Raw genomic sequence first — 142,807 nt, 5'->3', positions numbered from 1 at the left:
TGAAACCTCAGTGGTAGAGGCTACGGCCGCAGATGTGCCCGTCATCGACGCTGCTGCTTCAGTAGCTCCAGTTGCAGAGGGAGAGGAGGCCATAGTGGACCTGGTGGCCACAGTCCTCCCAGAGATCCCAGTCGTAGCCTCTGTTGCTGCTACGGCGGAGGAGGCCTTGGTTGCCGATACTGAAGTGGAGGTTGCGGCTGCTACAGAGGTGGCCCAGGCTGAGATCGTGGCCCCTGCTGCTAACGTCATTGTTCCTGCCGACACAGAGGCTGCCGCTGTGGTGGAGGTGGTGCCAGCTGAACCTGCTCTTGAGACCGAGGCAGCGCTAGAGGCAGAGGTCGTAGAGACTGTGAATGAGGTTGCAGCTGACGTCACTGCCGGTGATCACTTACTTAGTTACTTACTCATTCTATATATAAACAAAAACACGTAATCAATCATTTGAGTCTTTTCATAATATTAATAACTTACTGTGTCTTTGTTTTCTTCAGCACCAGCAACAGTGACTGCTCCAGTGGAGCGTGAGGTAGCAGCAGAGGCTGAGATAGAGGCAGACACAGAGACACAGGTGGTTCTTGTTGTGGCTAAAAGGCAGGTTCCGGAACTTCCAGCAACTGACAACTGTATGATCTACCGCTACGGCTCCTTCTCGACCTCAGTGGATGTCGTCCGTAAGTCCACATATGTCCAGATACTGTTGACGTGTTTTCAATACAGTCGCAGCTGAGATGTAAAATGCAGGTGACGGTTGCTGATAATGATCTCTCAATCTATCTAATTTCTCAGAGGGTATTGAGAGTGTGGCGATCACCCAGGTGACCAACGTGGTGTCTCTGGCCACTGAGGTGGTGCAGAATGCTGTGGACCTGACCATCACCTGCCAGGGGAGGTGAGTAGCCAGCCAGCAGTGGAGACAGGACCCAAGGGACCGTCCACATTCTATTTAAATTAGCATTTTGAACATTGCCATCCCCTGCACTTCATATCTCCACCTTCTCTTTACTTAGCCTGCCCAATGAAGTGTGCACCATTATCTCGGACGCAGACTGCATCACACCTGTGGAGACCGTTTGTAACAACGTGACACCCTCCCCAGATTGTCAGATGATACTTCGCCAGTTTTTCAACGAATCTGGAGTGTTCTGCGTCAATGTGTCCCTGACAAATGATGTTAGTCTGGCTGTGGCCAGTGCTAAAGTCAGTGTGACAGTGGGTGAGTGAAATTTAACGAACAACCGTACATAAAGCTTTATGAACTTCAAAAAACGTTTTTCTATTACATTTCACAGATCTGTGGAGTGTACTGTACCATACCTTGCTCATACTGTGTGTTGTGGTTGCAGGTTCCAACTCCTCCACAGCAGGCACTGTGGCTGCGGTTCTGGGTGTCATGGTCCTTGTCTGTGTTGTTGGTGCCATTGCTTTGACCTACAAGTGAGTGAAAGACAGTTCTAACCACCGTAAATGTTGCCTGATGCAATGAAAGTCACACACTTCCTGGTTTCACCAAATTGATACTTGATTTATGATCCACAAAAATTATTGACACATAGTGGTCCAATAAAAAACAGATCCCATGCCATTATTATGTGCAGTCTTTTATATAATGCACATCTTATTTTTTTCAAACTCTACAATGAATGTCAGCTAACTTGTGTTTTCCAACCAGGGGGTTTAAGCAGTATCGCCCACTGAGGGAGGACTCCACAGGTGGCATCATGGGCAGCTCTGGAATCACGTCTGTGCCTATGCTGCTGTGGAATCTTCTGAGCCGACAGACACCAGGAGAAAGAAGCCCACTGCTTCAGGGAAGCGTGGTGTGAACACTCAGAACCATCTGCACTGATACAGCACACACCCATGCATGTAAATATCACTCAGACACACACATCCACTCAGCATGCATGTGTACCCATAAAGACACATACTGTACACTTGCAGACTCAGACACACACAGTCACCCTAATGCGGAGGCAAACTGCAACAAGAACAAGCAATATAAAGCAGTTGTATTCTGTATTGTTACACTGAAAGCAAATTTAATGAAAACGATCATGTTTTGCTAATGTTTTTCAACATAGAACAAAACAGAAACCCCCAAAGGCAAAATTAACGTTTGTTTCTGGCATTGCATTACTTGTGACAAAATATTATATTTATTTTGACGCACATACTTTTTTATTTAAGAAAAATAAAAACGGATTAAAGTTGTCAAAAATCGAATAATTTATGCTGTACTTTTTGTGTACTTGTTACGCACTCTTCTTTAGAATGTAATCATAACAATGAATGACTGTCTTTTAAGCTTCCAACATATTAATTTGCTTTGCTAACTCGTCTAATTTGAATTGCCAATAACATCACAGCACTTTTGTTTTTATAACATATTTAGTGTCACCTCAAAAGGAAGTATTTACATTTCAGTGACGTAAGAATTTTCAATTATACCTCAAAATTATAACGTTCCTAGTCCTAACTAATCTTGCATCCTTGATTTTGTCCTCCATGCCCTTACGGTTGAGTGGTTTATTTTATATATATATATATAAGTGGCTTATTGTTGAAAGGTAAAGTCTATTCAACATTTAACTGGGTTTTATCATTACATAGCCACGAATAAAGAGAAGAAACCCATTCCTGAAGTAGCACAGAGGTTTGGCCACAGGGTGTCATGGTAGAAGTACTGTAATATTAAAAGGAATTGATTGAAGTCTAAGGAAAATATAGGCATTGAAAGGAATTAGGTTAAGTCCAAGTAAGTTAAGGAAAATTATCAAGACTCAATAGAGCTCTAATTGTCATCACATTCAATAGTAAAGCGTCCTCTTCTTATTGTAAACCAGTTGCTGTCCAAGGTAAGAATATATTATTTTTTCATGAACGCTCATTAAATATAAATTACAAGCTATTGCTTTTATGTTTTATTTTTCATTTAAAAAAAAAGAATAGCAGGAAATTATCTCAAGGAAATTATCTCAGGGATTCTTGAAAGTCGGGACAATCCTTGTCCGGCAGTGAAACTTTTTTTTTACAGTTTAAAAAAATGAATTCTGGTATATTATTTGAGATTAGAATGTACATTTAGGGACATTTTATAAGGGAAAGATTTGTTTTTGGCATTTTCTAAATAGTTTCAATATTATTAATTTCCATGTAGTCTTTATTCCTGGAAATGCCCTTGTCCGGAGCAAAGGATCCCAATTTCAAATTCTCAAAAACAAGTGTTCTGAAAACTGTCCCTTATAGATTTTAACAGAAAAATGATCTTATGTAGTTTTCTAGCAATAGCCCTCTGTTACTAAAGAATATCTGTATCAAAACTGTGATTCCAAAAAGATGTGTCTGAATACATGGTCAACTCTGTCAGATTTGTCTAATATCCTAAAATAATCATTAATGAGCAGGGTCAACTTCCGTGCCTTCAGAAAGTATTCACACCCCTTTACTTTTTCCATATTTTGATGTGTTACAGCCTGAATTTAAAATGTATTACATTTTGATTTTGTGTCACTGATCTACACACAATACCCCATAATGTCAAAGTGGAAGTATTTTATTTTAGACATTTATTTTTAAAAATGGCAAGCTGAACTGTATTGAGTCAATAAGTATTCAACTCCTTTGTTATAGCAAACCCAAATAAGTTCAGGAGTAAAAATGTGCTTAACATATTGCAAAATAAGTTGCATGGACTCATTCCGTGTTCAATAATAGTGGTTAACAAAATTTTTGAAAGCTACCTCATCTCTGTACCCCACACACATACAATTATCTGTAAGGTAGTAGTCAATTTCAAGCACAGATTCAACCACGAAGACCAGGGAGGTTTTTCAATGCCTCGCAAAGAAGGGCACCGATTGGTAGATGTCTAAAAAATGTAAAAGCAGACGCTAAATATCCCTTTGAGCATGGCGACGTTATTAATTAGGCTTTGGACAGTGTATCAATACACCCAGTCACTACAAAGATATAGGCATCCTTCCTGCCGGAGAGGAAGGAAACTGCTCAGGGATTTCACCATGAGGCCAATGGTGATTATAAAATAGTTAGAGTTTAATGGTTGTGATATGAGAAAACCGAGGATCGATCAACAACATTGTAGTTACTATACAATACTAACCTAAATGACAGAGTGAAAAGAAGGAAGCCTGTAAAAATGTACAAATACAAATATTCCAAAACATTGATCCTGTTTGCAACAAGGCACTAAAGTAATACTGCAAAAAATGTTGCAAATACATTTTCTTTTTGCCCTGAATTAAAAGTGTTATGTTGAGGCAAATCCAACACAACACATCCCTGAGTACCACTCTTCATATTTTCAAGCATGGTGGTGGCTGCATCATGTTATGGGTATACTTGTCATCGGCAAGGACTAGGGAGTTTTTTGGTATAAAAATAAACAGAAAACAGCTATCAGCACAGGCAAAATCCTACAGGAAAATCTGGTTCAGTCTTCTTTCCAACAGACACTGGGAGATGAAGTCACCTTTCAGCAGGACAATAACCTAAAACACAAGGCCAAATCTACACTGGAGTTGCTTACCAAGACTACATTGAATGTTATTGAGTGGCCTAGTTACAGTTTTAACTTAAATCGTCTTGAAAAATCTATTTCAAGAATTGAAAATGGCTGTCTAGCAATGATCAACAATTAACTTGACAGAGCTTGAATATTTTTTTAAAGAATAATGGGCAAAATATTGTACAATCCAGGTGTGCAAAGCTCTTAGCCAAAAAGACTCACAGATGTAATCACCGCCAAAGGCTGCTTCTGCAAAGTATTGACTCAGGTGTGTGAATACTTATGTAAGTGAGATATTTCATTTCGATGTCAATAAATGAGCAGAAAAATTATAAAACATGTTCTCACTTTGTCATTGTGGGGTATTGTGTGTAGATGGGTGAGAATGTATTTTATTTTATTAGAATTTGGGCTGTAACAACAAAATGTGGAATAAGTGAAAGGGTTACAAATACTTTCTGAAGGCACTGTATAGCATTTTACCTTTATTTAACTAGGCAAGGCAGTTAAGAACAAATTCTTATTTTCAATGACGGCATAGGAACAGTGGGTTAACTGCCTTGTTCAGGGGGAGAACGACAGATTTTTACCTTGTCAGCTCGGGGACTTGAACTTGCAACCGTTCAGTTACTAGCCCAACACTCTAACCACTAGGATACCCTGCCGCCCCTTAACGAACCCTTATTCATGTCCTCATTACATGTAATGCAACAAGACCACTCATGGTCTGGAAAGTTCTCTACTGTTTATAGATTTAAACTAACAACATTGGAATCACCATGGTCACAAGATCACAACCATAAACTGTAAACTCCATCTGCCTGACAGAATACGCGTTTTGGTTCAAATATGTTACATTTAATTAGGTTTTAGAGTCATAAAGCAACTGAGAAAAAAAGTTGCTGCTGTGTATACCACTTGAATGAAGAAGAAAAAAACATTTTTGTCAACTCTGTCAGAGTGCTGAAATATCTGATCGAATGGTTATGTTTTTATTGGGGATTTTCAACTGATGGCTAACCCTCTTAAGATCTTTTTTTTCTGCAATATTGTGAAGAAAACATAAACCATTTTTTACTGTTCTGTAACATATGCTTAAACAGTTGAAGTATTTTCTGTGCTAGACCTAATGGATAACGTTTGCTTTATAAACGTTGTTTAATGTTCCACATCTAGAAAAACATGCCAAAATGGTAACCAAATGAACCCTGTAGCATTAGTGCTATAAAACAAAACAAAAAAAAGTTTAGAGATTTGTATTACATATTTTAATCATCTAATGTTAGAATGAAACAATCAAGGCCTTTAAACATGTGTGGACAGTAAATGAAATGCCTTCTACGGTGTCTGACGGAGTTGACATAAATCCAGTTAGTTGCATATTATGTTCCTTTACATGGTGTGATAGCTCATACTTTGGTCTATCAAAATACAGTACCCCCAAAAAATAAGTGTTAAACAAATCAAAATATATTTCAGATTTTACATTCTTCAAAGTAGCAACCCTTTGCCTTGATGACAGCGTTGCACTCTCTTGAGAAATGCTTTTCAACAGTCTTGAAGGAGTTCACATATGCTGAGCACTTGGAGCATTAGTGCTATAAAACAAAACAAAAATAAGTTTAGAGATTTGTATTACATATTTGAATAATCGAATGTTAGAATTAAACAATCAAGGCCTTTAAACATTTGTGGACAGTAAATGAAGTTCATATATGCTGAGCACTTGTTGACTGCTTTTCCTTCACTCTGCGGTCCAACTCATCCCAAACCATCTCAATTGGGTTGAGGTCGAGTGATTGTGGAGGCCAGGTCATCTGATGCAGCCCTCTCCTTCTTGGTCAAATAGCCCTTACACAGCCTGGAGGTGTGTTGGGTCATTGTCCTGTTGAAAAACAAATTATAGTACCACTAAGCGCAAACCAGATGGGATGGCATATCGCTGCAGAATGCTGTCGTAGCCATGCTGGTTAGGTGTGCCTTGAATTCTAAATAAATTACTGACAGTGTCACCAGCAAAGCACCCCCACACCATCACACGTCCTCCCCCAAGCTTCATGGTGGGTGCCCGCCGTTCACCTACTCTGCGTCTCACAAAGACACAGCAGTTGGAACCAAAAATCTCAAATTTAGACCAAATTCCAGATTTCCACCGGTCTAATGTCCATTGCTCGTGTTTCTTTGCCAAAGCAAGTCTCTTCTTCTTATGGGTGTCCTTTAGTAGTGGTTTCTTTGCAGCAATTTGACCATGAAGGCCTGATTCACGCAGTCTCCTCTGAACAGTTGATGTTGAGAGGTGTCTGTTACTTGACCTCTGTGAAGCATTCATTTAGGCTGCAATTTAAGAGGCTGGTAACAGCAGAGGTAACTCTGGGTCTTCCTTTCCTGTGGCGGTCCTCATGAGAGCCAGTTTCATCATAGCGCTTCATGGTTTTCACGACTGCACTTGAAGAAACGTGTCTTAAAGTAATGACGGACTGTCATTTCTCTTTGCTTATTTGAGCTGTTCTTGCCATAATATGGACTTGGTCTTTTACCAAATAGGGCTATCTTCTGTATACCTATTTGGCTCAAATGCATTAAGGAAAGAAATTCTACAAATGAACTTTTAACAAGGCACACCTGTTAATTGAAATGCATTCCAGGTGACTACCTCATGAAGCTGGTTGAGAGAAATCCAAGAGTGTGCAAAGCTGTCATTTTTTATTTAACTAGGCAGGTCAGTTTAGAACAAATTCCTATTTGCAATGATGGCCAACCCCGGCCAAACCCTGACCTAACCTGGACGACGCTGGGCCAATTTTGCGCATAGCTATGGGACTCCCGATCACGGCCGATTGTGATACCGGGATCGAACCAGGGTCTGTAGTGACACCTCTAGCACTGCGATGCAGTGCCTTAGACCGCTGTGCCGCTCGGGAGCCTCAGTCATCAAGGCGAAGGGTGGCTACTTGGAAGAATCTCAAATATAACATATATTTAGATTTGTTTACACTTTATTTCATCGTTTTGATGTCTTCACTATTATTCAACAATGTAGATGATAGTAAAAAATAAAATAAAAACCTGGAATGAGTAGGTGTGTCCAAACGTTTGACTGGTACTGTATATATTTCAAATTTTGTTAATATTAAGACAAATATTTGTGGGAAAAAAGTTGAGATTGTCCTGTCTTTCAAGAATCCCTGAGCTTAAAACAGCAACATGTTCTCTTAGCCTCATGGCAAAATGTGTAAAATAGCAAGATATTAGCAATAAAACTGAATTTTTCTCTCCGCCCCAGTCCATTGCTTGGACCTTGCGGGGGGCCCCGAATTTGCGCTACGCCACTGGAGACCAGTTGTTAATAAAAAAATAAATGCACAACTCTACTGCAATAAAATGTTAATTTCATTCTTGATTGTTTTGATTCCGGTGACATTTCTCAGGTTGCTGCATAAAATATTTTGTAAAGCTGCTAGAAAATAACATAATGTTGCTGCAGTTAGATATGCCTGAAGAATAAAATCTATATTTGTATGCAGATGGTTGTGCTATATTGTAGGCTATTAGCATTACTGGAAAGCAAGTTGCACCACTTTTCAATAAGTGTTATGTTAATTACATGTTAATTTCCTAATGTAATTACAGTGTTTTAGGTACACATTGTTACATAGTTATGTCTTCTTGCAACATGCACTTTGAAAGATTTGCACACGGATATAAAACAATAATTTTAGGGTGAGGTTCAGCCAAATATATACATATAAATTGTCAATGTGTAATTACACAAACAGGTAGTTGTAGAACTAAGTAACAATATGTATCTACTACCTACATTGTTATTACACTGCAACAATCAAATTATTCCTTCTTGAGAAACACTGTGGTAAGTTTTAGTGAGTGAAGAAAAAAACAAATAAATACATTAAGAAAGAAAGACAAGAAGCAAAACTCCTCCAGTAATTTATTATGCATATAACAGACAAAAGAGGACAGACCGCTGCAGTGTGAAATAACATAAAACCGTAAAAAGTAAAACCATTGCAACACAATGACATTCCCTGAACACAACCACAGCAAATTTCATTAACAACTTTCGGTGCCAATGGAATGCATGAATATCTATGATGTGTGACAGTGTTTGCTAGCCATTTCCAACGCTAATAAGGAAAGCTGAGCCATGTAAACTTCTGACCAGTGATAAGCATACTAGTGATATGACTAAGGTGAATCAAGTCACTCACTTTAATACTCCTCTCCCTCCTCCTCTCCCTCTCCCTCAATGGAGTCGACACCCACCTCCTCATAATCTTTCTCCAGGGCAGCCATGTCTTCCCTGGCCTCAGAGAACTCTCCCTCCTCCATACCCTCACCTACGTACCAGTGCACGAAAGCACGCTTGGCATACATCAGGTCAAACTTGTGGTCAAGGCGGGCCCAAGCCTCAGCCACTGCAGTGGTGTTGCTAAGCATGCACACTGCCCTCTGAACCTTGGCCAGATCTCCACCAGGTACCACAGTTGGGGGCTGGTAATTGATACCAACCTTGAAACCAGTTGGGCACCAGTCTACAAACTGGATGGAGCGTTTTGTTTTGATGGTGGCAATGGCAGCGTTAACATCTTTGGGCACAACGTCACCACGGTACAGCAGACAGCAGGCCATGTACTTGCCGTGACGTGGGTCACATTTCACCATCTGATTACATGGCTCAAAGCAAGCGTTGGTGATCTCAGACACAGAGAGCTGCTCATGGTAAGCCCTCTCTGCTGAGATCACTGGGGCATAGGTGGCCAGGGGGAAGTGGATACGGGGATAGGGCACCAAGTTGGTCTGGAACTCTGTCAGATCAACATTGAGGGCACCATCGAATCGGAGGGAAGCAGTGATGGAGGACACAATCTGGCTGATCAACCTGTTCAGGTTGGTGTAGGAGGGACGCTCGATATCGAGGTTCCTACGGCAGATGTCATAGATAGCCTCATTGTCTACCATGAAAGCACAGTCTGAATGTTCCAGGGTGGTGTGGGTGGTCAGGATGGCGTTGTAGGGCTCAACAACAGCTGTGGACACCTGGGGAGCTGGGTAGATAGAGAACTCAAGCTTGGACTTCTTGCCATAGTCAACAGACAGGCGTTCCATCAACAGGGAGGTGAAACCAGAACCGGTGCCACCTCCAAAGCTGTGGAAGACCAGGAAGCCCTGGAGGCCAGTGCACTGGTCAGCCTGGAGAGGAGGAGAGGTGTTTCAGATCATTATGGAGGGATAAAGATACAGAATTTACAGAGATGTGGGTAGAGTGTTTGTTAGTACGACATCATATGTAAGTTCTCACCAGTTTGCGAGTCCTGTCCAAAACCAAGTCTATGATCTCTTTGCCGATGGTGTAATGCCCACGGGCGTAGTTGTTGGCTGCATCCTCCTTCCCAGTGATCAGCTGCTCAGGATGGAAGAGCTGGCGGTAAGTTCCAGTTCGCACCTCATCTGGAAAAAGAAAGACCTGTAAGCTGAGGGCTCAAGACTAAGGAGATACCATAGTGTCATCATCATTGTTTCAAGACAAAGAGATCGTACCAATGACAGTGGGCTCCAGATCCACAAACACAGCCCTGGGGACGTGCTTGCCAGCTCCAGTCTCACTGAAGAAGGTGTTGAAGGAGTCGTCTCCTCCTCCGATGGTCTTGTCACTGGGCATCTGACCATCTGGCTGGATCCCATGCTCCAGACAATAGAGCTCCCAGCAGGCATTGCCAATCTGGACACCAGCCTGGCCCACATGGATGGAGATACACTCACGCTTGAGAAAGAGAAGAGAGCGCAATTTCATTGGATCACACTGTACACAATCAAGGTAAATGTCAACGATGTCACCAAGCATTGGCATGTGCATTTATGAGAGGAGAGCCAATGGAAAGAGGGCACACATTAAAAATGGCATCCGGTCTCCATTATATCTAATCCAATGCAAATCAGATTCTTGCACTCTTTTCATCTGAAGGGCAAACTGTATTGTGCTACATTTTTCCCCATGATTGAATGCACATCACTAAGGACTTAACATGGTCCACACACACCCGCAGTCTTGAAAAGGGCATGGTAGAGCTTCTTCCCCCTCAGGAGGCTAAAAAGATTTGGCAAGTTCTACAGCTGCACCATCGAGAGCAACTTGACTGGCTGCATCCCCACTTGGTATGGCAAATGCACCGTCCTCGACCGCAAAGCGCTACAGGGGGTGGTGAGGACAGCCCAGTACATCATTGGGACCGAGCTCCCTGCCATCCGGGATCTCTATATCATGGGGTGTCAGATGAAGGTCCGAAAAATTGACAAAACTCCAGCCACCCAAGCCATAGACTGTTCACTCTGCTACTGTCCGGCAAACACTGCCAGAGCATTGGGGCGGCAGGTAGCCTAATGGTTAGAGCATTGGGCCAGTAACTCAAAGATTGCTAGATCGAATCCCCTAGCTGACAAGATAAAAACCTGTTGTTCTGGCCCTGAATAAGGCTGTTAACCCACTGTTCCTAGGCCATCATTGTAAATAAGAATTTGATCTTAACTGGCTTGCCTAGTTAAATAAAGGTTAAAACTTCACAAATAAAAAATTGGCTCTGAGACAGCTTCTACTCCCAAGCCATAAGATTGCTAAATAGTCAATTTATGGTTGCCCAAAAAAAACTTTAATGCTATAGAATCAGCTTGATCCCCTCTGTCGAAGACGCTTGGACCTTCTTTTTTGATATTTTCAGTGGTATTGTTAACAAACACGCCCCCATAAAGAAAATGAGAATTAAAAACAGGTTCAGCCCCTGGTTCGACTGTGATCTTGCAGAGTTACTCCACCTTAAGAATTGCAATTTGCGAAAGGCTCAGCACATGCATACTCAGGCTGACTGGCTATCGTTCAGGCAAATGAGAAATAAGTGCACTCAGGCTATCTGTAAGGCCAAAGTTAGTTACTTTAAGGAGCAGTTCTCTCTCTATGGGTCTAACCCCAAGAAATTCTGGAAAACAGTTAAAGACCTGGAGAATAAACCCTTCTCCTCACAGCTGCCCATGTCCCTTAATGTTGATGATGTGGTTGTTACTGACACATGGCTGAGCTCTTTAATCACCAGTTCAATAAGTCAGGATTCCTGTTGACTCAGCCATGCCTCCTTGCCCGTCCAACATTTCCTCATCTCCCACCCCTTCTAATGCGACTATCCTCGATGCTTCTCCCTCTTTTTCCCCTGCCCCGCTACAGAGTTTCTCCCTGCAGGCAGTCACTGAGTCCGAGGTGCTAAAGGAGCTCCTTAAACTTGACCCCCAAAAAACATCTGGGTCAGATGGTTTAGACCCTTTCTTCTTTAAGGTTGCTGCCCCTATCATCGCCAAGCATACCGCTCCTTTCTGGGGAGGTTCCCATTGTTTGGAAGGCAGCCACGGTTTGTCCTTTATTTAAAGGGCAGATCAAGCTGATCCTAAGTGTTATAGGCCTATTTCTATTTTGCCCTGTTTATCAAAAGTGTTGGAAAAACGTGTCAATAATCAACTGACTGGCTTTCTTGATGTCTATAGTATTCTCTCAGGTATGCAATCTGGTTTCCACTCAGGTTATGGATGTGTCACTGCAACCTTAAAGGTCCTCAATGATGTCACCATTGCCCTTGATTCTAAGCAATATTGTGCTGCTATTTTTATTGACTTGGCCAAAGCTTTTGATACGGTAGACCATTCCATTCTTGTGGCCCGGCTAAGGAGTATTGGTGTCTCTGAGGGGTCTTTGGCCTGGTTTGCTAACTACTTCTCTCAAAGAGTGCAGTGTATAAAGTCAGAAAATCTGCTGTCTCAGCCACTGCCTGTCACCAAGGGAGTACACCAAGGCTCGATCCTAAGCCCCATGCTCTTCTTAATTTACATCAACAACATAGCTCAGGCAGTAGGAAGCTCTCTCATCCATTTATATGCAGATGATACAGTCTTATACTCAGCTGGCCCCTCCCAGGATTTTGTTAAAAGCTCTACAACTAGGCTCTCTTAATGTCCAAAAAGCTTTCTCTACCCGTAATCTTGTTCTGAACACCTCCAAAACAAAGGTCATGTGGTTTGTTAAGAAGAATGCCCCTCTTCCCAGAGGTGTTATTACTACCTCTGAGGGTTTAGAGCTTGAGGTAGTCACCTCATACAAGTACTTGGGAGTATGGCTAGACGGTACACTGTCCTTTTCTCAGCACATATCAAAGCTGCAGGCTAAAGTTAAAACTAGACATGGTTTCCTCTATCGTAATCGCTTCTCTTTCACCCCCGCTGCCAAACTAACCCTGATTCAGATGACCATCCTACCCATGCTAGATTACGGAGACATAATTTATAGATCGGCAGGTAAGAGTGCTCTCGAGCGGCTAGATGTTCTTTACCATTCGGCCATCAGATTTGCCACCAATGCTCCTTATAGGACACATCACTGCACTCTATTCTCCTCTGTAAACTGGTCATCTCTGTATACTTATTTATTAAACCCTCTTAGGCCTCACTCCCCCCTATCTGAGATATCTACTGCAGCCCTCATCCTCCACATACAACACCCGTTCCGCCAGTCACATTCTGTTAAAGGTCCCCAAAGCACACACATCCCTGGGTCGCTCCTCTTTTCAGTTCGCTGCAGCTAGCGACTGGAACGAGCCGCAACAAACACTCAAACTGGATAGTTTTATCTCAATCTCTTCATTCAAAGACTCAATCATGGACACTCTTACTGACAGTTGGGGCTGCTTTGTGTGATGTATTGTTGTCTCTACCTTCTTGCCCTTTGTGCTGTTTTCTGTGCCCAATAATGTTTGTACCATGTTTTGTGCTGCTACCACGTTGTGTTGCTACCATGTTTTTGTTATGTTGTGTTGCTACCATGCTGTGTTGTCATGTGCTGCTGCCTTGCTATGTTGTTGTCTTAGGTCTCTCTTTATGTAGTGTTGTGTTGTCTCTCTTGTTGTGATGTGTGTTTTGTCCTATATTTATATTGTATTTATTTGTATTTTTTATCCCAGGCCCCCGTCCCCGCAGGAAACCTTTTGTCTTTTGGTAGGCCGTCATTGTAAAAAATGATTTATTCTTAACTGACTTGCCTAGTTAAATAAGGTTACATTTAAAAAATCCCAAAAAATGTACACACAGTATCTACCTCAAATATCTCGTACCTCTGCACATTGATCTGGTACTGGTACTCCCTGTATATAGTAGCTCCATTCTTTCGCATTTTATTTTATTACTCTTCTGTTACTATTATTATTTTTAAACTCTGCATCATTGGGAAAGGATCGTAAGCAATTCTTTCATGGTAATGGCTACACCAGTTGTATTCAGCGCATGTGAAAAATAACATTTGATTTGATTTGCAGGGGGCTGGGATGAAATACAGTTAGGCTGCATTTTTTCCCACACTGCAGCACTGCAGCTATTCCACACAATCATCCCCTCTGTTCTGAGTGCACAAATGGATTTGGAAAAGTGGGAATTATGCCATGAAAAGGGACCGCCCTGAACTGCAGTCTGCAGGAGGTGAGAGAGGTAGAGAGAGAGAGAGAGAGAGAGAGAGAGAGAGAGAGAGAGAGAGAGAGAGAGAGAGAGAGAGAGAGAGAGAGAGCGTGAGAGCAAGAGGACCAAAAGCTGCAGCATGACCAGGACAAATCACGCAACCATCCCCCCCACCTTCCTTCTTCTCTCCTCCCCTTCCCCCTCCCTTCTTCGCCCCAGCTTCACCCTGCTGTTACCAAGGGATTTGCTTGCATATTTCCGTTGCTAAGCAACTTGGCCCTAGCAGGGAACCGTTTGAGGTTTTGCACAGGAGGGGGTGGTTTGTGCACTTTCCATTAAAAAATAACGATTTAGATTTGTCTATTCTCCCGGGTGGCGCAGTGGTCTAGGGCACTGCATCGCAGTGCTAGCTGCGCCACCAGAGTCTCTGGGTTCGCGCCCAGGCTGGGCTGGGTTCGCGCCCAGGCTCTGTCGCAGCCGGCCGCAACCGGGAGATCCGTGGGGCGACGCACAATTGGCATAGCGTCGTCCGGGTTAGGGAGGGTTTGGCCGGTAGGGAGGGTTTGGCCGGTAGGGATATCCTTGTCTCAGTATGTAAAAAATAAAAAAATGTTATAAAATGTATGCACTCTACTGTAAGTCGCTCTGGATAAGAGCGTCTGCTCTTGGCCGGTAGGGATATCCTTGTCTCAGTATGTAAAAATGTAATAGAAATGTATGCACTCTACTGTAAGTCGCTCTGGATAAGAGCGTCTGCTAAATGACTAAAATGTAAATGTAAATGTCTATGAGGTACACTTGCCCAGTGATGCTCAAAAGCTATGGCGCTTTATTTTCAACAACCCTCAGGGCACCAACCCTCATTAGGGCAAATCATTGACATCTCATGTTGCAAAATGGAAGACTATACAGATTCTGCAGTGCATAGACTTAACAGTAATGCCATTATAGGAATAGTAGCCTTTATGTGCAGCGATAACACTTGAACCGGTGACTGTTATATCAAATGTGCTTGTCTCTGGTTGTAAAGCAGCTGCCAGGAAGGCTAAACTAAACATGAACATGGAAAGACAAGGGTGCAGCTGGCTAGAATGGTTTAAACACAGATCCATCTGCATAAGACCACTTCAGACAAAGATCTTATCCTTCCCCCTGTCAGGTCTCATCCTGGAGACCATATGCACCGGCAGAGATTAAGGATGTCGCAGCTCCCCACCAGCTTTCAGTGTTAATCAATGAACGCGGTTCACCTGAGTCTGTTTTTTTCCTATTAATATTATAGTGTATACTTTCCTCCAAAAAGAAAGAGTTAGATCATAGTCATTTGAACTTCAATATGTATGAAACTGTTCCACAATATCTGTAATGGGTTGGTAATGTTGGTTTGTTCCTGTGTTAGAAACTTTGGGTACATTTTGTCAATGTTATCCACTTTACTTAATTCTTATCTCTTGAAGGATCCACAATTTTATTTATGTTTCCTTTATTTAACTAGGCAAGTCAGTTAAGAACAACTTCTTATTTTCAATGATGGCCTAGGAACAGGGGGTTAACTGCCTTGTTTAGGAGCAGAACAACAGATTTTTATCTTGTCAACTCATGGATTTGATCTTGCAACCTTTCAGTTTCTAGTCCAACGCTCTAACCACTAGGCTACCTGCCTCCCCAATAATGACATAGCGGGATGTAGGGGTGCTGATGGTGCTGCAGCACCCCTTGAAAAATCGGAATTTAAAAAATATATATATTGAAAAAATAAAAATACATTAAAAAAAATTTTTTTCACAAAAGTAGTTCACTGGGCCTTTACTGGTATTAGCTGCGATATAGACATCTTTAGCACAGGCCCAATTTTTTTCTTCAGGATCTCGGCTTTGGCAAAAAAGGTAGTTGTATAATTAAGAACAGTATCTTGCACGACTCAATAGCTGGAATTGTACGAGCTGTGGCCCTGTCCGTTTCTCTGTGATTGTCATTCTAATGGATCCTGAAAGAACAAAACCCTGTCCTCAAACATTTACAAGTTATGGGCAAAGACACAAAACATCCACATCAAATTAAATATTTTTCTTGATCAAATAACATGGAAAACAACCACTTTTTGTGCAGTATTAATTTAACATCCTTACAAACCACTTAATGTAAATGTACATTACTGTATTATAGCCTCGTCATCTACAGTGCACTCAAAAAGTATTCAGTCCCCTTGCCTTTTTCCACATTTTGTTACATTTCAGCCTTATTCTAAAATCAATCTACACACAATACTCCATAATGACAAAGTGAAACCAGGTTTAGAGACATTTTTGCAAATGTATTACAAATAAAAAACAGAAATACCTTATTTACATAAGTATATAAGATCCTATGCTATGACACTCGAAATTGAGCTCAGGTGCATCCTGTTTCCATTGATCATCAACTTTATTGGAGTCCACCTGTGATTGATTGGACATGATTTGGAAAGGGACATACCTGCCTATATAAGGTCCCACAGTTGACAGTGCATGTCAGAGAAAAAAACAGGACATGAGGTCAAAGTAATTGTCCGTAGAGCTCAGAGACAGGATTATTTTTTTTAATTTTTTAATTTTTTTATTTAACCTTTATTTAACCAGGTAGGCAAATTGAGAACACGTTCTCATTTACAATTGCGACCTGGCCAAGATAAAGCAAAGCAGTTCGACACATACAACAACACATAGTTACACATGGAGTAAAACAAACATATAGTCAATAATACAGTGAAAAAAAAAAAATAAGTCTATATACAATGTGAGCAAGTGAGGTGAGATAAGGGAGGTGAAGGCAAACAAATATATGTATAAATAAATAAAAATATAAAAGGCCATGGAGGCGAAGTGAGTACAACACAGCAAGTAAAATAAAAACTAAAAAAAAAAACAATGGAATGGTTGGTTTGCAGTGGAAGAAAGTGCAAAGTAGAGACAGAAATAATGGGGTGCAAAGGAGCAAAATAAATTAATAAATAAATACAGTAGGTAAAGAGGTAGTTGTTTGGGCTAAATTGTAGATGGGTTATGTACAGGTGCAGTAATCTATGAGCTGCTCTGACAGCTGGTGCTTAAAGCTAGTGAGGGAGATACAGTGGGGAGAACAAGTATTTGATACACTGCCAATTTTGCAGGTTTTCCTACTTACAAAGCATGTAGAGGTCTGTAATTATTATCATAGGTACACTTCAACTATGAGAGACGGAATCTAAAACAAAAATCCAGAAAATCACATTGTATGATTTTTAAGTAATTAATTTGCATTTTATTGCATGACATAAGTATTTGATACATCAGAAAAGCAGAACTTAATATTTGGTACAGAAACCTTTGTTTGCAATTACAGAGATCATACGTTTCCTGTAGTTCTTGACCAGGTTTGCACACACTGCAGCAGGGATTTTGGCCCACTCCTCCATACAGATCTTCTCCAGATCCTTCAGGTTTCGGGGCTGTCGCTGGGCAATACGGACTTTCAGCTCCCTCCAAAGATTTTCTATTGGGTTCAGGTCTGGAGACTGGCTAGGCCACTCCAGGACCTTGAGATGCTTCTTACGGAGCCACTCCTTAGTTGCCATGGCTGTGTGCTTCGTGTCGTTGTCATGCTGGAAGACCCAGCCACGACCCATCTTCAATGCTCTTACTGAGGGAAGGAGGTTGTTGGCCAAGATCTCGCGATACATGGCCCCATCCATCCTCCCCTCAATACGGTGCAGTCGTCCTGTCCCCTTTGCAGAAAAGCATCCCCAAAGAATGATGTTTCCACCTCCATGCTTCACGGTTGGGATGGTGTTCTTGGGGTTGTACTCATACTTCTTCTTCCTCCAAACACGGCGAGTGGAGTTAGACCAAAAAGCTCTATTTTTGTCTCATCAGACCACATGACCTTCTCCCATTCCTCCTCTGGATCATCCAGATGGTCATTGGCAAACTTCAGACAGGCCTGGACATGCACTGGCTTAAGCAGGGGGACCTTGCGTGCGCTGCAGGATTTTAATCCATGACGGCGTAGTGTGTTACTAATGGTTTTCTTTGAGACTGTGGTCCCAGCTCTCTTCAGGTCATTGACCAGGTCCTGCCGTGTAGTTCTGGGCTGATCCCTCACCTTCCTCATGATCATTGATGCCCCACGAGGTGAAATCTTGCATGGAGCCCCAGACCGAGGGTGATTGACCGTCATCTTGAACTTCTTCCATTTTCTAATAATTGCGCCAACAGTTGTTTCCTTCTCACCAAGCTGCTTGCCTATTGTCCTGTAGCCCATCCCAGCCTTGTGCAGGTCTACAATTTTATCCCTGATGTCCTTACACAGCTCTCTGGTCTTGGCCATTGTGGAGAGGTTGGAATCTGTTTGATTGAGTGTGTGGACAGGTGTCTTTTATACAGGTAACGAGTTCAAACAGGTGCAGTTAATACAGGTAATGAGTGGAGAACAGGAGGGCTTCTTAAAGAAAAACTAACAGGTCTGTGAGAGCCGGAATTCTTACTGGTTGGTAGGTGATCAAATACTTATGTCATGCAATAAAATGCAAATTAATTATTTAAAAATCATACAATATGATTTTCTGGATTTTTGTTTTAGATTCCGTCTCTCACAGTTGAAGTGTACCTATGATAAAAATTACAGACCTCTACATGCTTTGTAAGTAGGAAAACCTGCAAAATCGGCAGTGTATCAAATACTTGTTCTCCCCACTGTAGGTGTTTCCAGTTTCAGAGATTTTTGTAGTTCGTTCCAGTCATTGGCAGCAGAGAACTGGAAGGAGAGGCGTCCAAAGGAAGAATTGGTTTTGGGGGTGACTAGAGAGATATACCTGCTGGAGCGCGTGCTACAGGTAGGTGCTGCTATGGTGACCAGCGAGCTGAGATAAGGGGGGACTTTACCTAGCAGGGTCTTGTAGATGACCTGGAACCAGTGGGTTTGGCGACGAGTATGAAGCGAGGGCCAGCCAACGAGAGTGTACAGGTCGCAGTGGTGGGTAGTATATGGGGCTTTGGTGACAAAACGGATGGCACTGTGATAGACTGCATCCAATTTATTGAGTAGGGTTTTGGAGGCTATTTTGTAAATGACATCACCGAAGTCGAGGATTGGTAGGATGGTCAGTTTTACAAGGGTATGTTTGGCAGCATGAGTAAAGGATGCTTTGTTGCGGAATAGGAAGCCAATTCTAGATTTGACTTTGGATTGGAGATGTTTGATGTGAGTCTGGAAGGAGAGTTTACAGTCTAACCAGACACCTAGGTATTTGTAGGTGTTCACATATTCTAAGTCAGAGCCGTCCAAAGTAGTGATGTTGGACAGGCGGGCAGGAGCAGGCAGTGATCGGTTGAAGAGCATGCATTTGGTTTTACTTGTATTTAAGAGCAGTTGGAGGCCACGGAAGGAGAGTTGTATGGCATTGAAGCTCGCCTGGAGGGTTGTTAACACAGTGTCAAAAGAAGGGCCAGAAGTATACAGAATAGTGTCGTCTGCGTAGAGGTGGATCAGAGAATCACCAGCAGCAAGAGCGACATCATTGATGTAAACAGAGAAGAGAGTCGGTCCAAGAATTGAACCCTGTGGCACCCCCATAGAGACTGCCAGAGGCCCGGACAACAGACCCTCCGATTTGACACACTGAACTCGATCAGAGAAGTAGTTGGTGAACCAGGCGAGGCAATCATTAGAGAAACCAAGGCTGTCGAGTCTGCCAATGAGGATGTGGTGATTGACAGAGTCAAAGGCCTTGGCCAGGTCAATGAATACGGCTGCACAGTATTGTTTCCTATCGATGGCGGTTACGATATCGTTTATGACCTTGAGCGTGGCTGAGGTGCACCCATGACCAGCTCTGAAACCAGATTGCATTGCGGAGAAGGTGTGGTGGGATTCGAAATGGTCGGTAATCTGTTTGTTGACTTGGCTTTCGAAGACCTTAGAAAGGCAGGGTAGGATAGATATAGGTCTGTAGCAGTTAGGGTCAAGGGTGTCCCCCCCTTTGAAGAGGGGGATAACCGCAGCTGCTTTCCAATCTTTGGGGATCTCAGACGACACGAAAGAGAGGTTGAAGAGGCTAGTAATAGGGGTGGCAACAATTTCAGCAGATAGTTTTAGAAAGAAAGGGTCCAGATTATCTAGCCCGGCTGATTTGTAAGGGTCCAGATTTTGCAGCTCATTTAGAACATCAGCTGACTGTATTTGGGAGAAAGAGAAATGGGGAAGGCTTGGGCGAGTAGCAGAGGGGAGGGCAGTGCTGTTGTCCGGGGTAGGGGTAGCCAGGTGGAAAGCATGGCCAGCCGTAGAAAAATGCTTATTGAAATTCTCAATTATAGTGGATTTGTCGGTGGTGACAGTGTTTCCTATCTTCAGAGCGGTTGGAAGCTGGGAGGAGGTGTTCTTATTCTCCATGGACTTTACGGTGTCCCAGAACTTTTTTGAATTTGTGTTGCAGGAAGCAAATTTCTGCTTAAAAAAGCTAGCCTTGGCTGTTCTAACTGCCTGTGTATATTGGTTTCTGGCTTCCCTGAAAAGTTGCATATCACGGGGGCTGTTCGATGCTAATGCAGAACGCCATAGGATGTTTTTCTGTTGGTTAAGGGCAGTCAGGTCAGGAGAGAACCAAGGGCTATATCTGTTCCTGGTTCTAAATTTCTTGAATGGGGCATGCTTATTCAAGATGGTGAGGAAGGCATTTTTAAAAAATGACCAGGCATCCTCTACTGACGGGATGAGATCAATATCCTTCCAGGATACCCCGGCCAGGTCGATTAGAAAGGCCTGCTCGCTGAAGTGTTTCAGGGAGCGTTTGACAGTGATGAGTGGAGGTCGTTTGACCGCTGACCCATTACGGATGCAGGCAATGAGGCAGTGATCGCTGAGATCTTGGTTGAAAACAGCAGAGGTGTATTTGGAGGGCAAGTTTGTTAGGATGATATCTATGAGGGTACCCGTGTTTACGGAATTGGGGTGGTACCTGGTAGGTTCATTTATAATTTGTGTGAGATTGAGGGCATCAAGCTTAGATTGTAGGGTGGCTGGGGTGTTGAGCATGTTCAAATTTAGGTTGCCTAGCAGCACGAGCTCTGAAGATAGATGGGGGGCAATCAGTTCACATATAGTGTCCAGAGCACAGCTGGGGGCAGAGGGTGGTCTATAGCAGGCGGCAACGGTGAGAGACTTGTTTTTAGAGAGGTGGATTTTTAAAAGTAGAAGTTCAAATTGTTTGGGAACAGACCTGGATAGTATAACAGAACTCTGCAGGCAGTCTTTGCAGTAGATTGCAACACCGCCCCCTTTGGCCGTTCTATCTTGTCTGAAAATCTTGTAATTGGGGATGAAAATGTCTGAATTTTTGGTGGTCTTTCTAAGCCAGGATTCAGACACGGCTAAAACATCCGGGTTGGCAGAGTGTGCTAAAGCAGTGAACAAAACAAACTTAGGGAGGAGGCTTCTAATGTTAACATGCATGAAGCCAAGGCTATTACGGTTACAGAAGTCATCAAAAGAGAGCGCCTGGGGAATAGGAGTGGAGCCAGGTACTGCAGGGCCTGGATTCACCTCTACATCACCAGAGGAACAGAGGAGGAGTAGGATAAGGGTACGGCTAAAAGCTATGAGAATTGGTCGCCTAGAGCTACTAGAGCAGAGAGTAAAAGGAGGTTTCTGGGGGCGATAAAATAGTTTAAAGGAATAATGTACAGACAAAGGTATGGTAGGATGTGAATACAGTGGAGGTAAACCTAGGTATTGAGTGATGATGAGAGAGATATTGTCTCTAGAAACATCATTGAAACCAGGTGATGTCATCGCATATGTGGGTGGTGGAACTGAGAGGTTGGATATGGTATAGAGAGCAGGGCTAGAATCTCTACAGTGAAATAAGCCAATAAACACTAACCAGAACAGCAATGGACAAGGCATATTTACATTAAGGAGAGGCATGCTAATCGAGTGATCAATAAGGGTCCAGTGAGTAGAGGTTGGTTGGGGTCGTGGCGATCCAGACAGCTGGCCGGGTATATGGCTATCGGTAGCAGCATAGGATGGAGGTCTGTTTGTAGATACCTCGTGCGTTTCCGTCGGTAGGTTAGTGGGGTTCCGTGTAGTGGGGTTCCGTGTGGTAGAGGGGATCAATCCAAATTGGCAAAATAGATATAGTGACCCAAGGAAAAAATAAAATAAATAAATAATAATAATAATAATAGTTGTCCAATATACTTGTTCAAATAGCAGCCGATAAGACAGCTAACGATTAGCGGGCCTCAGATGAGCGTTCAGGTAACGTCGGGACGGAGGTGCCAGTTGGATAAATCCCTCGGGCAGATAACGTCGGCAGTCAGTCGCGGCAGTCAGTCGTGAAGGCCCGGTGGGGTTCCGTATCTGCAGCAGCAACAAAAGAAACGGGTCCGGATGGTGATGGAACTCCTCAGCTGGCTAGCTCCAGAATGATTAGAGTTTGCTCCGGGGTCGACGTAAGCCAATAGTCACACGGTTTGCAGCTAGCTAGCTGCGAAATCAAGGTACAAGTGTCCAGAGCCTGCGGCTGGAATCCGGGGAAACTGAGAGAAAAAGAGTCCCGGAATGCTCCGGTCCGAGTCGCGTTGCACAAAAGTGCCGGTAGATTATCGAGCTAAAGGAATAGCTGATGACCACTAAACGTGGGCAGCTGAAACACCAACGCTAGCCAGCAAACCGGCTAATTTCGGGGCAGCTACAGATTAGCTTCTGGCTAGCTATCGGAGTAGCTTCTGGTTAGCTTTCAGGCTAGCTTCTGAATTAGCCCCTGGCTAGCTTCCACGATGGATTTTCAGATTGAGGTAAATAATACTTTTTGTAATTGGTGAAGCGGGTTGCAGGAAAGCTTTTGCAGGAAAGCTTTTGTAGTTGAGTTCTTGGATAATAAAATAGATAAAAGATATGCGAAGAAAGGTGTAAATATATATATATACAGGACACGAACAATACGGAACAGAAAAAGACGTCTGAACTGCTAAGCCACCTTGGACGAGAGGTGAATGAGTGAATTATGACGAGGCACCAATCTGGAGAAGGGTACCAAAACATTTCTTCAGTATTGAAGGTCCCCAAGAACACAGTAGCCTCCATCCTTCTTTAATGAAAGAAGTTTGGAACCACCAAGACCCTTCCTAGAGCTGGCCGCCCGGCCAAACTGAGCAACCAGGGGAGAAGGGCCTTGGTCAGGGAGGTGACCAAGAACCCGATGGTCACTCTGACAGAGCTCCAGAGTTCCTCTGTGGAGATGGGAGAACCTTCCAGAAGGACAACCATCTCTGCAGCACTCCACCAATCAGGCATTTATGGTAGAGTGGCCAGAAGGAAGCCATTCCTCAGTAAAAGGCACATGACAGCCCGCTTGGAGTTTGCCAAAAGGCACCTAAAGGACTCTCAGACCATGAGAAACAAGATTCGCTGGTCTGATGAAACCAAGATTTAACTCTTTGTCCTGAATGCCAAGCGTCATGTCTGGAGGAAACCTGGCACCATCCCTACAAGCACGGTGGGGACAGCATCATACAGTGGGGATGTTTTTCAGCGGCAGGGACAGTGAGACTAGTCAGGATCGAGAGAAAGATGAACGGCGCAAAGTACAGAGAGATCCTAGATGAAAACCTGCTCCAGAGCGCTCAGGACCTCAGACTGGGGCAAAGCACAAAGCAAAGACAACGGAGGAGTAGCTTTGGGACAAGTCTCTGAATGTCCTTGAGTGGCCCAGCCAGAGCCCAAACTTGAACCCGATCGAACATCTCTGGAGAGACCTGAAAATAGCTGTGCAGCGACGCTCCCCATCCAATCTGACAAAGCTTGAGTGGATCTGCAGAGAAGAATGGGAGAAACTCCCCAAATACTGTGAGCCAAGCTTGTAGCGTCATACCCAAGGAGTCTCGAGGCTGTAATCACTAACAAAGGTGCTTCAACAAACTACTGAGTAAAGGGTCTGAATACTTAAGTAAATGTGATATTTACGTTTTTTTTTTTTTATAAATTTGCAAACATTTCTACAAACCTGTTTTTGCTTTGCCATTATGAGTTATTGTGTGTAGATTGATGAGGGGGGAAAACAATGTAATCAATTATAGAATAAGGCTGTAACGTAACAAAATGTGTAAAAAGTCAAGGGGTCTGCATACTTTCCGAATGCACTGTATGTTTGTACTTGTAGACTTTCCATGTCCATGAAGAAAAACAATGCTAAATACAGTAATTGAGTACATTGAGACATCAAGTGGTTTGTGATGATGTGATGATGTGGCTCAGTTGGTAGAGCATGGCACTTGCAATGCTAGGGTTGTGGGTTCAATTCCCATGGGGGACCAGTATGAAAATGTATGCGTTCACTTACTGTAAGTTGCTCTGGATAAGAGCGTCTGATAAAATGGATAGAGTAGACCCTTTTCAAATAGAAAGAATTTGGATTTGCAAAGTATTTCAACAAACTGGAAAACATATATCAAGCAAGTATTTTTATATTACACAAGTATTATCAGATTAACTGTTTTGTACAGATAATTATCAGACTCAAGTTACCAATGCGGGTAAACACTCAAATACATTTAGTTTAAAACATTTCACAAAAGTAGTGCACTGGGCCTTTACTAGTCCTGTATTAGCTGACCAATATAGCAGCACCCCCCACCCCCAAACAAACTAATTCCCGCGGCTATGCATAATACATTTGATGGAGATGCCAACAGAATGCCTAAACGTCCATATGCGCTAAGGCACCAAAGATAAGAGTCGCTTATCATCCGTAGCCCGCCGCCAATAGTTACGGGCATCAATTCACCTCAAACACATGAGCTTTCATTTTCCAGCAAAGCGACAATGTAATGTTTTTTTTTATTGAGTCGACATGAGGATACACCTTCACTATATAAGATACACCTTCACTATATAACTTCGTAATAAGCCTACAATTGAAAATAGGGTTCCATAGGCAATAGGGTATTTCCTCGACAGTTTGAAGCATAGCCTATCTATCATATTCCGGTAGTCAAATAAATCAGTGACCACTGATTTAAGCCATAAAATGTCATTCCAGCCACAATATGAATGTAGACATATACATATTATGCAACAAAATATTAGGCTATGCAAAGTTACATTGATGGAATGGATGAGTCGCTATAGCACCACCATCAGTGGAATGAGAGCTGCACACACCACATAAAGAAATCAAGACTACTTTCAACATTTATGTGGTAAACTGTACTCACCATTTTACTGACGGAGAGGAATTTTAGAGGAATATGTAAAAATAAAGTTTCTACAATTTTATCTTTGGATGAGAGAGAAGTTACTTTATGCGACAGCTAAGAGTCGATGTAGTAACTGAACTCAAACATCGTGGCGCGCTAATATTTGTAGTATCGCAAGGAGGGCTTATCCAGCATACATGAATAAATTAATAAATTAGGAAGAGGAGAGGATCAAGACCGCAGGCCTAGGCGTGAGGCCTATGGTGGGAGAGATGCATTTCCCCCTACCTTGTGAAAATAGTTGCATTGGTCCTGTTTGTTGTTTTAACAAGAGTTCAAATCAAATTGGATTTAAGCTTCCCTGCATTATGGATTTAAAATGGATTTAAGTTTCCCTGCATTAAAGTCCTGGGCCCTAGGAGTGCCACCTCTGGATGAACATTTTCCACAGGAGGTTGGTGGCGCCTTAATTGGGGAGGACGGGCTCGTGGTAATAGCTGGAGCGGAATAGATGAAATGGTTCCATGTGTATGATGTCATTCCGTTGACTCCGTTCCAGTTATTATTATGAGCCGTCCTCCCCTCAGCAGCCTCCGTTGTTTTAAACCTATCCCTAACCTTAACCACACTTCTAACCCTAATGCCCAACCCTAATCTTAAATTAAGAAATTGTTGTTTTCCTACATTTTTACAATATAGCCAATTTTGACTTTGCAGCTTGCCCATCTTGCCCATCTAGCGGATATCACTCAGTTCTGCCTCCAGGACAAGACTCATCCCAATCCACGCATTTTTTCCCCCACCTTTATTTAACCAGGTAGGCTAGTTGAAAACAAGTTCTCATTTACAACTGCGACCTGGCCAAGGTAAAGCAAAGCAGTGCGACACAAACAACAACACAGATTTACACATGGAATTAACAAGCGTACAGTCAATAACAGAATAGAAAAAAAAGAAAGTCTATATACAGTGTGTGCAAATGGCGTGAGGAGGTAAGGCAATAAATAGGCCATAGTAGCGGAGTAATTACAATTTAGCAAATTAACACTGGAGTGATAGATGAGCAGATGATGATGTACAAGTAGAAATACTGGTGTGCAAAAGAGGAGAAAAGTAAATAAAAACAATATGGGGATGAGGTAGGTACATTGGGTGGGCTATTTACAGATGATCTATCTACAGCTGCAGCGATTTTGCAATTCGTTCCAGTCATTGGCAGCAGAGAACTGGAAGGAAAGGCGGCCAAAGGAGGTGTTGGCTTTGAGGATGACCAGTGAGATCTACCTGCTGGAGTGCATGCTACGGGTTGGTGTTGTTATCGTGACCAGTGAGCTGAGATAAGGCGGAGCTTTACCTAGCATAGACTTATAGATGACCTGGAGCCAGTGGGTCTGGCGACGAATATGTAGCGAGGGCCAGCCGACTAGAGCATACAGGTCGCAGTGGTGGGTGGAATAAGGGGCTTTGGTGACAAAACGGATGGCACTGTGATAGACTGCATCCAGTTTGCTGAGTAGAGTATTGGAAGCTATTTTGTAAATGACATCGCCAAAGTCGAGGATCGGTAGGACAGTCAGTTTTACGAGGGTATGTTTGGCGGCGTGAGTGAAGGAGGCTTTGTTGAGAAATAGGAAGCCGATTCTAGATTTCATTTTGGATTGGAGATGTTTAATATGAGTCTGGAAGGAGAGTTTACAGTCTAGCCAAACACCTAGGTATTTGTAGTTGTCCACATATTCTATGTCAGAACCGTCCAGAGTAGTGATGCTAGTCGGGCGGGCGGGTGCGGGCAGCGAACGGTTGAAAAGCATGCATTTGGTTTTACTAGCGTTTAAGAGCAGTTGGAGGCCACGGAAGGAGTGTTTTATGGCATTGAAGCTCGTTTGGAGGTTAGTTAACACAGTGTCCAAAGAAGGGCCAGATGTATACAGAATGGTGTCGTCTGCGTAGCGGTGGATCAGGGAATCACCCGCAGCAAGAGTGACATCGTTGATATATACAGAGAAAAGAGTCGGCCCGAGAATTGAACCCTGTGGTACCCCCACAGAGACTGCCAGAGGTCTGGAGAACAGGCCCTCCGATTTGACACACTGAACTCTGAACTGTCTGAGAAGTAGTTGGTGAACCAGGCGAGGCAGTTACTTGAGAAGCAAAGGCTGTTGAGTCTACCGATAAGAATACGGTGATTGACAGCGTCGAAAGCCTTGGCCAGATCGATGAAGACGACTGCACAGTACTGTCTTTTATCGATGGCGGCAATCAAACATCAGATAAGTATTGTAGGCCTATTTAAGCAACTGATTATGGGACCTAATCCCATGTACTTGAGATGTTCAAATATCTTCCATTAGAGACTTGCATGACTCATTTTGTAGAGTATTAATGCATCTTGCTGCAGCGATAAGTACATGAGTAAACGCATTCAAGGGAAACCCAGCTCCTGGATCCCTGCTGATCTATTAGAGAGAATCACATTCAACATTCAGGTTCTACTAGCACATGTTACCAATAGCCCAATTGTCTGCCACACAACCTGCAGAGCCCCACACACAAATCCATGTATAACAATCACTAACACACATTCATCATCATCATCATTTGGTTTGTTTTTTTATATAGCCATGTGGTTTGACTGCTGTTCTATTTAGGCCTAAATACATTTTCTATTTGTTCAGCATTCATACACATAATGGGAATATTGATTCAAATTAAACTTTTCCTGTCATATTCTTCCATGGATTATCATCAAAGGCTTGTAGCGGCTAAAGATTCATGGCATAGGTCTACTTGTGTTTCAGGAGTAAAATAAAATATTTGTCATTTGTTTCTTCATAACAGCATTCTTCCTGACCATAAATAAGATGGGTATGCACCTGCTAACATACACTAAGAACACAGAACACTATTTACTCATTCATGCTCAACATCTTGATGTGTTTTACAGGGTTTCATCCATGTTTCGGCCAATCCTAAAGGGAAGGAATGTATAAGTGGTCCATCTGTCTGTGATTGTTGAGTTGGGATGCAAGTCAGGCAGACGGGCAGGAAGGGGCAGTCAGGAGAATCTGATGCAGCTGTCTCTTTCAAACACAGCCCTCATCTCTTACTTTATCCCCTCGCCCTCAGTTATTATTGAAATGATGACTGTGTGTGTGTGTGTGTGTGTCGAGGGGTATTCACAGTGTGTGTGTGTGTGTGTGTGTGTGTGTGTCTATGTGTGTGTCTATGTGTGTGTGTGTGTGTGTGTGTGTGTGTGTGTGTGTGTGTGTGTGTGTGTGTGTGTGTGTGTGTGTGTGTGTGTGTGTGTGTGTGTGTGTGTGTGTGTGTGTGTTGAGGGGTATTCATAGGGAGAGGAAGAGAGGTGACAGACAGCTGGGCCAGGGAGAGGAGAGGGCAGACAGCTGAGGGGCCATGTGTTTGCTGGTAACTAACCACAGTGACACATCAGTCACATGATTCACTGCAGAGGAGTGACGTCACTGCAGCAAAATCTTGAACAAAGAGGGGCGGAGGTCTGGCCAGGCAGCATAGGGGGGAAGCGGGGGTTAGAAGGAGGAGGTTGGTGCAGCAAAAGTCATACTCTAATTTAATACATGAATTAACTCCTTTTTAGAGTCTGGCCTCTGAACATTTCTGTCAAGCATCTACAACTTCTCATCTTTTAATTTATTTTATTTTATTTTGATGGAACCCTATTTTGGTAACCTTTTTTCCATTTTATGTTAAATTGGCATGAAAGTCTTTTCATGCACTTGAATGAACATGCTGTCTTTTGTGAGATTTTATACTGGTTCGCATCCTCTCCATCTCAATTCCATTTCATTTGTATTTGAAAGGCATCTAATGACAGAGGCGATATGTCTAATGTGGTGCTAGATATTCTGCTCCACATTTTATAACAGGGCTGTATTGTTGGTCCCGTGTGGCTCAGTTGGTAGAGCATGGCGCTTGCAACGCCAGGGTTGTGGGTTCATTCCCCACGGGGGGACCAGGATGAATATGTATGAACTTTCCAATTTGTAAGTCGCTCTGGATAAGAGCGTCTGCTAAATGACTAAAATGTAAATGTTGGCACAGAATTTAGTTCAGCAACCGAAGCTCAAAGAGATTTGGGACTGAATAATTAATTGACTTACAAAACAGAGTGCATGTGGCGCAATGTGTGTGTGTTTGTTTTGAAGGGTTTAGATTTGACCATTCAGCACCTTACTCAAGCCTGTCTTCATTTCTTTATTTTTTACATGGGATTTACAGTATCTCATGTAGGCCTATGTGCAATGTCATCCAGCAAAAGGCACTCTATAAACGGTGTGTCCATTACTGCTATTTAGACCTTTGTAATGGCTTAAGAGACTACAAAACATATTTTACATACCATTTTATAACCCTCATAATGTTTTTCATTATAACAAAAATAATGATATTCACATAAATAAATCATTTTCAGTCACCATAGACTGGTCAACGCCAATTGTCACTTTCTCAGTCTCATTGAGCTAAATTCGATCTACAGCGTTTATTAAGCCTACATATTTCATTTCGACTTCAAAATTATAATAATATAGTAATAAAACTAAAACAACGTAATTATCTGCAAACATGCTTTGTCTTTTGTCATCGAATCTGGGCTGTGGCTGTGTGTCGCTGTCTGTTCATTGAATGAGAAATCACCGCCTCCGCCTCCTCCTGCAGTGGCCAGCGCACTCTGAGGCTGTCTAGAGAAGCGTGCACTGTTCGTCTTTCCGGCGCCTCTATCATACCTTTCCTCATAAAGCAATCAAAATGGTGAGCCGTTCATTTCATTCTAAAAAAAACATTTGTATTGTATAATTATTATTATTATTTTTTACAATTGGGTATACAATTTCTGAGATGTTCCTTAATGAGACAGTGGTTAGGGTACATTTGCAAGTACATGTTGTTTATGGGTGGGTCTGCTAGAAAGGATGCACGGGTCTTGTAGGTGGAGAATGTTCTATTATTCTTAAACGCGCGTTTAGTAGTAGCCTAGAGAGTTGCTGTTGTTGTTCAGTTTAGTTGAAAAATGGTTTGTAGTGTTCAAACCCACGTTTTTTTATAGGAACATCCTAAATGGCATCTATATTAAAACCAGTGTAGGCTAATTTAGAAACAGACACGCAAATTGTAATAGACTGCTCTGCCATACAAAGCAAGCTAAGAACATTTGGAAATGGTGTCAATTCAGTCATACAAAAGCCGAAGCATGTGTTGGCCAAATCCAAACAGTTTGATTATGCCTATGTGCAATATAATTATAATAGACTGTTATGTGTAATTTATCAGATAAATAGCCTGTTAAAAAATGAAATACATGTAAGGTAAATATGTTTTATGGTGTAGCCATTACTGAAATTCAGAATGTTCACGTTAATTATTCATATTGCACTCAGTGAGGTAGGCTAGCATCTGCCACCACATTTAGCACGCTGTACATTTATTTTTAGTCTATCAGCATGTTTTTGTCTGTGCAGAATGGGACCAAATCTGACTTGGTATTTCAAAAATGTATTTTTTTTAATGATATCAGCATTTATGACCCTTGTAGCAGGTGCTAGGCTAGCATATTGAGAGTGGCTCATTCAGACATCAAGGGCAGGTTTCCCGGACTCATATAAACCTAGTGCTGGATTACAAAGCATGGTCAATGGAGAATCTCCATTGAAATACCTTTTTATTCCAGGACTAAGATTAATCTGTGTCCGGGAAACCGGCGCAAAAGCACACATCCAGACTCCAAAGGTCTCATTATGATTATTATTTTTTTAAATGGTCTGGTTGTAATTTACTATACATTTCTTGGAATGTGATTATGAGAAGTTAGGACACTTGCCTCAATTACATTTATTTTTTAAATTAATTATATACTTTTACATTTTTTGAACCAGCGTGAATGTATCTCAGTACACGTGGGTCAGGCTGGTGTCCAGATGGGCAATGCATGCTGGGAACTCTACTGTCTGGAGCATGGGATCCAGCCTGATGGTCAGATGCCCAGTGACAAGACCATTGGAGGAGGAGATGACTCCTTCAACACCTTCTTCAGTGAGACTGGAGCTGGCAAGCACGTCCCCAGGGCTGTGTTTGTGGATCTGGAGCCCACTGTCATTGGTAAGATCACTTTGTCTTGAAACAATGATGATGACACTGTGCAACACACTAAAAACAAATGGTTCTATATAGTGCAAAATACATAATAGCATAACACAACACAACAGATTAGATCAACTGGAATGACACTCTCACTCACGGCTGCACAAAATAACTAATATTATAATCAGCTGCCACCCCTACATTTTAATTATCACATAGAACCATCACCCTTCCCAAAGAACCCTTAAGGAACCTTCATTTTTTTGTGTGTATCATTCGTGACTTCTTCAGATAAAAGCGCTTTCTTTGTTCCAGATGAGGTGCGCACAGGAACTTACCGCCAACTCTTCCATCCTGAGCAGCTGATCACTGGGAAGGAGGATGCAGCCAACAACTACGCCCGTGGGCATTACACCATCGGCAAAGAGATCATAGACATGGTTCTGGACAGGACTCGCAAACTGGTGAGAATCTCCAACAACCTCTAGCGATGCCTTATTGTACATCCTTTATATTTCTTGTCGTTGTCCAACCATAATGATCTGAAACACCTCTCCTCCTCTCCAGGCTGACCAGTGCACTGGCCTCCAGGGCTTCCTGGTCTTCCACAGCTTTGGAGGTGGCACCGGTTCTGGTTTCACCTCCCTGTTGATGGAACGCCTGTCTGTTGACTATGGCAAGAAGTCCAAGCTTGAGTTCTCCATCTACCCAGCTCCCCAGGTGTCCACAGCTGTTGTTGAGCCCTACAACGCCATCCTGACCACCCACACCACCCTGGAACATTCAGACTGTGCTTTCATGGTAGACAATGAGGCTATCTATGACATCTGCCGTAGGAACCTCGATATTGAGCGTCCCTCCTACACCAACCTGAACAGGTTGATTGGCCAGATTGTGTCTTCCATCACTGCTTCCCTCCGATTCGATGGTGCCCTCAATGTTGATCTGACAGAGTTCCAGACCAACTTGGTGCCCTATCCCCGTATCCACTTCCCCCTGGCCACCTATGCCCCAGTGATCTCAGCAGAGAGGGCTTACCATGAGCAGCTCTCTGTGTCTGAGATCACAAACGCTTGCTTTGAGCCATGTAATCAGATGGTGAAATGTGACCCACGTCACGGCAAGTACATGGCCTGCTGTCTGCTGTACCGTGGTGACGTTGTGCCCAAAGACGTTAACGCTGCCATTGCCACCATCAAAACAAAACGCTCCATCCAGTTTGTAGACTGGTGCCCAACTGGTTTCAAGGTTGGTATCAACTACCAGCCCCCAACTGTGGTACCTGGTGGAGATCTGGCCAAGGTCCAGAGGGCAGTGTGCATGCTTAGCAACACCACTGCTATTGCAGAGGCCTGGGCCCGCCTTGACCACAAGTTTGACCTGATGTATGCCAAGCGTGCTTTCGTGCACTGGTACGTAGGTGAGGGTATGGAGGAGGGAGAGTTCTCTGAAGCCAGGGAAGACATGGCTGCCCTGGAGAAAGATTATGAGGAGGTGGGTGTCGACTCCATTGAGGGAGAGGGAGAGGAGGAGGGAGAGGAGTATTAAATACCCTGCCAAATTCACACATTCCTATGTGACCCAGAGCTGAGAATGACTGAATTGTTTCCACTACACTCTTAGAAAAAGGGTTCCAAAAGGGTTCTTCGACCGTCCCCATAGGATAACCCTTCTTGCTTCCAGGTGAATCATCTTTGGTTCCAGGTAAAATCCTTTTGAGTTCCAAAAGGGTTCAACCGTGAACCAAAAAGGGTTCTTCAAAGGGTTCTCCTACAGGGACAGCCAAAGAACCCTTTTAGGTTCTAGATAGCACCTTTTTTTCTAAGAGTGTATGATTCTGCCTTGAACAACCAATATAATGAAGTAGCAGGATGGTAAGGTGTTGTCTACAAGTCTTAAAATATGCTCACTCACAAAGGCTGATGTCCTTGCTTAATCTATGCTTTTGTAGCAAGATCCTAATAAAATTAGCATCAATAAAGAAGGTTGTTCTCTGTCTCTGTTATGACATCCTGTAACAATGTTATAAGTCACATACAGATAAGTGACCACAGAGTAAATTGATATCAGTAGGTTTATATACCAAAGTAAAATACTTATTTTGCAAACATTACTTTTATCTAGACTAAGCATGTCTGTCCCTGTCTATGCAGTATGTGGCAAAGCTCAGTTTTCATACTGATGAAACGTTTGTAATGTTATATTCTTCAGTAGGCAATTTTACATATTGTTATCCTCAGCAGTTTGCTAATGTAGTTGGACTGGTTGATAGAGATAGATAGACTACAAATATTTGTACAGTGCCTTCAGAAAGTATTCAAACCGCTTTACTTTTCCCACATTTTGTTACGTTACAGCCTTGTTCTAAAATGGATTTAAAAAATAAAAAATCTCAGTAATCTACACACAATACCCCATAATGACAAATCAAAATCTAGTTTTTAGAAATTGTTGCAAATTTATTACAAATGTAAAAACAGACATACCTTATTTACATACAGTTGAAGTCGGAAGTTTACATACGCTTAGGTTGGAGTCATTAAAATTCGTTTTTCAACCACTCCACAAATTTCTTGTTAACAAACTATAGTTTTGGCAAGTCGGTTAGGACATCTACTTTGTGCACGACACAAGTAATTTTTCCAACAATTGTTTATAGACAGATTATTTTACTTATAATTCACTGTATCACAATTCCAGTGAGTCAGAAGTTTACATACACTAAGTTGACTGAGCCTTTAAACAGCTTTAGAAGTTGGCTTTAGAAACTCCTGATAGGCTAATTGACATCATTTGAGTCAATTGGAGGTGTACCTGTGGATGTATTTCAAGGCCTACCTTCAAACTCAGTGCCTCTTTGCTTGACATCATGGGAAAATCAAAAGAAATCAGCCAAGACTTCAGAAAAAAATTGTAGACCTCCACAAGTCTGGTTCATCCTTTGGAGCAATTTCCAAATGCCTGAAGGTACCACGTTCATCTGTACAAACAATAGTACGCAAGTATAAACACCATGGGACCACGCAGCCATCATACCGCTCAGGAAGGTGACACATGCTGTCTCCTAGAGATGAACGTACTTTGGTGCGAAAAGTGCAAATCAATCCCAGAACAACAACAAAAGACCTTGTGAAGATGCTGGAGGAAACAGGTACAAAAGTATCTATATCCACAGTAAAACGAGTCCTATATCGACATAACCTGAAAGGCTGCTAAGCAAGGAAGAAGCCACTGCTCCTAAACTACCATAAAAAAGCCAGACTACGGTTTGCAACTGCACATTGGGACAAAGATCGTACTTTTTGGAGAAATGTCCTCTGGTCTGATGAAACAAAAATAGAACTGTTTGGCCATAATGACCATCATTATGTTTGGAAGAAAAAGGGGGAGGCTTGCAAGCCGAAGAACACCATCCCATCCATGAAGCACGGGGGTGGCAGCATCATGTTGTGGGGGTGCTTTGCTGCAGGAGGGACTTGTGCACTTCACAAAATAGATGGCATCATGAGGCAGGAAAAGTATGTGGATATATTGAAGCAACATCTCAAGACATCAGTCAGGAAGTTAAAGCTTGGTCACAAATGGGTCTTCTAAATGGACAATAACCCCAAGCATGCTTCCAAAGTTGTGGCAAAATGGACAACAAAGTCAAGGTATTGGAGTGGCCATCACAAAGCCCTGACCTCAATCCTGTAGAAAATGTGTGGGCAGAACTGAATTAGCACGTGCGAGCAGGGAGGCCTACAAACCTGACTCAGTGACACCAGCTCTGTCAGTAGGAATGGGCCAAAATTCCCCCAATTTATTTTGGGAAGCTTGTGGAAGGCTACCGGTAACGTTTGACCCAAGTGAAACAATTTAAAGGCTATGCTACCAAATACTAATTGAGTGTATGTAAACTTCTGACACACTGGGAATGTGATGAAAGAAATAAAAGCTGAAATAAATAATTCTCTCTACTATTATTCTGACATTTCACATTCTTAAAATAAAGTGGTTTCCTGCAGCATTTCTGCAGACTCTTCCTAGAGCTGGCCGCCTGGTCAAACTGAGAAATTGGGTGAGAAGGGCCTTGGTCAGGGAGGTGACCAAGAACTTCGATGGTCACTCTGACAGGGCGCTTGAGTTCCTCTGTGGAGATGGGAGAACATTCCAGAAGGACAACCATCTCTTTAGCACTCCACCAATCAGGCCTTTATGGTAGTGGCCAGACGGAAGCCACTCATCAGTGAAAGGCACCCGACACCCCGCTTGGAGTTTGCCAAAAGGCACCTAAAGACTCTTAGACCATGAGAAACAAGATTCTCTGGTCTGATGAAACCAAGATTGAACTTTTTGGCTTGAATGCCAAGCGTCACGTCTGGAGGAAACATGGCACCATCCCTATGGTGAAGCATGGTGGTGGCAGAATTATGCTGTGGGAATGTTTTTCAGTAGCAGGGACTGGGAGACTAATCAGGATCGAGGCAAAGACGAACGGAGCAAAGTACAAAGATCCTTGATGACAACATGCTCCAGAGCTCTCAGGACCTCAGACTGGGGCGAAGGTTAACTTTCCAACAGGACAACAACATTTGTTTTGTCATTTAGCAGATGCTCTTACCCAGAGCAACTTACAGGAGCAATTAGGGTTAAGTGTCTTACTCAAGGGCACATCAACCTTTTGGTTACTGGGCTTAACACTCTTAAGGGGTGGCAGGTAACCTAGTGGTTAGAGCATTGGACTAGTAGCTGAAAGGTTGCAAGATCGAATCCCCGAGCTGACAAGGTAAAAAATCTGTTGTTCTGCCCCTGAACAAGGCAGTTAACCCACTGTTCCTAGGCTGTCATTGAAAATAAGAATTTGTTCTTAACTGACTTGCCTAGTTAAATAAAGATTACATTTTTTTTAAACACTAGGCTACCTGCAGCCCCATGACTCCAACATGTCATGGTGGGATCAGCCAATGGTCACCAGGTGGGATTAACCAATTAAGTTGGAAGTCCCACCCAGTTGACTACATTAAAATGTTGGAAGCCCTCAATGGCCCTGCCCATGCTAATATTTGGCCACTAAAGGCCTCTATTATTCTCTATGGACTGCTGCAAGACTTTATAAAAAATATATATGATGAGATTCATATTCAAAAACTCTGGCTCCATCCTGTGGTTTGGTATGGTTCTAGTGTCTGCTGTTTCCTGAGTAAGCCTGCACTGTACCAGAAATACTCCACTGACAGATCACTGTCCATGCAATAGCAAGGTTATTATAGTAAACTGAAACTAATCATGAAAAAATCTATTTAATTAACTGAAATACAATACTTCACAAACGCGTTTGAAAAACTGAAACTATACTGAAACTATTATCCTTGACTCTAATAAAATGTAAAACATCATGAATTATGTTCAAAAATCGAATGGGGTTTTCAAATGGTGTTTTCAAGCTAATGAATCTGGTGGGTAAATGCTGCCAGGAGATGGTGATGTTTGAAATAGGCCTAGTTTGTGCATCACTATTAGTATCTCTTCACCAGGTGAGAACTGCCCACTCTAAGTGAGGACTTCAAGTTCAGGGCCTAATGGGGTACTGCAGGCAATGTTTTCCAAAAGCAAGATCGTGGTCAATATTAATGGGTATAAAAAAATAATCTGAACACAATCATGGTATCAATACTTGCTTCTATTTCACCAGAAGTATGTCCTTGAAGTTATAAGGATCATTTGCAGCCTGCAGTACCCCAGTCGGCCTTCAACTTGAGATACTCAATGAGAGGGAGCAGCAATAAGCTAGCCTGCAACATCACGTCCTAGAGTAGCTCAAACTGTGCATGCAATGTTTCCAAAAACGCCTCCATGAAGCAAGATGGCGACACTGATCTTCAAATGCGCCACTAAGACTTCATATAGGAAAATATGAGGTGACGTCATCGATGGCTCCGTCTATTCTTTTTACAGTCTATGCTGTCTAGACAGACAGGTTGCTTGCCTAGCTTACGATGCTCCAAGGTCTGGGATATCCGAAACTACATCACTATCAGCCATCACTAGCTAACAGTGAAAGAATCGGCTAGTAGATAACTTGATTATTCTTACATGTCCTACTGAGGTGAAAAAGCATTGGATTGGTGTGAACATGGGTGAGTTACCTTTCACCATATTTTTTTTACCAGTTTCATCGCTATTCCTTTTAAATCCAAGTCATATTGAGATTGACTTTATAATGCAAAGGGCCAATCAGCAGTTTTGGTAAAAAGCTGAGGGATGGAGCTGGGGAAATGTAACTGCTCTAAAATTCATAGACAGAGCTATGGATACAAAGACTGACCATCCATGATATCCAAAATTATAGTTTCACCCATGTTTTGAGGCTTTACAATATTTGTTTATATTTACTTTGTTTATAAACGTTGGAGTAAAAAAGCTTATATGTTGGGTTCTTGTAACGGTTTTCGTCGGGAGAAAGAGAAGAGGACCAAGGTGCAGCGTGGTAAGTGTCCATATCCAGAATACCCACCCACATCACACCCTGACCAAACTAAAAATAGAAACATACAAAGAAATCTACGGCCAGGGCGTGACAGTACCCCCCCCCCCCCAAGGTGCGGACCGCAAAACCTGAACCAATAGGGGAGGGTCTGGGTGGGCATTTCACCGCGGTGGCGGCTCTGGTGCGGGACGTAGACCCCACTCCACCTTAGTCTTGGCCCCATTATGTAGCACCTCTGGAGGGCGTCGCTGGCGGCTCCGGACTAGAGGGCGTCGCTGGAGGCTCCGGACTAGAGAGTGACGCTGGAGGCCTCGTGCTATAACTCCTCACTGGAGGCTTCGTGCCATGGATCCTCACTGGAGGCTTCGTGCCATGGATCCTCACTGGAGGCTTCGTGCCATGGATCATCACTGGAGGCTTCGTGCCATGGATCATCACTGGAGGCTTCGTGCCATGGATCATCACTGGAGGCTTCGTGCCATGGATCATCACTGGAGGCTTCGTGCCATGGATCATCACAGGAGGCTTCGTGCCATGGATCATCACTGGAGACACAGTGTGCAGAGCTGGCGCAGGATAACCCGTGCCGAGGAGACGCACTAGAGGCCTGGAGAGCAGGGCTGGCAAACTCCTTCCTGGCTCGATGCCCACTCTCGCCCGGCAGATGCGAGGAGCTGCGATGTAACGTACCGGGCTATGAACACGTACTGGAGACACTGTGCGCTCCACCGCATAACACGGTGCCTGACCAGTACGACGCTCGCCACGGTAAGCACGGTGAGTTGGCTCAGGTCTCCTACCTGACTCCGCCAATCTCCCCGTGTGCTTCCCCCCCAAAAAAATTCTGGGGCTGCCTCTCGGGCTTCCTTGCCAGCCGTGTTCGGGTCGCCAACTCCATTCTCCGATATCCCTCCTCGCACTGTTCCAGAGAATCCCAGACGGGCTCCGGCACTCTCCCTGGGTCAACCGACCACCTTTCTATCTCCTCCCAGGTTGTCTCATAGTCCACATAGTGCTGCTCACCTGTCTAGGAGTCCCTCTCACCACGTTGCTTGGTCCTTTGTTGGTGGGTGGTTCTGTAACGATTGTCGTCGGGAGAAATAGAAGAGGACCAAGGTGCAGCGTGGTAAGTGTCCATATTAATAATTTAATCAAAACTGAACACTAAACAAAATAACAACGAGGAAAAAACGAAAACGAAACAGTTCTGCAAGGTGACATACACTAAACAGAAAACATAGACCTACAACATAGAATACCCACCCACATCACACCCTGACCAAACACAATAAAAAACCTAAAGATGACAGAAAAAGATGGTGTCAAAGGTTAGTTCTACATTGTTATCATTTTCAAAGTAATCGGCTATCAAAATAGTTGTAAAACCTTGCTGTGGGAATTTGCTTATCTTCACGGCATTGTACTTTGGTTGTAGGATCATGGCTGGAGCATATCCAGCTTTTGTCAGAATTTACTTTTCGTAGCAGGTTTAGAAGAGCTTAAGCAGTAGGTTAGGTGAATTAACATGGCATGTTAGGACAATTAGGTTAAGGTTAGGAAAAAGGTTAGGGTTAGCTAAAATGCAAAAAAAGCAGAAAAACTTTTGAAGTAAATTTGACAAAAGATGGATCCATTTAGACATGATACGGTTGGTCGTAGGTAACACTCTTTCACGCCATTTCCTTCTTTCGTGGTCCTCATCATTCACGTAGGCCTACATGTTCAAATGGTCCAATAAAACGAGCAAATACGCCTATTTTTTTCCCAGGTGGGCGGTAAATTTCAGTCTAAAGCCCGCCCACATGTGGTGGACCGTCATAATCAGGAGCCTATATAAAGCCCCACCCTGACACATTACTGAAACTTCTCACATTAGACTCCTAAAGGTCCGACGGTGAGAGTTGGTCTTTAATCTACGGGTTCTTATTTTATCTTTACTGCGCTTATAAAACTCCTCATCTTAGACATGGTAAGTTTGAATATGAAAATGACGAGAATTGTAATGTAGACTTCTTTAAATATGGTGTCATGATCGTGTAATAAAATTTGATTATGGATTATCAATAAAACATGACACCATAATTAATACCTGTTGCCTATATCTTCTATTGTCTAACACATTTATATTTTGTATGATTTTTTTTTCTCCCACAGTGACAGACATTACTCGATGTGACACAAATAGTCTACATTTGAAAATGCCATATGATTTCATTTGTTAGGCTTCAAATGTGACCCTTTTAACACGTACGGTGACTGTCAATTCTAGGATTGCGCCACAGATTGAGGTCTTTGATTCCTTATGTAGGACGGCACTTAGTCCTTTCCTCCTCTCCCCCTCGCTCATTGACCATAGTAGGCTATTCTTGCTTTGTTGCATTGCGGAAAGTGGCACGCGTTTGTAGTGAACATGTGTCGTGGTCATATTCATTACTAGTCTACAATGCAAAAGCAGTAAAATCGGAAATGATCTGACACACCGTCGAGATGACTTAATCGTGATTTATAGCAGATATTTTTTTATAGCCTGTCGCCGGTGGAAGTTCGAGGGGCAGGACCTTTTATAGAATAATAATGTCTGGGTAGGCAGATGTCGTTACATTCTTGTCAATACCTGAATAAACCGAGAGTCAGACCACGTAGTGCTTTCTCATCTTGTGCAAATAAAGGAAACAAGACTGGCTGCTCCAGCCTATATCAATCATTATAACCCGATTATATTGTAGTCCCTTACACTCCAGAGGCATAGACCTGTACACGTTATTTTAGACGACGCCATTTCGTTTCGTTGGAAAGGGGAGTTGCCCATTCAATGGCATAGCCTATTTGGCTCAATCTGAATCAATTTAGATAAACAAAAAAAAATCGGGTCGCTGAAAAAAACAACTCCACTCTTCAGAGTAGGCTAGTGTCAATTGTGCCATATCAGGGCTTTTCTGCCGCCCCATACATGGCTAATCCTTGCCATGCTGATTTTCAGTAACGTTACATCGAGGATTACCACAGTCGACAGCTATAATCATTCCCATTGTCATGAGCACCGAATGACAGTGCCATAGCCAATAACACGGATGTAAGACGTAAATCCTGTCAATTCTTTCTCATGGGTTTGATTAGGCCACATTGATTTAAATATACATCTTTAAAAGGAGTCATTGACATGTAGTAACCTAAGTTATACACTAATAATCACCAAAACCTATTTTAATAATGGTCTGGAAGTGTATCCTTACATTTCTGTCTAAATCTTGATTAAATTTAGAAGAGGCTAAACCCCTCAATAATTTAGGGCCATGAATAGACTTACTCTACTCCAAAAGCTGCTGCCTGTAGTCATGTGCTTTCTCTGCAGCACCAACACAGAGCAGGTCTGTCTCCCTCATAGCTGCATATAATCACTTACACACTAAGTCAGGTGACCAGGGTGTGCTTGTATTAGATTCAAAGCTATGCATAACTTGAAAACATACAGGTACACAAGCCCATACAGACAAAATGGCTTCCTCGTGAAAAGGCTTTTTTAAATAACTGGAACTCATCTGTAGGAAAGACTACTAATATCTGAGCGCTCAATTTTACGTGATTGTTCATTTTCCCACAGCGTGAGTGTATCTCGGTCCATGTGGGCCAGGCTGGCGTCCAGATCGGCAATGCATGCTGGGAGCTGTACTGTCTTGAGCATGGGATCCAACCAGATGGCAAGATGCCCAGTGACAAGACCATTGGCGGAGGTGACGACTCCTTTAACACCTTCTTCAGTGAGACTGGAGCTGGCAAGCACGTCCCCAGGGCTGTGTTTGTGGATCTGGAGCCCACTGTCATTGGTAAGATCACTGTCTTGAAACAATGAGGTTCTGCTAACATTGGTATATCTCCTTAGTCTTGAGAAAAGCTAACTGATCTTTCTCCAGATGAGGTGCGATCTGGAACTTACCGCCAGCTCTTCCATCCTGAGCAGCTGATCACTGGGAAGGAGGATGCAGCCAACAACTACGCCCGTGGGCATTACACCATCGGCAAAGAGATCATCGACTTGGTTCTGGACAGGATCCGCAAACTGGTGAGAATCTCAAAGAACCTTTAGTGATGTCTTATTGTACATGGTACAGCCTGCCTACTTTACTCAATTAACAATAAATGTGAAACATCTCTCCTCCCTCTCTCCAGGCTGACCAGTGCACTGGCCTCCAGGGCTTCCTGGTCTTCCACAGCTTTGGAGGTGGCACCGGTTCTGGTTTCACCTCCCTGTTGATGGAACGCCTGTCTGTTGACTATGGCAAGAAGTCCAAGCTTGAGTTCTCCATCTACCCAGCTCCCCAGGTGTCCACAGCTGTTGTTGAGCCCTACAACGCCATCCTGACCACCCACACCACCCTGGAACATTCAGACTGTGCTTTCATGGTAGACAATGAGGCTATCTATGACATCTGCCGTAGGAACCTCGATATTGAGCGTCCCTCCTACACCAACCTGAACAGGTTGATCAGCCAGATTGTGTCCTCCATCACTGCTTCCCTCCGATTCGATGGTGCCCTCAATGTTGATCTGACAGAGTTCCAGACCAACTTGGTGCCCTATCCCCGTATCCACTTCCCCCTGGCCACCTATGCCCCAGTGATCTCAGCAGAGAAGGCTTACCATGAGCAGCTGACTGTTTCAGAGATCACAAATGCCTGTTTTGAGCCATGTAATCAGATGGTAAAATGTGACCCACGTCACGGCAAATACATGGCCTGCTGTCTGCTGTACCGTGGTGACGTTGTGCCCAAAGATGTTAACGCTGCCATTGCCACCATCAAAACAAAACGCTCCATCCAGTTTGTAGACTGGTGCCCAACTGGTTTCAAGGTTGGTATCAACTACCAGCCCCCAACTGTGGTACCTGGTGGAGATCTGGCCAAGGTCCAGAGGGCAGTGTGCATGCTTAGCAACACCACTGCAGTGGCTGAGGCTTGGGCCCGCCTTGACCACAAGTTTGACCTGATGTATGCCAAGCGTGCTTTCGTGCACTGGTACGTAGGTGAGGGTATGGAGGAGGGAGAGTTCTCTGAGGCCAGGGAAGACATGGCTGCCCTGGAGAAAGATTATGAGGAGGTGGGAGCAGATAGCGTGGAAGGAGAGGATGAGGGAGAAGAGTACTAAGAAGTATCAGGAAACTTCAGCCTGTCTCAACACATTCAACCATTCCTCATGGAACAATGTTTTTCTGTCCCTTTGTAACCTTGACTTTTAAATATTGCTCTTCTTTATTGCAATAAAAGTCCATTTCAATGTTTGTAAACTTGTTTGTGGTTCATTACCCTGCATACAAAATCAAATGATAACTTGGCATCCACATAAAATAAAGTAATGTCTCATAATACAGCACTCATTATGATTGCTCTGCTGTGTTGGATATCACAGCTTGCTCTGAATGAGGCTGAATGTTGGGACTGTTTCATAAAATCTATGCAAATATAGTCGGAATAGGAGAACCAAAGATACTGGTGCATAGAAATGTGAAATTTGATCCCTCTTAAGCAAAACTACTCCTTTGTTCTTGATTGAGCATTTGAAGCATTCTGGTTTAATTTAGAGGAAGTTTGTGTATGTCATCGATAATTGTGCGCTTAGGTTGTATATACACTGCTCAAAAAAATAAAGGGAACACTTAAACAACACAATGTAACTCCAAGTCAATCACACTTCTGTGAAATCAAACTGTCCACTTAGGAAGCAACACTGATTGACAATAAATTTCACATGCTGTTGTGCAAATGGAATAGACAACAGGTGGAAATTATAGGCAATTAGCAAGACACCCCCAATAAAGGAGTGGTTCTGCAGGTGGTGACCACAGACCACTTCTCAGTTCCTATGCTTCCTGGCTGATGTTTTGGTCACTTTTGAATGCTGGCGGTGCTTTCACTCTAGTGGTAGCATGAGACGGAGTCTACAACCCACACAAGTGGCTCAGGTAGTGCAGCTCATCCAGGATGGCACATCAATGCGAGCTGTGGCAAGAAGGTTTGCTGTGTCTGTCAGCGTAGTGTCCAGAGCATGGAGGCACTACCAGGAGACAGGCCAGTACATCAGGAGATGTGGAGGAGGCCGTAGGAGGTCAACAACCCAGCAGCAGGACCGCTACCTCCGCCTTTGTGCAAGGAGGAGCAGGAGGAGCACTGCCAGAGCCCTGCAAAATGACCTCCAGCAGGCCACAAATGTGCATGTGTCTGCTCAAACGGTCAGAAACAGACTCCATGAGGGTGGTATGAGGGCCCGACGTCCACAGGTGGGGGTTGTGCTTACAGCCCAACACCGTGCAGGACGTTTGGCATTTGCCAGAGAACACCAAGATTGGCAAATTCGCCACTGGCGCCCTGTGCTCTTCACAGATGAAAGCAGGTTCACACTGAGCACTTGACAGACGTGACAGAGTCTGGAGACGCCGTGGAGAACGTTCTGCTGCCTGCAACATCCTCCAGCATGACCGGTTTGGTGGTGGGTCAGTCATGGTGTGGGGTGGCATTTCTTTGGGGGGCCGCACAGCCCTCCATGTGCTCGCCAGAGGTAGCCTGACTGCCATTAGGTACCGAGATGAGATCCTCAGACCCCTTGTGAGACCATATGCTGGTGCGGTTGGCCCTGGGTTCCTCCTAATGCAAGACAATGCTAGACCTCATGTGGCTGGAGTGTGTCAGCAGTTCCTGCAAGAGGAAGGCATTGATGCTATGCTATTCCCCAGACCTGAATCCAATTGAGCACATCTGGGACATCATGTCTCGCTCCATCCACCAACGCCACGTTGCACCACAGACTGTCCAGGAGTTGGCGGATGCTTTAGTCCAGGTCTGGGAGGAGATCCCTCAGGAGACCATCCGCCACCTCATCAGGAGCATGCCCAAGCGTTGTAGGGAGGTCATACAGGCACGTGGAGGCCACACACACTACTGAGCCTCATTTTGACTTGTTTTAAGGACATTACATCAAAGTTGGATCCGCCTGCAGTGTGGTTTTCCACTTTAATTTTGAGTGTGACTCCAAATCCAGACCTCCATGGGTTGATAAATTTGATTTCCATTGATCATTTTTGTGTGATTTTGTGGTCAGCACATTCAACTATGTAAAGAAAAAAGTATTTAATAAGAATATTTCATTCATTCAGATCTAGGATGTGTTATTTTAGTGTTCACTTTATTTTTTTGAGCAGTGTATATATATTAGCTACCTTTCCTCAGTAATTTGATGTCAGTAAGGGGCACTTTGCTATAGCCTTTTGGATGGTATCCACATACCCTTCAATTACAAATAGTCGTCCTCGGAATTACTGTTAGCGGTGTTAATATTAAAGACCTCTGACCTGTACTTCAGAGCTATAAAAGAGCATCTTATTACATTCATACCGGTGTCATCAACTCCCTGTGTGAGTGACGTGAACATGTTCAAAACAAGCTACAACAGCATTTCCTATTCTCTTCCTTTACAGGCAATTGACTGCTGAGGTGAAATGAAGTAGGCCTGAACTTTGAATATAAGGTCTTCGGTGGAGAGTAAAGGTTGCAGTGTCTACTGTATGCAAAATTATTTTGGAAACCTCTTGAGGTTTGGAATATTTGAATTGTCTTTTGTGGAAGTGGTCTGGGTCTGATTAAATAATCCTCTAAGTATCATGCATTGAAATGAGGTATGGGCTGATATTTTCCTGGCCTTTGTTTGGCTCGGCTATAATGCCAGAGATGAGAACAGAGTGTACACCTACCCCCAAAACAACTTCCTGCGGCTATGCGTCCAAAGTCTGAGACCACATTCTTTTAACATTCCAGACAGCAGCTCCATTATGTACAAATATTGAGTAATCTGTGTATGACAAAATAATAGAATACAATGGCGTCTCCCTAGCATGGCATTTTCTTATGAATGGTTTACGGTACTGTTATAACACAATTACTTTATGAATTATACTTTTATTTATATTTTTTGTTCTTACTTGCAGATCATTAACTTAGAGCTTGACTGTTGAGGCTAGATAAGCAGGAGCAGAATGATAACATACAGAGCATGTTGCCTCACGCCAAATCAAATCAAATCAAATGGTATTGGTCACATACACATGGTTAGCAGATGTTATGGCGAGTGTAGCGAAATGCTTGTGCTTTTAGTTCCGACTGCAGCAATATCAACAAGTAATCTAACAATTCCACAACAGCTACCTAATACACACAAATCTAAGTAAAGGGATGGAATAAGAATATGTACATATAAATATATGGATGAGCAATGACCGAGTGGCATAGGCAAGATGCAATAGATGGTATAAAATACAGTATATACATATGGGATGAGTAATGCAAGATATGTAAACATCATTATTAAAGTGGCATTAATAAAGTGACTAGTGTTCCATTTATTAAAGTGGCCAATGATTTGAGTCTGTATGTCAGCAGCAGCCTCTCTGTGTTAGTGATGGCTGTTTAACAGTCTGATGGCCTTGAGATAGAAGCTATTTTTCAGTCCTCGGTCCCAGCTTTGATGCACCTATACTGACCTCGCCTTCTGGATGGTAGCGGGGTGAACAGTCAGTGGCTCAGGTGGTTGTTGTCCTTGATCTTTTTGGCCTTCTTGTGACATCAGGTGCTGTTGGTGTCCTGGAGGGCAGGTAGTTTGCCACCGGTAATGCGTTGTGCAGACCACACCACCATCTAGAGAGACGTGCGGTTGTGAGCGGTGCAGTTGCCGTACCATGCGGCGATACAGCCAGACAGGATGCTCTCAATTCTACATCTGTAAAAGTTTGTGAGGGTTTTTGCCAAATTTCTTCGGCCTTCTTCACCACACTGTCTGTGTGGGTAGACCATTTCAGTTTGTCCGTGATGTGTACGCAGAGGAACTTAAACCTTTCCACTTTCACCACTGCTGTCCCATCGATGTGGATGGGGGGTGCTCCCTCTGCTGTTTCCTGAAGTCCACGATCATCTCCTTTGTTTTGTTGACGTTGGGTCAGAGGTTGTTTTCCTGACACCACACTCAGAGTGCCCTCACCTCCTACCTATAGGCTGTCTCGTCGTTGTTGGTGATCAAGCCTCCTACTGTTGTGTCATCTGCAAACTTGATGATCGAGTTGGAGGCGTACATGGTCACGCAGTCATGGGTGAACAGGGAATACAGGAGGGGGCTGAGCATACACCCTTGTGGGGCCCCATTGTTGAGGATCAGCGAAATGGATATGTTGTCTCCTTCCTTCACCACCTGTGGGCGGCCCGTCAGGAAGTCCAGGACCCAATCGCACAGGTTGGGGTTGAGACCCAGGGCCTCAAACTTAATGATGAGCTTGGAGGGTATTTTGGTGTTGAATACTGAGCTGTAGTCAATGAACAGCATTCTTATATAGGTACAGTATTCCTCTTGTCCAGATGTGATGGCGATTGCATCATCTGTGGACCTATTGAGGCGGTAAGCAAATTGCAGTGGGTCTAGGTGACAGGTAAAGTGGAGGTGATATGATCCTTAACTAGTCTCTCAAAGCACTTCATGATGACAGAAGTGAGTGCTACGGGCCGATAGTCATTCAGTTCAGTTACCTTTGCCTTCTTGGGTACAAGAACAATGGTGGCCATCTTGAAGCACGTGGGGACAGCAGACTGGGAAAGGGAGAGATTGAATATGTCCATAAACATGCCAGCTGGTCTGCGCATGCTCTGAGGACGCGACTAGGGATGCCGTCTGGGCCGGCAGGCTTGCGAGGGTTAACACGTTTAAATGTCTTACTCACATCGGCCACGGAGAAGGCGAGCCCACAGTCCTTGGTAGCGGGCCGCATTGGTGGCACTGTATTATCCTCAAAGCGGGCAAAGAAGGTGTTTAGTTTGTATGGAACAAGATGTCGGTGTCTGTGACGTGGCTGTTTTTTTTTTGTAGTCCGTGATTGTCTGTAGACCCTGCCACATATGTCTCGTGTCTGAGCCATTGAATTGCAACTCCACTTTGTCCCTATACTGACATTTCGCTAGTATGATTGCCTTACAGAGGGAATAACTACACATATTCCCGGTCATCTTTCCATGGTTAAATGCGGTGGTTCACGCTTTCAGTTTTGTACGAATGCCGCCATCTATCCACGGTTTCTGGTTAGGGTAGGTTTTAATAGTCACAGTGGGTACAACATCTCCTATGCACTTCCTTATAAACTCACTCACCAAATCAGCGTATCAATCTATATTATTCTCTGAGGCTACCTGGAACATGTCCCAGTCCGCGTGATCAAAACAATCTTGAAGCAAGGATTCCGATTGGTCAGACCAGCATTGAATAGTCCTTGTCACGGGTACATCCTGTTTGAGTTTCTGCCTATATGAGGGGAGAAGCAAAATGGAGTAGATTTGCCAAACGGAGGGCCGGGCAGGGCCTTTTATGCATCGCGGAAGTTAGAGTAGCAGTGATCCAGTGTTTTGCCAGTCCGGGTATTACAATCAATATGCTGATAGAATTTCGGTAGCGTTTTTCTCAAATTTGCTTTGTTAAAATCGCCAGCTACAATAAATGCAGCCTAATGATATGTGGTTTCCAGTTTCCAGTTTGAAGTGCTTTGAAAGACTAGTCAAGGATCATATCACCTAGACCCACTGCAATTTGCATACTGCCCCAATAGGTCCACAGACGATGCAATCACCATCACATCTGGACAAGAGGAATATCTATGTAAGAATGCTGTTCATTGACTACAGCTCAGTATTCAACACCAAAATACCCTCCAAGCTCCTCATTAAGTTTGAGGCCCTGGGTCTCAGCCCCGCACTGTGTGATTGGGTCCTGTACTTCCTGATGGGCCGCTCCTGTACTCAGCCCCCTCCTGTACTCCCTGTTCACCCATGACTGCGTGGCCATGCACGCCTCCAACTCGATCATCAAGTTTGCAGACGACACAACAGTAGTAGGCTTGATCACCAACAACGACGAGACAGCCTATAGGGAGGAGGTGAGGGCATTCGGAGTGTGGTGTCAGGAAAACAACCTCTGACTCAACGTCAACAAAACTAAGGAGATGATCGTGGACTTCAGGAAACAGCGGAGGGAGCACCCCCCTATCCACATCGATGGGACAGCAGTGGAGAAGGTGGAAAGTTTTAAGTTCCTCTGCATACACATCACGGACAAACTGAAATGGTCCACCCACACAGACAGTGTGGTGAAGAAGGCTGAAGAAATTTGGAACTTTGGATATACACAACTGTGACAATAATCGGCGAGAATTCTCTTGGGAGATAATATGGTCGGCATTTAATTGTGAGGAATTCTAGGTCAGGTGAATAAAAGGACTTGAGTTCCTGTATGTTTTTACAATTACACCATGAGTTGTTAATTATGAAACATAGACCTCCACCCTTCTTCTTCCCTGAGAGATGTTTATTCCAGTCGGCGCGACACATAAAGAATCCCGGTGGCTGTACCGACTCCAACAGCATGTCCCCAGAGAGCCATGTTTCCGTGAAACAGATTATGTTACAATCCCTACTTTCTCTCTGGAAAGCAACACTTGCCCTAGTTTCGTCTCCCTTGTTGTCTAGAATCTGGACATTAGTGAGTAATATACTCGGAAGCCATGGGTGGTGTGCGCGCCTCCGAAGTCTGACCAGAAGGCCGCTCCGTCTACCTCTTCTGCGGTGACATTGTGTTGGGTCAGCCTCTGGAATCAGTTGGAATGCCTTGGGTGGTTCGAACAAAGGATCCGCTTCGGGAAAGTCGTATTCCCGGTCGTAGTGCTGGTAAGTTGACGTCGCTCTGATATCCTATAGTTCTTCCCGGCTGTAAGTAATAACACTTAAGATTTTCTGGGCTGACAATGTAAGAAATAATGCATAAAAACCAAAATACTGCAAAAGTTTCCTAAGGACTAGAAGCGAGGTGACCCTCTCTGTCGGCACGATGTGTTTCATGCACATTTCACACGGTCATTACCTACCTGGTCTGACCTGTGTAGTCAGTGCTGATAGATGGTTAACTGCAGCTTTAGCCAAGTGAAAAATGAAGCATGTCATGGTTGCTTTAATTACGAGCTGCTAGACTCACTCATGTCTTTGAAATGGATGCTGCTTGGTATGCTGGGAGGAAGCACTAATACAGGAAATATGATATCTGTACATCAGAAGGTGATTGTGTCCTAGATTTTACAGTGAGATAAGATAGATTTGAGGTGTGTGTGTGTGTGTGTGTGTGTGTGTGTGTGTGTGTGTGTGTGTGTGTGTGTGTGTGTGTGTGTGTGTGTGTGTGTGTGTGTGTGTGTGTGTGTGTGTGTGTGTGTGTGTGTGTGTGTGTGTGTGTGTGTGTGTGTGTGTGTGTGTGTGTGTGTGTGTGTGTGTGTGTGTGTGTGTGTGTGTGTGTGTGTGTGTGTGTGTGTGTGTGTGTGTGTGTGTGTGTGTGTGTGTGTGTGTGTGTGTGTGTGTGTGTGTGTGTGTGTGAAGGGAGGGGATAGAGACTCAGGTCATGGGAAACCTGATCAGTTGCCATTTGAGAATATTGGTCTTTATTGGGAAAAAAGGAACAGTGAAAAATTGCAGTGTGTAATCTTCCATTAAGGAAAGACAGAAGCAGGGAGAAAGAGAGAGGGAGCGAAAGACTAGGTTCTTTACTATAAGGCAGGTTGATTAGATCATGGTGCAAGGCCCATCACACAGGAAATGAATTACCAAGAAAGCCAGACACGGGTAGCAGCTGGCCAAGTGCTGTACTGCTGCACTCATGCAGCCATACATAGAGAGAGAGAGAGAGAGACTTTGATGGATGAAATGTTTTAAAGAGATTGTTGAATAATTGGGAGCAAAAATGTAGTTGTGTCTTTGGATCTCAAAATGAATGGAAGAGGAATGGGAGGGAGCAAATCACAGAGCAGGAGGGAGAAGGAGAGGGGGAGGGAGAGAGATACCTGGAGGTAGGGATGTACTGTAAAGAGAGGGAAAACCTCCCACAGTAGACAAGGTGCATGCTCTGCATTGCTTCAACATTAAAATGGATTGGTAGAATGTCTTTCGCTTGCCCACCTATGGACTAAAGGAGCCTAACCTTACTTCTTATAGACCAGGACCTTACATCTCCTGTTTAGAGGCGAATTGGCTCTGGCAGTCAAAACAGCCAAATACTCCATCTAAAGGTGAATCGACTCTCAATTGCGGTACGGTTCTAGAAACATAAAGCCTTCTACTTTCACATCACATTAAAATAATTTCACAAATGAAAAATATACCCTTTTAACCGTTTTTAACACAGTTGCACCTGACAGTATTTTTCAGTACACCATTTGTGGCGTCCGTGTTCCCTTAACACACAGGTGTTCAGAGACGCAAATCGCTAATTAGTACATGCACACTAACCCACACAACCCAACATACAGAGCTGGCAACTAATTTGCCTCTGCAGTAGAATGCATTTAGGCTTCCTAGAACTTCACAGTGTACTTTTTGACATGTTGCTTTGAGGCTATGCACTGCAGTACAATAACACTGAGCAACAACTGAGCAATAGGCACTGTAGTATACCATTTTCAATAGAGTAAGAAGTTATTATTTCACTCATTATCAACATATTATGCTTCTGTATATTTTGAATATGACTCAATTGTTTGGAATGTCAATTTTGACTTATTTTCTTAGATTCCTTGTCATTAGTGGGGGGTGGTTTTTGCTAATGACACCTTATCGGACAGCTAGCATTCCTCCTAGTCACTTTCCAAATTCTTTATCACCAGACCACTAATTCTCTGTCCTGCAGCAGCACACCTTGGACTCATGAGGAACACATGAAGAAGTCTATCGCCTTGGAAACCTGCTGCTTCTCCCTCAGATTCTCAAGGCTTACTCAGTCCAGAGCCTACCCATGTACTGCAAAGTAAGCATTATGTATTTCATTAATTTTGTTACAATAAAAGTTAGACTGGTCAACCAATATAAATTTTTTCTAAAACCCTTTGCCTCAGTTTGAACAAAATACCTGTCACGACTTCCGCCGAAGTTGGTCCCTCTCCTTGTTCGGGCGGCATTCGAAGTCACCAACCTTCTAGTCATCGCTGATCCACTTTTCATTTTCCATTGGTTTTGTCTTGTCTTCCATCACACCTGGTTCCTATTCCATCAATTCCATGTTGTGTATTTAACCCTCTGTTCCCCCTCATGTCCTTGTTGGTACTTGTTTCTTGTAGTGCTATGCACGGTATGCTGGTATTTACCGGGTATTGTTTGACCCATTTATTGTATTGTTCTGTTGACGGTGGTTTATGGATATTAAACAAAACCGTTGTAAATCAGTTTTCGCTCTACTGCGCCTGACTTCTCTGCCGCCAGTACGCACCTCACTACAATACCCACAAAAATATGAAAATACTACATTTACATTGTCATTGTGTCTGAGCTCAGAGGACATGACTGGATTTGAAATATAAGAACAATAAAGTGTTGTTCTGAAATCTGCTGAGCTGTTGAGTAGATCTCACCCCTCAGGATTCAAACAGAGATCACTCTAAACCAGTCGGTCATGCAGGATTAAATTGCACAGTCATAGCCCTTGCCTGCCAGAATATCAATATAGTATTCCATTACCGTGGAAATAAAGGGAAGAGAGAGAAATAGGAAATAAATTCAGCTCTGCAGTCTTAACCAAATGAGCTTTGTGATATAAGAACCTGATTAATAATACAAATGTCTGTTTCTGGATTTATTTGGACAAAGTACTTTGTTGAACAACTTTCCAATGTCTTACATAATTGATGCTGATGATATCACTTATGCACATCTACTGTACCATTACAGATAAATGAAGGATATTAACAGTGAAAGAGAAGACAGATGATAGAGTGACAAGGAGTGGGACAAAGCAACAGGAGGAGATGATTTGAAAAAAAGAAGAAGCAGGGAGCAGACACAGCATCCTACAAAGGATATATCAGCTGTCAAGGTGAGGAGTGGGAGGTGGGCTTGGCGATGGGGACATCTTTAGAGATAAAGGCATTAACGTGGGAAACAGTTTGGCCTCCTGCTATGGACAAAAGGGAGGGGCAGATGGAAGAGAGAGAGAGAGAAAACATAGGGGGAAGAGGGCCTGCTACTGTGGGCCAGGGAGTGGCCTAAGACTGCATGTATGTTGAGGAGTGATGGATAGAGGAAGGAGGCAGGGGCTCTGGAGACTAGGAGGGAGGGAAGTAGGGTGTGGCTGAGGAGGGGGTGTTTGCAGGGAGGCAGCGGGGGATGGGGGTAAGGCAGATGGGATGTCCAGCTCGTGTGTATAAAAGCCACAGCACTCCTCAGTCGGACATCCTGTTGCTTCACTCCCTGCTCCCAGGCACCTTCGGCTCCACCAGACAGAGACAGTAAGGAGAGATAGATAGTTCGAAATAGATAGTTAGCAAAATTACAAGGCACCAAATATCAACCATGAGCCACCCTTCAATGAACCACCCTTCAGGACGAGCCTCCACCTCCTACCGTCGCACATTCGGGGGCCCCAACCCCATCTCGATGTCCTCCTATTCGCCTTCATACTCCCGCATGCCAATGTCCAGCGGGCACTACATGCGCTCTATATCGCCCGTGGTGCCCTCTCGCTCCTCCAACTACCACCACCAGCAGCGCCAGCGCTCCAGCACCCAGCCGCCCCGTCTCACCTACGAAAAGGTGGACTTCCAGCTGGCCGACGCAGTCAATGCCGAGTTCCTGGCCACCCGCAGCAATGAGAAGGTGGAGCTGCAGGACCTCAACGACCGCTTTGCCAGCTTCATCGACAAGGTGCACTACCTGGAGCAGCAGAACAGCGGGTTGCAGCAGGAGCTGAGCCAGTTCAAGGGTCAGCAGCAGGAGGGACAGCCCAACCGGGCCACCGAGCTCTTCCAGGAGGAGCTGAGGGAGCTGAGGCGCCAGCTGGACCACGTGGGAAAGGAGAGGGACCAGTACCAGGTGGAGAGGGACAACCTGGCCGAAGACATGAACCTTATCAAACAGAGGTGGGTGACATGGAGGAGAGAGTGGGAGGGAGGGGTGGGGTATGAAGGATGTTTGGGGAGTGAGGGTTAAGGTAAGGGAGGGTTGTAGGATGCTTGGGTAATGCATGGGTGCATGGGTGACGTACCGTAGAAAGATTTTGTGAGCAAGAAGTAGGGGGGGGCGGTTGTTTGGGAAGTTCATGAGTGATGTAGAGAGATTTTGGGAGGTAGTGGTGTTTGAAAAGGGGGGTGTAACGATTGAGAGTGTATTTCAGGAAGTTGGCAGACTAGCAGTTTTTTAGACTCTGATGTTGATAGATACGTTCTGGGCAGAGCCTGTCGGGGAGGGGACAGGGTGTGTGACTGTGTACAGTCTGTGACTTTCACACCACCACCACCCTCCTATCACCCCCCCCCCCCCCCTAATCTTTAAACATACCCTTACACCACAATATATATAGGCTGTATTTTAAACACTGATACAGGACCGGGGGTCTTTCGGCTCCAACCAAAAACTCCATACCAGCAGTGGTGGGCTGGCTGGGGTGTGGCACTTTGGAAGGATGAACACAAAAGCACCGCAGCATACTACCGCACTCTGTGCTTTACTGCAGTGTGTGTGTGTGGGCGCAAACACGCTAAATGTCATGGCATTGGACAGGAAGGATCCAACATAAAACAAGATGAAGTGCTTCAGCATATCATAACCAAGCAATTAATGGGACACCAAGGAAAACAAGGCACTACAGTATTAGAGCATTTCTACTTGACCATTTATACAATATTTACAAACTTTCAATGGACATCTCAGCAACTGTTGAGGCAGATTATTTAATAAAATATGTTTTATTAAATCAAACAAATGCCATTAAACGGAAGATGAAACTTCCTGCATTCATGGAATGTAAATATAGACAATAACACATTTAATTTTAAATTACACTGCAGTTCCATCAGCCCTTTCAAACCGAACCACAATATTTTTCTTTCAAACTCAAACTTGAGAAGAACCAGACAACCAGTTATGGGAAACAGTATTTTTCCCCATTTGAGTTACAATTTCTGTAGACACCCACTAACTACATGTAAACGCACAAACACTCCCCATGTCCCTTCCCTGCCCCAGAGAGGGGGAGAGAGATGACAGAAGAGGAGGATGGATAGACTGCACACTATGGAGCCAGGAAAGATGTAGGGAGGGGGATGAGAGAGGGAAGAGGCAGTAGAGGAGGAAGAGGGGGAGTTGTAGGTGGGGAGAAAAATAGCATCTGGAAAAATCTATGTGACTCAATGAGAGTGGCTCCATTAGGGGATGTTCAGTGTCCCCCTGTGATGATGGGACGGTGCCTGGGACCCCATTAGGAAAAAGGACCCCTGCGACATGGCATGAATTAAAGATGAGGTGAGGCAGCAAACCCCACACATGCAGTAACCCTCCCCCACACACGCCAAGCAATCAAGTGACTGACCACAGAGACAGCCAATCCCCAGCGAGCCTGCTGCGATTCCATGTTAGATAGAGAGTGGATATGGTGTGCACTGAATGATATCATTGGACTTATGATATCATTTTTGATGACTCATCACAACAGTGGAAGAGACACTGTGTTCTATGACCCTGTCCTATGATGACTAATACAAAAGCAAAAGATTTATCAAACTGGGTTAAAAAACTAGGTTAAAAAACCTATTCGAATATCAATTCAACCAGGCGTTTATATTTTTACGCTTTAAATTTGCTTATAAAACGTTAAGTATATTTGACATTTAGGAAAGGGAAGGCTTAGTCAGACCTGTCAGTATACTATTAGGCTTACGTAGTATAGACTTTGGTGGCAGAATGCCCAGAGCTGTCAGGCTTAAGACAGGGTGTGTCCAGATGACCTCCAAGAAGTGGTAATTAGCCAAATTTGTTTGATGTAGCAGCTGCTGACCCCATTCGATACGCTCCCAAATCCTTTTACAGGACAGTGAATTACCAAATTGATCCAGAGGCTTTTTGCCAGCTGATGCTTCTTTCTGAGGAGGAGACCTATGACACCCAGCCAGACATACTAGGTCTGCATCCCAAATGGCACCCTATTCCCTATAAAGTGCACAACTTTTGACCAGAGCCCTATGTAGGGAATAGCTTACAATTTGGGACAAACCCTCAGATAGCACTTATGCAATTAGCACTGTGTTCCATCCTGTCCCAAGGCTTCAGTTTCCTTTGTCCAGAGCTGGACGAAACCTAGACTATAACCCAAGTATTGTGAACGATATCAAATTAGTTCTGAAGTGCCATAAAGAGTTACATAGGGAATTTCCATTCATTTATGTATTCTAAGGTGGAGATCTGAGGTTCCATAAATAGTTAATATGAATCTACAACATGAATTTCCATAGGCCTATGCATGATTGTAATAAATATTTTCTCCTTGTATGTATTTTCTTCTTACAGACTGGATGAGGAGAATCAGAAGAGATCTGAGGCTGAGAGCAACCTGCTTGTCTTCCGCAAGGTAAACACACCCTAGACTCAAACCATCACAATGTACACCAAATCAATATATTGGGCAGCGAGTCAATAGTTGACGGTAAAAGTCTGATTGAAATACTCAGCCTGGATAATCACATTTGGCTCGCCGGTTGTGATGTCAGAGCCCAACCCAAAGCTTCCCTTTCCTCATAGCCCTGCATAACAGTGACATCTTCTGTTTGGCTGAGATAGAGCTGATTATTATGATTACATTACAACTCTGAGAATCGTGAAATCATGGGTTTTCACTACAGATGTAGGATCTTAATTTAAGCCAGCTTGCTACAGCAGGAAAATAATCCTGCAGAAACAGGAAATGTGAATTATTATGTGAATTCTAATTAATGGACATTTTTGTAGGGTTTTTTTCAAGTCTAAAATTTCAAAGTGGAAATTACAAACTTCAGAAGCCTTTTAAATCTCAAATACACTACAAGTTTTAAATGTCCTGCATTGCAGGCAAGTTCCCCTGCAACAGGGTGATCAAATTAAGATCCTACATCTGTAGGAACCAAATGGAAACAAACAGACCGAAACGACGAGGGACTAATCTGAACTACTCTAAGAAGAAATGCTTGTTTTCATTCAAAAAAAAAGGTACGGTTTTAACAGTGTGCGCTAATGAACACAAACTAAGATACGTATGACAAAACACAATATTGATGGCATTGCATTGTTGATATAATACTGTATGCATCCCACTCACTGTTAGAGTTATCTGATCAAGCCAATAAGATTTGTTTAACCTGTTTGGGGGTTGATGAAATACTTACTAATAACAGTTTGATCTGAAACCAGGATGTGGATGATGCCACTCTGTCTCGCCTGGAGCTGGAGAGGAAGATCGAGTCTCTGATGGATGAGATTGAGTTCCTCAAGAAGCTACATGATGAGGTAGATGCAGCTGCTGAGATGGTCGACCACAAATCATGGCCTTCATGATGATCCATGCATCATCATATCTTTTTGGATTCAACCTGCTATTTAGAGGCCTTTAAAAAAAAGTAACCTCTCACTTGCTCTGCGGTCTTCTCAGGAGATCCAGGAGGTGCAGGTGAGTTTCCAGACCCAGCAGATGAAGATGGAGGTGGACCATACCGCCAGGCCTGACCTGACCGCTGCCCTCAAGGACATCAGGGCCCAGTACGAGAACATCGCCTCCAAGAACATGTATGAGTCTGAGGAGTGGTACAAGTCCAAGGTGAGGGGGGAACAATGGACACACACACAAAATTGAACTACCTAATCTCACACACACACACACACACACACACACACACACACACACACACACACACACACACACACACACACACACACACACACACACACACACACACACACACACACACACACACACACACACACACACACACACACACACACACACACACACACACACACACACACACACACACACAGAGTAACACCTGTTCTTATTTATGTGTTTGTTCTGTGCTCTTGCAGTTTGCTGACCTGACAGACTCTGCCAAGCGTAACACTGATGCTATGAGGCAGGCCAAGCAAGAGCAAAATGAGCACAGGAGGCAGATGCAGTCCCTCAGCTGTGAGATTGATGCACTGAAGAGCACGGTGAGGCCTCACAGAACTTGCCTATTTGTCTGTAATCAACCACAATTTACACTGGCTGAGTGAGCAACAACAGTACAATGATCTCAGGCTTAACCCAAAATGACTGCCAGCCATGAATCACCCAAGTGGGTCAGGCATGTAAGTAGAGGATGATGCGAGTGAGCAAAATCCCTTATAATTTCCTCCCCCCAAAATCTCCCCCAATCTTCCCCCAGTGATGGAATACAGTGTTCTATAAGCCCATGTGGGCTGGGCATCCTGAAGATGCAAGATACTCTATTAATAAAATCCCCCATTTCCTCCTGCCCTCACTGTATGTATGTGTGTATTTTTCAGAACGAGGCTCTGCTGAGGCAGATGCGTGAGATGGAGGACCAGTTTGGCGTGGAGGCCAATAACTACCAGGACAACGTGGTCCGCCACGAGGACGAGATCCACCACCTGAAGGACGAGATGGCCCGACACCTGAGGGAGTACCAGGACCTGCTCAACGTCAAGATGGCCCTGGACATAGAAATCGCCACTTACCGCAAGCTGCTGGAGGGAGAGGAGAGCAGGTGAGGAGGATAAGGGTTAGGACATCCTTACTCGCATCTGATTATGAACACATTCCTGAGCTAACCTATTGCTTCATTTCTCTTTAGGATTACTGTTCCCATGCATCCCTCCCAGTATGGCCGTAGTGGGGATAGGGGTGAGTTCCATCATATTGCCAATAATACTAGTCTTTATCTCTCAATTTATTTCCCTCTCCATGCAAATACACATATACTTGCCAGTATTATCTTTATATTTAACATATCAGTATCTATGTCACTAAATCTGGCTTATCCCCTTATAGGCTATGACCATACCCCAGACACCCCTAGCAGGAAGCCTGTGTTGATTAAGACAGTGGAGACTCGTGATGGAGAGGTAAACATTCCAAATATTTCCTGGTATCAAGAAAATGTGTTCCATACTTTCCATGTCCACCTTGATATTCATTATACAGTGTAATTTCACGAGAAAGCATTTGCAGGAAGTGGTGGAATTTGACTGAGGTCTGTTTCTCTTCTTCTCTTCCTTAAGGTGGTGAAGGAATCAAAGAAGGAAAAGGAGAGGAGTGAGAGGGATGGCAACCATGATACTAATGACAGGGATCATGGCAGGGATGACCACGATGACTAGAATAGTTAGGTACCAATTACTTGTTCCAGATTCAGATGTAGCAATACAACACAAAAGAACAAAAAAAAATTGTTAAAAGCTACATACTCCATAATTGCTGCTCACCTTTCACCCTTTAAGATTCCATTTTTCTGTAGAACAGAGAGCCTGTAGTATATATTTGTGCAATGTTAAAAGTTGACAAAATCTCTTTTAGATAGCAAACTTAGTCACAGGATGTGATCGCGGTGCTAGTTTAAATAACCGATCATTCCTCATTGAAGAAAAAATACAAAACAAAGACAGCCATACATGAGCATACACAGACACGATGCAGTGAATGAACACAGACTTGAGTAGCTCCTGGGGCAAATTTAACCTTTTTATCGATACACCAATTGAGGCCTTGATTTACAGTTAAATTATATTTAAAAAAAATTGTAGCTGAACTTTTCATTCAATAAAATGGGTAAATGGAAAGTGGCAAAAACAAAGCAAAAGGTTTTTTGTGATCCCTCCACACACAAAAAAAAATATCTGACATGGTACTCTCTCCAGTCGAAGGACATGATTTGATTTAGCTTTGAGAGACAGTGGACAACAATCAGTGCAATTTAAAAAGGAGAGGGTCTTTGTATAGTGTCATGGAACTCTCAATGTAAAATATCCTGCCAGAGAGGGACCACCAATGGGATTGATTATAGATACATACAGAACGGTCAAAGGCCACAGTAGCAGCACCACATACTCTGCTCACATTCCACTCACCTCAAAATAGAAGGGAAATGTGCTATGCGATTATATGAGAATGTGTGTTTCTGACAGCAATAGAGAATAACAAATAAAATGAAAATGCTAATAAAGTAATCTGGAACAGAGCTATGGAGTTTATCTTTATTCATTTGTATTGTATACTCTCATACTACTACGTAATCCTGTATAAAATGGAGATAAGGTTGACAATTGCAATGAATGTGTATTTGCATAAGTGAAACATATCAATCAACAAGTATTATACAGCAGAAATGAGTTAACTTGATTTATTACACAGTAATACTTCATAATAACTAAGAAATCTGATTTCCAGTGCTCTTTTGTGTGAAGTGTACTATTTTAAAATAGAAAATATATTTCAGTTACTAGTTAATCACCATGGAGACTGGCACCTTGTGGGACAAAATGCAGCCAAGCAACTTCCGGTGAGTAATGCAGAGGCTGGTCATTGGTCCCAATGGAAATCTCTTAATGTACTTATCTTTTAAACAGGGCAACTGGGACCAAAATACAACTAGAGACTGAAATAGTCACTGTTTCGTTCATTACATACTCTAAACAGGTGCACCTGGTTGTTGTCACTTTTAAGGCTTGACATATGTAATCTGATATCATGTTTATGCAAATTATTTAAAAAAAATCTAATCTCACACGTTGACAATATACATTATTTTCTGCAAAACAAGAGCATATTATACCTGTAGGCTGACCTGTTGACATGCAATGCAAGTGTGGATGATCTATTTTACAATGTAGGTATACCACCCTATAATAACATGTCTATGTAACAAATCATTCCCTAATGTTTGTTTTGATGTTATGCTAATTGGTCCAGAAATGTCAATAATAGGTGTAGGCTAATTCGTGTGAGGGACTAGACAACTATTTCTTAGCAGCCACTGATGACACTAAAGTGCATGACCTACCATTTAACAGCAGTGAAGGCTACGATTCACGAGCGCTGCATCGGCGGTGGTCACGCTGAATTTGAATGTGATTCTTGGAAGAAACCAACAGCTGTGCAGTACAGTATTATGTAGAGCTATTTTACACAAAATAATCTTACCGTCCGTATGATTTTATAGGAAGAAAATGTTTTGCTGGGACAAGTGGTGATCACAACATTTCAATTAGGCTACACCTGGTTTTTGACAGGTATGTTGATGATAATGATTATGTAGGCTATTGATAATCAAGTATATGGCCAGTTATTGCTCGATATGTAGAAATTGGCTGTAACGGTTCCCATGGGCTGAAGGAAGAGGGACCAAGGTGCAGCATTTAAAGTGTTAATGATTTAATAAAAAATTTAAAAAATCAAACAAAAACAACAAATATGAGAACGAAAGCAAAACAGTTCTGTCTGGTGCAGACACAAAACAGAAAACAACTACCCACAAAACACAGGTGGGAAAAGGCTACCTAAGTATGGTTCTCAATCAAAAAAAGAATTTATAGACTTGGTCATGAATAAAACAGCATTAAAAATGTTCTTTAAGACTGTCACGTTCTGACCTTAGTTCCTATTTTATGTCTTTGTGTTAGGTTGGTCAGGGCGTGAGTTGGGGTGGGTAGTCTATGTTCTTTTTTCTATGTTATTGTATTTCTGTGTTTGGCCTGGTATGGTTCTCAATCAGAGGCAGCTGTCGATCATTGTCTCTGATTGAGAATCATACTTAGGTAGCCTGTTTTCCCCATTTTGGTTGTGGGTGTTTATTTTCTGTGTAGTATCTGTTCATCTTGCAGAACTGTTTAGATTATGCGGTGACCTAGTGTCCCCATGAGTGACAAAACACTGAACCAATCACGGCGCAACTAAAGAAGATTACCAACGCCTACGCTCGGTATATTCTGCTGGCTGCCCTTCTAACCACAGAAAGAACTGAGCTAGGCTGAAACACCTGCATTTTGGAGCTGCCTTACTCAAGAAAGAGACTATGTTTGTATGCGGCATTATTAAGTCAATTTCTTTTACATTGTTTTCAAACTGGTATGTGACATGAATGAATGCCAAAATAACACACAAAACAGGCAACAACTAAAAAATATACAGTACCAGTCAAATGTTTGGACACACCTACTCATTCAAGGGTTTTTCTTTATTTTATTATTTTCCACATTGTAGAATAATACAATGTGGTTCGAATCCAGGCTGTATCACAACCGGTCATGATTGGGAGTCCCATAGGGCGGTGTACAATTGGCCCAGCGTCGTTAGGGTTTTGCCGGGGTAGGGCTTCATTATAAATAATAATTTGTTCTTTACTGACTTGCCTAGTTAAATAAAGGTTAAATAAAAAATAAAAATAAACTTCCGGAGGACATCCTCCAGCCTATCAGAGCTCTTGCAGCATGAACTGAGATGTAGTCCACCCAATCAAGGGATAAGAGAAATAATCTAGTACTGAAAGCACAAGCTACCGCTAGCTAGCACTACAGTGAATAAATGTGATGAGTAGTTGACTCAAAGAGAAAGACAATAGTTGAACAGTTTTGAACAAATTAATTTCTTCCAAAATGAAGAAGTAAGAAAGAAATAGAGCTAGAGAGTAATTGTTTTCCAGTTTCACTTACTTAGCTAGCAAATACAGCTAGTTAGTTTAGCCTCCTGAAACACCCTGCTCAAACAGAGGGATGCTATGTTATCTAGCTGGCTATGACTTTCCAACACAACTCTTCCAAGTCAAGGTAAGCTTTTAGTTTTACAAATTTATTGTCACCGGGGCCCACCGGTGTAACCACTTACTGAGTGTGCACTACCTTTACTGCATGATTGTAGCGGTGACTTTTATTTAGCTAATATGGTGACAACGATGTAGGCTGTGTGTGGAAAGGTTTTTTTGCCTGTTCACATGCAGCTGATGTGTTGTGCATTGAAGTCCACAAACGAAGGGAACAGAAGGAATACAACGTGGCTGTTATGAGAGTGAACTGTGTTTACTCGTGATCAGGGGTGTATTCATTCCACCGATTCTGTTAAAACTTTTCTTAAACGGAACAAAACGGGGATAAACATACCTTTATTGAAACTCTTCGTTTTGCAACTGTTGAACTAATGATTACACCCTATATCAGCTAGATGCAGGCAAGAGTGTGCAAGGCGGTATTGAATGTCAGGGTCTTTCACCTCAAATGTGTCTCTCGACCTGTGTGTGCACCTAAGTTCATCAGGAATCAAGGTAAGACCCAAGTGCAGACTGTGAAGTAACAATGTTTATTGTAACAACAGAGGCAGGCAAACGACAGGTCAAGGCAGGCAGGGGTCGATAATCCAGAGGAGAGGCCAAGGTACAGGATGGCAGGCAGGCTCAGGTCAGGCAGAGGTCGGTAATCGAGAGGTGGAGCAAAGGTGCAGGCGGGTACAGGGTCAGGACAGGCAAGGGTCAAAAACCAGGCGCCCAAGAAAAAGCACAACTGGGGAAATCCAGGCGCAGAAACAAACCACTGGTTGACTTGAACTGGCGCAGACAGACAGAAAACCCAGGTATACATACCCAGAGGATAAGTGAAGAAGATGGGCCACGCCTGGAGGGGGTGGAGACAAGCACAAGGACAGGTGAAACAGATCAGGGCGTGACAAAGTTGTTAACTTTCATAGGCTAGGTTGTAGCAACCTCATGATGGGTATAGGGAAAATTTGAGTATCATGTAGAGCCTAAACCTATTGCTGTTACATTGAACTGGGTGAATAGAATATGAATGAAAGTCCTCCAATATTCTGTAATAGAAATAAGGCCATGCTCAAAATCGTCCTCTCTCATCTTAAACGGCACTGATGGCCACTGAGATCGACATGCTAAAATCGCCACTGAATTTGAGTATCCCGGATTTACGTTTACTATGTTATGTCTAGTCTATGAGAAGAGGCTGAATCTTCGTATTCTGATAGCAGAAGTTTCATGTAAGTGTCAAGTGTGGACACCCTGAGTAGACAATAGTTATAACACGTAGCAAGCTACCAGTTTTTGATCATTGTGTGTGTTGGTCCCTTAAAGAACTAACCAATAGCATGAACATCCGTCTAGACAGTCCTTAGGAAATAGGAATCCAGTTTTTCGTGAATGCGAAACGGGACAGGACAAGCCGTTGGCGCTTAGGAGAACGGTGTGAGAGCGTGGCCGCTCACCGGAAATGGAGTCCCTAGAGAAAGCAAGAACAAGATGGTTGTCAGGAGTAGTGCAGTATTATCATAAGGAGACGTATACTTGGAAAATGGAGGAGGAATGGAGGGAAAAAGAGAGGGAGAGAAGGTCTAAGGGAGAGAGGGAAGAAGAGGGTGAGCTTGAGTCAGATAAAAATTGTGGGAAAAAGTGAGCTGGTTCGTTAAAGAAGAATGTTAGAAAGTGTAAGCAGAGGGAGCTGAAGACAGGAGGAGAAATTGAAAAATAGTTGGGTAATGTGGAATCGGTGTTGGTAACCAGAAGTGGTCTGGTGATATTGTTTGTATTTCTGTTGGTCAGAGGGAGAAGGCGCTCGGAGTAAAACAAATGGGGGCAAGAAAAGTGAATTGTTTCGCTCTCAAGGAAAGGGCACCAATGAAAGGAGGGATAACTGGGTAGCAGTAAATATAAAAGTTGACCAGTTGAGGGGAAAGATTCCCGGTGTATGTGATGCTCGTCGTTTGATGCAACACAGACAGGGTGGGGAGAGTGAGGAAACAGAAGAGTCATTGTTTGTTCTTTTGGGTTTTGAAGTTAAGTCTTTGCCCGACAAAGTGAAGTTAGGATATATAAGTTATACTGTACGAATGTATTTGCTGAATACATTACGATGTTACAGGCGTCAAGCTTATGGGCATGTGGCAGCAGGGTGTAGGAGGGAGGGTCCAAGGGATGAGGAGTGTGCAGAAGGACATGAGACAAAGGAATGTGTTGTATTGGGGAAAGTAGTGGAATGTGTTAATTGTAGGGGTGCCCATGAAGCTGGGGATCAGAAATGTCCTGTGCGAGAGAGGCAGATTGAGGTTTCCAGGGTTAGAGTAGTGCAGAAGTTGTCATAGGCAGTGAAGAAAGTAGAGGAAGGATGGGTTGGGGGGGAGTGGTGAGAGTGGTAGAGATATACCAGTACAGGGGAATAGGCCAAAAAGTTATATGTTTCAGTGAGATTGGATTTTTGGCATTTATAGCAATGGTTATCAACTGTACTGCAGGGATGGAATGGAAGTCGCAGAAAATGTAGGTTGTGGTGGCAGCAGAGAGGTATTTTGGTGTGCAAGACTTGACATCAGAAGAGTTACAGGGTGTGTTAAGTGGTGATGTCCCATTCTTTCAGGATGATGGCATGAGGTAGGAATAAATACATTTAATTAGTGGAGTAGGGTGGTATTAATTTTATTTTATATCATTTTGAAATTGTTAAATGGCAGGGTATTTATTTATTACATTTTTATTTTCAAGCAAAGTATAAGGGAGTTGTGCTCCAGTCTAGTAGGTGGCGGTAATGCAGCAAATGGGATGCCAACCGCCGTTAAACCTCATAGAAGAAGAAGAACATGCGTCTAGAATCGTCACGAATCGTTTAGGCGCTAAACTGAACAGTGCATGGACTTCTCTTATTGTGAAAATGGCATTTTCATTACTTAGCTAATATCTATAGAAATATATTAATAACTGTAGTCAGAACACAAAGGTCAATTTTACCATCACCACGGTCTGGTATGTATAGTTGCCAACTTTGTGTGGTTGAATGATTGTGTAAACGAACGTTAGTATTTTTTTGCTAGCTTAGCTAACTTAGCAAACACAGCATCGGTAAACGATGGAATTGCTTGTTTTGTAATAACCACTTATAATAACCACGTATAAATCATGTTATAATGCGTGCGTGTCATACCTGTTTAATTTTTCATAACAGTGGAGTGAAATGCGTTGTTAACATTTGCTTAATTTAGCTAAAGTTCCCTGGCAGCCACGCTGTTCAAGTCATACCTGTCCAGTTTATACAAACTTGTGTGCTTGTATCTTCCCGCCAGGAGTCGTTTACTAAACACTGAATGTGTGTTGCATCCAGTTACAAGTACAACTGCTATTCTGTGATCATCCTACATTCAGAAGCTAAATCACAACATACAGAACCAATCAGTCGATATAATCGACGCGATATGAATCAGACAGTGTGGCGCTGCCTGACCCACTAGTTGGTCAGAAGGTTCAAAACAACGTTTCATATCGTAATTTCCGAGTAGGCTGTAATGATGATTTGTTTTTATTGTGCTGTAACTAAAAACTAGACTATCTTCTGATGTCCTTTCCCTTCGTCAAAGGTACGTAATGGATTTTTAAGTGTTTTTACCCCAGAATAGCCCGTTAAAATGACCCATAGTAGGGAAGAACATTTCTTGAGTGCAATTCGATCTAGAGTACATCTACACCTCGATATGAAACGTTGATTTGAACCTTCTGACCAACTAGTGGGTCAGGCGGTGCCCCACTGTCTGGTTCATATCGCTTGATTTCTGATGACAGTTGTCGATTATATTGACTGATTGGAATTGTATTGGGTGACTAAATGCTGTCACTGTTTTTGCAGTTTTTTTTACTAATATTTTTTTTTGACAGCATTACATGCTGACTTGTAGTCTGATTAATACACAATTATTTGATTTAATATGACTAGCTGAGTTGTAGAAATATCCAGGTGGGAAGTGTGGTTAAGGTTTCAGATGCAAAATAAATAGGCGGGGTTTATCACTTTGTGGCTGTCTTAACTAGCTAGTGACGACTTTGCTGTCAGCGGAAATAGTACTTTAATACATTGCAGCGTTATTATAATATTATTAAGTGTCTGAGATGATTATCATTTTAGCAGGGGTTTATCACTATCCATGGGCCTGCCAATCTTTAGACTCATACTGCCAAGTCCCAAAAGTAAATATGTTGTTTGAAAAACAGACTGACACATTGTCAGCTGGTTGGCAAAATATATGCATTTGCGTTGGAGCACTTATGTCTTCACTGAATAATGCTATCAAAAGGATAACATCAAATCAAAAATAATTTAGGCTGCCTAGTCATTTGCCTCAAGTGTTAGGTCCCATCAGGGTGTGTACATCAAAGCCTTGTCGTAAATAATTAGGCTGTTACATAGCCAGTCATCTCCATTTAAAGTTAATGACTTTCTGGCCCAAGACAGAATAGTCTTGGGCCAGAAAATAAGCAACTCTTTTCTTTTTTCTCACTGTGTTTTCAAACCGTTAATGCACCAATAAATTGCCTTTTGTGCCCAAGTTGAGTGGTCTGTTACGCCCTTGCTCAATCGAAGTCAAGTCTCCCTTGTGTAACTTCTCACAGCTTGGTTCTGTTTCGTATTTGCCCGTCGCACAGCACTTGTTTCTGGCCAGTCATAGTTATATGACCAGGGTCTCGTTAAATTTTTTCCTCTGATTTGTCAATAATTTTTCTACGGCCTTGCTTTCCACCTGGCTGTCCCTACCCCGGTCAACAGCTCCGCACCCCCCACAGCAACTTGCCCAAGCCTCCCCATTTCTCCTTCACCCAAATCCAGATAGCTGATGTTCTGAAAGAGCTGCAAAATCTGGAACCTACAAATCAGCTGGGCTAGACAATCTGGACCCTCTCTTTCTAAAATTATCCGCCGCAATTGTTGCAACCGCTATTACTAGCCTGTTCAACCTCTTTCGTATCATCTGAGATCCCTAAAGATTGGAAAGCTGCCGCGGTCATCCCTCTCTTCAAAGGGGGAGACACTCTGGACCCAAACTGTTACAGACCTATATCCATCCTGCCCTGCCTTTCTAAAGTCTTCGAAAGCCAAGTTAACAAACAGATCACCGACCATTTTAAATCCTATTGTACCTTCTCCACTGCAATCTGGTTTCCGAGCTGGTCATGAGTGCACCTCAGCCACGCTCAAGGTCCTAAACGATATCATAACCGCCATCGATAAAAGACAATACTGTGCAGCCATCTTCATCGACCTGGCCAAGGCTTTCGACTCTGTCAATCACCGCATTCTTATCGGCAGACTCAATAGCCTTGGCTTCTCAAATGACTGCCTTGTCTGGTTCACCAACTACTTCTCAGATAGAGTTCAGTGTGTCAAATCGGAGGGCTTATTGTCCGGACCTCTGGCAGTCTCTATGGGGGTGCCACAGGGTTCAATTCACGGGCCGACTCTTTTCTCTGTATACATCAATGATGTCGCTCTTGCTGCTGGGGGTTCTCTGATCCACCTCTACGCAGACGACACCATTCGGTATACTTCTGGCTCTTCTTTGGACACTGTGTTAACAAACCTCCAGACGAGGTTCAATGCCATACAACACTCTTTCCGTGGCCTCCAACTGCTCTTAAATGCATGTAAAACTAAATGCATGCTCTTCAACCGATCGCTGCCCGCACCCGCCCGTCTAGCATCACTACGGTTCTGACTTAGAATATGTGGACAGCCACAAATACCTAGGTGTCTGGTTAGACTGTAAACTCTCCTTCCAGACTCGCATTAAGCATCTCCAATCCAAAATTAAATCTAGAATCGGCTTCCTATTTCGCAACAGAGCATCCTTCACTCATGCTGCCAAACACCCTCGTAAAACAAACTATCCTACCGATCCTTGACTTCGGCGATGTCGTTTACAAAATAGCCTCCAACACTCTACTCAGCAAATTGGATGCAGTCTATTACAGTGCCATCCGTTTTGTCACCAAAGCCCCATATACTACCCACCACTGCGACCTGTATGCTGTCGTTGGCTGGCCCTTGCTTCATATTCGTCGCCAAACTCACTGGCTTCATGTCATCTATAAGTCTTTGCTAGGTAAAGCCCCGCCTTATCTCAGCTCACTGATCACCATAGCAGCACGCGCTGCAGCAGGTATATTTCACTGGTCATCCTCAAAGCCAACTCCTCCTTTGGCCGCCTTTCTTTCCAGTTCTCTGCTGCCAATGACTGGAACAAATTGCAAAAATCGCTGGAGTCTTATATCTCCCTCACTAACTTTAAGCATCAGCTGTCAGAGCAGCTTACCGATCTTTGCAACTGTACACAGCCCATCTGTAAATTGCCCACCCAACTACAACATCCCCATATTTCTTTTTTTGCTCCTTTGCACCTCAGTATCTCTACTTGCTCATTCATCTTCTGCACATCTATCACTCCAGTGTTTAATTGCTAAACTGTAATTATTTCACCACTATGGCCTATTTATTGATTAACCTCCCTAATTGTACTACATTTGCACACACTGTATATAGATTTTTCTATTGTGTTATTGACTGTACGTTTTGTTTATGTGGAACTCTGTTGTTTGTGTCGCACTGCTTTGCTTAATCTTGGCCAGGTCGCAGTTGTAAATGAGAACTTGTTCTCAACTGGCCTACCTGGTTAAATAAAGGTGAAATAAAATACAAAAAGGGTATGGCACCTTTGTCTACTTCTCTGATATTCAAATCTGAAATCAGAACAGCAATAACTACTACCCCCCCCCCCCACACACACACACACACCATCCACACCTTCAACCATACGTTCATTCCTTTATCATACCAATCTGTCCAACTTAACTAGGCTGGACAATAGAACGAGTCAAAATTCACCCAAGGTTGAAAACTGGCAAAAGAGCTTTGGCTGAGCTGGAACAGTAACTGGAGCCCATAGCAAATGAATGGAATCAAACGTTCGCAGAGCCTGTTTTGACTGGAGTGACGCTTAGAATTCCATTTCGCCTAAAAGGCATCAAAACATGTCCCTTTTTTTATTTTACCACTACAATCTGTTCTTAGGACGAAACATCCACACCTCGATGGTGCCAAGTGTGCTTATGTCTGCATAATTAAGGGGGGGAAATTGCAAGTTTTGACTGTTTTTGGATCTAGCGATCGATGACAGTGGAATACGCTGCCCAACCGTATGTCATTAGAAAGAGGAGATTCTCCTGATTGAAATGATGTCTGGCTTGAAAAAATCTAAATGTACACATTGTGAGATATTTGGCAAAATAGACAGACATACCTATATTTCCCTATAGTAAACAATGGGACGACCTCAGAGTTCCATGGGTAATTTTTTGTTGTTGTTTACATTTTAACTACCCACAAGGTGGGCAGGTCTCATTGCCAACAATAGCAAAGCAGGCATTGTGACGTAGAACAATAATCTGTGAATAGAACGTTCGGAAGGCGAGTTGGTGCTACGGTGCTCAATAGAACTAATAGGAGCTGGCAGGGTGAAAAATGCCCTAAAATAAGGCCTGTTTTTTCAGGATTACTTAAACTACGGCAAGCAGCTGGGACATATGGTAATATTATGAAACTGGGCTCTACGGCAGATGCAATGAACTAGTTTTATCAGGAAAAAAAGCATTGTTAAAAATGTCATGTGTCCAGCCTAATTTAACCTCTTTTTATCCCTTCATCTCTCCATCCATTAGGTCTTCCATCCCTGTGTCCTTACTTTATTTATCTGTTTATTTATCTGTGCTATTTATCTATTCAAGTCGTAATTTTCTTTTAACAGCTTTATCATTTTGATTAATAAATGAATGTATGGTAAGGGATAAATGCTTGGGATAGAAGTTTTTAAACTTCAACAATGCCTCGTCTACTGCACTCTATTATTACAGTTTGCATATACTGTGGTATTCTATTAGGAGTGTATAAAAGTGTAGTAGTGAGTAGTTATTTGTGATGAAATATGTGATCTAATTGCCCCACTATCCAAAGTAATCAGACTAATTATTTGACTATATTTAACTTCTTTGCTTAAGTAAAACATTTTTAAACTTCTTCCAAAACCATAAAAATACTTGTAAAGAGTTAAAAGCAAGTCCCACCAATTTTTCTTCATGTCATGTTACCATCTAGTTCCTTGTGATGTACATCAGTAAGATTGCTGCAGATATAAGGGTTTGATAAGATGGTGGTAGATTGACTAGAGGTCTATGTTGGGCTAAAGGCTAGTTTTAGCATTTGCTTTCTTCTGCACTGAGGAAAATGTTGAATGCCCACATTCTTGTAGCTAGACTAGAACTACAGCTCATATTTCTGAAGAGTTTAAAAACGGGGGGGCTTTCATAGGCTGCTTAAATGTCTTGCTGCTCATTGAGAAGGACGTGTGTCTGCTTTCTGATCTGTGTGGAGGGGCTGCTGTAGTTTATATTTATTTAATTTATGTTTTACTAGGCAAGTCAGTTTAAGAACAAATTCTTATTTACAATGAAGGCCTACCCCGGCCAAACCCTCCCCTTAACCCGGACGATGCTGGGCCAATTGTGCGCCGCCCTATGGGACTCCCGATCACGTCCGGTTGTGATACAGCCCGAGATCAAACCAGGGTCTGTATTGACACCTCTAGCACTAAGACCCAGATCTTTGCCTTGATGAGGAAAAAAGGTAATTTTAATCAATTTTAGAACAAGGCTGTAACGTAATACTTTCCGAATGCACTGTACATTTCGGTAATGTTGTGTTTTTAAAATCCTAAGTTCACTTTTTGGGATAGGTTATTACAGCTTTAGACAGCGTGGACATGTATCCTTCATTTAACCAAAACAATTTAGCCAAAGTCCACTCTATTTATTTTCCTAGAAGTGAGATTGTAGGCAAATGGAAACATTTAAATATGCATTGGTACTCAATGTAGGGAAGAAGGAACTTGCTTTGCTAGAATGACTTGAAGTGTGGAATTATAGGTTCACCCACACCTGAGAACGTCTAGGCTATGTGAAGTAAACCGTTACTGCTTCTTGGAGATGATGGCTTTCAGAGGCTTTTGTTTACAGGTTTGAGTTAGAGCCAGATTCATTTTCCCATATTGATTTATATGGAAATTGTGGGCTAGATCTTCTATTGTTGTGTATGTGTACCCCCCCCAAATATAGCCTATTACGGGGTTTTAACATTGCAGTTATTAGTTATTACATCGTAGATGGGTGACATGGTGACTGTATACACTGAGTATACTAAACATAACACCTTCCTAATATTGCATGGAACCCCCCAGGATGCTGGCCCATATTGACTCCAATACTTCCCACAGTGTCAAGTAGGCTGGATGTCCTTTGGGTAGTGGACCATTCTTGATACACACAGGAAACTGTTGAGTGTGAAAAACCCCAGTAGCGTTTCTGTTCTTGACACAAACCGGTGCGCCTGGTACCTACTATCATACCGTTCAAAGGCACTTAAATTTTGTCTTGCCCATTCACCCTCTGAATGACACACAGACACAGTCCATGTCTCAAGGCTTGATAATCGTTCTTTAACTGGTCTCCTCCCCTTCATCTACACTGATTTTTAAAGTGGATTTAACAAGTGACATCAATAAGGGATCTAAGCTTTCACCTGGTTTAACCTGGTCAGTCTATGCCATGGAAAAAGCAGGTGTTCTCAATGTTTTGTATACTCGGTGTGCTGTATGAATGGACAAAGCCACCGATCACGTGACACCATTCATTCCTATGTAAAGACTCAATTGCGCATTGAAGCCAAATTAAATACGTTAAGATGGCGTCTCACGGAGACATAACATGCCCAGTAAGTGACGTTGCAGGCTAGCTCAGTGCTGCCGCCTCTCATTGAGTAACTGAAGGTGAAGGCCGACCCGGCTACTTCTGACTGCCATTAGCAACTAAATTATCCTTAAAACCACTTCTGTGTGTGAATAAAAAATAATAGGTTCAAGGACACACGTCTGGTGTAAGAAGCAATAATTGGTACCATGATTGTCTTCGATTTTATTTACACGAAGATTGACCACAAATATTGCAATTTTTCCATTCATTATAATGGGGGATCCTGTTTAAACTTCCCGTAGCTTCAATGAGAGGGGTCAGTCGTTCTCCCCTGGGTTGCCCCTCGTCTCACTGTGCTTTGTTAGTGCTTAGAGGAATAGAGGTTCTCACTGGCAGTCTCATAAGAGCGGGTCAATCGGGTGCATGTGGGTTTACTATGGCCTGTAGCAGTACTAGGTGTGTGAAGAAGCCTAGAGGAACTGATGGGAATCTAATTTCAAGTGGAGTAGTTCTTTGTATGCCCGTGTAGCAGTAAAAAGGTGGAACTGTGAGAACTTGTAACCCTGTTCATGGTTCATTTCCATTTTCAGTTTGCCTAAATAACCAGGTTAGCGATAGCCCATCTCACAATTCAGAGGAGAGCAGGGATGCATGAGCTGTTCCGTGTACAAAACAAAAGGCTGCTTCTCATCCACACCATTTCCTAAGGATGTTACTGTTCTGTTTACCTGAAGTCGCTGACCAGATGAGGTCAGATGGTTAATGTCTCTAGGTCCTGTACTCTGGGCTAATAGCTCTGCTGGAATTGTCCGTAAGTGTGATTTTTAGAGTATGCCTTTCAACTCAAGACTGTCCGCTTGGATCTTGTCACAGTAAAGGTGTGTGTTTGAGAGGGAGCAATTGAGACACACAGCCAAGCAGCAAAGATGTCCTCTTGGCATTCAATCTGCTCTTAGTCTCTCACACTGAAAGAATTGCAGATTGCAATTCCAGACTTGTTGTTGCTCAATTATTGGTTAATAATATACCAAGAAAAGCACTAGTAGTTAGTTATGTTGATCATTCCTTGCGGCTGTGACTTTCTAATACCGTTTGGACTGAATTGTTTCTAGTGCGTAGACTGGTAAAGGCCATATAACAATGTCTGACTGTCTCGGTCTCCTACAGGTTTGAACGACCTATGAACTGACGTCTAAACACCTCGGTTCTGCTGTTGAAATCCAGGTGATTTTTAGCCTACAGGTGTATTATTCAGTATTTTTCTTTTTTTGGCATACTATATTCACTAGTTATTTTTGTTTCGTGTTGTGTACACTTCTTTAGTCTTCCCAAAACTATATATATATATATTAAGACTTCTTCCTTGCCCACCTCATTATAAATCTCTCTCTCTCTATTTCCTGATTGCTGCGTGTCAGGTTGAGCATCACCTCTTCCTCCCCTGCCAGGCAGGTGATGTATGGACTTGTACGTGATGAACTGTGAGCTTTTAGCAACGTGCAGTGCCCTCGGGTACCTGGAAGGAGACACCTACCACAAAGAACCTGACTGTCTAGGTGAACTGCTACACACACTGGCTAACAACACTTGCTGGGCTATAAACACAGTGCCTAAGGTAGTACTGTGTACTAGGACCCAGTCTTGACATGAATTACTGTGTTTAGGGAGGATTTACAGTATATTTACTGTCAAAGCAACTTAAATGACTTGCGATAATCTGACCTAGGTCGAACTGCACTCAATAATTAATGTATAGGGCTTTTAGACGCACTCTAACCTCTGACCCTGTGTGTGTGTCCTGTAGAGAGTGTGAAGGACCTGATCCGGTACCTGCGGCATGAGGATGACACGCGGGACACCCGTCAGCAGCTGGGGGCGGGCCAAATCCTCCAGAACGACCTGCTGCCCATTATCACCCAGCACAGCCAGGACAAGGCCTTGTTTGACGCCTGCATCAGGTACACTACACAGCACACACCCTCAATACTGCATCAGGTACACTACACAGCACACACCCTCAGTACTGCATCAGGTACACTACACAGCACACACCCTCAGTACTGCATCAGGTACACTACACAGCACACACCCTCAATACCACATCAGGTACACTACACAACACACACCCTCAATACAGGCCTGCATCAGGTACACTACACAACACACACCCTCAATATAGGCCTGCATCAGGTACACTACACAACACACACCCTCAATACTGCATCAGGTACACTACACAGCACACACCCTCAATACTGCATCAGGTACACTACACAACACACACCCTCAATACTGCATCAGGTACACTACACACCCTCAGTACAGGCCTGCATCAGGTAAACTACACGGCTCAGTACAAGCCTGCATCAGGTACACTACACAGCTCAGTACAGGCCTGCATCAGGTACACTACACAACACACACCCTCAATACTGCATCAGGTACACTACACAGCACACACCCTCAATACTGCATCAGGTGCACTACACACCCTCAGTACAGTCCTGCATCAGGTAAACTACACGGCTCAGTACAAGCCTGCATCAGGTACACTACACAGCTCAGTACAGGCCTGCATCAGGTACACTACACAGCTCAGTACAGGCCTGCATCAGGTACACTTCACAGCTCAATACAGGCCTGCATCAGGTACACTTCACAGCTCAATACAGGCCTGCATCAGGTACACTACACAGCTCAGTACAGGCCTGCATCAGGTACACTACACAGCTCAGTACAGGCCTGCATCAGGTACATGAAGTTAAATAGCTAGAAAATGTGTAATGTAGTTCATCCCTGAACAGGTTGTTAGAAGCCTGGATTAATGTTGGATATTGGATCATGTTGTGTTTTGGTCGGAGTGCGGTTCTGATGCTGTCTCTGTTCCCTCACAGGCTTATGGTTAACCTTACCCAACCTGCACTGCTCTGCTTCGGGAAAGTCCCAGATGACCCCACTGTCAGACATCACTTCCTGGAAGTGGTATCCTATTTACAGGCCTATAAGGAGGTAGGCGTGTTTTTATTTTTTTATTTCACCTTTATTTAACTAGGCAAGTCGGATAAGAACAAATTATTATTTACAATGACGGCCTACGCTCTAACCACTAGGCTACCTGGCGCCCCAATATAAGGAAATCAGTCCATTGAAATAAATGTATTAGGCCCTATTCTATGGATTTCACATGGCTGGGAATACAGATATGCATCTGTTGGTCACAGATATCTTTTTTTTAAAGTAGGGGTGTGGATCAGAAAAGCAGTCAGTATCTGCTGACGCGACATCTCCTTCGCATAGAGCTGATCAGGCTGTTGATTGTGGCCTGTGGAAGGTTGTCCCACTCCTCTTCAATGGCTGTGCGAAGTTGCTGGAGATTGGGGCAGCAGTTAGAGCGTTGGGCCAGTAACCGAAAGGTTGCTAGATCGAATCCCCGAGCTGACGAGGTAAAAATCTGTCGTTCTGCCCCTGAACAAGGCAGTTCCTAGGCCGTCATTATAAATAAGAATTTGTTCTTAACTGACTTGCCTAGTTAAATCAAGGTAAAATAAAATATTAGCGGGAACTAGAACACGTTGTTGTACACTTCAATCCAGAGCATCCTAAACATGCTCAATGGGTGACATGTCTGGTGAGTGTGCAGGCCATGAAAGAACAGGGACATTTTCAGCTTTCAGGAATTGTGTACAGATCCTTGCGACATGGGGTCGTGCATTATCATGCTGAAACATGAGGTGATGCGTTCAAATTGCCATCGATAAAATGCAATTGTGTTCATTGTCCGTAGTGTATGCCTGCCCATAACCCCACCACCACCATCTCTGTTCACAACGTTGACATCAGCACACTGCTCGCCCACAAAACACCATACATTGTGGTTGTGAGGCCGGTTGGACGTACTGACAAATTCTCTAAAACTAAGTTCAAGGTGGCTTATTGGTTGGGAAATTAACATTCAAATCCTTGGCAACAGCTCTGCTGGACATTCCTGAGGTGAGCATACCAATTGCATGCTCCCTCAACTTGAGACATCTGTGGCGTTGTGTGACAAAACTGCACATTTTAAAGTGGCCTTTCATTGTCCCCAGCACAAGGTGCACCGGTGTAATGATCATGGTGTTTAATCAGCTTCTTGATATGCCACACCTGTCAGTTAGATGGATTATCTTGGCAAAGGAGAAATGCTTACAAATAGGTATATAAACACATTTGTGCACAAAATTTGAAAATAATAGTAATTTTGTTTGCATGGAAAGTTACTGGTATTATGTTTATTTCAACTCATGAAATATGAGCTGCCTCCAACATCGTTTTAGAGAATTTGGCAGTACTTCCAACCGGCCTCACAACCGCAGACCACGTGTAATCACGCCTGCCCGGGAACTCCACATCCAGATTCTTCACCTGTGGGATCGTCTGAGGGGGGTTGGGGAGCTGCTGAGGATTATATCTGTAATAAAGCCCCTTTGTGGTTGGCTGGGCCTGGCTCCCCAGGTCCAGGTGCTGCACCCCTGCCCTGTCATGTGAAATTCCTAGATTAGGGCCTGATTAATTTATTTCAATTGATTGATTTCCTTATATGAACTGTAACTCAGTAAAATCTTAAAAATTGTTGCATTTGTTTTTGTTCAGTATAATTGTGTGTATATATATATATATATCGCCCAGACCTACAACGTATTCCCTTTTATAGTGCACTACTACCTTTTACCAGAGCTCTATTGGGGCCATTTGGAACACATCCTCTGTGATTATCTATTTGAGCCCACTAAGGGGGAAGAGGGAGGAATACGGTATGATTGTATGTAGCAGTATGATGTGTATGGTTGACTCGTCTCCTTGTCTCTCCCTTTCCTCAGGCTTTTGCCAATGAAAAGGTATTTGGAGTTCTGAGTGAGACCCTGTACAACCTGTTGCAACTGGTGAGTGTTGCACTTTCAGACTACAACACCACAGAATGGAGTCCTCTACAAATAATCCTGGTCTTTTCCAAAAATACGAGTGAGAAGCAGTGGCCCTGTGTTAAATTATTCTCTCTCCCTTTATCTGTCTCTGTCGGTCAGGACTGGGAGCAGAGGCAGGAGGAGGACAACCTGCTGATTGAGAGGATTCTGCTGCTGGTCAGGAATGTACTGCATGTCCCCGCTGACCCCTACGAGGAGAAGGTCAGAGTTCACTGTGTCAGGTGGTGCTGTGACCCAGTTCAGTACATTCCCAGGCAGCAGACCCTGCTGAGTTTTTCCTTGGTTCATCTGTCAATCTCTCATCGTATTGAACTCTCTCTTTTTCTCACTGTCTTTTCTGTTTTCCTACCTTTCACTACTCCCCATCCTTTATTTCTTTCTCTTGCATCTCTTCTCTCTCTCTACCTACCTCTTCCCTTTTTCCCTCTCCCTATCTCCTCCCCATCTCCTATCCTTTTCTGCTTTCTCCCTCCTTTCTCCTCTGGTATGGCTGTAGAACGTGGATGATGATGCCAGTGTGCATGACAAGTTGCTGTGGGCCATCCACATGAGTGGTCTGGACGACCTGATCAAGTTCCTGGCCTCTGCACAGAGCGAGCAGCAGTGGAGCATGCATGTGCTGGAGGTCATCTCCCTCATGTTCAGAGACCAGGTGAGACCAGAGAGGGAGACACCTGGGCCCATATCCATAACGTGTCGCAGAGTAGGATTGCTGATCTAGGACTAGGTACCTGTCTGTGTAATCTTATGCATTATGATCTAAAAGGCTTAGAATTAATCAAACATTCCAGCTTCTGCTACACCCAATATGGCTGCTGATACACAGCCCACAGAATATTACTTTTAATGAAAGGGTCCATTCTATTGATTCTGATTCTATGTTATCCCTCCCTGCAGACGCCGGAACTCCTGGTGAGTGCGGGTCAGGCTCGTTCATCTCAGGAGAAACAGAGAGATGCCCAGGAGCTGGAGGCACTACGACAAAAAGAGCAAGCGGAGAAACGCAGCCGCACCCTCCAGAGAGGAACCCGGTAACTACACTGATCTCGGCAGTTTTTCTCAGCGAGACATGCTCTTTAGAGGTAGATTAGATACAAACTGACCTCAGAGCAGTTGAAGAGAGTGTGATATGCTCTAGAGCACAGGAGGTTGGTGGCACCTTAATTGGGGAGGACAGGCTTGTGATAATGGCTGGAGCGGGATAAGTGGAATGGAATCAAAATACATGGTTTCTATGTGTTTGAAGCCATTCCATTTCCCCCATTCCAGCCATTATTATGAACCTTCCTCCCCTCAGCAGCCTCCACTGCTCTGGAGAGATGCCAGGTAAAAAATACTTTCATAATTGTCTGATGCCTTTCCCTCTCCTTCAGACACTCTCGCTTTGGAGGCTCGTATGTGGTTCAGGGACTCAAGTCCATTGGCGAGAAAGATGTGATCTACCACCGAGGCCTTCACAACGTGAGTGTGAACCTAGAGCAGTGCTCCAAAATTGTATTACCGGGGAGTTGGCATTTGAAGCAGGTTTCCTAGATAAAGGTCAAAGCTATTTTAACGAATGGAAAAAACAACATTTGCATTTCCAAGCTGAAATGTCAAGTAGTTAAATCTGTCCTTACTCGTTATCCTACCGGTCCCTTCTTACATGTCGTTGGTCCTAGTTCAAGAACTACACCCACGATGAAGGCAAGGCGGTGAGACGTGTGCCCAAGCGGAAGCTGCACGCTCGAGACTCGGAGGGCAAACGCCGCTCGGCCCTCAACGTGCGCCTCTTCCTGCGCGAGTTTTGCTTGGACTTCCTGGAGAACTGCTATAATCGCCTCATGTACCTGGTCAAGGTGAGGAGAAGGGGTCACAACACTGCATGATGGCCAAAAAAATGACTATCACACTGGAGGGGGTGTACTGCCCAATATAGGGTGTGCGTCACAATAATCTGTCCTTCCTCCTGAAGTGTGTACTCGTTCATTACTCCTCATCATATTTAAAAGCATTGGATTGGTGTTGGCCTGGCCCAGAGCAGTTGTACTCAAAGTCTGGGTCAGTGGGGTCGCCAAGATTTAAAGCTGCAGTATGTAACTTTTTGGGCGACGGGACTAAATTCACATATAAATGTGAGTTCTAGATCTGTCATTCTTGTTGAAAGCAAGTTTGACGCAGTAGATCTGTTTAATGTGCTCTACTTCTATGCTTCCCATTCGTAAATGTTTTTGCATCTTGCTTTCTGTTTTGTACACCAGCTTCAAACAGCTGAAAATAAAATCATTGGGGTTATTGAAAGATATTGAGGAGCGATTTCTGCATATTGCACCTTTAAAGAAAATAAATACAATTTTATTGAGTAAATGTATTTATTGGTTTCTTTTAGATAAAAGTTAATTGAATGTTATTTGTCAATGGAAAAATTTATTTTTATATTAAAGAAATGTTATACTTTTTTTTGGTGGGGCGAGAAATTCTTGTTAAATTCCGTCCCCGCTTAAAAAGTTTGAATAAGACTGCTGTAAAAAGTTTGAATAAGACTGGCCTAGAGGGAGTTCCCATATACCAGTCTGTCTGTATTTCTTTTTTTTATCCTTGAAAGGAAGTGAACAAGTGCAAACTTTGGGAAGGAGAGATTATTGGTAGACAGGGACTCTGACTGTAATTCTGAAAGATTGAAAATAACCATATTTTCCTGGAAGTTGCTGTGTAACATTGTGAATCCAGTTAAATCCAAATTGAGTAACTGGGTTCCTGGCCCTGTCAAAAGCAACATTCGACCTGCACAGCGAGAAGGTGTGTTTGGGTGATGAAATGGTGTCGGGGGGGCTTTATCCCAGAAACTCAGTTACCACATTTTGATTGAATAAGCCCTATCTTGTTGCACAAGATAACATTCTTTACACTTGTGGTTTGAGGCCTGTTTAGCCACAGCGGTCACATTACAGACTCTCAGTCCTATCTATGCAAACAGATCTGAGCTCAGTGCAGTTTGCTACATCACTCACAGCTGGTCTCTCTGTCTGCTTCCACAGGAGGGACTGATCAGGGAACAGGCGCAGCAGCACGACGAGACCTACTACCTATGGTCTCTCAGCTTCTTCATGGCCTTTAACCGCGGCAACGGTTTCCGTGCCGACCTGGTCTCCGAGACAATGTCCATCCGTGCCTTCCACTTCATTGAGCGCAACATCACCAATTACTACGAGATGATGCTCACCGACCGCAAGGAGGCCACGTCCTGGTCCCGTAGGTGGGTGTGGCAAACAGGGTTATTGTTTTAAGGGAGCCATGTTGGCACTAAAAGTTTTGGAAGTCTAATTAAAATGTTATCATCGTGGACCGTATGGAGCCCACATGGAGGATGGCTTGTACATTTCTGTGTATCTCTGGCTTTGAACGTGTAAGAAATAAATTTTTGCATGTTTCTTCCAGGATGCACCTGGCTCTGAAGGCGTACCAGGAGCTGCTGCTGACGGTGAACGAGATGGACCGCTCCCGAGACGAGAACATCAGACAGAGCGCGAACGTCATCAAGAGTGAGAAGCTTCTCCGGTCTTCCGCTCTTCTCTCCACCTCTTGTCGTTTCCTCTTCTCTTCTTTGTTTCCTCTTTCATAGATTTTTCTAAACGAAACATCTAAATCCTCCGTTTCCCCTCCAGGTAACATTTTCTACCTGATGGAGTACAGAGAGATCTTCTTGACCCTGCTGAGGAAGTTTGATGAGACCAAGCAGCCGCGCACATTCCTCAGGGACCTGGTGGAGTCCACCCACCTCTTCCTGCGCATGCTGGAGCGCTTCTGCAAGGGACGCAACAACCTGGTGGTGCAGGTGAGCCTCACTCTCTACCATTAAACAGATATAAGTGCAAGGTGATATTTTGTCAAATGGTGAAGTTTCGCTTTCTTTCGTCAAGTATGTTTCTGAAAATGGATTATTGTTGACTTGAACATGCATCAAATGACAGCCCTACAGTTCGTTATTTACAAAATACATGACCAACAAAGTTACACATGGGTATCTTGGCTATATGTCGATTCAGTTCCACTTCATATGATTTATTTTCTGTTATCCAACTCTGCTTCCCTCCTCCTGCAGAAGAAGCGTGTGAAGCGTAAGAAGTCTAAGGGCCGGAAGAATCCGACTGCAGCAGAGACCACCCCTGAGGCACTGGAGGAGACGTGGGGGGCCGTGGCAGAGGAGCTGAGGGCCATTAGCTTTCAGGTCTCTGTTGGGGATCAGCCTTAGGGATCAGCCAGGGGACAGTTAACACATGGAGCAGCTAGCTTGTCTCGTCTACTCACCACCAGACTCCATTCCATTTACTGAGGCAGATTGTTGCTTGGTGCTTTCATGGCTTCATGTTGTAGCATTACACTGTTAACAAGCAGCTAGGGAAGAGTTCATGGCTGCATCTCAGTCGTCTAAAGTGGCTTCCTCTCCTTGTCTCGTTTCCTTCATAATATTCACTGGTGAAAGCAAATGCCATATGGCTTTCCCCTATTGTATGTGTAGATCAGTGCAGATGGAGGACAGGAGACAAGTAGAGGAAGACTGTTTAATCTATTGAGATGCAACCCTAGTGTGTTGCTGTTAGTATGTGTGAGTGCTAAATCTGGGTCTGTCTGTATGGCTGCAGTTGTCGGAGGCTCTGACAGAGGGCGCTGTGCCATTTGACGCTGCGTCTGAGATTCCCCTGGAGGAGCAGAGGACTGAGGCCATGGTGCGTGTCCAGGATGCCCTGCTCAACAGATTGGGCCCTGAGGCTCTGGGCCTGCTACGAGCCGCGAGGTCAGTCACACACTCAATCTGACTCTGCTTCCATAGACTTCTTTTGGGGAAGTTGGTTATAGATGCATCTGCCATTGAACACTACAATATATATATATATTTTTTTTAATTTTACATGTACATATGGTAGTGCTTTTCTTAAACTCAAAGTGCCCTACATCCACGTGGGTCGATCCACCAATACTCAAAACAGCATCTTGATCTGAGACTACTTTTGGGCCATTCACTTTGCAATAACAAAAAATGGTGGTTGTCATAATTCTCTTTCTATATTTCTAACATAGGGAGGTGTGGCCAGAGGGGGATGTGTTTGGTTCAGCTGATGTGGAGCCAGAGGAGGAACTGGAGCTCCTCAAACAGATCCTCATTGCCAACCTGCCCAGTGAGTGTCTCTGTGGCACTGTTGTAGTACTCGAGTCCAGGACTCTGACTTGATTCACAATTTTCATGACAAGTAACTCGACTAGGACTCGACCAGTGGTGACTTTGTCAGAAAATCTCTCTTTTGTTTAATTAAACATACTAGCTACAACAGCAAATGTTATATAGCTGTATTATGTAGTTAGCCTTACAAATGTGCAACAATGTAACAAAATCTACCTTTAAAATGGTTGGACTGCAGCTTTTAGTACTACCAAGTGACTTGAGTATAAATGACTCGGACTTGGACTCAAACACTAGGTACTTGGGACTCGACTTGGACTCGAGGTTTGGTGACTTGACTACATCACTGGTCTGTGGTGGTAATTGATCAAATATGGGATCAATATGATTTAATCTGACGTGTATAGTAGCAGATGCATTAATATCTACGAAAATAAAGTAGATTAAGAAACACTGTTTTTGTTTTATTTTGAGGGCCACCTCCCCCTGAACCTGGGATGGAGGAGGAGGAGGATGGAGAGTTGGAGGAGGAAGAGCTGGAGTCTGTACGTGTGTCTGAGACAGAGTTCAACTTCCTGGACTTCATCAAGAGGTGAGGGACACAAATTCAGTGTTTACAGTACCCGTGATCTCAGATTTGCATCACCGGGGCCTCCGTGTCAGTCTCCTGAATGCGAAGAACTAGTGATTTTATTTTTTTTATAAAACAGAGCATGGTAAAACTAATGAATAAGCCCCAGACACTCCATTTGCCCTGTGATAACACTGACCGTTTTAACTCTTCACTGCCCAATGTGCCCTGCCTACCAGGTTTGCCAACCCCAACATCGTACGTCCCTACCTGCTCCTGCTCCGGTCCTACTCCCAGAACTCCCCCCACACCAACCACTGCATCACGCGCATGCTGCACCGCCTGGCTGTTGACCTTAAGATGGATGCCCTGCTCTTCCAGCTTTCTGTCTTCTGCCTCTTCAACAAGATCCTCGGAGACCCTGCCGCCGCTGCCTATAAGGTACACCAGGGTCCCGTTCGTTAGGGAACACCGTAGCAAAATGTTGCAACGGAAAATTTAAAATAGTGTTTATTAGACAAGTTCAGCTAGTCCCTCTCTGTTTCGGTCTGTTTTGTGCTTAATGAATTAACCTGAATCACCAAAACACTGGGGTAGATGTGTGCCACCTTGGGAGCTCTCTAGTGTAATCTCACACGTAGCGGAGGAATGATTGTGATGCCGTTTTGAAGTTGAATTAATGAACCGATGAGCTGAAAAGACGAGTGCATTTGTAAGCGAGCGGACCATCTTCGGGCTAATGAAGGTCTGAATCTTTACCGGAGATGTAACTCAAATTACATTAATTGATATCAAGTCCCTTCGGATATAAAATCCTGTAACCAAGGCACATGGAATCTAATACTTACATGTTCCAATATTTTTCTCTTCCTCCTATAGGAGCTGGTGACCTTTGCTAAGTTTGTGCTGAACCGTTTCTTTGCCCTGGCGGCTAAAAACAACAAGGCTTTTGTAGAGCTGCTCTTCTGGAAGAGTGTGGGAGCTGTACGCGAGATGACAGAGGGCTACAGCAAGCCTGGAGAAGGGTGTGTGTGCGCGCCTGGGTGTCAATTAAATAAGTGTGTGTGTGCTCCTACACTTAATGCTTTTCAAGGTGTCCATTTTTAAAAGTCATTTATTGTTCTCATGCTTGTCTCAGAGAGGGGTCTAAGAAGAAAGCAAAATGGACGCCAGAGGAAGAGGATGAGCTGCGAACACTCTACGAGGAGCACCGCGACTCTGAAGGTAAACAAAGGACATCACCCCTCTGAATTTCCTGTACTTTTATCACCAATCCTTTCATCTATCAGGTGTTTTATGGCATAGCCATCCCATACATACAGTACCAGTCAAAAGTTTGGACACACTTACACATTCAAGGGTTTTTCTTTATTTTTACTATTTTCTACATAGTTTTTATTCTACAATGAAATAACGCATATGGAATCATGTAGTAACCAAAAAAGTGTTAAATAAACCAAAATATATTTGAGATTCAAAGTACTTTGCCTTGATGACAGCTTTGAACACACTTTGCATTCTCTCAACCAGCTTCATGAGGTAGTCACCTGGAATGCTTTTTCAACAGTGTTGGTGTTGAACTTACGCTGAGCACTTGTTGGCTGCTTTTCCTTCACTCTGCGGTCCAACTCATCCCAAACCATCTCAATTGGGTTGAGGTCGGGTGATTTGTGGAGGCCAGGTCATCTGATGCAGCACTCCATCACTCTCATTCTTGGTCAAATAAAATAGCCCTTACACAGCCTGGAGGTGTGTTTTGGGTCATTGTCCTGTTGAAAAACAAATGATAGTCCCACTAAGCGCAAACCAGATGTCGTATGTCTTATCGCTGCAGAATGCTGTGGTAGCCATGCTGGTTAAGTGTGTTTTGAATTCTAAATAAATCAGTGTCACCAGCAAAGCACCATCACACCTCCTCCTCCATGCTTCACGGTGGGAACCACACATGTGGAGATCATCCGTTCACCTACTCTGCGTCTCAAAAAGACATGACGGTTGGAACCAAAAATCTCAAATTTGGACTCATCAGACTAAAGGACAGATTTCCACCGGTTTAAGGTCCATTGCTCGTGTTTCTTGGCCCAAGCAGGTCTCTTCTTATTGGTGGTTGGCAGTGTTTTTTTGCAGCAATTTGACCATGAAGGCCTGATTTCTCGCAGTCTCCTCTGAACAGTTGATGTTGAGATGTGTCTGTTACTTGAAATCTGAAGATTATATTTGCGCTGCAATTTCTGAGTCTGGTAACTCCTAATGAGCTTATCCTCTGCAGCAAAGGTAACTCTGGGACTTCCTTTCCTGTGGCGGTCCTCATGAGAGCCAGTTTCATCATAGTGCTTGATGGTTTTTGCGACTGCACTTGAAGAAACGTTCAAAGTTCTTGATATTTTCCACATTGACTGACCTTTATGTCCAAAAGTAATGATGGACTGTCGTTTCTCTTTGCTTATTTGAGCTGTTCTTGCCATAATATGGACTTGGTCTTTTACTAAATAGGGCCATCTTCTGTATTCCACCCCTACCTTGTCACAACCCAACTGATTGGCTCAAACGCATTAAAATAAATTCCATAAATTAACTTTTAACAAGGCACACCTGTTAATTGCAGCTGGTTGAGAGAATGCCAAGAGTGTGCAAAGCTGTCATCAAGTTAAAGGGTGGCTACTTTGAAGAATCTCAAATATAAAATATATTTTGATTAACACTTTTTTTGGTTACTACGTGATTCCATGTGTTATTTCATAGTTTTGATGTTTTCACTATTATTCTACAATGTAGAAAATAGTAAAAATAAAGAAAAACCCTGGAATGATTGTCTAAACTTTTGACTGGTACTGTATGTTCATGAATGCCTGTCCCGTATTGTCTCTGAACCTTTGACTCTCGCTCTATCACAGTGCCAGACATTGTTGAGACTCTGCTGCCATTGCTTAGCAACACCACCCTTACGCGTCGGCAGGTGGTGGCCCAGTTGGTGGCGATGGGACTGGTGGACAGTGTAAAAGACCTGAAGAAACAGAGGTTAGTCAGTGTCATTCAAGGGGGCTTCATGTCTAGGCTACATCCTGTCACCTGATAGCTTTTACCATAGAGAACCTATTCCATATTAATGTCCATAGATGTAACGTACTGTTTACATGTCAGTGCTAGTTAGATTATGGAAAGGACACAGCCTGACCTATAGCTTCTGATTTGACATCCCTGAAGGAAAGGCACTCGTATTGTTCTGTGGACAGAGGAGCAGGAAGAAGAGCTACAGATGCTGTTTGAGGAGTTCAGAGACTCCGATGGTACGTTCTGAAGGCGCCCTTGATTCCCATGCTATACCATGTTACCATGGTGATAACGGTTGCCATATTTTTTTGGCTCCATGGCGATAATGGTTGCAGACCTGTGTTGGAAAGCTTTCAGAGTTTGCTGTTTTGTGACCGTTCTATTGATTCCATTGTGCCAGACAAGTTCAATAAAGCCCAGCTGAAGTATTTTGAATTCAGATATCATTTGAACCCAGTTCTGAGTGGTTGTTAAATTTCCGCAGATGTGCTGGGGAACATCCTGAAAAAGGTGACGGCTAAACGTTCCCGGGCCCGCCTGGTGGATAAGTTGCTCAGCATGGGCCTGGTCTCCGACCGACGGGAACTCCACAAGAAGAGACGGTGCAACCCTAACGCTCCGGGGAAGAGCGCCGCGATGAGAATGGTGACGGGAATTTATTTAAAAAATAAATAATTGTAATCCAGTATTATAGAATAGGTTGGCGATCTAGAAGTGTTATAAAACTAGCACCACTATTATTAAAGTATTTGTGTGTAATCTGTTAGACTGAAGAAGAGTTCCTGGCTGACCTCACTGGAGGTCTAACCGAAGAGCCCATGGACGGAGACGAGGACGAGGAAGAAGACGAAGAGGAGAGCGAGGGGGAGGAGCGGGAGAGACGGGCTCCGGCAGCCAGAGGGAGGAAAAGCTGGATGGCAGAGAGGGAGAGCATGGTTGAGAAGAATGCCAGTCTGAGGACCATGGTGTACACTCTACGGCAGGAAGGTGAGAGCAGAACATTCATGTTTACAGTACGTTTTCAATACAGCCTACCCCTTCTGTGTGTCAGTATAGTAGTATGTTATTTTCATTTTAACATCACACAAGCCAATCAAAGAAGATTTAATATGGGCAAGGAGGTTACAGAACAGTTGGTGTTGGTCAACAGTTGATAAATGGTCCCTAAAGCTGTAATTCGTAACAGGTATGTCAGGACCCCTGTTGTGGCTACAGAACTGCCTGAACAGAACGGCAGATGACCGCGAGGAAGAAGGTGAGTGATAATCCACTTTAAAAAAAAAAATGTGACCTAAAAAATATTGGGGGAAACAATGCAGCATTGAGCATTTATATATCTTTATCAATGTGAATTGCTGCATCCTTGAAGTGTGGTTGAGGACATTTGTGATTTATTGTGGTAGTTAACGTTCTATTTTCGCCATCAGGCTTGTTTCAGCCCGTGCCAATTGTCCCTCTGACTGAGGAGAACGAGGATGCCATGGAGAAAAAGAGCTTCCAGAGGTTACTACAGAAAATAGGGGTCCGAGCACCAGCTGATGAGCAGGTGGGTTTTTGGAGAGAACTCTGTTATTTCTATATTTTTTGTCTGACCCACATGATTAAAATTATAGGAATAAGCCTCAATTTAATTACTTATATGCAGGTTCGGCTGATATGAGGCACTGAAACTTTGAAAAAGTTACATTTATAAAAGGCAGTGAAGTGATGTTTTTCCAACATGCTTTCCCATAGACTACTGTATAGGTAATACGTTTCCTCTGTGTGTCTGGTGATTGATTAGGAGTCATTCTGGAGGATCCCAGCCCAGATGAGACCATCCCAGCTGAGGGGAGCGGCGGAGGTCCTTAGCCCCAGTCAGGATGCCCTAGCAGCGGGGGCAGAGGAGTCGGAACAGCCAACCCCAGGGAGCCCCATCCAGGAACAGCAGCAGGGGGAGGCAGACTCTCACGAGCAGAGAGCCCAGGCCCTCCGAGCCCTGCTGCTGGCCCGCAAGATGAAACAGCCCTCTGCCTCAGCAGAACACACAGGTCAGCAGATTAGACATTGGTTGTCTGAAATGGCTCCCTGTTCACTATATAGTGCACTAGTTTTGACCAGAACCCTATGTGCCCTGGTTCAAAGAAGTGCACTATATATTAGCCGTTATCTCATACTCAGTTTATACCTCTTGTAACTGATTAATGGTGGAGGTCTCGTAGGATTGATCTGACATTGTTGCTTTGTTAACCGTGACTTTATTAAGAGACGAGGTAATATTTCCATCAAACTCTTTACACATTTCTAAGTTTAATACTGCTGCTATTTTGTCTTACTAAAAATGGGAATATGAATAACTACTTTATAATCGGAAACACCCACTTATATCTACCATGACATTTCTGTCTTTCTTTTCACAGATTTCACACCTGTTGAGGATATAGATTCAGACAGTGCACCTCAGAGGTGAGACACTTCTCCATTCTATTATGTAATAGCATATCTCTGCATGTTCTGTTCTGACTTTTCTCTTCTCCTTTACCATCACAGATCTTCAGAGAAGAAGACCTCCACCAAGAGAAGGCGAGTGGTGTTGGACAGTGATGAGGATGAAGGTACTGTGCTGTCTAATAATAATCTAGTCATGTTCGTTTTTTACCCACAAACTAGAAATGATAGCCTGGGTGCCAGTCTGTTTAGGCAATGACGGCTGTTTGTTAAAGAAGAAACGGACTGGCATCCAGGCTAAAAAAAATGATTAGTGCGACATTTAAACATGGGGCTGTTTTGCCAACACTGCCGTCTCCTCTCCTGACAGAGGACTCTCCCCTCACTATGGACCTGGGGGCAGACGGGGACGCTGACTCAGACAGGGAGGCTCACTCCGCCCCTGCCAAGCGCAAACGACAGAGGGTCCTGATTGACGATGATGAAGATGATTAGAGGAGAAGTCTTCAGTTTGATTTATTTGATGTATACTGTATAGTGCTTTTTAAACGTTGTGCTTTACAGAGAAAGGGAAAAGCTCACCTCATCCACCAACAATGTGAGGCATCCATTTGGACCCAATTTGATTGAAGCATCATCATACACCATGCCTCTATGGGGTTGTGTGTGGACTGAGGATGGGGAAACATGGACCCTCACTTACCAAATATTTCTCAGAGAAGGCGGTATACAAGTGGTATACAAGTCTTCTCAGACAAAAGACCAGAGAGGGAGAGAACGGTTTTTAGGTGAAATGGTGCGTTGATGACTCCTCCCCCTTTGCCTGTACTAAATATTTTGGAAAAGATTCTAGTCCAGATTGACAGCTCACTGTTAACTCATTCTTGCTTTTGTTTAATCATTGTTGTAAGGAGCAGATGGTAAGGCTATTGTATAATTAAGGTGGTTAAAACGACTGGTTGGTTGTGTGGTCTGGTCGCTTATTGTATCCACTGTTTTCACATCCTTATAAGAACACACACACCATGGTGTGTTTATTTTCTTTTTGGCAGTAATGATGTCTTGCAGTATGAGGAAGTGTAGGATGTTCGTTCAAGGATGTTTTTTTGATGCGTTTGTCGTTTATATTCTTCAGTCTCTTTTTTGAGTAACCTTCAATATTTTGTATTAATTTCACAGGACCAGCCAAGCCAATATAGGGATTATACTGTCAATGCCCAGGTGTTAGAATGTGTTACCTCAAACTAGGTTGTTCTTTCCATGTATGTGTCCCACATGGCACCCTATTCCATTTATAGTGCACTACTTTTGATCAAGGCCCATAGGGTTTTGGTCAAAAGTAGTGCACTATATAGGAATAGTGCCATTTGGGACTCAAATTATATAAACTCAAGATTGTTTCAACTGCAGGTGTAAAGTAATCAGCAGATTACTAAACACCTGGGAAATATATCTGCTCTGTTTTTAAAAAGCTGTTTTCAGAAAGTAGTTTCTCATGTTAGAGTTCAGGGTAACACCTGCATACGTTGATGATTAAACAAACCAAAAAGTTATGAAATCTGAGTGAAACGTTTGTTGCGTCGGTGGCGTACGCTCATCCACTCATGCTGATTTCACACACCAGCACCGTGTCCTTTTCACCACTAGGAGGCACATTTCATTGTTTTACTGTGTAGAGTAGATTCTGTCAACCACCAACTCAATTTCCTGGTGGATTTAATCAGGGACAAAGCAGGAAATATTTCAGCGGATGAAAGAACCAATGTTAAAAGTATTTCTCTCCTACTGAATAGATTTTATGCCTTTTTCTTCATAATCCTTCAACATTTCAACTTCCTAAATCTTTACTGACTATCCCCTTGTTCATTATCTCAAATGAGCAAAATAACTATTCTGTACTGTTGGCTTAATTTGTCTGTCTTTTTACTGGGTCTTACTTGCCTATCTATTTCCATAGACCATGTTGCTGTTAGGAAGGGAAGAAAGTGGGTGGGTTCAGAGGGATCCCAGTCTTTACCGTCAGGGTCTGTGGTCTCCCACCTTTCTCAGCTGTGGTGGGGGTTGTCCCTCTGGTCCTTACATCTGGAGCATGTTAGTCACTTCCTGTCGCTAGCATCCGGTCAAGCTCCTATCCCACAGATCCAGAACCGGGATGGGAGAGGCACAGGAGTGGTCTGGGTCTGTACAAACACAATGATTGTGTGTCCTGTTATAAGAAGGAGGACCCAGATATTAAATATTGACTGTTTTTTTGGGGGGGGCCAATGAGGGATGTAAAGAACCCATAGAGTAGCATACTAGATCAAATGAATTGTTTATTTTGATGTGTTACACTTTAGGGATGTCTAGTATTCTCTCTGGTATGCAATCGGGTTTCTGCTCAGGTTATGGCTGTGTCACTGCAACCTTAAAGGTCCTAAATGATGTCCCCATTGCCCTTGATTCTAAGCAATGTTGTGCCGCTATTTTTTATTGACTTGGCTGAAAGTTTGATACAGTAGACCATTCCATTCTTGTGGGTCAGCTAAGGAGTATTTATGTCTCTGAGGGGTCATTGGCCTGGTTTGCGAACTACCTCTCTCAAAGAGTGCAGTGTGTGAAGTCAGGACATCTGCTTTCTCAGCCACTGCCTGTCACCAAGGGAGTACACCAAGGCTTGAGCCTAGGCCCCATGCTCCTCTCAATTTACATCAACAACATAGCTCAGGCAGTAGGAAGCTCTCATCCATTTATATGTAGATGATAGTCTTGTACTCAGCTGGCCCCTCCCTGAATTTTGTGTTAAACGCTCTACAATGAAGCGTTCTTTGTGTCCAACAAGCTTTCTCTGCACTTGACCTTTGTTTTGGAGGTGTTCAAAACAAGGTTTTGTGGTTCAGTAAGAAGAATGACACCCTCCCCATCAGTGTGATTACTACCTCTTAGGGTTTAGAGCTTGAGGTAGTCACTTCATACAAGTACTTGGGAGTATGGCTAGACGGTGCACTGTCCTTCTCTCAGCACATATCCAAACTGCAGGCTAAAGTTAAATCTAGACTTGATTTCCTCTATCACTCCTGAGTGGCGTAGCGGTCTAAGGCACTGCATCTGTGTCACTACAGTCCCTGGTTCGAATCAAGGCTGTATCACATCCGGCCATGATTGGGAGTCACATTTGGCGGCGCACAATTGGCCCAGCGTCGGGTTTGGCCGGGGTAGGCTGTCAGTGTAAATAATATTTGTTTCTTAACTGACTTGCCTGGTTAAATAATACATTAAAAAATATATAATCGCTCGCTCCTCTTTCACCCTGGCTGCCAAACTAGCCCTGATTCAGATGACCATGCTAGATTACAGAGACCTAATTTATAGATCGGCAGGTAAGGGTGTTCTCGAGCGGCTAGATATTCTTTACCATTCGGCCATCAGATTTGCCACCAATGATCCTTATAGGACACATCTCTGTACTCTGTAAACTGTCCATCTCTATACCTGACGCAATACCCTCTACATTTAACATTTAAGTCATTTAGCAGACGCTCTTATCCAGAGCGACTTACAAATTGGTGCATTCACCTTATGATATCCAGTGGAACAACCACTTTACAATAGTGCATCTAACTCTTTTAAGGGGGGGGGGTTAGAAGGATTACTTTATCCTATCCTAGGTATTCCTTAAAGAGGTGGGGTTTCAGGTGTCTCCGGAAGGTGGTGATTGACTCCGCTGACCTGGCGTCGTGAGGGAGTTTGTTCCACCATTGGGGTGCCAGAGCAGCGAACAGTTTTGACTGGGCTGAGCGGGAACTGTACTTCCTCAGAGGTAGGGAGGCGAGCAGGCCAGAGGTGGATGAACGCAGTGCCCTTGTTTGGGTGTAGGGCCTGATCAGAGCCTGAAGGTACGGAGGTGCCGTTCCCCTCACAGCTCCGTAGGCAAGCACCATGGTCTTGTAGCGGATGCGAGCTTCAACTGGAAGCCAGTGGAGAGAGCGGAGGAGCGGGGTGACGTGAGAGAACTTGGGAAAGTTGAACACCAGACGGGCTACGGCGTTCTGGATGAGTTGTAGGGGTTTAATGGCACAGGCAGGGAGCCCAGCCAACAGCGAGTTGCAGTAATCCAGACGGGAGATGACAAGTGCCTGGATTAGGACCTGCGCCGCTTCCTGCGTGAGGCAGGGTCGTACTCTGCGAATGTTGTAGAGCATGAACCTACAGGAACGGGTCACCGCCTTGATGTTAGTTGAGAACGACAGGGTGTTGTCCAGGATCACGCCAAGGTTCTTAGCACTCTGGGAGGAGGACACAATGGAGTTGTCAACCGTGATGGCGAGATCATGGAACGGGCAGTCCTTCCCCGGGAGGAAGAGCAGCTCCGTCTTGCCGAGGTTCAGCTTGAGGTGGTGATCCGTCATCCACACTGATATGTCTGCCAGACATGCAGAGATGCGATTCACCACCTGGTTATCAGAGGGGGGAAAGGAGAAGATTAATTGTGTGTCGTCTGCATAGCAATGATAGGAGAGACCATGTGAGGATATGACAGAGCCAAGTGACTTGGTGTATAGCGAGAATAGGAGAGGGCCTAGAACAGAGCCCTGGGGGACACCAGTGGTGAGAGCACGTGGTGCGGAGACAGATTCTCGCCACGCCACCTGGTAGGAGCGACCTGTCAGGTAGGACGCAATCCAAGCGTGGGCCGCGCCGGAGATGCCCAGCTCGGAGAGGGTGGAGAGGAGGATCTGATGGTTCACAGTATCAAAGGCAGCCGATAGGTCTAGAAGGATGAGAGCAGAGGAGAGAGAGTTAGCTTTAGCAGTGCGGAGCGCCTCCGTGACACAGAGAAGAGCAGTCTCAGTTGAATGACTAGTCTTGAAACCTGACTGATTTGGATCAAGAAGGTCATTCTGAGAGAGATAGCAGGAGAGCTGGCCAAGGACGGCACGTTCAAGAGTTTTGGAGAGAAAAGAAAGAAGGGATACTGGTCTGTAGTTGTTGACATCGGAGGGATCGAGTGTAGGTTTTTTCAGAAGGGGTGCAACTCTCGCTCTCTTGAAGACGGAAGGGACGTAGCCAGCGGTCAAGGATGAGTTGATGAGCGAGGTGAGGTAAGGGAGAAGGTCTCCGGAAATGGTCTGGAGAAGAGAGGAGGGGATAGGGTCAAGCGGGCAGGTTGTTGGGCGGCCGGCCGTCACAAGACGCGAGATTTCATCTGGAGAGAGAGGGGAGAAAGAGGTCAAAGCACAGGGTAGGGCAGTGTGAGCAGAACCAGCGGTGTCGTTTGACTTAGCAAACGAGGATCGGATGTCGTCGACCTTCTTTTCAAAATGGTTGACGAAGTCATCAGCAGAGAGGGAGGAGGGGGGAGGAGGGGGAGGAGGATTCAGGAGGGAGGAGAAGGTGGCAAAGAGCTTCCTAGGGTTAGAGGCAGATGCTTGGAATTTAGAGTGGTAGAAATTGGCTTTAGCAGCAGAGACAGAAGAGGAGAATGTAGAGAGGAGGGAGTGAAAGGATGCCAGGTCCGCAGGGAGGCGAGTTTTCCTCCATTTCCGCTCGGCTGCCCGGAGCCCTGTTCTGTGAGCTCGCAATGAGTCGTCGAGCCACGGAGCAGGAGGGGAGGACCGAGCCGGCCTGGAGGATAGGGGACATAGAGAGTCAAAGGATGCAGAAAGGGAGGAGAGGAGGGTTGAGGAGGCAGAATCAGGAGATAGGTTGGAGAAGGTTTGAGCAGAGGGAAGAGATGATAGGATGGAAGAGGAGAGAGTAGCGGGGGAGAGAGAGCGAAGGTTGGGACGGCGCGATACCATCCGAGTAGGGGCAGTGTGGGAAGTGTTGGATGAGAGCGAGAGGGAAAAGGATACAAGGTAGTGGTCGGAGACTTGGAGGGGAGTTGCAATGAGATTAGTGGAAGAACAGCATCTAGTAAAGATGAGGTCAAGCGTATTGCCTGCCTTGTGAGTAGGGGGGGAAGGTGAGAGGGTGAGGTCAAAAGAGGAGAGGAGTGGAAAGAAGGAGGCAGAGAGGAATGAGTCAAAGGTAGACGTGGGGAGGTTAAAGTCACCCAGAACTGTGAGAGGTGAGCCATCCTCAGGAAAGGAACTTATCAGGGCGTCAAGCTCATTGATGAACTCTCCAAGGGAACCTGGAGGGCGATAAATGATAAGGATGTTAAGCTTGAAAGGGCTGGTAACTGTGACAGCATGGAATTCAAAGGAGGCGATAGACAGATGGGTCAGGGGAGAAAGAGAGAATGTCCACTTGGGAGAGATGAGGATCCCAGTGCCACCACCCCGCTGACCAGAAGCTCTCGGGGTGTGCGAGAACACGTGGGCAGACGAGGAGAGAGCAGTAGGAGTAGCAGTGTTATCAGTGGTAATCCATGTTTCCGTCAGTGCCAAGAAGTCGAGGGACTGGAGGGAAGCATAGGCTGAGATGAACTCTGCCTTGTTGGCCGCAGATCGGCAGTTCCAGAGGCTGCCTGAGACCTGGAACTCCACGTGGGTCGTGCGCGCTGGGACCACCAGGTTAGAGTAGCAGCGGCCACGCGGTGTGAAGCGTTTGTATGGTCTGTGCAGAGAGGAGAGAACAGGGATAGACAGACACATAGTTGACAGGCTACAGAAGAGGCTACGCTAATGCAAAGGAGATTGGAATGACAAGTGGACTACACGTCTCGAATGTTCAGAAAGTTAAGCTTACGTTGCAAAAAATCTTATTGACTAAAATGATATAGTACTGCTGGCTGGTGAAATAGGCTAGCTAGCAGTGGCTGCGTTGTTGACTTTGTTTGAAAGTGTAGCTGGCTAGGTAACCTCTAACTGGCTAGGTAACCTCGACAATTACTCTAGACTACACAATTATCTTGGATACAAAGACGGCTATGTAGCCAGCTAAGATCAAACAAATCAAACTGTTGTACTGTAATGAAATGAAATGTAATACTACCTGTGGAGCAAAGCGGAATGCAACTACTTGCTCCAACCCGGAAGTGCGTATTGTAGAGGGAGAGGCAATAGAAGTGTTGTTTCTTGTATTATTGTCTTTTGTGTCTTTAGAGGACTGCTTCACCTTAATGTCCCCTTTCCCTTTTCTTCTGTCCTTATTTTGTCCCACTTTGTCCCTTCTTTGTCCCTTCTTCTCTTCTGCCAACTAGACACTCCTTGTTAGCTAGCTAGCTTCTTCCAGGAATGTCCCTAGCAACTGCCTAGCAACAGGTAAACAACTTAGCTAGCTAAGAAAACGGTATAATTTTATGAAAAATTGTTACTTTTTCAAAAGCCTTTCTTCTTTGTTTGCTGCTTGTTTGGTCTCCTATTCAGTTTGCAGTTTTCTTTAGATTTTTTTTCGATGTACTTTACTCTAAAAAAAACATTTAAATTTCAATATTTGTAGGAGCTCATCTTTTCAGCTGCTGCTGCTTAATTTTGGAACTCCGGAACTCTAGTTACTACTTACTTATAAAACCCTCTTAAGCTTCACTCCCCTATATCTGTGATACCTACTGCAAGCAACCTTCATCCTCCACATACAACACCCGTTCTGACAGTTACATTCTGTTAAAGATCCCCAAAGCACATACATTCCTGGGCCGCTCCTCTTTTCAGTTCGCTGCAGCTAGCGACTGGGACGAGCTGCAAAAAAACACTCAAACTGGACAGTTTTATATCCATCTCTACATTCAGACTCAATCATGGACACTCTTAATTACACTTGTTGCTGCTTCGTGTGATGTGTTGTCTCTACCTATTTGCACTTTGTTAGGCACAGACAACACAATGTTTGTACCATGTTTGTGCTGCTACCATGTGCTGCTGCCATGTTTCTACCGTGTTGTTGTCATGTTGTGTTGCTACCATGCTGTGTTATGTGTTGCTCCCATGTGGCGGTGTTGTCTTAGGTCTCTATGTAGTGTTGTGGTGTCTCTCTTGTCATGATGTGTTTTTTGTCATACATTTTTATTTTTAATCCCAGCCCCCGTCCCCGCAGGAGGCCTTTTGCCTCTTGGCAGGCTGTCATTGTATATACAAATGTGTTCTTAATTGACTTGCCTAGTTAAATAAAGGTTTTTAAAAAGTGTGAAAGTCAACTGGTGTCTATAAGAATGTGTAAAGGTATAAAAGAGGATATTTTCAAGAAGTGGGGATGTTATCTAGCTGTTTTCTTTCTAGAAGTGTTCTGTTCCCTCATGAACTCATTTACTCTTCAAGTTTACTGAACTTCCCACCTCCCCGTGCAGTACAGAAAAGCTGTTTTATATGCAGTTCAAAGCCTTTGCACCTCCAGTCAAACAGAATGCCTTGTAAATATGAACATCAAATCCCCCTTCTTATGTACCCATATGTGTGCCATGTGTATAGGCTACAGTACAGAACACCAACCTACTGCTCCAACGTGTCGACCCACTATAGACTCTACGTCTGGCCATGCTGCCTGTCTGTAATGGCACTAGAACCCCAGGACTGTACAGAGCTGAAAGAGAAGAATGCAGAATGACATAGCTTCAAGACAAACCCAGGTGAAGTAAATCCAGCCACAGACCTTTATAAACATTGCAGAACAGAGAGATGAGGGTTTAATATTACAATGACGACACCTACACTACAATCAAATACTGATCACAGAATGATACTGTACTTCAGCTTCTTGAACAATACAGTACGTCATTGTCTGCAGATGTCTTGAGTTTGATGTTTTATTTAGGAAAATGTAGAAATGACTCACGGAAATGCGATGTTCTAGGTTTACTTATATTTGTCTTAAAATTGGTTGTGAATAAAGACAATTCAGTTTAAATTATATTGCGTCCTTGAACACTGCTCCCCTAAAAACAAGATGAATATATACAACCAGAGGACATTTTGGAAAGCAAAAGTTGTAAGGCTTTGTTTCAGTGGGGTGAGTGATTTATAATCAGTTGGTTTTCAGACAGATTAACCCCAGGTCACGAGAAAGGGGTTAAGGGTTAGAGTCCTCAATGTAATAAAGGTACTGGTGATAAGGCTGCTATGGCCAGGTGTAGTAGGAGGGTGGTGGTGGTATAGTTTGGAACAGGGTTGAGGTTTGTCATGAAAAGTGTTACATTATCTGTTGATTTTTGATTGTTGGGAGGTGGGGTATTTTGCCAATATCTCCCTCCATCCCCCCATGTGCAAGCAGGATCCCCTGCCTGTTCCTAATTTATTGTCTTGTCGCTTACATTGTTTGTGTTCAAATCACCCAATTAGAAAATCGTCTCTATTGAAAACGTCTCTCTTACACACACAAGTGCAGTAGGCCTACTGTAAATGATTACACATTTATTATATATTATAGCCTATCTATTATCTATAATTGTTTCTATATTTTCTATAATCTATTCTCAATTATTATTATTGTTATTATTGTTGAAGACAAACTCAATCCCATCTAAGCCTAGCCTGCCTCCACCTCCCCATTCGAGTCCCAAATTTGAATGCAACAGGCAATACCAGATGGTCTGTTGGCGTTGACTATGATGTCAAGCGTTTTCAGCTGTTGGCTGGACGTTGGAGGGGAGAGAGAGCGACTCTCTCGTGGAGAAAAATACTATTTTAAAATAAAGTAGTTTAGAGCTCGAGAGAACTAGATCCCCTTGGGTATCGATATACAGTCCACGTCACGTCAGGGAGAGGGAAGCGGTGGCGTGTAAAGGAAAAGGGGTAAAGGGAGAGACATTTGGCTCGCTGTAGCTAACTTTTTACAGACGTGACTAGCTCCCCAACTGACAAACAGATTGTTAATACAATGCCATGGGATTTATGAATAAACATGATCAACCAAGAGCTGAAGTTCACGCAAGCTCATCCGTTGAGAGTGTAAATAACGCCCGACCGATTTAATTTTGGACACCGTTATTGAAGAATACGAGAACGTGGCTGATTCCTTTTGAATAGCCGACTTTTGTTGTAAAAACAGTGGAGGGACTTTTTTTGTGCTCACTGTATGTGCATAGGAACCTGTTTTTCCACTGCTGCTTCGATGTTCTTTTGTTTTCCGTTGTTTTCGTGACTGACAATTCTCACGGAAACATAGCCGCTCGCAGTCGGTAAGTGTTCTTTTGTACAGCATAAATTAATTATTGTAAATTACAGCCCATTATCCTTCCACCGCAGACAATTCAATGTATCAACTTTAGGCTCCTTCAAACAGCAGGAGGAATATCCAATGTAACAGAATTCTCCTGTGAAATATAACAGTGTTGTTAGTTCCTGTAGAAGAGCTTCTTCTGTTACATTGTATATTTCCCCTGCTGTTTGAATAAGTCTGCTGTGGGATGCTCATAAACTTGTTTTAGTGACTGTACACCCTTCTTAAAAGGTAACAACATGATTTTAATAATTAATTCCATAGAGTAAGTATAGGTTAAACTTGCATTTTTGTTTTATTCATTCAGTAATTTATCATATTCTTTTGATGTCACTCTCCAGTAAATTAATGTCTGGGCTCTGTCTCAAGATAATTTCAGTAGAACCTATTGGGCTATCAGACAGAAGATAACAATGTAAACAACTTGGGCAGTTAGCCTTTGTATGGAGAAAAGCCTGAAATTGATTGCTTGTTATCTTAACAACTGTTATCATGATCAGATGCGCATGCCTGATCTTATTGACCAGATAAGCATTGTTATGTATTTTCTCCTTGTTAGCTATAGTTACACCTTGCTTTTTTTTGGGTGGGGGGGGTCCCTCCGTGGCAGAGGAGTCACACAGCGTCTCTAGTTACACCCCCCTCAATGCTCTCTCCCACATCCCCCAGCTTGCCCCCCCCCTCTACAAAAAAAGCCAGTCGACTAGCTAGGGCCAGATGGCTTTGCCTCAACCACTCTGGGAAAATGCAGAGATGGGGCCCTTCCCAACTCCGGAGAGAGAGAGAGGCAGATCAAAGAGAGGAGGAAAGAGCAGACGGTAAATGTTGGGGTGTGTTATTTAACTCCTAGTCCTTGAAGGCCTGTAGTGTACTGTGGATGAGCTGTTTTTCCACTCTTACCTTTTAATTAGCGCTGAAGCACTCATCATCACTCTCTGGGTCCCCCAACCAGCAGCCTTGGGCTTGACCTCAGGAGGGGCCCGTCTCAGCCTCAGCCACCAGGGATGTCCTAATTCCCCAATTCTGTCTGGCTAGAAAGAAGACCCCAGATGTTCTGAACTACTTTCATTTCCTGATTGTCTACTTTCACTCACCTCCACTGATTTGAGAGTACATAGGTGAGATGTATAGCGACTGGAAATCCATCCATGGTTTTCTCCAATAGCCATTTTCACACTGGCATTTTTATCCCAGGGTATTTCCAGGGTGAACAGGTTGACAATATTTTCAACCTGCATGGCGTCAGCCCTGCTTAAGGACCAGGATTGAAACAGGGTCAGAATGGAGAGGTAAGAGGAGAGACACACTTGTCTGGCCTTATTGTAGCCCTGACTTAGTGAAGGCTATGTTATTCATAATAGTCATTGGTCAGTCAGGCCTTATTGTGGAAACTCTTCTACTGGTGGTGTCCATGTGAAGTAAAAAAGTCCTCTACTCTACTGTCTTTACTGACTGTCCACTCCACACCCCCATTATAGACCATCAGCTGTGGTAGCAGAGGTCAACCCTGCCGAGGCTCGTTTGTTCCGGCCAACAACATGAACAGTCAGAGAGTTGAAAGGTCTCAACGTTAGCTTAGCGTCTCTTCATCTGTAGGAGGATTGAGGAGGAGTGAGGGGGCGGGGAGAGGTGGTGTTTAAATAAGACTGCTGTTGCAAAGCCTGGGAAAGTGGTATACCATCAGTGAGGGGGTTGGAGAGTGCAGCATCCGAGGCACGCTCCCTGTCCTGTTGATCTGTAACGCAGTTGGATATCCTGGCCCTTTTTGCGTGGTTGGCAGTTTTTATATAGATATATATTGTACTTTTACCCCTTTTTCGCCACAATATCCAATTGGTAGTTACAGTCTTGTCTTATCGCTGCAACTCCCCTACGGACTCGGGGAGAGGCGAAGGTCGAGAGCCATGCACCTCAAGCACTGTGATGCAGTGCCTTGAACCGCTGCTCCACTCGGTAGGACCTGCTGAGTTGGCAGTTTTGAGATAATGTAGAACTGAAAGTTTGTTGAAGTTGAACTTTCCATGGTCTGACAAGCCTGTTTGGTGTTCTCAGCATCAGGCTATTTCAGGCCTGTGATTGATAGATCCTCTAACTTTTTGTTTCTTATCATGTACAGGGACCTCTCTTCATAGACGTGTTCTGGGTCTGGATATCCGCATTGTAAAATTGGTTACGGTAAAACTGGAAGTAATGACTGCACAGAGCAGACGTCCTTGAATAAGCAGACAAGGGCAGTCTCTCACATGATAATGTTTACCACCAGATGCATTTAATTGATTATAATGCCAAGTAACATTCTAAACTGTGTCTCAAGAATCCCAACACTCTCTACTCCTCAATCCGTCTCACTGTCTAGTTTCTTTGTGTCACAGACCTTCAAGTAGCTAGGTCACTGGACAAGAGCTCAGAAAAACAAGGCTAGCTCTGTTTGGAAGCGCAGGCCTTCATAGTACAGTAATATCCTGTCACTGTGCAATGACTTGATCCATGTTTCCATCCTCTGAACCCTTGACTAAAACCCAGATTAGCATTCCTACTCTGGCTGGCCACATGTCTCTGTCTCCTGCTGTTCTACCTCAGCACCTCAGAAGTGTCTGGGATTACCCCTAATTCCTGGTTTAACCCCTCCGCTTGCTCCTTTCACTTTAACCCCTTGCAATTCAGAGAGGGGACACAGTAGTACTGTAATGTGGATTTCAGCTACTTTATCGGCTTGAGTTCTGATAGAGAAAAGCCTCAGTGATACAGTATTTAAGCTAGCAGTCGAGGCTGCAGTGTTCTTGTATGTTATCACACTATATGAAGTGTTGACTACCAGTCACAGTAGGGGAGAGTGGGGTATTTTTAGCAATTTTTTACATTCAGCATCAATGGAAATATATAGTCATCAATATAGTAATCAATGGAAATATAGTGTTCTGGTCAAACTTTATTTGGAGAGACCGGGTTGTCTATCTGTAGATGTTCATTCTATCAACAAACTCTCTGTTGATAAGAAACTGATTGCTAAGGTTATGGTTAGGTTTAGAATAAGGGTTAGGGCTAGGGTAAGGGTTAAGTTTAGGGTCAGGTTAGGGCTAGGTTTAGGGTTAGTAGATAGTTGAAATGTTACTGATAGTCTGTAGAGTATCTACAGATGGACTATCCAAATAAAGTGTTATCAGTATTCTTTCTAACAAAGATATCTACATATATTACAGGATGTTGTGTATCCCTGGAAATAATCACAATTCATGTAAACGTAACAGTTTTGAAAACATAGCTTGTCTCTTGGCACAACTCACTCCGGGAATGGGGTAAGTTAAGCCACGTACACATTTCTTTACTGAATGAAATATTACCGCTACCTTTTTTAAAACCATGTCTGTCTTTATTTCCCAAACACAATTCAACAAAATCACAATTGCTTTTTTGTCTTTAAATAATTTTAAGCATCTTTTAACACAGGCTTAACACCTAACAAACACTTAGTACTTTTTAAAACACTTTCAACGTAGGCCCAGGCCCTGTTGTTACATCATACCAGCGATAATGCCTTGCATTATACCTGGGAAGAAAACGCTTCAATTTGCCATTAGCTCAACCATTGGCTCAACTTACCCCAAGGCAACCATTTTGACTATATTACCCCACACAGCTACAAAGGTGCCTTTTCATGCTAGGTTATTAAGGACCTCATATTGAAGCTGTATAGATAGAACAATCTTTAAATGATTCACTTTGGTTTAGATACAAGCATCATGAAACCTCTATAAATTAATTTGAGTTTGTGAAAATTGTTTTTTTGGACCTAACTTGCTCCACTTTTTTCATGGCTTTTTTTTCCTTCAAAGACTCCATGAAATGATGACCTCTTCCTAAAAATGTGGTCAAATTATGAATTTTGTGTATGATTTCCTAGAAACAAGGGCTGCTCAACTCTCCCCTACAATGTGTTTGTCCTAATCGAAAATAATTTTAGCAGCAGCATAGTCGTCTAATACAACGTAGTTATCAAATACGGAATGAGTTACAGTCCTGATTTTCATCATATCCCATGGTTGTTAGGCATGGCTCTACAAGCCAAGGCAATCATTTATTTTTTTTACCTTTACTTGACTAGGCAACTAGAACAAATGCTTATTTTCAATGATGGCCTAGGAACAGGGGGTTAACTGCCTTGTTCAGGGGCAGAACGACAGCTCGTTGATTCGATCTTGCAACCTTCCGGTTACTAGTCCATGCTCTAACCACTAGGCTACCTGCCTCCCCAGCCAAGGCAAGCCAAAGCCTGGTTTAGGCAATATACTGCCCTGGAGTAGCCTATACTCTACTGTACTTGACTGTGTTGGTCCTGCACTGGCAGAGTGTATTTATACACTTGACCACACTAGGATCTCCCACAAACGAGCCTCTACAGTTAAGAAAGCCTGGAAATAGAGTCTATGTTGAACCTTGTTGGCAGGAGGAGATGCTTGTTGTGGGTTAGGCCGGGAGATGGACAGAGTCTCGTTCTGTAGCGTTAGCCTAGGAGGGGCGGTGGAGAAGTATTTGGGTTTGGAAGAGACCTGTTGTCTCATTAACCCAGCCGTGTACCTAAAAGAGGGGTAGCGCTGGTTTTTGGAGTTCCACTCACACCCATTCATAGACTCAAAGTATTGGGTGATGTTGTTTTCTTTTGTCTAAGAGGATGCCAGAGAAACTTTGTAGTGTACACAAAGGAGGGGTTATGGGAGATATTTTAGGACGGTGAGAGACCATAAGGAGGTACAATTATACCCTGGCACCAGACAGACAGACGTTGGGTGGAATAAAAGAGCAGTTCTGCGCTGCTGTAAATGACAGAGCTGACCTGGAAGTGGCAGAGACCAGAGATACAGAGACGCTGTGTGGGATAGTGAACCCTTCAAGGCCCATCACTCCTCCCCACTCCACGCTACAGTAGATAGAGTCTAGCTGTTACCGCAAGTAATATGTACACTGAGTGTACAAAACATAAGGAACACCTGCTCTTTTCATGAGATAGACTGTCCAGGTGAATCAAGGTGAAAGCTATGATCCTTATTGATGTTGCCTGTCAAATCCACTTCAATCGGTGTAGATGAAGGGGAGGAAACAGGTTAAAGAAGGATTTTTAAGCCTTGAGACAATTGAGATATGGATTGTGTATGTGTGCCATTCAGAGGGTGAATGGGCAAGACAAAATATTTAAGTGCCTTTGAGCGGGGTGTGGTAGTATGTGCCAGGCACACTGGTTTGAGTGTGTCAAGAACCGAAACGCTGCTGTTTTTTTCATGCTCAACAGTTTCCCATGTGAATCAAGAATGGTCCACCAACCAAAGGACATCCAGCCAATTTGACACAACTGTGGAAGGTATTGGAGTCAACATGGGCCAGCATCCCTGTGGAACACTTTTGACACCTTGTAGAGTCCATGCCCCAACAAATTGAGGCTGTTCTGAGAGCAAAAGGAGTTGCAACTCAGTATCATTTTGATTAAACTCTCAACTCAGATACATTTATACAAGGACCATTCAACTGTTACTTACAGATAGTAGCTTAACTTAGCAGGCTAACATTTACAGTGCCGTTAGATTTGAACATTACCTCAGCAGAATGTTGTGGACTTGTCCAGACCCTTGACAGCTAAAGAGATGAGTTCCACGAATATATGCAATATTTGAGATGAGCTATTACAGTTTAACATTCAAACCTGGGTCTCCCGAGTGGCGCAGTGGTCTGTGCCACTAGAGCTGTGCCACTAGAGAATCTGGGTTTGAGTCCAGGCTCTGTCACAGCCGGCCGTGACCTGGAGACCCATGGGGCGACACACAATTGGCCCAGCGTCGTCCGGGTTAAGGGAGGGTTTGGCTGGTAGGGATGTTCTTGTCCCATCGTGCACTAGCGACTCCTGTGGCGGGGCGGGCGCAGTGCCTGCTGACACGGTCGCCAGGTGCACGTGTTTCCTCCGACGCATTGGTGCGGCTGGCTTCCGGGTTAAGTGGGCATGGTGTCAAGAAGCAGTGTGGCTTGGTTGGGTTGTGTTTGAGGACGCACGGCTCTCGACCTTCGCCTCTCCCGAGTCCATACGGGAGTTGCCGCGACGAGACAAGACTGTAACTACCAATTGGATACGATGAAAAAGGGGTAAACATTTTTTTACCGTAAAAACATTCAAACCTGACTGACCTCAACATTTAGGTGAATATTTTCCACTTGCTGTGGCTAGACATCCACTCAGTGGTTTTTGTGTTCATAGTGACTCCCTCGTACTCCATCTAATCTGGCCTTGTAATGACTCTCTATATCATTATGTCTTAAATCCTTTCTAGTCTCGTGGCTATAAACTGTGTGACGTGTAGACCTAATTCTTATGTTGGATGTTTGCTCTCACAAAGACCCCACATCACCCTTTTACTTTAATGATAAGTACACTACATTTACTATCCAAATAATCAGATATTGTTATTATAGCCTATTCCACTTGTAGGCTATTTAACAACTGATTGGAAATATAATGGAGATGGAGGGAATATCTGGCTCTGAACTACATTCACATTGCCAGTCTGTAGAAAAATGCTTCCCAGTTTGTATAAACATGGAATTCTTGATGCGCATGGGTGGGGATAATTAGAATGTGTGGATTGGAGCTTGTATATTTTGTGGGTGTGTGGGTGTGGGTGTGGGTGTGTGCGTATGTGTGTGCGCGTGTGCCTGTGCCTTGAATCTCCAAGTCTGTCTGGGTGTTAGTGGGAGTTGTGTTGGAACGTGCGTGGAAGTAGGGGTGTGCCTACTTGTGTGTCCGCTTATATCATACACACGTGACTCTGCCTCTCGAAAAGGCCTCTCATTGTTTCTCTGTTACTCCACTTACTGTACGCTTTTTCCCTTTTTTATAAGGAGCTCTCTACAATCAGAGTTGAAAGGCCTTCATTGTCCGGACTTTTCTCAAAGGCAAGCGTGGAGTGGAAGGGCTTGATGGAGAATAGGAACTCTCTCTGAGCCTGTTAAACTATTTGAATATTTAAAGGGCTATACAGTATGTTAGACTGTGTTAGACCATGTGTTAAACAGTGGGTTTCCTGGGAACTCATTCAGACATAATATAAAAGATGTGTACACCATCGGAGACAGTTTTCACAGGTACTGGCTTGTCTGGCAAGTGAAGAAATGTATAGGCTACATAGGAGTCTGAAAGTAGATACATTTTAATTATATGTAGTTCTGTTCTTGTTTATTCATGTTCTGTATTAGGTCATGTTTTATGTTTTTGTTTGAACCCCAGGAAGAGTAGCTGCTGCTTTCGCAACAGCTAATGGGGATCCTAATAAAATACCAAATGGTTTGGGGGGTTGGATAGTGATGTATGATATTTTATGATGACTTTACAGAGGTTTGTTATTTTGTAACATCTGCACATGTTTGAAAGGTCAGTGTGTATGGTCTTAGAGTGCATGTCAGTGTTAGGCCTTGTTGTAAACTTACTGCCCCTCAAATCACTTTCTATACATTCTCACTCTGTAATTACTACTTTCTGAAGGGTTTACAGTCTACATTCTCTCGCTCTCTCTCTCTCTCTCTCTCTCTCTCTCCTCTCTCTCTCTCTCTCTCTCTCTCTCTCTCTCTCCTCTCTCTCTCCCTCTCTCTCTCTCTCTCTCTCTCTCTCTCCCTCTCTCTCCTCTCTCTCCCTCTCTCTCTCTCTCTCTCTCTCTCTCTCTCTCTCTCTCTCTCTCTCTCTCTCTCCTCGCTCTCTCTCTCTCTCTCTCTCTCTCTCTCTCTCTCTCTCTCTCTCTCTCCTCTCTCTCTCTCTCTCTCTCTCTCTCTCTCTCTCTCTCTCTCTCTCGCTCTTCGGAGAGCACTGTAGGGTCCAGAAAACAGTGGGGACATTCATGGGGAGAGCTCTCGGCCAAGCCTGGCTGAATGGAGGCATGTAGGAAGGGGTGCCACGGTGCCAAAATCACTGCAAGGCTCCCCTCTGCCTCATTTACTCTTGAGGAACAAAGTGTTGTTTGAGAGGGACTGGTCAGAGATTTAGAGAGAAGAGAGAGACCGAGACAGTCTGAGAGAGAATGATGGCGAGCTCTGGCTTTATCACCAACTTCAGAAAAAACAAGTCTGAATGCGAGGATGTGAAAGGAGGTCTTTAGGACTAGTAGGTCATTCATTCCATTCTCGTTTCATGTTCAGATGAATAATTTCCTTCCTTAGTCAGCGTGGATGAGTAAAGGTTATCATAGATCTGTGGTTTACCATAGGGGTCAACTCATGATACATTTTTGGGGGGAGAAAATTCACTTAATAACTTGTAACCTTGGTATTTATGTTTCTCCTCAATACAACATAGTGTCCATTCTTTGCCTTATAAGAGATAAAAGCAAAGCTGTTTGTGGCTGTCTCTCAGTAGACCACTGTCAAACACTGTCAGATCTCATGTGGAGTGCATCTCCTTTTCTCCTTGTTTTGGAGATGGAATGATGAACGAGTCTTGTCCCTTCATTTCCTGTCAAATGAGCTCCAGACTGGAACAGCCTGATTAAAAAGCGGGATTTTCATGTTTTCCTTCTCTGCTCAAAACAGCCATTCACTTGTCAGGACTGCCTCTAGCATTCCTCAAGAACGACAAGATCAATTTAGCCATGACAAGGTCTATTTTGTGCAGCAATTTGACTTTATAAGAACAAAATGGAAGAGGTCTTGGTGCATCATAGATCAACATGTCTTTCATTACTGGATTTGATTTGATTATAAATAATTAGTGACCAGGTTTCAACATGAAAGTAAAGGATCAGACAGGTCAGTGAGAGGGGTTATTCAAATTCAGGAGAATTTGTTAATCTACCCAGCGAGTGTATTTGACCTATTTGACCACAAGTTGTGTTCAAGTTGCGAGCCAGAGAGCATTCTCTCATTGTTTCTGCCACTAGGCTGTGAATGTTGATATCAAAGCGTGTCTCAGACATTAGAGCATGAGTGAGTGCATCTGGATCCATGAATGAAAGGCCCATATAAACACAATCATTATTATCAGTTCCGAGATAATTTTGAACATGTGGAGTGTTTTATTTGAATTGTTTAGAGCTGATAACTGACAAAAACAAATGCAGCTGAACCCATGGTCAACGTGTTGTTATAGCCAAGGCATTCAAAACACTATCACAGAACTACTATGGGTCTACTACTACTACTACGAGTCTGTTATGTTGTGATCCTATTGGAGCTATACCCTATAACCTATTGGATCCACGTTTCTAAACAGCTTCTATCCCCTGGCCGTGGCTAACAACTACTGCTCTCCCTCTCCCACAGACTATCCACACTTGACTTTATGTCCATCCACAGGTCTTTACCCACTCAGACACAACCTACGCTGCTGCTAAAGTGATTATTGATTACATTTATTTCTCCATTACGCTGCTTGCTGCCCATTGATTATTGATTGCCAATAACATTATTTATCCTGCTACTGGTCACAATTACTCCTGTTTACATGTATATACAGTATTACCATTAGTATATTATAGAGGAAAAAAGGTGCTATCTAGAACCTAAAAGGGTTCTTCGGCTGTCTCTGTAGTAGAACCCTTTAATGAACCCGTTCCACAGAGAGTTATAAGTCGAACCCAAAAGAGTTATCTCTTTTGTCGAAGAACCCTTTTGGAACCCTTTTTTCTTAGTGTATCATACGTTTTTATATATTCCTGCTACTAGTCACTTTTCAGCCCTGTTTACTTGTATATCCTACTACCAGTTAGGGCTGGGCGATTTATCGAATCAATGAATTAATATTTTAGAGGAGTATTCCAAATGCCTTTATGGTAAGAATTTAGTTATATACATTTATAATTTTTAAATAAGTAAAAAAGCGTTTATGTCCGCTTGTTCTCTATTTAGGCTTGTCTCCTTTGCCCCTTCTGCTGTGACTGTGCACCTTCCCATTTACACACACACACACACACACACACACACACACACACACACACACACACACACACACACACACACACACACACACACACACACACACACACACACACACACACACACACACACACCCCAAGCCCCTGCCAACAACAAAGATGAGAGATCACTTCTTCCTCTCTGAAAAGCGGTCATATGGACACTGAAAGACATTAAAACATTATTTTACTGTAATAGAGGAGAAGTTAACCTTTCTAACGATACCCTTTTTATGTCTCAACTCCTGAAATTACGCACCGAGCAAACTTCTAAAACAGCAGTATCAATGAACATTGATTCTGGAAAAGGAATGCTCAGTTTATCACCTAGCGCCAGCAGCATTTTAGCCAACGACTAGCATTTTAGTCTGTGTTTTATACATGTGCTATAAGCATAAAACACAATTATCTAAGTCATTGTCAACTCGTTCTCCTGAGAAATAAGGTAGGCCACTTGATTTCAGCATCTGAAAAAGGTGGACAGGCATGCTGTTCAAACAGTTGGAGACACACAGAAGGGTGAAATATAAAGATTAGCTGGCTACTCACTAGCAGGGGGCTTGTGTTTGAGAGATTGTTTATGAGTCCTGTGTTATTTTTCTATAGTGTCTGCTACCAGAAGTTAGTCATTATTAGTGGATGTGCATTGTGCGTGGGTCTGGTTACATTTGTAACAAAAATAACATTTTCATAGACAGACTTGAAAGCCAGATCAGGGATTATTGGTTGTGGCCTAGGTATAATTTCACAAGCCCTGAATTCATGAGATTATTGCTGACTGTTTGAAATTCAGTGAATTTGACCTTTAATTGTACAACAAGACTTATTTAGAGAAAACATTATCAAAAATCGAGATACTGTATATATCGGGAATCGCCCATAAGTTAGAATTTTTTAAAGTTAAGACTGAACCAAGTGCGCTTCAGTCAAAATATTGTAAACATTTAAAAGTGTCTTTGGCCCTACTATCAGTCACTTTTTATGTATAAACCCACCTCAACCACTCCAGTAACCCTGCACATTGAATAAGGTACTGGCACTGACCTGTATATACTTGCATTCTCATGTTTCTTTAACTCACATTGTAGTTCTTGTGTGGTTTTTATTTGAATTGTAATGTTTTATTCTATTTTCTATTATTCTATATATTATTATTATTATCACTGCATTGTTGGGAAAGAGCTCTCAAGGTAATCATTTCACTGTACTGTTTTACGGCGAATAAACTTTGAAACGTGAAACTAGATTTAACTAGTCAGATAATCAGTGTTGGTGTTGATGCTCCAGCCTCCAAATCCAACTCTGCTCTTCCTGCTCTGCTTCCTTCCCTCAGGGAAGGGTCACCTCCAAAACAGCCCTGCCACTGATCTCCACTTCCTCTTCTGGGCCACAGCTTCCTGCCAATGAGAGAGCAGAGGGGGAAGTGGGGTTAGGGGTCAGAGGTTTGAGGTTAAAGTTTCCGGCCTTGTGGCTGGAGGGTCAGGAAACCCAATAACCTAGTGTGGAAACATATGCATGTATCTATGTTATTTGTTCTTATAGTTCGCTTTAGGAGGCAGCCATGGTCAGGACAATATTCCAACCATGTCAACAAGTGTGCATGAATCCACGCATGTTTCTCTTAGGCAACCACAGTTGGTACAAGATGGACGCCATGAAGTGTGTTGCTCCCATCATGTCCAGACTGTTCTCCAGTCTCCACTGCCAGTCTTTGGGCAGGACACGGTGGGCACGGTTTTTGGCATTAGTGGTCATGGAGGATTATGTTTATAGCTGCAGCTGTAAAGGGGGGTAGCTGTAAACCCACGGGCATCATGCCCAGTCAAGGGGAGACCATGGCACATGACACAGTCACACATACCCCCCTGTGCCAACCTGTGCCCCAAAACAGATGGCCTCTAACGTTGAATTCTCAGCTGCACCCTGCCTTAAAGCCAGAGCACCTTGGAATCCCTGACCTTTCTCACACCCCAGCAACGCCCTCAGTGGTTAATTAAACACACCCAATTAGCTATGTGGGGAACCCAGGCATGGTCTTGTCTGTCTCTCAGCTGTTGTGGCTTGAGCTAACCCCGTCCCACCCTCTGTCCCTCCCTTCCTGGTGTTTGTCAGACAACATTCTAAAGTAATTTGTTCCAAGGTTATTTTATACCAACATGCTCAGTCATCTATACGTGTGACTGTGAGGCTTACCACTAAAACATTTGCTTTTTGTTTATCTCTGTATACTTTTTTAAAAACTAGGCAAGTCAGTTAAGAACAAATTCTTATTTACAATGACAGCCTACCCCGGCCAACCCCTAACGACGCTGGGCCAATTGTGCACCGCCCTATGGGACTCCAAATCACGGCCGGTTGTGATACAGCCTGGAATCAAACCAGGGTCTATAGTGACGTCTCTAGCACTGAGATGCAGTGCCTCGGGAGCCCGTTGTCATGACAACACCGAGAAATTTTATATTGTAATGAGGTCATTCAATATATACTTCATCAAAATGTATCGAAGAGAGTATTTCTCAACTTCTACTTCTGCGCCTTGGCCCCCAAGAGCTCCAAGACTAGACATGGAGCCACGTCACTTCCTCCTTATTTTGTGAGAATGGGTGACAATATCAGCATTCCGGACAGTTACCAGCTAGACCCCATCTACTCCCTTCATCCTTCAACCACCCACATGCTCAATGGCAAACACACACACACACACGTACGTACACACACACGTACGTACACACACACGTACACACACACACACACCGCCTCCTTTCCCTTGGTTGCCTCCATCTCTATGTTGTATGCCCCGCTCTCCCAGCATGCTTTGCTGTGTGTGCCAGTAGAGGTCACGGCTGGGGTCTTAGAGCCTTTGTGCCGCCCCATAATGGCTCCATTATCCCTGAGAGGCATGGACTCCAGGCCTCTCCAGGCCTCTCACACTGGCCAGCATTGTGACTCACACAGGGACAATTTGGGGACAGACACACGGACGTGGGAAAGAGTTGGTGTGTGTGTGAATACGAACGTGTGAGGGAATTTGTGTGTGTGAGTGTGTGTATGGTCAGATGCACAAGTCGTTTGTCTTGATGGATTACCCACAACAATCACTTTTTGTGACCAGTTATCTCAGTCTCCCCTTGCGTTTAAAACCGTCTCCTACTGTATTCCTTGTTTTGGTCCAGCTGAGAACAGCTTTCCACGTGTTTGATTTGAGTTGAGTGGAGTCTAGTGGTTAGAGCGTTGGGCCAGTAACCAAAAGGTTGCTAGTTTGAATCCACAACCCGACTAGGTGAAACATCTGTCAATATGCCGTTGAGCAAGGCACTTAACCCTAATTGCTCCAGGGTCGCAGTCAATAATGGCTGGTCCCTGGCCGTGACCCTACTCCCTGAGGGTGTTTTGACCTTTTTGGACTATAATCAGATATGGAGATGAAAATCTTTCATAGTTTGCAAAAGTTCTATCTTTTGACTTGTGGATGTTTGTTTCGGCTTTATAGTACCATTTCATGGTATAGCATTTAAACCTGGACTAGGGCAGGTTTAAGGTAATGCCACGAAATCTATACGTATCGCCATAACTGAACATGATGAAAGAGAAGTCCATAATAGCCTCAAGATGAAATGCCCTCATGCTTCACAATATGGGCGATACTGCACAGCACATTATTTGCTGAACATATTCTCTGTATCATATTTCTGTCTCACTCTAAAGCGTTCATAATACTGTCCACACCCTCTCAGGAGTGCCACAGACACAGCAGACCAGTGGGACTGTGGAACTCTCAGCTGGCCAGATCATTTGTCTTTCCTTTTCCTCTGGCCTTTAGAAAACAAGTGAGACAGAACAGATAGGACTATCTGGCAGAGACCGAGAGGCAGACACGTGAATGCAGCAAGAACTCTCCCTCCAGCTCTGGAAAAAGAGAAGGGACAAGAGAGCTGGGACCTCATTCTTTCCATGTCAAGTCATGGCCAGGTCATAATGTATAGCCATGTGTCTCAGAGACAGAGGGAGAAGGAAGGAGGAGTTTAAAAGTAAAAGGAACATTTGGGAGAATGGAGGGAGGGAGATGGTGACACAGAAGACAGATGAGGAGAAAGAGGGGGGAGACTGAGAAGTGAGAGAGCAGATGAGGAGAGCAGGCAGCCAGCTGCGTGACTGTTTTTTGTCCTGAGCCTGAGAACGTGAGTTTGCTGTAATCGGATCGGAACTGGGGTGAGATCATAAAGAAGGCCAGGCAGCAGCCCCAGAGAGAGCGGCCCACCCTCAGCCATGAGACCCTACACCTCCTCCCCAATCCCCCGCAACAGGCAGACTGAGAGGGGGGTTGGGGCTGCCTGATTAACCCCTCACTAGCACCACTCGATGTCTGTAGCCCCACTTTTAATTAAGTAATTTACTTTCACCCAGACATTTTTACTACATAGCCTAGTTTAAATGTATGACACTGACACCTCAAGCCCAATTTAGGAGAGTTGTAGATAAACAATGTAAACAACGTCGACCCCATTAAACTTGAGTGGGTATTTGGTGCTGATATGATATCAGTGCTGAATATGCTCACAGAAAATGGGTCAAGTGTATGCTAAATTGGATGGTGTTAAATAGATGCCAAACTTGAGTGGACACTGGACATCTGCTGCTATGTAGATTATAATTGTCATAATTACATGCAGTAGATCAGACAAACACACAGCAATGCCGGTACTCTGCAAAAAGCTATTCTATAAGATGTGCCGATAGTCATTACTGATGTATTTATTTTGGTACTTTTGGGGGGGGGGTTCAGCAAGGTACTAAAGGAAGTCCCTGGAGTATTTGGCTGTTCATGTTTATGTGATTCAACCAGACTGTAGTCATGGCAACAGGGTGTATGTGTGGTGGTATACAGTACTGTGTGTTATCATGGGAGGCTAGCAGAGTGTCTGGCAGGCCCCAAATGCATAGTCACCAGGGAGAAGTCACAGTTGGCCGGCAGATTTCACACTTCTCCTGAAGCCTCGAAGAACAGCGGTCTGAAGTGGGGGTGAGGAGAAAGGGGGTTCTGGAGTGCTCCACATGCAACATGTTAAACTTTTGAGTCATTCAGCATGAATGGAGTCCCGCTGCAACTAACCACTATAATCTCTGTTTTGTGGGTAAGGTCTTCTAAGGCGGTATTTGTAGGTTTGCAAAGTTACTTTGAGAGGTCTGCTCTGTTCTCTTTGCCGTTTCTCTTTCTCTAGTCCTAACAGAGAGTCCTAACAAAAAAGTAGCGGTCACTTTAACGCATTGTGATGCTCTGTGATGATCTACACTACATGGCCAAAAGTATATGGACACCTGCTTGTCGAACATCTCATTCCAAAATCATGGCCATTTGTATGGAGTTGGTCCCCCCTTTGCTGCTATAACAGCCTCCACTCTTCTGAGAAGGCTTTCCACTAGATGTTGGAACACTGCTGCGGGGACTTGCTTCCATTCAGCCACGAGCATTAGTGAGGTTGAGCACTGATGTTGGGCGATTAGGCCTGGCTCACAGCCGGCATTCCAATTCATCCCAAAGGTGTTCTTCCGCACTGATCTTGATATCTGTGTGGACATCACCTTGTGCCCCGGGGCACATTTTTACGCGCTACGTTCTTCAGGACTTGGCGGTCCTTTTCTGTAAGCTTGTGTGGCCTACCACTTCACAGCTGAGCTGTTGTTGCTCCTAGATGTCTCCACTTCACAATAACAGCACTTACAGTTGACCAGGGCAGCTCTATCAGGGCAGAAATTTGACGAACTGACTTGTTGGAAAGGTGGCATCCTATGACGTTGCCACGTTGAAAGTCACTGAGGTCTTCAGTAAGGACATTCTACTGCTAATGTTTGTCTATGGAGATTGTGTGGCTGTGTGCTTGATTTTATACACCTGTCAGCAACGGGTGTGTCTGAAATAGCCGAATCCACTAATTTGAAGGTGTGCCCACATACTTTTGTGTATATATAGTGTATGATTTAATCCGAATTTTCTCTTTCATTTTACAGGCACACAAGCTGTTCTGATGGACTCCAGATAACAGCATCACTCCTCATCCTCCAGTCCCAACCTTTAACCCCCACCTCCTCCTTGTCTCCTTGGTGGTCTGGTTGGTCTGTTGGAGCCCCAGGATGACAGACCCTAATGGGTCTGTGGGAGAGGGCTTGGCCAAGGTGGATGCCTGCAGCCTGGAGATCGAGAGGCAGTATGAGGTCATTCCTACCGTCATCTGCTCCATGTGCTGCCTGTTCGGCATCATCTACTGCTTCTTCGGTAAGGTCACCACGGCGTCAAGGCATACCTCAATAACGTCACGTCAACGAGTACACTTAAACTTCAATAACACGGGCTGCATCCCACATGGCACACTATTCCCTATATATTGCACAACTTTTGACAAAGGACTGATCGAAAGTAGTGCACTATGTAGGGAATAGGGTGCCATATGGGGCGGAACCAAAATGACAGAGCATGGGAATGTGTAATCAGACGTGTTATATAGAAAATGTACAACCAAACATCATGTCCCTAGGTTACCTTATACCAATGTTCCCCAAGGTACACTAGAAAATGACATGATGTGGGCTACATGATACAGGGAACATGTACTTTCTATCCAGACATACTGTGTCATGTGTCTATTGTTCTGTATGCTTCGGTAAAGTCTTTAATACAGTCCCGCACTGACAACATTGCTAAACCCCCCATTTTGTCTTTCAAATTGGTACGTAACTGATTAGAGAGAAATGAAAGACATCTGGCCATTTGGTACCTAATGACAGCATTTCCCAGACTAATGTGATGGTGTAGTGTGTGTTAATCACACTGAGCAATCCCTCACACCCAGATGAGAACCATTACCCAGAGAGAGAGGGCTCCACCCTCAGCCAAGCAGCCGCCACAATCTATGGGTGGGCGTCATTTTTCTCACCAAATCCCCCATCATCACCCCAATTAGCCTCAACACCACCACCTCTCTTATTAGTTTTAATTGTAGGGTCATTTATACGGAATTACATTGCTTACAGTTGATATTCTCTCATTTATACAGTTGGATAGTTGTTGCTGTGTCCTAGCCTCAGCAATTGAACTTTAACTTAATGTCCTAATTTATCACCTGCATATTTCCTTACTGTTAGTTAGATTTCTCAAGCTGTTTAATCTTTCCCATTGAAGTGAATTAAAACCTTTAACTGCAGTGGGCTAATTCTTGGTCACACAGAGTGTTTCTTGGTAGTCTTAAACAAATCTACTTTGAAACAAAAGTATACACCTCACACACATGGTTATGGGGTGGCAGGTAGCCTAGTGATTAGAGCATTGAGCCAGTAACCATCGACTCCTCGAGCTGATAAGGTAAAAATCTGTCGTTCTGCCCCTGAACAAGGCATAACCCACTGTTCCCCGGTAGGCCATCATTGTAAATAAGAATTTGTTCTTAACTGACTTGCCTAGTTTAAAAAATGGGCTTAAAAAATAAGAAACCTGTACCATGTCAGATATAGAGCTGAAGTGTATTACATTTTAAGTTTGCATCCCAATATTACACTTTATATACATCACAGAAGACTGAAATATTTAAAAAATAGTTTGACATAGAAACGTTTTTTTTTTTAACATAATGTTTATTAATTATGAAAGGGCTACATAAGTATTATTTCATTTTCTTCCACCTCTATTCACCTCTCTACCCTTCTCCTCTCTCCCTCACTATTCTCTCTCCACTCTCTCCTTTCCTCTCACAGGCTACCGCTGCTTCAAAGCTGTCATGTTCCTGTCGGGCCTGATGTTTGGCTCAGTCATCATCTTTCTGCTGTGCCACAAGGAGCGGGTGCTGGACACCCAGCTGAGCGTGGAGGCCTCGGCGGGTATTGGCCTGGGCATCGGCCTGCTGTGTGGCCTGGTCACCATGCTGGTGCGCTCCGTGGGCCTCTTCATGACAGGCCTCCTTCTGGGCCTGCTGCTCGCCCTCGCCGCCCTTCTGGTCACCCACCAGTTCTACACCCCCACCACCGTCTGGGTGCCCCTGGGGGCACTGCTGGGCACGGGCATGCTGTTCGCCGTGCTCACCCTGCAGTGGCAGAAGCTCTTCACCGTATTGTCTACGTCCGTGTTCGGGGCAGCCATCATGACGGTGTGCGCCGACTACTTTGTGGAGATGCTGGCGCTTGCCAGCCACGTGTACGAGTGCCTGAGACTTTCGCCACCGCCGCCGCTCTGCTGGTACAGCTGGGTGATCCTGGGAATCTGGCCGACACTCAGCTTTATGGGGGTGCTGGTGCAGTGGAAGCTGACGGCTGAAGGCTTCTCACACACTGAGGGTAAGCATCATAGAATTCCATATAGAAGCTGATTTATAGGATCTCTGTGGAAAGAATGAGAGGTAGAGGACACCTTTTGTAGAGTATGATGCATCTATTTATCTCAATATGGAGTATGGGTTCTATTAACTGCTACAAGGGTTTCATGGTTTTAGAGAACATTCTTATGACATTTCAAATAAAACAGGGTTTATATTACATTTTGGGTAAATAAGAATTTCTCATGTGCTCTGCCAAATTACTAGAAATTACTGTGAGTTAACACGTCCCTCTCTTTCTCCCTCTCTTGCTCTCTCCTGTCTCTCTCTCTACCTCTCCCTTTCCCTCTCTCTTACTCCTCTCAGTCATCATCAGCAGGAGGCAGAAGCGGGTCCAGTTGATGCGGATCAGGCAGAAAGATGCCAAGAAGCGGCAGCAGAGCGGTGGACAAGAGGGCACTTACCGTCGCAAGCCTACCCCCATCAAACGCTACGCAGGAGACCTGCTGGCACCGGTCAGTCCCGCACACACACATAGAAACACACACACACACACACACACACATAGAAACACACAGCATATGTTTTACTATCCTTGTGGGGACCTAAAATGTATTTCCATTCAAAGTCCTATTTTACCTAACCCTAAACTTAATTAACCCTAACCCTAAACATGATCCTTAACCCATCACCCTTATTATAAACCTTATTCTAACCCTAATTCTAACCCTAACTCCTAAGCCTAAAATAGCCTCTGTCTTCGTGGGGACCTGAGAAATGTTCCTTGATTTACTATGCTTGTGGGATAGTCTCACACACACACACACACACACACACACACACACACACACACACACACACACACACACACACACACACACACACACACACACACACACACACACACACACACACACACACACACACACACACACACACACACACACACACAACTATTGTATTTTAATTCCAATGTGTAGAACCCATTCCTAGGTTGATTCTGATTATGTTCCCTCTCTCCTCCCCCTCTCTCCTGTATTCCTTCTCTCAGAGTTACCTGCAGAGTCTGAGGGACAGACAGATGGGCACAGGCAACTCGCTCAGCAGCCTGGGCACTGCCAACCACACCATGATTGACTTTGACTACGAGACTGGCTCCACCGTGCCCCTCACCGCCACTACACCAGTCATCAGGGTCTGATGCACTGAGGGACAAGCAGGAGACCAACCACTTGTTTCTTGTCCCTCCTCCACAGTCCTCCTCCCCTACAGACTGCTATTTTAGGGCCTCGGCTCTTATTTAGGCAATGTTCGAGTCTATTGAATAGTGAATCTACCTTCCATTGAGCTGGAATAGGGCCTTGAATGCTGTCCAAGTGAAGATCAATGCACTAATAGTTCCTAGCACAACTCCAGTGTAACTCAGCCTATCATTGTTGGACGTTTGGAATGGCTGACTTGAGAGTGATGGAATGGTTCCTCTGTCTGTGAGCTGTTCCCTGAGAGCTGTTGGGAGGGACGTTTGGCCTCCTGTTTGTGCTGTAACCACTCTGTGTCAATAGACTGTGCCTGTGTGGCCTCTCCCTGTGTTTTCTGCTCTGAGCGTGGGAGGTCCATGTGAAAAGTTGGAAGGCCACTGAAGAGGGAGGGAGGGAGGGAGGGAGGGAGGGAGGGAGGGAGGGAGGGAGGGAGGGAGGGAGGGAGGGAGGGAGCATAAATAATCTCATCTGACTTCTTAGGTCATATACTTTTTTTGGTGCCATTATGATTGATTGATTATATATGGGAAAAATCACTTGACTGATGAAAACAGACTATTTTTGCTGTTCAGGAACCAATAATGGGGATGGAAATGGCTATGAATAGCACGAGAGCTACCTCCTCGAGTAATATCAACTTTTACAATTGGAGTTATCTGTGATTTAATGACTTGAAAGTAACCAGTGGCATGTAACTTCTGGTCACCTGACTTCCTCAAAGAATAGGAGAGCAGCTGTTGTTGAGGATGCACTGTGACTGGACAAAGAAGAGGACAAGTCAAGACACATTTCTCTGATCTGTGTTTGTTGTCTGTGCGAGTGTGTGTGCGTTTGTAATGTTATGGTGTGTGTTGATGTTTACTTGTCCCTTTTTGTAAGTAACTGCCTGTATAGTTGGGTGTAGAAGATTCAGGTCCAGAGAGATACACGGCAGCCATTTTGTGCCTAAATACATTGAAGATTATTACATTGGCAACTGTTACAAGTGAAATGTAAGTTTTTTTTCCATAGGAATTACAGTGCCTTTTTCAGAGGTAGCAATACTGCAATACTATATATACAATGTTTCAAATCACACTCATTATGTCATTTATTTTGGAGCAGTAGCTTGTTTCATGACAACTTATGGGCAGTTTTACCTGTGCAGTACCTGTATTCAGTAATTTATATGATTAATAACGTTGAAGGACTATGCTATGATAAAATTAGAGTACACATTTGCCAAATTCTAGTTTACTAAAGAATTATCTGTGTTTTTTGAAAATGGTCATTTACTGTTGTTTTAGAATTTTAGAGGGATAGTACTCTGACTCAGTACTCTTAACTATTCTGAATCTGTACAGAATTGTCAATAGGAAATGTAAAAGATAAACCATTAAATTAGTTTAAAAACAAAAGCTGTTTGAGTCATTCCTCTGAGGATAATAAATGGCTCTGTATATTTTCCTCATGGTCACCTAGCAACATCCGCTGCCAAATTCACCCTTAGAATCAGAAACACAGAGGGTCTCAAAGGCAACAACAGGGGGGGGGGGGGTTCCTGCTCCCTGGTGGTTTAAGCAGTGGTGTTGCTGTGGCAGCTCCAAAACTTTATCAGCCCTCAAGTATCATGCATGAAAGCTGCCCCCCCCCCCCCCCCCTTTTGCCCTCAGAACAGCCTCAATTCGTCAGGGCATGGACTCAACAAGGTGTCAAAAGCGTTCCACAGGGATGCTGGCCCATGTTGACTCCCAATGATTCCCACAGTTGTGTCAAGATGGCTGGATGTCCTTTGGGTGGTGGACCATTCTTGATACACACGGGAAATCCAGAAGCGTTGCAGTTCTTGACACAAACCGGTGCACCTGGCACCTACTACCGTACCCCTTCTAAAGGTACTTAAATCATTTGTCTTGCCCATTCACCCTTTGAATGGCACACATACACAATCCATGTCTCATTTGTCTCAAGGCTTAAAAATCTTTATTTTAGCTGTCTGGCATTTAACAAGTGACATCAAGGGATCATAGCTTTCACCTGGTAAGTCTATGTCATGGAAAGAGCAGGTGTTCCTAATGCCTTTTATACTCCGTGCACATCATAAAGGAAACAAGGACTGTTGAAATGGTTTTATTGTTGACTGTCATTACTCATTTGTACAACTACATCTTGGATGAATTAACAGCAAAATAAAAATCGCTGCACACATATATAAACATTTCCAAATGGTACTGTAAGCCTACACACTATGAAATGTGAATTCCCTTTAGCTTGTAAGAGTCACATGACTATAAAAACATCAATAAACATGAGGTTCAACAGAAACATCAGTACACAATTATAAGCCAGTTATAAAATGTAGACATCATGATGTGAAAGCTGGTGTTGACCTTGGAAGTCTGACGCAACACCAATGATATTAGGCTTCTCTTTATGTGGGAAGTGATCAAATATCCATACTCTAGCCCTATAAACGCATAACATGGTGATAAAAAACTCAAATACTTTTTCAGACCCGTCCACAAGCCAAACGTCAAAAGAAAACAAGAAGTTTCAAAGTGCTGGGTGAACACCATTGAAATCAGTACACATACTGAAAAGAGGGCAAACAACAACTGAATAATCCCATCCACATCTGTTGTGAGGGATAGGAAGGGCCCCCCTGGAAGGCCCCCAGAGAGCATAACAAACAGCCTCTCCACACACTCCCTCAGAACTTAGTCTAACACATTTGGGCTGAGGTCCTGCCTGTGTTACATGGAAACAGAGAACTAGTAGGCCATAACAATATGACACTCAATACTCAACCTTATATAAGCACGTATGTCTTACTTCAAATGGCTTTGCCACTACTTACGTTGATAAAGATTCTATCTCACGTTTTGAAGAATTCGTTTGACATAACATTTTAGTTTTATGTACCTTGACTGATAACATGTACTGGTACATGGAAATGTGTTATTATATTGGTTTCACAGTGTGAACACAATGTTATCACAGAGTGGTTGTGGTTGTTGTTGTTGTGTGGTTCCTTGAATGGTTAATTGTGAACACATCTCACCAGCAACGTATTGAGGTTTATGGTGTCTGCTGCCCTCTAATGTCTAGCTCCTAGCAGCGCATCCAGCGTTCACTCATGCTGAGCGGGTAGCCTTTGTCTACACTCAGTAGACTGTTCACACGCCAGTACTTGTCTCCCTTGAAGAAGAAGATGTTTCCGTTGGTCCAGGTAAAGGCAGCATCAGGGTTGTAGGGCACCCCGGTGAAGAGATTAGAGAGGGGTTTAGGGTACACGTTGAGGTTACTGTGGCGCAGCTCATCCCACTGCCAGTACCCTGTACCCTGAGGAGATGAACAACAGAGGACAAAGATGATTAGTACAAAGAGTTTTTCATGCTGGGTATTTGGCATATTCATCATATTCAAGTGGGTAAAAATGCTACTGCTTCAATTTTTGTTGTCATTAATCTACTATAACAATTTACTGAATCCATAATGCTCAGTTGTCATTTGTAACAATTTTGAGTTTACTGGTCAAAAAGTATTGATATAATTGTGCTGTCTTGTGTTCGGTTACCTTGAAAAAGACCAGCTTCTTATTCTTCTCTAAGTACAAAGCGGCATCAATATTAGGTGGGAGGCGTTTGAGCTCTTTGGGGTACCCGTAGTCCAGGAGAAAACTGGTATATCTCCACACTTTATCACCTGTGGTCAGAAACAGTTTTGGTGAGTAGGCTGAAATGAGGAGAGATTAAAAGTAACACATTCACACATTCTGGGCCGGATCACTGTCAATCAATCACTTGTCAAGTATTACACAGTTCATACTATCAGTCTATCTTTAAAATCATCTCACTTTACCTAATTTGTTTGTTAAAAAACACAATACATTTTAAAGTTAGAGAAAATATTACACCTTTAAAAAAGTATGTCTTGTTTGTTCTCTGAGAGTAAACGGCTGCGTTCAGGTTCCCAGGCAGTCCCATCCACAGCCGGTCAATCTTCATGGGTGCATTGTGTCCCATGTCAGACACCGTCCACACATAATCACCACTGAAGGCAAATGTCTTCCTCCATGGACCTAATAAGGAGGAGAATGAAATAGAACACTGAAGGTCCAATCTCAACAAGTCAAATTCCATTGTAGCCTCAATTCCATTGCAGAGAGCAAAAATGTGGTTAGTTAAATCTATCAGAGTAAAAAATATTTCTACAATCTTGAATAGTGTAAGGCTAAAATTTGTGAGGCAGAAATAACAGCTTCCAAGGGAGACATGTACACTACAGTGAGCATCACCACTTGACTGTATATCGCTGGTCAGTATTGTGTGCAGACAGCTTACCCAGCATGATGGCATCCAGCTTGGCAGTGCAGGGGTCTGGGATGTCTCCCTCAGCACCAGGGGGGCTGTATGTGGGGAGTGCCACCGTGGGCTCAATTGTAACACTTGTATCACGTTTACCTAAAACATATTATTGGACAAAGGATTTGAGGGAGGATGAGAGCATTACCGGTGACGTGTAATATATAGCTTTCTGATAAGGGTGTATTGTGTTTTGCAAGTGAAAAAGTCCAAAAACATTGGTACCAGACCAACCCAGGCTCTACTCACCATACATAGCCTGGATGCCTTTCACGTCATCAAAATGCAGACGGAAGTTGTTACGGTAACCGGTGTAGAGAGGGGCCATGAGAGCACTTCTGTACTGGGAGTGGCCCAAGCCTAAGGCGTGGCCTATCTCATGGGCAGCGATGATACGCAGGTTAATGCCATAGAACTTGCCCTCTGTCCAAAACTCATCCTCGTCAAAATGAACAATGCCTGACTCTGGTGGTTCAGCATGGGCCAGCACGTGACCTATGAAATAAATGTTTTTTTTTATTTTTAATTACGCTATATTTCAATGGGAATTAATAAGTATCAGCAGTGAAACCTGGGGTACTTAACTACTGTATGTTTGGTGTGTGTGTGTGCGTGTGTGCGTGCGTGCGTGCGTGTGTGTGTGCGTGTGTGTTAGGCCGAGATTCAATCCGATCTCGCTTGTAGACAACCCAGCTTTTAAAGGCAACAATGTGACAGCGTTCGTGGAGATTGCATTTAAGGTAAACACTGCAGATGTCAGCTCAATTAGAATTCACCTTTAAAATGTCAAGCATGTTATAATGTGGATCTAGCTAAGATCAGCATTAATCCCGGTCCAGTAACTCCAACCCAACTGTATCCGACCCATAGGCACACTCACCCCGTCCATCAAAAGGCACGGCACAAGTGGCATCTTTCGCATGGAATGAAATCCTGATGTCGGCTCGTCCATACTCAACCTCGCGGAAGCTCAGGGGAGCCACGTTGCTCCAGTACTTAAAGGCAGAGCGGATCGCCCTCTTTGTCTCACTCTTTGGCATGTCTGGAGTGTAGTTGTAGATTCGCCAGGTCAGGTTTCTCTTGCGCCAGTAACCTAAAGAAGAAAAAACATGCATTTACCATAAACACAGGTCTAGACGAGAAACCACATTGTGTAGGTGAAGATTATTCTTATTAAGTTTTATGTCCCAACCCACCATCTGGGAAACACTGGTTCATCCCACCCCCACATACAATATCCTCTCCACACTCACCCAGCACTCTGTATTTTAGGGTTTTCTGGTTGAAGGTGTCCTCTATACCACAGCGAGGCTGTCTCATCATCTCTAGGGTGGCCTTGTCAATCACTCCATTGACAGGCAGGCCTGTCACTCTCTGGAAAACCCTGGGGAAAGGAAGGACTGAAATCTCCAATAGCAGATGCAGCATGTGCATACTGTAAATGTAAGGCAAGGAAACAGTTCCTGACAATGGGAAATGTTATGCTAAAGAACTGCATTGATTGTGGTGCATGTGTCAATGTGACTTGCAAAAAGCTATAGAATAGAGCTGTGTTTGGATCTGTATTCACAAAGGGACATTTAGAGTAAGTATGTTCAGATGTTTTGCTTGTTCAGGTTTGTTGGGGAAGAGGAATCACACATGTAAGTTGTTGTTGTGTTCATAGACTGAAGGTTGTGTTGCTGAGGATCTACTTTACCTGAGGGCCTCAATGATATCTTCTGTCTGGATGCCCTTGTTCTGAGGATCCAGCGGGGTGTGCAGATAGCCATACTTCTTCAGGTATGCCTGGTAACACAATAACCACAGTAAGGATACAAGGGTTACTTTAGAAGTTTCAAAGTGATCATTTTCACCTCTTACATTGTGCAGGACAACAGCCACACGAGAAACAATGCTGGTTAAGTTGCAGACAACCAGAAAGACTGAAAGCCATATGATAGGTTACACATATGTCCCTTTTCATCACATATGCCTATATGGATGGTCCAGTTCATAGGAATTTCTGATCAAGTTTGTATTATGTGTGTGAACATCCACAATAATGCGGAGTATTCAGAAGTTGCAATGTAATTCAAAGAATGAAGATAGATAATAGTTCAAAAAGTTGGAAAATTCCTACCGTTGCTTCAGTCGCCTCCATCCTCCTGTCCATCACTCCGGTCATTACGCACAGCACTAGCACCATGAGCACCGTCAGCTGCAGAAGGTAACCCATTTCGCAAAACTTCTATGCAGGAAAAACTGCAGTAACCGTTACGAAAATCAAGCAAATATGAAGTCCGTAACACACTTTGCAGGACGCTCTTGTCTTAATTACTTGTAAAAAATATATATACTTAAACATTATTTAGGGAAAAAATGTTTTTCTCGTTCATCGTTATCTGTTACTCTCCCAAAACTTTACTCTACTGGTTTTCTTCCGTATGTTCTGGAGGCTTATAACTCAAGTGCGGAGTGAGTCAGCCCTGACCCACTGTGATGATCCATCTCTGAGGAATGAGCCTGGAGCAACGGCGAAATGGTTTCACTTTGAAACAGTAAAATTCAGTGGTCGACCATTTTCCGAAGCTCTCCAACTCCCACACACCACGTGTCTCCTCCGTCTCATGAATAACACACATTGGCGGGAGACTTCAGCCTACTGGGCTATTTCCCACGGTAACTACGCGCTTCAAACGTCAATGCACGAGAGAAAATCGCAACGTTGCACATGGATTCCTGACACAGTCAGTGCTACCCGGAATCATTGGGATGTAACTACCGACAACCCCAACCTTAACCCCTACTCTTACCCTAACCTTAACCCTTGCCTTAGCCATTTTAAATGTCTACTTAAATGGGGTAGGGGAATCGCAAGGGTTCCTGTTAGCACTGGACCTTTTTCCCAACAGTGCTCACAGGTAGGCACATTTTACCACATCATTGGCATAAAGAAGTTGTAACACTGCACAATTGGTCGCTAAGCAAAGCTTTTCCATAATACAGTTTCCCAAGCCCAACCAACTGTGTCAGTCAGGTGTCAGTGTGTGGTGGTTAAAATATAACCTTGCCGTATGTGATGATGGTGGCTTAGGCCTATCAAGCACATTCCAAGACTTTGAATATACAATAATGAATAGGGTGAATTCGGGAAAGAGTGGGACATTATATAAACTGTGACAGCTTAATCCCGACGTGTTTATTTATTGGTCTGACAAGAGAACATCTAACCTATTATTACCCTTGCAGATAAACCACATTATCAAAATCCCATCACTTTATTGGTGTGACATCATAGAGGAGGGCAGAGCAAGCGCACACGGTGAGATCAGTGACATAGCTTTTTTTCTGTTTTGATGTAAAGGTTATAAAATTGTCATAAATAATGCACTGTGCCAAATTGTGATGTAATATTATGTTTAAAGGTGCTACAAATAGAATTTCTCCATTATGTGGAAGCTAGGTGAATTGCAACAGCAATAGGCTACATTCAAAACAAATACACTTGAGCCATTTACTTTCAGTTTTGGTCCACCAGCTTCAAGCAGCTGTAAGAACTATATTTTTTGTTATTAAAAATATATTTCACAGTGATTTAGATCGTACAATGATTCCCTACACACTATTCAGTGATTGTTTTCTCACATAAAATGAAATTGATCGAACAGTGTAGAATTTTAGCAACCAAGAAATGAAAGAGCGATTTCTACATCCCTGGTTTCCACTAGATAATACAACCAAATAGCTTTCCTATTTTGACAAAAGAAGCCGGCCCAGTGGGAGAAATTAATAGGCGAATATCACAGCCAATCACAACACTGGCGGGTAAGTAATACTGTGAAACACTATCATTCCACTATTACTGCAGATATATTATGGACATTATCTGAAATAACAATGTAAAAATTCAACAACAACAAGATGAATGTGTAGCATCTTTAAGTGTTGTAATTGTCTTCTTTTTTGTTGTTGCTTTACCAACCATAGCTAAAGTAAGACAGCATGGAGCTAAAGTGGGATACTCTAATAGGCTTTTCCAATGGAGGGAAGAGATCCAGTTTACATTAGGGACGCCTGTACTGGGACACTTTTTGCATTTCCCTCTTCTGTGACCTCTTCAGACATCTATCCAACATAATTGCCCAACACATGATACATTTCTGAAATCCTCAGATGTTTCTTAATCACACAAAATGTAATTGTCATTGGGAAACAATTATGACTACAATAATGGTGTCCCAGTTTATCTAACCTGCTGTCCCAGTCCACCAAATGCGAACTGAAGATATGGTTTTGACTTAGTGTACACAAATGGGTGTGTCAAGCCTCCTGTGAATATGATATCAACATAAGTTTTTTTGTGTGATTAGAAAACACCTTGAGGATTTCATAAATTTATCATTTTGGCTAATACAGTGCATTCGGAAAGTATTCAGACCCCTTCACTTTTCCCCATTTTGTTACGTTACATTCTTATTCTAAAATTGATTGAATTTTTTTTTTTAATCATTAATCTACAAACAATACCCCATAAGGACATAGCAAAAAACGTTTTTTAGACATTTTTGCAAATGTATATATAAAAAAAAACAAAAAAACTGAAATACCTTATTTACATAAGTATTCAGACCCTTTGCTATGAGATTCAACATTTAGCTCAGGTGCATCCTGTTTCCATTGATCATCCTTCAGATGTTTCTACAACTTGATTGGAGTCCACCTGTGGTAAATTCAATTGATTGTACATGATTTGGAAAGGCACACACCTGTCTATATAAGGTCCCACAGTTGAGAGTACATAACAGAGCATAAACAAGTCAAGAGGTCAAAGGAATTGCCTGTAGAGCTCTGAGACAGGATTGTGTCGAGGCACAGATCTGGGGAAGGGTAACAAAACATTTCTGTAGCATTGAAGGTCCCCAAGAACACATTGGCCATTGTTAAATGGAAGAAGTTTGGAACCACCGAGACTCTTCCTAGATCTGTCCGCCTGGCCAAACTGAGCAATCGGGGAAGAAGGGCTTTGGTCAGTGAGGTGACCAAGAACCTGAAGGTCACTCTGACAGGGCTCCAAAGTTCCACTGTGGAGATGGGAGAACCTTCCATAAGGACAACCATCTCTGCAGCACTCCACCAATCAGGCCTTTATGGTAGAGTGGCCAGACGGAACCCACTCCTCAGTAAAAGGCACATGACAGCCCTCTTGGAGTTTGCCAAAAGACACCTATAGGACTCTCAGACCATGAGAAACAAGATTCGACCCCACAATGGTTAAAACAACATCAAAACTCACACAATGTATCTAGGCTTGGTACCTGAAATGCATCTCCTTGCTTCTCTTCCCCTTGTGTATGTGTGGTAGTTATAGCAATAATGTGATTATTATGTCACCACAAGGGTATGTCAGAGTTGGCACACACTGTTCTCTGTCCTTTCACAGGCCAGGGCAGCGAGAGGGTGTGGAAGATAAAGACAAAGTTAAGCCATTTTCTGGATAGTGCAACACTAATGTGTTGGCAGCAGGTTCCCTCAGCCTAACCGAAAGCGCAGCAGGGTAGTTTGAGTAATAGCTTGGAGTTTGCCAAAAGACACCTATAGGACTCTCAGATCATGAAAACAAGATTCTCTGTTCTGATTAAACCAAGCACTCTGTGGCCTGAATGCCAAGCATCACATCTGGAGGAAACCAGGCACCGCTCATCACCGGGCCAATACCATCCCTACGGTGAATCATGGTGGTGGAAGCATCATGCTGTGGGGATGTTTTTCAGCGGCAGGGACTGGGAGAGGAGTCAGGATTGAGGGAAAGATGAACGGCGCAAAGTACAGAGAGACCTTTGATGAAAACCTGGTCCAGAGTGCTCAGGACATTTTGGAAGGTTCACCTTCCAACAGGACAACGAGCCTAAGCACACAGCTAAGACAATGCAGGTATGGCTTCGGGACAAGTCTCTGAATGTCCTTGAGTGGCCCAGCCAGAGCCCGGACTTGAACCCGATTGAACATCTCTGGAGAGACCTGAAAATAGCTGTGCAGCAACATTACCCATCCAACCTGACAGAGCTTGAGAGGATCTGCAGAGAAGAATGGGAGAAACTCCCCAAATACAGCTTTGACAAACTTGTAGCATCATACCCCAAAAAACTCAAGGCTGTAATCGCTGCCGAAGGTGCTTCAACAAAGTACTGAGTAAAGGGTCTGAAAATGTCTAAAAACTGTTTTTTCTTTGTCATTATGGAGTATTATGTGTAGATTCGTGAGGGATTTTATTTTTTGAATAATGCTGTAACGTAACAAAATGTGGAAAAAGTCAAAGGGTCTGAATACTTTCCAAATGCACTGTATGTTGGATAGATGTCGAAAGAGGTTACAGAAGACGAAAATGCAAAAAGTGCCCACTTATTACGAATTCACCCTAAATGTTATATAGGCTCAATGTCATATTATGTCTTGAAGAGAAGTAGCCTATATGGGGTAATATAATATGGCCTTTTTAGACCACATTAAAGTGCTCCTTTCAAGTGGCTGTGCAAGCAAGCCCGTATTCAAGTCCAATCATTTGACCTCTGCAAGGGTAGTACGTTTTCCATTAGCCATCATAACTGCTTATATTTTGTGTTATAAGGTTTGATACATTTATCAAATCAAATTGTATTGGTCACATGCACATGGTTAGCAGATGTTATTGCCATTGTAGCGAAATGGTTGTGCTTCTAGTTCTGACAGTGCAGCAATATATAACATGTAATCTAACAATTCCACAACAACTTCCTAATACACACAAATCTAAGTAAAGGAATGGAATAAGAATATATACATATAAATGTATGGATGAGCAATGACAGAGTGACATAGGCAAGATGCAGTAGATGGTATAAAATACAGTATATACATTACATATATACATTTATGTTAGTAAGGTCATGGTCAATGTTTTCCTGCATTGATTTTTTACACAGTCCTGGGGTCCTGAGGGCTTAAAGAGACACTGGAGAAATGCTGAAGTGAAATACACACCATAGTTTCACTGCACAGCTGCACATTCCTCAGCATGCAACAAGGTGCCAATAGATACTAATGACCAAACCACAGAACTATCTCAGGGACAGAAATGCAGTGCACTGGTTTGAAGCCAGAGTGTGAGAATACCATTAACATGCTGCTGATATACAATAAGTGGAAAACCAAAAACCATAGTCTTAGTTAGTTTATCATTCTGAATTGACAGCTTTGGATATCTTTTTTTGTGTAGCTTTACATCCTCCTCCAACTTGTCAACATTATGAGGGCATGCCACAATAATGTTCAAAACCTCACACACTTTTCAAGGACGTACTCAGGTTGGCATTTCAGAAATCAGTTCTGCAGCTTAACAAAGAGATACATTCACAATGTATTCGTTTGGTCAGCCTGCAGGCTTTCCAAGAAAAAGAGTCTGAACTTGAACTTGAACTCATTCTTCTTGAGTATGTGCAGTGTGCATGTACAGTAAGTACAATTTCAGCAACCAAATCATGATAACATTCCACAGCTGTTTGTAGGGAAACCTCAGTGAATTATATCTTAGTCTTTGCTTCCTCTTTTCTGATCATTAAAGCTATAGACGGGTTGGTTGTTTAGCAACAAAACCGACTTGTGCGCAACTATGGGGAAAAACAGACGGGGTTGGCTTAGAATAGATTGTTGACAACATGTAAACTATATTTAGTCTCCAATGTTTATTGAAACCATAAATACATTTGCACAATGAGCAATTGTTGTCTCTCAAAAACATTGTTACAGTTGTTGGTTTGTTAGCTAGTGATTTTTTTGCCATATTAGCATAGAAGTGACAACAGTCAAAACACGACATCAAGAACAAGCTAGAACTAGCTGAAATGAGCCATCTACTGATTCCCCACATGGCAGCTTCTTGTCATTGTTGCTACTCATCCAGAATCACAACAACGCAGGAACTTCTGCCCCATTGAAGCGTGCGCATCGTTTTCGTGACATTGTCAGCTAGCCCGTCTATAGACCTCTCCCTTCCTTTACACGTGACATTATCCAGTCGGGCCACTCGGGTGGCGCAGTGGTCTAAGGCCACCAGAGATTCTGGGTTCCAGCCCAGGCTCTGTCGCAGCCGGCCACGACAGGGAGGTCCATGGGGCGACGCACACCTGGCCCAGCGTCGTCCGGGTTAGGGAGGGTTTGGCCGGCAGGGATATCCTTGTCTCATCGCGCACTAGCGACTCCTGTGGCGGGCCGGCACATTGGTGCGGCTGGCTTCCGGGTTGGATGTGCATTGTGTCAAGAAGCAGTGCGGCTAGGTTGGGTTGTGTTTCGGAGGATGCATGGCTCTCGACCTTCGCCTCTCCCGAGTCCGTACGGGAGTTGCAGCGATGAGACAAGACTGTAACTACTACCAATTGGATACCACGAAATTGGGGAGAAAAAAGGGGTAAACAAACAAAAACATCATCCAGTCACTGATGAAATCTTACCATCAGAAGAAATGTTCACCCATATCTTAATAACCTCCAGAGGTCTTGGGGTTGTGATTTTTGAAAGACTCTTTCATCCTTTGAACGAACGCAGCCACATGCTGCAGATGTTTCATGTTTCTGGGGGTTCTGTGTGGATGTCCATCCATCATATTATTAACCAGGACTTGAATATGATTGAATCAGAAAGTTTGCTTTCTCAGGAACCAAATTAACATATTTCATTTATTTTCCTTCTACCCCACAATGGTTAAAACAACATAAAAACTCACACAATGTTTCTAGGCTTGGTACCTGAAATGCATCTTCTTGCTTCTCTTCCCCTTGTGCATGTGTGGTAGTTATAGCGATATTGTGATTATTATGTCAACACAAGGATATGTCAGAGCTGGCACACACTGGGTCTGATAGTACAACAGCTGTTCTCTGTCCTTTCACAGTCCAGGGCAGCGAGAAGGTGTGGAAGATAAAGACAAAGAGAAGCCATTTTCTGGATAGTGCAGCTGGTGTTGGCAGCAGGTTCCCTCAGCCTAACCGCAAGCGCCGCAGGGAAGTTTGAGTAGTGGTAGCTGACTCCCACATCTATTTACTTAAGCAAACATCAAGCAGTTGCACAATAGCCTAATCAAATCAAATCACATTTTATTGGTCACATACACATGGTTAGCAGATGTTAATGCGAGTGTAGCGAAATGCTTGTGCTTCTAGTTCCAACCGTGCAGTAATATCTAAAAAATAATCTAACAATTTCACAACAACTACCTTATACACATAAGTGTAAAGGAATGAATGAGAATATGTACATATAAATATATGGATGAGCGATGACTGAACGTCATAGGCAAGATGCAGTAGATGGTATAGAGTACAGTATATACATATGAAATGAGTAATGTAGGGTATGTAAACATTATATCAAGTGGCACTGTTTAAAGTGACTAGTAATACATTTATTACATCAAATTTTTTATTATTAAAGTGGCTAGAGATTTGAGTCAGTATGTTTGCAGCAGCCACTCAATGTTAGTGATGGCTGTTTAACAGTCTGATGGCCTTGAGATAGAAGCTGTTTTTCAGTCTCTCGGTCCCAGCTTTGAAGCACCTGTACTGAGCTCGCCTTCTGGATGATAACAGGGTGAACAGGCAGTGGCTCGGGTGGTTGTTGTCCTTGATTATCTTTTTGGCCTACCTGTGACATCGGGTGGTGTAGGTGTCCTGGAGGGCAGATAGTTTGCCGCCGGTGATGCTTTGCGCAGACCTCACTACCCTCTGGAGAGCCTTACGGTTGTGGGCGGAGCAGTTGCAGTACCAGGCGGTGATACAGCCTGACGGGATGCTCTCGATTGTGCATCTTTAAAAGTTTGTGAGTGCTTTTGGTGACAAGCCAAATTTCTTCAGCCTCCTGAGGTTGACGAGGCGCTGTTGCGCCTTCTTCACCACGCTGTCTGTGTGGGTGGACTATTTCAGTTTGCCCGTGATGTGTACGCCAAGGAACTTAAAACTTTCCACCTTCTCCACTGCTGTCCCTCTGCTGTTTCCTGAAGTCCACGATCATCTCCTTTGTTTTGTTGACATTGAGTGTGAGGTTATTTTCCTGACACCACACTCCGAGGGCCCTCACCTCCTCCCTGTAGGCCGTCTCGTCATTGTTGGTAATCAAGCCTACCACTGTAGTGTCGTCTGCAAACTTGATGATTGAGTTGGAGGCGTGCATGGCCACGCAGTCATGGGTGAACAGGGAGTACAGGAGAGGGCTGAGAATGCACCCTTGTGGGGCCCCAGTGTTGGGGATCAGCAGGGTGGAGATGTTGTTTCCTACCCTCACCACCTGGGGGCAGTCCGTCAGAAAGTCCAGGGTCTCAAGCTTAATGACGAGTTTGGAGGGTACTAGGGTGTTAAATGCTGAGCTGTAATCGATGAACAGCATTCTTACATAGGTATTCCTCTTGTCCAGATGGGTTAGGGCAGTGTGCAGTGTGATTGCGATTGCGTCGTCTGTGGACCTATTGGGGCGGTAAGCAAATTGGAGCGGGTCTAGGGTGTCAGGTAGGGTGGAGGTGATATGATCCTTGACTAGTCTCTCAAAGCACTTCATGATGACGGAAGTGAGTGCTACGGGGCGATTAGTCGTTTAGCTCAGTTACCTTAGCTTTCTTGGGAACAGGAACAATGATGGCCCTCTTGAAGCATGTGGGAACAACAGACTGGGATAGGGATTGATTGAATATGTCCGTAAACACACCAGCCAGCTGGTCTGCGCATGCTCTGAGGACGCGGCTAGGGATGCCGTCTTAGCCCGCAGCCTTGCGAGGGATAACACGTTTAAATGTTTTACTCACGTTGGCTGCGGTGGAGACCCCGCAGGGTTTGTTAGCGGGCCGTGTCAGTGGTACTGTATTGTCCTCAAAGCGAGCAAAGAAGTTGTTTAGTTTGTCTGGGAGCAAGATGTCGATGTCCGCGACTTGGCTGGTTCTCTTTTTGTAATCCGTGATTGTCTGTAGACCCTGCCACATATGTCTCGCGTCTGAGCCGTTGAATTGCGATTCTACTTTGTCTCTTTACTGATGCTTAGCTTGTTTGATTGCCTTGCGGAGGGAATAGCTACACTGTTTGTCTTCAGTCATGTTTCTGGTCGCCTTGCCATGATTAAAAGCAGTGGTTCGCGCTTTCAGTTTTGCATGAATGCTGCCATCAATCCACGGTTTCTGGTTGGGGAAGATTTTAATAGTCACCATGGGTACAACATCACCGATGCACTTGCTCATAAACTCGCTCACCATATCAGCGCATACATCAATGTTGTTGTCCGATGCTATCTGGAACATATCCCAGTCCACGTGATCGAAGAAATCTTGAAGCGTGGAATCAAATTGGTCGGACCAGTGTTGAACAGACCTGAGCACGGGCGTTTCCTGTTTTAGTTTCTGTCTATAGGCTGGGAGCATCAAAATGGAGTTGTGGTCAGATTTGCCGAAAGGCGGGAGAGGGAGGGCTTTGTATGCGTCGCGGAAGTTAGAGTAGCAATGATCCAGAATTTTGCCAGCCCGGGTCACGCATTCAATATGCTGATAAAATTTAGGGAGCCTTGTTTTCAGATTAGCCTTGTTAAAATCCCCAGCTACAATAAATGCATCCTCAGGACAAGACAGAGGTGTGAAAACAATGCTTATGGGGATGGGAAGTGGCATGCCAGTCTGCCTTATTGTCATGTGCCATGCTGTAATAGAAGACCAATGGTGCCAGTGGATTTATGGGGTGGCACAGGTATAATGGGTCTGGCTGCGATTGTGCAGTTGTCAGCCATCATTAAGGTCCACTTTAACACATACCTCTTCTAAATCACTGTCATCAGCCTTTCAAGGTGCAGACAGCGTAGACACTCTGGGGGCGGAGAGGAGGCTTTGTGTGGTTTTGGCATGGTCCAGTTCTCACTGGGAATATTTTTTTGTGTGATGTGAATACGTGGTGTCATGCAAGCAGCACAGCTACTCCTTTCCATAAAAATTTGGAGTAATCTCATCCACCATCTGGCTCTCCCAAGCAATTGAGCCTGACAACAAAGTTAGATTCATGGTGAAGGTGTTTGATGGTGAATGTTTTGTCTGGAGCTTAGTTTGCAACAGCCATTGAAATGTAAGAGTTAGAGGAATGGGTCCACAACCAGATTGCCCCAAATCATCCAGGTATAAAAAATAAAATTGTGCAAAATTGTGCAGATTTCTGGTCAAGTGTTCTGGTATCTGATAAATATAATAATGATTTTGTTCTGCCAGCACAATTTCTGGGTAGTGCAACACAGACTGTACCACAGACTGCCAAAACCTCAAACCACATACTGCAAAGGTTTCCTTCTTAAGTCTGTACTGTCATATGCCTGAGCTAGTGTTTATTGTTCATGGGCGACTGACAATTTCCAGTTATTATTTCTGGGGCTCAGCCTAAGACACTGGATGAAGTAAATATTTGACTTTGAATTAGATGCAATATTGACACAGTGGTATTCCTCAGGTGCCTTAGACTCTCTTTTGCTATATTTTCCTCAGTTTGATCTTTCCAGTCCTGTATCTTTATAAGTATAAGTTCTCTCTCACTGATTCATACTAGTGGTAATGTAAGTGTATCATGCCGTGTGAGTAAACGTCCACAGCCTGGAAATCCCTGTACACTTAAAACGTAAATCGAATGACTTTTTCTCAGAACCTTAAGGTTCTGTTTACTTACAGTGCTTGTAAATGAAGGATTAGTAAGGTCATGTTTGTAGTATTCCCCTGCTCTCTCTGACTCATCCCAGGTCTAGTAAGCTTCGGGGAAGAGAAAGATTGAGCACAGGGTCACAGCTAAAGATTCTGCATTGAACAGAATTCAGAGGGGTTGGGTTAAAGGCGGAAGACACATTTTGGTTGAATGCATTCAACTGACTAGGTATCCCCTTTCCCTTCCCTTCCCTATATTATAGCAGTTTGAAGGGAATATGGATGTCTGACAATGGGATTTTCCAGCAAAACATACTCCTTGAGTCTCTAAAGAATTCCAGAAGGACAGATACTTATCAAGTGAAAATCCAGGTGAACCAGAAAGAATGTTGGACCTCTATTTGATATAGAGTACACGCAAAACAGTGTTACTAAGAAGGTATTACACTTTTAGCATTATTAACTGATGATAAGCAATTTGTGAAGCAGAGGGTGAGATGGAATGTGGATCAGGTTGTAACATGATTGACTGGCCAATAATCTGGTTTGGATTTATATACCATACAAGAGCAAGGTATCTGAGGTGCCCCCCTTGTCTTTCTCTGTCTGTCTGTCTGTCTGTCTGTCTGTCTGTCTGTCTGTCTGTCTGTCTGTCTGTCTGTCTGTCTGTCTGTCTGTCTGTCTGTCTGTCTGTCTGTCTGTCTGTCTGTCTGTCTGTCTGTCTGTCTGTCTGTCTGTCAGTCTGTCAGTCTGTCTGTCAGTCTGTCAGTCTGTCTGTCTGTCTGTCAAGCTGTCTGTCTGTCTGTCTGTCTGTCAAGCTGTCTGTCTGTCTGTCTGTCTGTCAAGCTGTCTGTCTGTCTGTCTGTCAAGCTGTCTGTCTGTCTGTCTGTCTGTCGGTCGGTCGGTCGGTCGGTCGGTCGGTCGGTCGGTCGGTCGGTCGGTCGGTCGGTCGGTCGGTCGGTCGGTCGGTCGGTCGGTCGGTCGGTCGGTCGGTCGGTCGGTCGGTCGGTCGGTCGGTCGGTCGGTCGGTCGGTCGGTCGGTCGGTCGGTCGGTCGGTCGGTCGGTCGGTCGGTCGGTCGGTCGGTCGGTCGGTCGGTCGGTCGGTCAGTCAGTCAGTTCAGCTAAGTCTAGGGTGTGGCAAAGTGGGGTGTGTTGCTCCAAGGAATTCTTTGGAAGTTGAAGCTCATTTACTGCATTTCTACACATTTAAAAAACTTTAAACAGCTATTTGGAGAACAGCAAAAACAAACTAAAATGACCCCAGCCATTAATTATCGCCACAATATTAGGTTTGAAGGTATGTAGAATGGCATAAACAAAGTCAACCACTACTCAACCTCACCATATAGTAAATTAACTAATTTACATGTGGAATGGCGCATACAGAGAAACGTGAAAAAGATGCATAATACCCACTATCAAGTGACAACAAGGCTGACTTTAAATGCTGACATCCATAGGCGGTGCATTAGTTTCAAGTTTGGGGAAGCTATTTTTTCACCATAACATTGCATGCATTTATCATCGCATTTGCAGACTAATGTAAGATAGGCTAATGTGATGAGTAAATTGCATAGTCATATTTTAAGATAATAATATAACTCAATCACTGTTAGCAAAAGTTCTGAACAATTCTTGCCTGAGTGTGTAGCGAGATAGAGTAAGCCTAATCAGAGACGTGTCTTCTCCTTTCTTTGCATGGGAAAAATGTGGCCTTTTATAAACACATGTCATGCAATTCTACTACACTTTATATGACTGGAGACATAAGCAACATATTTTTTAATACAACACAAATTAGTAGCCTACTCTGCTGACACTGACAAACAGATCAGTAAAAATGACCTTGTCTTGCATACAACCATCTAATCTAGGCCTATGAAAAGGAGAGACACAATTTGTACAATATGACCTCTATCTAGCCTGGAGGAGGAAATGATTTCCTCCCCCCAATAATTCCAGTAGTACTGATCCAATGATAAAGACAGTGAATATACGCACAGTGTACAACCCATTATGCATTGTAGCAAACGTGCAATCGAACTGAACGCACCCCAGAACTGACTAACCAAGCATGGTTACTTTCTGAACTCATAGAGTTAGACCAACAGTTTAAAGTAATACTGAAATTATTGTATTTCAGTTGTGGTTGGGATATATTGACCACAGTGGAGGCTGGTGAGGGGAGGACAGCTCATGGAATGAAGCGAATGGAATGGCATCAAACACATGGAAACCACGTGTTTGATGTATTTGATACCATTCCACCTATTCCGCTCCAGCCATTACCACAAGCCCGTCCTCCCCAATTAAGGTGCCACCAACCTCCTGTGATTGACCAAATTATCAGGAAAGTTTTGGATGTATTTTCCCTTAAAAATTCACCAGAAACAACCCTAGAACCCATTGACCCGGATCCGCCCAATATGCAACACAAAGTTACGCCCTTGATTAGCAAAGGTATTAAAGTTACACAAGCTACTGTAGAAAAGTTAACTTAGAACAAACCAGGCTTCATTTTATCTATATCATGGAAGTCATTATATGACGTTTAAACAAATTGCCACTGAAAACGTTGATCATTCCCTAGGGAGTTGCTTCTTGCCTGTACCTCAGTGGTGGCTCATTGCAGTCAAGCAAAAAAACTCTTGAGATTTAAAGCTACAGCAATCATTTTTTGTAACAGGCTGTAAAAACTCAATAAAACTAGTCTAAAAAATAAGGAAAGTGTCTGTAAATTTCTGCTGTTTCAAACACATTGCTTTGCTATTACATTTTTTATTGTAAGAGTGTTGGCTCAACGAGACAATTCTGTACATGTGCAGTATATGTGTAGTCGAGGGTAATTTTGCGAAAAGTCTAGTAAGTGTGAAGACCATCTTATTTGTGTCGGGAGGGTGGGAAGAATGTGCTCTGTCAGAAAATGTCAGTCTGGCATCTCGCCATGTCACTCAGACACCTGCATGGTTCTGTCTGACTGGGTGCCCTATCTCTCTCCTCTCAGCCAACTATCCCTAGATGTATCCTTTGTTTCCATTTATTATCACAGAGGTTGACTTTGGCTCTGACTTCATAACAGAAGAGAAAACTCAGAGATTATCTACAGATTCCCCAGGTGATGTTCTCCAAAGTTCATTTATGTTGGAATGAGTCCCTGGTTTTATAGAGTAGGAGGGATATAACATATGGTCTGGTCACACGCTGAGTTTGTTGTCTTTAACATCATAAACCTACTTTATTTCTCTCTGCTGTCTGCCCCCTCTCTCACTCCGTTTTTCTTTTCATCCCTTCATTTATCTTTCTTCATTCGTGTTCGATTCCTTACAACGTCTGTCTTTCTCTCTCTATTTCGCTCTCTCTCCACCCTGTTTCTCTCTCGGCCTCCTTCTTCCTCCCTCTCTCTTTTGACAGCTGGAATAACCTTGTTGTTTCCAGGAAACTGTCTTGGCCAATTTACATCCTTGTAAAACCAACGTCACCACATCTGTGCATCATTGAGTTCAGTGTGCAGAACAAATGTCTGGGGTGTCTCTTTACATCACAAATTAAACCAAACAAGTCAAAACAATTGTTAATAGATGATGCTGAGTTCATTCTATACTTGAAGAGGCTATTTAAACCAAACTGCTCAAATAGTCTCTAATCAATTCAATAGTTTCACAACATATGGATATATTACTGCTTGTTGTCAGAGGCCAGTGACTATCCTTACAATATGTCTCATTATGTTAAGAGTAGGGTTGCAATATCCCGGGAACTTTCAATCATTTCCGTGGTTTTTCAGAAATCCTGGATGGAGGCTACCGAATTTCATGCTTATTCCCTCCTGATTATAAATTATGGGAATTTATTGAAGGTTCCTGGAATTTTGCAACCATAGTTAAGCGATTACACATTACAAATGGATAATATGATGAGCTTACAAAAGTCAGTGACCTGTAAAACAAATAAAACGTCACTTGTTGACGTTCAAGTTTGGTTTCCTTCTGCACTCTTTGACCAGTAAGTGTGGGAGTGTAGTTTAATAAGTTACTGTTCATCGTATAAACTTGCAACAGCCTCCGTCCTCCCTCTGACTGTGCTTTGGTCATCCCTGTTAGCACACATATACAGGAAGTCATAATTCATTCTGTCGCATTGTTTTCTTCCTATTAGTCATTTTGCATAATGAAAGGAAGCTCACCCACAGCGTATGCTGTTGTTTAATTCAAGCTGTACCACAAATCTGTACTGCATTTTTGGCAAAGCACTGTTGTTAAAGTTTGGGATGTGCATATAACCAACTTACTAACTATTAGTCACTTGTGTGTTTGTATCTCAGTGGTGGCGAGACAGTGGTCTAGTTGAGATCTTAGACTTGACCTATAAATTGTTGTTAGTCATCAAACGCCTGCCTTGTCATGGCAGTATGAGAGGAGGCCTGTGTGGTTGGACACATGGCTTAACTAGGATTGGAGCAGCCAAAGGGTGACCGCATGTGGATTTACTGTACGTGAATGCCATTAAGGACAATGAACTGGTACAGATGAAGTCGGAAGTTTACATACACTTAGGTTGGAGTCATTACAACTTGTTTTTGAACCACTCCACAAATTTCTTCTGAACAAACTATAGTTTTGGCAAGTCTGTTAGGACATCTACTTTGTGCATGACACAAGTAATTTTTCCAACAATTGTTTACAGACAGATTATTTCACTTATAATTCACTGTATCACAATTTCAGTAGGTCAGAAGTTTACATACACTAAATTGACAGTGCATTTAAACAGCTTGGAAAATTCCAGAAAATGATGTCATGGCTTTAGAAGCTTCTGATAGGCTAATTGACATAATTGAGTCAATTGGAGGTGTACCTGTGGATGTATTTCAAGGCCATCCTTCAAACTCAGTGCCTCTGCTTGATATCATGGGAAAATCAAAAGAAATCAGCCAAGACCTCAGAAAAACAATTGTAGACCTCCACAAGTCTGGTTCATTCTTGGGAGCAATTTCCAAATGCCTGAAGGTACCACGTTCATCTGTACAAACAATAGTACGCAAGTATAAACACCATGGGACCACGCAGCCGTCATACTGCTCAGGAAGAAGACGTGTTCTGTCTCCTAGAGATGAACGTACTTTGGTGCGAAAAGTGCAAATCAATCTCAGAACACAGCAAAGGACCTTGTGAAGTGCTGGAGGAAACAGGTACAAAAGTATCTATATCCACAGTAAAACGAGTCCTATATCAACATAACCTGAGAGGCCACTCAGCAAGGAAGAATCAACTGCTCCAAAACTGCCATAAAAAAGCCAGACTACGGTTTGCAACTGCACATGGGGACAAAGATCGTACTTTTTGGAGAAATGTCCTCTGGTCTGATGAAACAAAAATAAAACAGTTTGTCCATAATGACCATTGTTATGTTTGGAGGAAAAAGGGGGATGCTTGCAAGCCGAAGAACACCATCCCAACCGTGAAGCACAGGGGTGGCAGCATCATGTTGTGGGGGTGCTTTGCTGCAGGAGGGACTGGTGCACTTCACAAAATAAATGCCGTCATGAGGAAGGGAAAATGATGTGGCTATATTGAAGCAACATCTCAAGACATCAGTCAGAAGTTAAAGCTTTGTCGCAAATGGCTCTTCCAAATGGACAATGACCCCAAGCATACTTCCAAAGTTGTGGCAAAATGGCTTAAGAACAACAATGTCAAGGTATTGGAGTGGCCATCACAAAGCCCTGACCTCAATCCCATGGAAAATTTGTGGGCCGAACTGAAAAAACATGTGCGAGCAAAGAGGCCTACAAACCTGATTCAGTTACACCAGCTCTGTCAGGAGGAATGGGCCAAAATTCACCCAACTTATTGTGGGAAGCTTGTGGAAGGCTACCCAAAACGTTTGACCCAAGTTAAACAATTGAAAGGCAATGCTACCAAATACTAATTGAGTGTATGTAAACTTCTGACCCACTGGGAATGTGATGAAAGAAATAAAAGCTGAAATAAATCATTCTCTCTTCTATTATTCTGACATTTCACATTCTTAAAATAAAGTGGTGATCCTAAATGCTGTTGACCCGGATCACTGGTTGCTGCGGGAAAAGGAGGAGGTCGAAAGGGGGGTGAGTGTAACGGATGTAAAATGGCTAGCTAGTTAGCGGTGGTGCGCGCTAATATAGTACCAGTCAACACCTACTCATTCCAGGATTTTTCTTTATTTTACTATTTTCTTCATTGTAGAATAATAGTGAAGAAATCAAAACTAAGAAATAACACATATGGAATCATGTAGTAACCAAAAGAGCTTTAAACAAATCAAAATATATTTTATATTTGAGATTCTTCAAAGTAGCCACCCTTTGCCTTGATGACAGCATTGCACATGCTTGGCATTCTCTCAACCAGCTTCATGAGGTAGTCACCTGGAATGCGTTTCAATTAACAGGTGGGCCTTGTTAAAAGTTAATTTGTGGAATTTCTGTCCTTCTTAATGCATTTGAGGCAATCAGTTGTGTTGTGACAAGGTAGGGGTGGAATACAGAATATAGCCCTATTTGGTAAAAGACCAGGTCCATATTATGGCAAGAACAGCTCAAATAAGTAAAGAGAAATGACAGTCCATCATTACTTTAAGACATGAAGGTCAGTCAATCCGGAAAATGTCAAGAACTTTGAAAGTTTCTTCAAGTGCAGTCGCAAAAACCATCAAGCCCTATGATGAAACTGGCTCTCATGAGGACCGCCACAGGAAGACCTAGAGTTAGTTCTGCTGCAGATGATATGTTCATTAGAGTTACCAGCCTCAGAAATTGCAGCCCAAATAAATGCTTCACAGAGTTCCAGTAACAGACACATCTCAACCTAAAATGTTCAGAAGAGACTTTGTGAATCAGGCCTTCATGGTCGAATCGCTGCAAATAAACCACTTCGAAAGGATACCAATAAGAAGAAGAGACTTGCTTGGGCCAAGAAACACGAGCAATGAACATTAGACCGGTGTAAATCTGTCCTTTGGTCTGAATTTGAGATTTTTGGTTCCAACCACTGTGTCTTTGTGAGAAGCAGAGTAGGTGAATGGATGGTCTCCGCATGTGTAGTTCCCACCGTGAAGCATGGAGGAGGAGGTCTGACGGTGATTTGCTGGTGACACTGTCAGTGATTTATTAATTCAAGGCACACTTAACCAGCATGGCTGCCACAGCATTCTGCAGCGATACACCATCACATCTGGTTGGCGCTTAGTGGGACTATCATTTGTTTTTCAAAAGGACAATGACCCAACACACCTCCAGGCTGTGTAAGGGCTATTTGACGAAGAAGGCGTGTGATGTAATGCTGCATCAGATGACTTGGCCTCCACAATCAACCAACCTCAACCCAATTGAAATGGTTTGGGATGAGTTGGACCGTAGAGTGAAGGAATAGCAGCCAACAAGTGCTCAGCATATGTGGGAACTCCTTCAAGACTATTGGAAAAGTATGCCATATGTATATATACACAGTACCAGTCAAAAGTTTGGACATGTCGATAAATATATATACACTGCTCAAAAAAATAAAGGGAACACTTAAACAACACAATGTAACTCCAAGTCAATCACACTTCTGTGAAATCACATGCACATTTGTGGCCTGCTGGAGGTCATTTTGCAGGGCGCTGGCAGTGCACCTCCTTGCACAAAGGCGGAGGTAGCGGTCCTGCTGCTGGGTTGTTGCCCTCCTACGGCCTCCTCCACGTCTCCTGATGTACTGGCCTGTCTCCTGGTAGCGCCTCCATGCTCTGGACACTACGCTGACAGACACAGCAAACCTTTTTGCCACAGCTCGC

At 43.6% G+C, this 142,807-nt stretch overlaps 8 protein-coding genes across 10 annotated transcripts in view; 6 read left to right on the top strand and 2 right to left on the bottom strand.

The window, feature by feature from the left end:
- LOC139561254 (melanocyte protein PMEL-like) overlaps positions 1-2,228 on the top strand; it is an 8,443-nt gene extending 6,215 nt beyond the window's left edge. Inside the window, exons 7-12 of the mRNA XM_071378243.1 lie at positions 1-380; positions 492-671; positions 787-889; positions 1,008-1,213; positions 1,344-1,434; positions 1,670-2,228. The exon at positions 1-380 is cut by the window's left edge and continues 445 nt beyond it. Coding sequence (XP_071234344.1) covers positions 1-380; positions 492-671; positions 787-889; positions 1,008-1,213; positions 1,344-1,434; positions 1,670-1,823 — 1,114 coding nt within the window. The 3' untranslated portion in view covers positions 1,824-2,228. The remainder of the gene's footprint in view (positions 381-491; positions 672-786; positions 890-1,007; positions 1,214-1,343; positions 1,435-1,669) is intronic.
- A 6,230-nt stretch (positions 2,229-8,458) lies between these two features.
- Positions 8,459-25,385, bottom strand: LOC139561245 (tubulin alpha chain-like). Of its 2 annotated transcripts, XM_071378232.1 has the most exons (5): positions 25,252-25,371; positions 24,378-24,426; positions 10,082-10,304; positions 9,843-9,991; positions 8,459-9,733 (listed from the first exon to the last, which is right to left on the bottom strand). In XM_071378232.1, exons 3-5 carry the CDS (start codon positions 10,200-10,202, stop codon positions 8,753-8,755), a joined length of 1,251 nt encoding a protein of 416 aa, XP_071234333.1. In that variant the 5' UTR covers positions 10,203-10,304; positions 24,378-24,426; positions 25,252-25,371; the 3' UTR covers positions 8,459-8,752. The 2 variants fall into 2 exon arrangements, with proteins under 2 accessions (XP_071234333.1, XP_071234323.1); XM_071378222.1 differs by lacking the exon at positions 24,378-24,426 and having other exon boundaries at positions 25,252-25,385.
- Positions 25,386-29,457: 4,072 nt separating this feature from the next.
- Positions 29,458-33,328, top strand: LOC139561237 (tubulin alpha chain-like). Its single transcript, XM_071378211.1, has 4 exons — positions 29,458-30,018; positions 31,140-31,362; positions 31,660-31,808; positions 31,912-33,328. The coding sequence occupies exons 1-4, from the start codon at positions 30,016-30,018 to the stop codon at positions 32,890-32,892; spliced, it is 1,356 nt and encodes a 451-aa protein (XP_071234312.1). The 5' UTR covers positions 29,458-30,015; the 3' UTR covers positions 32,893-33,328.
- Positions 33,329-39,665: 6,337 nt separating this feature from the next.
- Positions 39,666-43,088, top strand: LOC139561230 (tubulin alpha-1C chain). The gene is made up of 4 exons (XM_071378199.1): positions 39,666-39,782; positions 41,415-41,637; positions 41,725-41,873; positions 41,981-43,088. The coding sequence occupies exons 1-4, from the start codon at positions 39,780-39,782 to the stop codon at positions 42,953-42,955; spliced, it is 1,350 nt and encodes a 449-aa protein (XP_071234300.1). The 5' UTR covers positions 39,666-39,779; the 3' UTR covers positions 42,956-43,088.
- Positions 43,089-53,066: 9,978 nt separating this feature from the next.
- LOC139561221 (plasticin-like) lies at positions 53,067-59,891 on the top strand. The gene is made up of 9 exons (XM_071378186.1): positions 53,067-53,771; positions 56,194-56,254; positions 57,070-57,165; positions 57,308-57,472; positions 57,739-57,864; positions 58,201-58,421; positions 58,509-58,558; positions 58,706-58,779; positions 58,936-59,891. Exons 1-9 carry the CDS (start codon positions 53,206-53,208, stop codon positions 59,032-59,034), a joined length of 1,458 nt encoding a protein of 485 aa, XP_071234287.1. The 5' UTR covers positions 53,067-53,205; the 3' UTR covers positions 59,035-59,891.
- Positions 59,892-65,277: 5,386 nt separating this feature from the next.
- timeless (timeless circadian clock) lies at positions 65,278-89,983 on the top strand. Its single transcript, XM_071378174.1, has 31 exons — positions 65,278-65,441; positions 73,425-73,481; positions 73,676-73,813; positions 74,062-74,215; positions 75,152-75,266; positions 77,114-77,176; positions 77,318-77,419; positions 77,715-77,870; positions 78,116-78,249; positions 78,592-78,679; positions 78,880-79,056; positions 80,236-80,453; positions 80,636-80,739; positions 80,863-81,032; positions 81,300-81,425; positions 81,841-81,992; positions 82,277-82,374; positions 82,851-82,968; positions 83,187-83,388; positions 83,827-83,972; positions 84,086-84,171; positions 85,842-85,965; positions 86,152-86,234; positions 86,483-86,643; positions 86,766-86,985; positions 87,185-87,253; positions 87,426-87,544; positions 87,782-88,028; positions 88,398-88,443; positions 88,528-88,592; positions 88,796-89,983. The coding sequence occupies exons 3-31, from the start codon at positions 73,717-73,719 to the stop codon at positions 88,918-88,920; spliced, it is 3,765 nt and encodes a 1,254-aa protein (XP_071234275.1). The 5' UTR covers positions 65,278-65,441; positions 73,425-73,481; positions 73,676-73,716; the 3' UTR covers positions 88,921-89,983.
- A 7,901-nt stretch (positions 89,984-97,884) lies between these two features.
- Positions 97,885-118,381, top strand: LOC139561202 (transmembrane protein 198-like). 2 transcript variants are annotated; one of them, XM_071378154.1, is made up of 5 exons: positions 97,885-98,461; positions 114,444-114,708; positions 116,181-116,756; positions 117,101-117,249; positions 117,786-118,381. In XM_071378154.1, the coding sequence occupies exons 2-5, from the start codon at positions 114,567-114,569 to the stop codon at positions 117,933-117,935; spliced, it is 1,017 nt and encodes a 338-aa protein (XP_071234255.1). In that variant the 5' UTR covers positions 97,885-98,461; positions 114,444-114,566; the 3' UTR covers positions 117,936-118,381. The 2 variants fall into 2 exon arrangements, with proteins under 2 accessions (XP_071234255.1, XP_071234265.1); XM_071378164.1 differs by lacking the exon at positions 97,885-98,461 and adding an exon at positions 100,234-100,455.
- Positions 118,382-120,086: 1,705 nt separating this feature from the next.
- On the bottom strand, positions 120,087-124,924 carry mmp19 (matrix metallopeptidase 19). The gene is made up of 9 exons (XM_071378142.1): positions 124,459-124,924; positions 124,036-124,124; positions 123,590-123,720; positions 123,217-123,429; positions 122,586-122,831; positions 122,316-122,435; positions 121,889-122,053; positions 121,550-121,677; positions 120,087-121,314 (listed from the first exon to the last, which is right to left on the bottom strand). The coding sequence occupies exons 1-9, from the start codon at positions 124,552-124,554 to the stop codon at positions 121,084-121,086; spliced, it is 1,419 nt and encodes a 472-aa protein (XP_071234243.1). The 5' UTR covers positions 124,555-124,924; the 3' UTR covers positions 120,087-121,083.
- Between the last annotated feature and the right edge of the window lie 17,883 nt (positions 124,925-142,807).

This window comes from Salvelinus alpinus, chromosome 2 (assembly GCF_045679555.1).
Source record: "Salvelinus alpinus chromosome 2, SLU_Salpinus.1, whole genome shotgun sequence".
Taxonomy (NCBI): domain Eukaryota; kingdom Metazoa; phylum Chordata; class Actinopteri; order Salmoniformes; family Salmonidae; genus Salvelinus; species Salvelinus alpinus.
The sequence above is the reverse complement of the archived record's forward strand: the minus strand, read 5'-3'. Positions and strand labels throughout refer to the sequence as shown.

Coding starts and splice junctions, on each gene's coding strand:
- timeless (XM_071378174.1), top strand. CDS start 73,717: ATGGACTTGTACGTGATGAACTGTGAGCTTTTAGCAACGTGCAGTGCC. Junction 77,420..77,714: donor CTGACCCCTACGAGGAGAAG/GTCAGAGTTCAC, acceptor GTATGGCTGTAG/AACGTGGATGATGATGCCAG. Junction 81,426..81,840: donor TGAGGGCCATTAGCTTTCAG/GTCTCTGTTGGG, acceptor GTATGGCTGCAG/TTGTCGGAGGCTCTGACAGA.
- LOC139561202 (XM_071378154.1), top strand. CDS start 114,567: ATGACAGACCCTAATGGGTCTGTGGGAGAGGGCTTGGCCAAGGTGGAT. Junction 116,757..117,100: donor AGGCTTCTCACACACTGAGG/GTAAGCATCATA, acceptor TACTCCTCTCAG/TCATCATCAGCAGGAGGCAG. Junction 117,250..117,785: donor CAGGAGACCTGCTGGCACCG/GTCAGTCCCGCA, acceptor TCCTTCTCTCAG/AGTTACCTGCAGAGTCTGAG.
- mmp19 (XM_071378142.1), bottom strand. CDS start 124,554: ATGGGTTACCTTCTGCAGCTGACGGTGCTCATGGTGCTAGTGCTGTGC. Junction 124,125..124,458: donor TGGAGGCGACTGAAGCAACG/GTAGGAATTTTC, acceptor TTGTGTTACCAG/GCATACCTGAAGAAGTATGG. Junction 121,678..121,888: donor CAAGACATACTTTTTTAAAG/GTGTAATATTTT, acceptor TTCTGACCACAG/GTGATAAAGTGTGGAGATAT.
- LOC139561245 (XM_071378222.1), bottom strand. Junction 9,992..10,081: donor TCTGGAGCCCACTGTCATTG/GTACGATCTCTT, acceptor TTCTTTTTCCAG/ATGAGGTGCGAACTGGAACT. Junction 9,734..9,842: donor TGGACAGGACTCGCAAACTG/GTGAGAACTTAC, acceptor CCTCCTCTCCAG/GCTGACCAGTGCACTGGCCT.
- LOC139561230 (XM_071378199.1), top strand. Junction 41,638..41,724: donor TCTGGAGCCCACTGTCATTG/GTAAGATCACTG, acceptor ATCTTTCTCCAG/ATGAGGTGCGATCTGGAACT. Junction 41,874..41,980: donor TGGACAGGATCCGCAAACTG/GTGAGAATCTCA, acceptor CCCTCTCTCCAG/GCTGACCAGTGCACTGGCCT.
- LOC139561237 (XM_071378211.1), top strand. Junction 31,363..31,659: donor TCTGGAGCCCACTGTCATTG/GTAAGATCACTT, acceptor TCTTTGTTCCAG/ATGAGGTGCGCACAGGAACT. Junction 31,809..31,911: donor TGGACAGGACTCGCAAACTG/GTGAGAATCTCC, acceptor CCTCCTCTCCAG/GCTGACCAGTGCACTGGCCT.
- LOC139561221 (XM_071378186.1), top strand. CDS start 53,206: ATGAGCCACCCTTCAATGAACCACCCTTCAGGACGAGCCTCCACCTCC. Junction 57,865..58,200: donor TTGATGCACTGAAGAGCACG/GTGAGGCCTCAC, acceptor TGTATTTTTCAG/AACGAGGCTCTGCTGAGGCA. Junction 58,780..58,935: donor TGGAGACTCGTGATGGAGAG/GTAAACATTCCA, acceptor CTCTTCCTTAAG/GTGGTGAAGGAATCAAAGAA.